The sequence below is a fragment of the Condylostylus longicornis genome, unplaced genomic scaffold, assembly GCF_029603195.1.
Source record: "Condylostylus longicornis isolate FDR11 unplaced genomic scaffold, ASM2960319v2 ptg000018l, whole genome shotgun sequence".
Taxonomy (NCBI): domain Eukaryota; kingdom Metazoa; phylum Arthropoda; class Insecta; order Diptera; family Dolichopodidae; genus Condylostylus; species Condylostylus longicornis.
In genome coordinates, this window is record NW_026577987.1 from 9,604,227 (window position 1) to 9,748,405 (window position 144,179).

The 144,179-nt window shown below is 25.4% G+C and overlaps 1 protein-coding gene across 1 annotated transcript; it reads right to left on the reverse strand.

Moving 5' to 3' along the window:
• Window positions 1-7,561: 7,561 nt before the first annotated feature.
• Window positions 7,562-93,827, reverse strand: LOC129606423 (homeobox protein 5). The gene is made up of 8 exons (XM_055516749.1): window positions 93,389-93,827; window positions 48,434-49,014; window positions 36,717-36,902; window positions 36,330-36,586; window positions 25,227-25,317; window positions 23,756-24,544; window positions 18,178-18,448; window positions 7,562-9,733 (listed from the first exon to the last, which is right to left on the reverse strand). The coding sequence occupies exons 2-8, from the start codon at window positions 48,702-48,704 to the stop codon at window positions 9,019-9,021; spliced, it is 2,580 nt and encodes an 859-aa protein (XP_055372724.1). The 5' UTR covers window positions 48,705-49,014; window positions 93,389-93,827; the 3' UTR covers window positions 7,562-9,018.
• Window positions 93,828-144,179: the final 50,352 nt, after the last annotated feature.

Consider the following 144,179-nt stretch of genomic DNA (forward strand, 5'->3'; position numbering starts at 1 on the left):
ATGTATGTACATAATATGTGGATATAGAAAGGAAAACAAGGAATTTTGTGATTATGAAAATCAATGGTGTTGTTATTCGTACTGTACCTGATAAGGACATGTTATTGTATTAAGATTACAAAAAAGAATTTTATTTTTTTCAAGCATATTCTGAAAGGGAAATCCTTGTTGAAATTTGAAAATATAGAAAAAAAAATATTTAATATATAGTTATGTGTATGTATACATATACATTAAGACCATATATATATTTTGACAATAAGACGAAACAGGCTAAGTCAAAATTATTGTGTTTCCAAGTTAATGAAGTTCCAAAACATGAAGTCGATTTTGAAGCAATTTTAATTGTATTGTATCCTGATCAAACCAATTATCTAAAATAATTATCGTCTTCTTAAAAAATATCTGAATTATCCTTCGTCAAATTTGTAATCCAGGAAAATTTGAATTAATTTGGACAAATCAGGCTTATGAAAGTTGATATTAGAGTCTCCAACTTTTAGTTGATTTAGTTGATTTAGAGTTTTAAACTTTGTATTTTAATTTACTCTATGCCACAGAATTATCGTAAACTTAACCAACTTTTGATATACAGTTGTATATTTTTCGAAAAAATTATTTTTGTCAAGTATTTTGAATACTTTTTTTAAGCTCAAATTTGATATTCTTAGAATTGGCTTAATTGAGCCAAATTTGCCTAGGCTATAGATTTATATAAGGAAATTTTAATATTGTAATTCTCTGCTTAGGTAGTTTTTATTCTATTGCCACAAATATATACGCATATTTGTATATATACTCGTACATAAAATCATAGTGTGTGTATACTTTTAGGATTTTAAGATTAGAAAATTCGGACTTAATGGAAAATCATAAGATTATTTGTTGTATTACATTGTTTATATAGAAAAATAATTTTCTATTTTAGTTTGGGAATAGTTAAAAGCCATTAGATATTCTTAATATTTATAAGTTAGAATTTATTCGGACCAAGAATACGTAGAGAAAAAATTTTGTTTTTTTGTTGTAAAATCTTAAAATCAGGATGTGTAAAAAAAATTTTTTATATTCTTTTTACTGTAGGAATTTTCTTATTTTTGCATTTTTAAATTTTAGTAATCGTGATTGTGATTTTGATCTCAAACTTAAAACTAAAACATTCTTTTACAAATTAAAATTTTTAAAGTTTTGATCTTCGATTTTTTTTTTTAATTTTACATTGCTTTTATAGAAAGAAGTTGGGAAATTTTTGTTGTTCTCTGCAAATTGAAAATTATTTTGAACAATGAAACTTTTAAAAAACTTAAGAAAGAAAAAAATTAAAAAAAAAAAATTTTTTTTTACAAATTTAGAAAATTGAAAATTTTTATTTAATTTTAAAGTATTTTTAGGAATTTTTAAAAGGACACGTACTAAACACATTTAAATTTTCGACTTTTTATTTTGTTGTTGTTTTTGGTTTTCTAAGTTTGAAAAATTGTGAGAATTGCCTATATGATGTGTTTAAATGTCTACATTAGAATGTCCATTTTGGAATTTTGTTTTTAGCATTTTTCAAAAAAAAGTGATTATTAATTTCACTACAGCCGTCCGTTCTTTCGCTTACCAGTCCGTCTATCCGTATGTCTGTTTGCGAAAGTTCTATAGTTTTTAAGATTGAGAGCTGAAGTCTTATATATAAATTGATCTTTTCTAGAAAATTATTTCCGTATAGAACAAAATTTTTACCTATTTGCCATGCCCTCTAAAAGTTATAACCCCTCAAAGCCCTTCAAATGCCATTGTTTTACTATTTATTGCGAAAATTTTACAAAAAAGTTATGGTGAGCTTTTTCTGCCGCGACATAGACTTGTTGATCATAAAATAAACAAAATGGCCTCCAAAATTAACCGGTATCTAAAATCCTCTATTTTCAAATTTTTGACACCGCTTTTCTTCTATACGATAAGCTGTAGGTGTCTGAAATTAAAAGCTTTGAGATATTTATAAACAATTTATTTTTCTAGAAAAAAATTTTTTCTACATCGGTCACCTCTCAAGTTATCGCCTCTTGAATTATATTTCCGAAACTGTAAGGTTTTGCAAATTTCTAGAAATGCAAAAAGTTAATGATAACTGTCATACCATTGAAAATTATAATTATTTTTCTTAAGTGACTTGCTTAACCATTCAATTCAACCAATATGTTAAAGCTTCTTTCAATATTTTGTTTGTCATCCTGAATGTATGCAATATTTTTATATAATATGTAGATATCTGAGTGAAACTAAATCAAATAATGTGGTAGCTAACTAGCTAGATTGCTTTTCGAAGCAGAATATTCATTTATTGAAGGGAAAAATGCTACTTTACAAACCATTTGTTTGAACCCAACTTTATTTAAGAAAAATTGAATTTGGTTTTTTGTGAAGAAGAAGAGTCACGAATCATAAAAGGGTTAAAAATAGACCTATGCATTTATTGTAGTTTTAAATTTTAAACATGATTTTCTTTTTCATTTAGTTAAAAATATTTTGTAGCTCGATGTATCGATTAAAACATTAAAAATTTTTATATTTTAGGAACAGAAAGGAAAAAAAATTAATTTGCATATTTAAAAAAAAAAAAAAAAAATTTTCCTCTTTTAAATTCTTGCCTTCTTGTTGTGTTCTTCTTTTGGGATTAGTTTATAAACTTTGAGGTTAAATAAAAATGTTAAAATAAAAAATGTCAACTTTTATAATATCAAATTTAAATAATTTTTTTAAAGCTTATGGTAAGTCATGTGAATAATGATAAAAAAATTATGATTTTCTTTATGACCAGGACCATTTTTTATTTTTAATTTTACTTTATTTTTTGTTTTTAGTTGACAAAATTATTAAATTTAAATTTAAGACATTTAAATTTGTTTTAAAGTTAAAGCAGATATAAGTTTAATTTTTATTTTGTGTGTGAATTATGGTCTTTTAAGTAGATATGAGATAGAAAAAAAATGGAGCACTAGAAATCCTTGAAAATGCATTTATATATGATAAAGGGATCACTATACCTAAGAAGTTCCCAAATTTTTGTATAAATAGAAAATTGTTTGGGAAAAATCTTCATCAAAAACCATTTAGATAGGTCAGTGATCATTATGCAAACAAGGATTTAGATTCGAATATTGCTATAATCTTACAGATTTTACTTTGTTATTTTAAGTCTGATACCTTACATGTAGTATTTAAAGATGAAAATTGAAGAGATTTGTTTAGTGATATGCAATTAATTTGAAAAATTGACGATGGAAACAAAGAAGCGACTAACTGATTTGATTGCAAATTGTTTGGAATATTTTTTTGCAGGAATTAATGAAATTTTGAAAAAATATTCAAAATTTTTTAACTATATTTGTAGTTTAATTTGGAAAAATGGAAAAATTGGAATACTCTCTGGATTCGTTGAAAATTTTTTGATATTGCTTGAACTGGTACAATTATTAATTTAAAATTGCAGTTGATTGGGTGCAAACAAAAAAGTCGAATCAGTTCAAATGCTTAAAGGAGAGTTGTCAAATTCAAGCATGTCAATTATACTAAGATTGTGTAGTTAGTTGTATTTATAAGATTTTTTCACGACTTTAAACTTAAAAGGTATGGTAAGTAAATTTATTGAAAATCCAATAATGTTATCTTTTATTTTCAATACAATTTATAGAATCAAATAAAAATATTTTAGATTTTTCAATGCGGTAAGAGTCTATTAAATATTCAATACCAAAAAAAAATGTTTTTTTTTTACCTAAAATTAAAGAATTCCAATTTTTTTAAAAAAGAATCACAAATTATCTAAATTCACGTCAATTTTGAAATTTTTTGAAATTCTAGTGCTTCCACGTAGCATCCACAGCATCCACGTAGGCGAATATGTGAGAGAAACCGCAAATTCCTAGAATATCTTCATTAAATTCAGAAAACTGTTAATAATCTTAAATAGTTTATAAATCCATAGCCTCATCCTGTTGATGGGTTTGTCTGGAATTCAAACATTAAAATTCTTTGAACATTTTAAAGAACTTTAATATTTTTTCTCATTTACGCAAACATTTTTTGATCTTGTAACTTAAATTTTTACTTAAATACGAAAATTACATAATATACATGGAATCTTTTCAATTATTTATCTTTATACAACTGAAAACTGATTCCAATATGACCCTTAATCAAAATTTCTCACAAAAGCACATAATTTATTCATATTTACTTTTGAATAACTATTTTAAAATATCTCTGACAATATTCAACCAAAAATATTAAGATTTAACAAAAACAAAATGGCTTAATAATTTTTTAACAAAATACAAGAATGTTCCGCGTAAAAGATTTTAAATGAAATATTTATTTGGATAAATGTACAAGGGGGAAATGCATGACGTGAGCATATTACTGAATAAATTGTTTTCATTTTCTTCTTCTCTTTATCTGAATATTTACATGCTCGGAAAAGAAACAAAAACAAAAATGAAAAAAAAACAATGCCTAAAAGTATGTTAAAAATAAAAGAAAGAGCAGGAACAGATCCATTTTATTTTTCGAATCATGTAAAATCTATAAACAATTTAATGGTATTTTTATATGTTTTAAAAAAGAAGTACAAGAGAATAAAAATAAAAACAAAGAAAAGAATAAATCACAATTCAATGTGAATTGAATTGGTAAAAATTAAAGAGGAAGTTTACCAAAATGCTCTTAAACAATATATCCATACACACACGCATACACACAAGCACTGAATTAATATATGCGTATAATAATTTCATATTGTACATTTTCCATTTCCCTTAAAAAATCGTATATCGTAAACTCTTATAAATAAAAACTTACATATTACATGGTTTACATGTACATTGTACAGTCAATAGAGGGCGTAAGTCACAGTCATATTATAATAGTTTGTTGGTGTAGTGTAGAGAATACTCGTTTGTTTTATTTTTTTAAATTAAATTGTGGTTCTTGCACAAAAAAAAAAAAAAGAAAAAAAAAACAAAACAAGAAATGTTGATGCTGTTATTGAGGCTATTGATGGCAACTACATATGGAATTAACGTCTAACCACAAAAAGCACTTAGCGAGTATATTGTAAAGAATTTGTGCATTTAAAATATTAATATACATATTATATACGTATATGTATACATATTATGTAAGTACAGGTATTTTATAATAGATTTGCATTCTATATTGAAAATGTAAGCAATATAAAACGCAGTAGGAAATAATGCAATATCCTTTTCGTATATTTTTTCCCCCCCATATTTTATAGTTCTGATTTTTGGGGGAAAAAATTTTAAAAAATGCATATATGCATACATAATTATATACGTACATATAATATAGTAATGATTTTGTATAAATATGCACAATAAGTCGCATTTGATCCTTTGGCTGTATTTAAATTAAAATGTTACCTATACTTTTTTTTATATCCAGATTATATAAGCTAAAAATTTATGTTTAGGGTACATACGAGTACAAACATTCATACTACGTATAACATAGTTTTAAATGGTATTGAAATTTTCCCTTTTGTTATTCGAGTTTTGTATATACATAGAGTTTTTTGTGTGTGGAGCTATAGCTGTAGTCAAATATTTTTGACTTGAATTCAATTTGTTTCAGTTTTTTTTTTGGAAAATATAATCGAGGAAATAATAAAATTGAAAAAGGATGAAATCAAATTTTACTTTGTATACATAAATATAATAATAAATAATAAAATATGCAAGGATATCATTGTTCACTGTAAATAGCAAGTATAACCTTTTCAGGTTCTCCATTGTTTATAATCTTAATTCTTTATAACCTTAAATAGAAATCAAATTTAGACATTTTTTTTGTACATTTATGCGTTTATGAGCATATAAATTAAAAAATTTTTAGTTTTCTAAAATTAATATTGCTAACAATGGCTATGTATCTGAAAAAATTTTGTTTTACTTTTCATTAATTTCAAAATTAATATCCTGTTTATGAATTCGAACAAATTAGAAACAATTTAGCTATATATTATTATAATAGAAGTAAATATAAATTAAGGGGGCTGAATATAATATATTTACGGGTATGTCAAAGAGGATTTTATTATAATGAGAAAATAAATTAAACTAAATTTTTAGTGTACTTTTTATTCATTACTGTTTTGTAATGATTTTCGATGCATAAATTTTGATATTGTAGAAATTGAATTGAAAAACTATTAAAATCAAACTCGATTCTCTGTAGATTCTCGCTTTATGATATACCTGATATACGACACAATTTGGATTACGACATTTTTGTTTTAAAATTTATAAACTTCGTTTACCTACGATTCAAGTTACGACGCAGTTTTTCACAACATATGGTCGTCATATATTGAAGACCTAGTGTGAATAAAAGTTGTTACAAACAGTTGCAATTGTAAAGATGCCTTGTCTAACGTGCTGTATAGTTTTTATATAGTTATACTTTCTACTTACCTGTTAATTATTTTCATAAGACGATCGTTTCTGTCGATGTTTAACAATATCTTCCAAAAACTACTTGAGTTCTACATGCGAAATTTCGTCACAAATAATATTAAAATATAAATATATACTTATTTTAATTTACGTTTACAAAAATTTGACGTTTTTTCTTTTAAATCAAATGTTTTTTGAACACATTGCCTAAAATTTAAATAATATTGCTTAATTGTTGTAAATTAAACTAGTCTGTTAATTATTGCAATTGACTTTTAGTTACATTTGCCTTAAAAATTCAACTGAATTTACTATTGCCGAAATTTTCTATATAGAACTATTATCAGCCTGATAATTCTTAGCACAACTGCCTTATTTTCGACTTTTTTGTTAACAAAGTACTGAAGGTAATATTATTTACGTTAATTGGCAGTAATAGGAACAATTAGCAACATATTTTTTATTTTTATTTAATTGTGTAAGGTTAAAGGGTTTTCCGTCTTATTATTTCAAAGAAAGTAACATTTTAAACTTGAAATTTTCCATAAATGATGATTAAGGTATTTTTTACATTCTACGCACATTTTAATAAGATCGTAATTTGTGCCCTCTACAATAACATGAATAAAGACATTTTGATCATGGTGCTTTTTATCTTCTTCATAAATAATAGTAATTTCCCAATGTCTACCGTACATTTCGTACTAATTATGAATTTGGAAGAATATTTTGTCATGACTAGATGAATATCAAGTTATTCATCTAGTCTAATGAACACTCATATCCAGAATAGTTCATTAAGAAAGGCAAAACAATTTAGTGACTTTTCCAATTTTTTTTTTGATTTTAGAGAATTTGGTTTTGAAATTTCAAGTTTTTGAAAAAAACATTCTTCGAGTTTCGTGAAGAAGCATTTTGTTGAATATCTGGATTTATGATTAGACCTGATTTAAAATTTATTTCAGCTTTTGTTGACATACAAATATTATTCTTATACACAATCATAAAAATGAAAACAAAATAAAAATCATAGTTTTAATGAAAATTTTTATTTTCTGAATTAGTTTTTCCTTATAAAACTTACATACATATACATTTTTATTTTCTAAGAGCTTTTTATGGTTTCACTATTATCCTTATTTTTATATATTTTTTTTTAATATCCTTTTTTTTAAATATATATACTTTATTTTCTACATTATTTTTTTTTATTTTTATAATCATATTTTTTTTTTTTCTTCTACAAATAATTAGATTTTTCTTTTTTTCTTTTTTGGAGTAAATTTTATTTTTTGATTTCTTTAACGTTGTTTTAAGGGGTTCCTTGTTATTTGTATTTCTTTACTTAGCTTAATTTTTTTTTGATTTTGAACCTATAGTTTTCGCCTAGCATCTTTTCTTCTATTAAGATTTTGTTTTTCATAATTTTCTTAAATTTATTAATAAATTTTTAGTATAAGAAACAAAATGAATAAAATTTAAAATTAGAATTGAAAATTATTTAAAACTTAATTTCTTATAAAAACTGCTGAATTTGTACAAAAGAGAACAGATTATTTTCGTTGATTCTTAAGAAATGATGAACAGTTTTCAGTAGTTCCTATCTTATTTTAAACTTTGATTGAAGCACATAATAATAGGTGACTAAATAATTAATTATACAACAGAATTATTATTAAATTTATTTCAGAAAACAGAAACGAATTTGTAGTAATAGCGTTGATATTTAACCACTTAAGACTTGAAGCATTAATTCACCATCACAAACATCTAGTATGTCAAGAACATATTTTTGCTATTGAACATACATGGAAAGATATTTTTCATGCTTCTTTTAAATTTATAGGTCAATATAGAACAAAAATTGAGAAGAATACATCTTTGATTGATATTCAAGTCATTCAGTTTTGAATACAGTGACAAATTGGACAAAATTTGCTGTGCATTCAACCATTTATTAAAACACTTAACATAAATTTGTGATCTCGATGTTTAGTTAACGATATTAAGTTATAGTAAGAATAAAATGTTGTACATAATGAATACCGTAAAATGTAATCTATGCAAATGAGATTTAAAATAAGAATTATTCAATTTTTTATTATCTTTTTTTTCCATTTTTCATGTTGTATAAATAATTTCAATGATCCTTTGACAAAACTTCATAGATATATATTTACAATAATAAATTTAAAATGTCTGCTCTTAAGATTTGAAACAAAAATCTAAAATCGAAAAAAAAAAAAAACAAAAATTTTATCTTCCAACAATATTCATTTCTATCAATTTTGTGTCCTTTTCATTGTCTCTCTATATCATAACATTGCATAAACTGAATGCATATGGATGTAAAAAAATTATATTGAATTATACAATTTCGATTGAATAATAGCTGTAAAGATGATAATGTTGTTGACATGTCTAAAAACATTTTCAACAATAAAATAATGACAATATTGTTATGCTCTGCATTATTATTGCCCTTATCATTTGCATTTGTAGTATGGAAAATTTTTACATTAATTTTACTGAACCAGATTAAGAATAAAAATTGACATCAATCTTTAGCTAACTTCAATCTAACAGCAATTCTTTTACATTTCCACATCAATTGTGTTTCTAAAATACTAAAGGACATTGCTACTAATACCAAACCCATTAATAAATATATACAGCAGGCAAATAATTGAACATCTGGACCATGATGAAATGTATGTAAAGGTAAAAAATCACCATAACCAATTGTTGATAATGTTACAAAACAAAAATATGCACCATCTACAAAACTCCAATTCTCCCAGAATGCAAATATAACTGTACCAAGAAATATATAACCAGTTAATATGAACAGTACTATAGTGATTGGCACTTGTTGCTGCTCATGATGATGATGATGATGATGACGACGATTATGGTTATGATGATGACGATGCTGATTATCATCATCATCTTCATCATCAATACAATTCTCTTGATGATTATGTGAATGGTGTTGTTTCTGATGATGTGATTGTTGTTGTTGTTGTTGTTGTTGAAAAGTAGTAACAGTTGAACTGTTATTAATGCCTCCATTTTCTTGAGTTTTATCATAGTTAGTATTTTTGTTGCTATTAAATTTATTTCCTATTGAAGTTGTTGAAGAAATAAGTGGGCAGGTATTTGATTTATCTTCCAATTCAATATCTATTCCATTATTACGGTATGGTGAGCCAGGTCCTGGGGATGATGATGATTGTAATAATGGTATTCTTGATGGTGTACCATGTGGACAACTGAAATTGAGAAAATAAAAATAAGAAATTTAACAATTGAAAAGGAAATTGTATAAAAAATTATATAGGAATGGAAATGGTTTTCTTCTTATTTTTTTTTTTGTTTTGTAATTTTCGTATTATAGTCGATTTAAATTTGATTGAAAAGCGAAACAGTAGAGGGAAAGAAGATTTAAACATAATATAACTTAAATTTATTGATTCACTTAAGGAAGTTGAAATAAGGGTCCTGTTGCCTTGAAATTCTCTATATTTTAATATAGTATGGCGAATTTATTAGTAATAAATATTTAACCGTACCGTATAAGAATTAAATGAAATTTAATTATCTTTCAAAATTCTTGAAAGATTTAACTTCAACATTCTTGTTATTAATGTGGTTTTATTTTTCTTTTTAAATGTTTGGATTTTGATGGAATAATATTGTTTTTGTCATCATTAAGTCATTAAGCGTACGACTAAATGTGGCCATTTTAAGCATAACTTATTTAATTTATAATAATACGATTTCCAATACAGATTTTAAATCAAATCGATCGAAATATTTCCACATATTAAGACCGAAACTACATAAAATTTCTAGTTTTCCTCAAAATATCTTCAGTCCATGAATTTAGAGCTACTTTGATGGAAGATGTAGGTAGAATTTGTAGATAGGTTTTACAATATTCTACGATAGAGAAAGAGTTAATTCAATTTTAAACTGAATTTGATTATATTTAACAATTTTTGAAGCTTGTAGGCTTATGATATGGGCCGCAACTCAGTTCACAATTCTATGAAGTGTAGCTAGAATGGTCGTGATTTAAAAAAATGATTGTAAAAAGCATGAGTGAAGGAATGTAACTTTTAAACTTTTTAGGTTTTCAGTTTAAATGTTTGATTGTCTCCGTCGTCCTAAGCTAATCTTGATCATATCATGAAATTTATGAATACTCGAAATACTTATAATTTTTTAATATTTTCCACGTAGTATTTCCTAAAATCGATTTCTTCTTTCAAATATCCGTTTGAATCTGTTTGTTTTCCCTGAAGTCGTTTATCAAACTCAAATTTTGTTTACATACGTAATTTAACCCCATTGAATTTATTTGCTCCTGGTAAAGTCTATTTATTTTTTATCTATACTTCTTCGTATTTTGATGGTAAACTTGTATCGTAAATAACTTTTTGTTAATTTCGTTTAAACGAGACTTTTGTCTTTTTTGACTGTTTATTCGCACACACGTTATTTTTTTGTTTAAATAACAAAACAACATGAATAAAAAGAGCCCCATTAAAGAGCTGTCGGAAAACCTATAATTTGTTTTGAGACAAAAAGTCAATATTGAACTAATCATTATTCTTGCTATAATTATAATTATCGATTACTACTAGCCTTTATACTGAAATTGGTAAAAAAAAACATGGACAAAATGGGGAAAAAAATATCTAAAACAAATTGGTTTTTTGTTCCCGTTTGTCTAGTAAATTTTATTTTATTCTTTATAACCTAAATAAATATTAGACGACGTCTATGAGAACCAGAAAGTAAGAGAAGGAGAGGTGGTGTTCGTGGTAATACAACCAAAGTTAATTAAAGAAATCAATAGAAATGTGCACATGTATGTAAGATTTTTTCCCAATACATGAAAAGTCAAGGCCTATAGTAACATCATACGTTTGCGATAGCTACAACATACACATCAATATAATATGTGCAGGTAAAATTTTTATCAACATTAAAGAAATGGCATTAGAAGAAACTTTAAAAGGTGAGAAGAAAATAAAATATATAAAAAGGAAACCAGTATATTTAAATAGCTAGTTTTCCAAAATATTTATTAATAGGGAACTAGTAAAGGCGGAGATAACATTCTAATTTTGAATACTCTTGGTTATTATTTGATTTTCCTTAATTCTGTACATACAAGTATGTATGTATGTATGAATTTATATATGAAAACTTTTGTATTAATTTTTTGTATTCCTAGCTATTCTCTTCAAAGGGCAGTAATAAATGATTACTTAATGGATGGTTTCCTTTATTCTGATTTAATCATGTATTAAAAAGTTAAAGGGTATGGAAAGCACGCATTTTATGTTGATGAGAAATTAATTGCTTAAATATAACTGTAAATTATGATAGTGTGATTTCATTAAAAATGACTTTTAATTAAATTTTCTTTCTATTTGTTTTTTTTATTTTATTTTATTTTTCATGTGTTTTTAAGTAATTAAAAATATATTGACCTCCATGAGTTAGTAATTTATATTATTTAGGTTAATTATCAATTAATAGTAAGGATAAGGGTTGTTTAAATTTACGTATGTTTTGAAAAATGTAAGAACGGTTTATTAATTTTTAATTATTTTATTCAACCTGTATAATTAAAATTAATTGCTACAGATATTTTAAGTCTAAGAATTAAAAAATCAAACTAAAACGAAATCAAGTTGGGTCAAATCAATAACTACTCCTTTAAAAAACAATCAAGTACATTATTTAAATTACTTTCATTCATATAACAAAATAATACGATCGATTGCATACATTTAGGATGAGACAAATAAAATATATGAAGAGATGCTACCATAATTGTCAGTTAAGACAAATAATTACATATATTTTTTAATGGCATGGCATTTACCGTTAGCTTTTTGAATTTATATAAATTTGGAAAAGTTTGCACTATCGAAATTATAAGCTGCAAACGATGGGGCAAAATTTCCCACGAAAATAAATTTTTGTTAAAAAAAATCAAAATAAAATATTTTCCATAAAAACGTAACATGACGATAAACAGAAACTTTTTCTGCACAAAATAAATAAATAACGAAATGTCTACTGTCAACCCTCCCCTATAAAATGTCATCTGTCACCAGCCACCCGTCAACTGTCAACTGTCACTTGGCAATTGTCCCCTGTCAAATGACACATGTCAACTGTTCATTGTCACCTGTCAATTGTTAAATGTCACCTCTGTCAATTGTTAATCTGTCACCTTTCATCTATTATCTGTCAAATGACACGTGTCAAATGTCACATGTTACGTGTCAACTGTAACCTATCATCTGTTAAGTGTGACTTGTCATCTCTCATCTGTAAAATGTCACCAGTCAAATATCACCTATCATCTGTCAACTGTCATCTTTTAGCTGCCACTTGTCGAATGACATCTGTCAAATATCACCTGTCAACTGTCAAATGTCAATTGTCTACTGTCATCTGCTAACTGTCAACCGTTATTTCCCAACTGTCACCTGCCATCTGCCAACTGTCGCTTGTCTACTGTCAAATGTCACGTGCCAATAGTCAATTGTCAACTGTCATCTGTCAAATGTGACCTGTCAACTGTCATCTGTTAACTGACATCTATCATCTGTCAAACGTCATCTGTCAAATGTCAAAAGACACCTGTCATCTGTCACTTGTAAATTGTCAAATGCCACGTGTCAAATGTCATCTGTCAAACGTCACCTGTCAAATGTGACCCGTCATCTGTTAACTGACATCTGTCATCTGTCGAATGACATCTGTCAAATTTCACCTGTCAAATGTCACCTGTGAACTATCATCTGTCACCTGTTAAATGCCAACCGTCATATGTCAAATGTCACCTGTCAACTGTCATCTGTCACCTATCAAATGTCAAATGTCACGTGCCAACTGTCACCAGTCAAATGTCATTGGTCAAATGTCACGTGTCAACTGTCACCTGTCAAATGTCACGTGTCAACTGTCACCTTTCATCTGTCAAATGTAACCTGTCAACTGTCATCTGACAACTGGCGTCTGTCAAATGTCACCTATCAACTGACATTTGTTATCTGCCAACTGTCATCTGTCACCTGTCAGCTGTCGAATGTCATCTATCAATTCTCAAATGCCACCTGACAAATGTCACCTGTCCTCTGTCAACTGTCATGTGCCAACCGTCAACCATCATCTGCCGACTGTCACCTGTTATCTATCAAATGTCAAGTGTCACCTGTCAGCTGTCAATTGACATCTGTCATCTAACAAATGTCGAATGTCACGTGTCAACTGTCACCTGTTGTCTATCACATGAGACCTGTCAACAGTCATCTGTCAGCTGTCATCTGTCAACTGACATCGGTCATCTGTCAAATGTCACCTGCCAACTGTCATCTATCAAATGTCAAATTTCACGTTTCAACTGTCACCTGTCATCTGTCAACTGACATCTGTCATCTATAAAATGTCAAATGTCCCCTTCCAACTGTCAATTGTCAAATGTCACCTGTCAACTCTCATCTGTCAAATGTCACCTGTCAACTCTCATCTGACAAATGTCAGATGTCACCTATCATCTGTCATTTGTCAAATATGAACTGTCGCCAGTCAAATGTCATATGTCAACTGTCACCTGTCATCTGTCAAATGTCACCTCTCAAATGTCACGTGTCAACTGTCAAGTGGCATCTTTCATCTGTCAAATGTCATCTGTCATCCATCAAATGTCAAAAGTCAAGCGTCAACTGTGACCTGTCAACCGTCATCTGCCAACTGTCACCTGTCATCTGTCAAGTGACATCTGTCATCTGTCAAATGTCATCTGTCACCTGTCATTTATCAAATGTCAAATGTAACCTGTCAACTGTCACCTGCCATTGGTCAAATGTCAGCTGTCATCTGTAAGTGTAACCTATGATCTCTAATTTGTCAAATGTCATCTGTCACCTGTCACCTGTCATTTATCAAATGTCAAATGTAACGTGTCAACTGTCACCTGCCATTGGTCAAATGTCAGCTGTCATCTGTCAAATGTAACCTGTGATCTGTAACTTGTCAAATGTCATCTGTCACCCGTCAAGTGTCATCTGTTACCTGTCATTTATCAAATGTCAAATGTAACGTGTCAACTGTCACCTGCCATTGGTCAAATGTCAGCTGTCATTTGTCAAATTTCACCTGTGTTCTGTCACCTGTCATCTGTCAAATGTCACCTGTAATCTGTCACTTGTCAAATGTCAACTGCCACCTGTCGAATGTCATCTGTCATCCGTCAGCTGTCGAATGCCACCTATCAACTGTCAAATGTCAATTTTCAACTGTCATTTTCCAACAGTCAACCGTCAACTGTCACCTGTCATTTGTCAAATGTCGTCTGTCAACTGACATCGGTCATCTGTCAAATGTCACCTGTCAAATGTTAAATGTCACGTGTCAACTGTAACCTGTAATCTGTCAAATGTCACCCGTCATCTGTCGAAAGTCACCTGTGATCTGTCACTTGTCAATTGCCATCTGTCATCTGTCAGCTGTCACCTGTCATCTGTCAAATGTCACCTGTCATTTGTCAAATGTAACCTGTTATCTGTAAATTGTCAAATGTCATCTGTCACCTGTGAACCATCATCTGCCACCTGTCATCTGTCATTTATCAAATGTCAAATGTAACGTGTCAACTGTCACCTGTCAAATGTCACCTGTTAACTGTCATCTGTCAGTTGTCATCTGTCAAATGTCACCTGTCTTTTGTCAAATGTCAACTGCCATTTGTCACCTGCCATCTGCCAAATGTCGCCTGCCAAATGTCACCTGTCATCTGTCAGTTGTCATTTGTCAAATGACATCTGTCAAATGCCGCCTCTCATCTGTCAAATGTCAACTGACGTCTGTCAGCTATCAAATATCAAATATCACGTGTCAACTGTCACCTGTCATCTGTCAGCTGTTACATGTCAAATGTCACGTGTCAACTGTCATCTGTCAGCTATCAAATGTCAGCTATCACGTGTCAACTGTCATCTGTCAAATGTCATCTGTCAAATGTCACCTGTCAGCTGTCACCCGTTAAATGTCATCTGTCAAATATGGCCTATCAACTGTCATCTGTCAACTGTCATCTGTTAACTGACATCTGTCATCTGTCAAATGTCACTTGTTATCTGTCACTTGTCAAATGTCAACTGCCACCTGTCAAATGTCATCTGTCACCCGTCAGCTGTCGAATGCCACCTATCAACTGTCAATTTTCAACTGTCATTTTCCAACTGTCAACCGTCATCTGCCAACTGTCACCTGTCATTTATCAAATGTCAAATGTTATATGTCAACTGTCACCTGTCATCAGTCACTTTTCACCTGTCATCTGTCAAATGTCACCTGTCATTTGTCAAATGTCGTCTGTCAAATGTCGCTTGCCAACTGTCATCTGTCAAATGTCACCCGTCATTTGTCAAAAGTCACCTGTGATCTGGCATTTCTCAATTGCCATCTGTCACCTACCATTTATCAAATGTCAAATGTAACGTGTCAACTGTCACCTGTCATTTGTCAAATGACATCTGTCAAATGTCACCTGTTAACTGTCATCTGTCAGCTGTCGTTTGTCAAACGTTATCTGTCATCTGTCAAATGTGATCTGTCATCTGTTAAATGTAGCCAGTCATCTGTCAGATGTCACTTTTCAACTGTCGAATGTCCCCTTTCAACTGTCATCTGTCAACTGCCGCTTGTCAAAGGTCAGCGGTAAAATGACAACTGTCATCTGTCACCCCTAGAGTGTCACCTGTCAACTGTCAAATGTCACCAGTCATCTGTCAAATGTCACCTTTCAACTGTCAACTGTCCCTTTTCAACTGTCATCTGTCAACTGCCACTTGTTAAAAGTCAGCTGTCAAATGACAACTCTAATCTGTCACCCGTAGAATGTTACCTGTCAACTGTCAAATGCCACCTGAGTGTCACCAGTCAAATGTCACCTGTCAACTGTCATCTGTCACCTGTCAAATGTGAAATGTCAAGTATCAACTGTGACCTGTGATCTCTCAAATGTCACCTGTCATCTGTAAAATGTCAAATGTCACCTTTCAGCTGTCATCTGCCAAATATCATCTGTCAACTGTCAAATGTCAACTGTCAATTGTCTAATGTTAAATTCTAAATATCAGAAAAATGTTGAACTTTAAATTTTTTATTTAAAAATTAAAACGACTGCTATACTCGTAGATTAAATCAATATTTCTTAAAGAAATATTTAATTTTCCTAGTATGGTGGCTTAACAAAACTATTTAAAAACGAGAAAAAATAGAGTTGACCTTGTCAACTCTGTGATACCCGTACGAATTTGTTATTCATGTGCGAATAAATATGCCATAACTAACTATGGGACAGACTATGACTTTAAGTTGCCGTATTGCCATATTAATTTATGCAAAATTTCAGTACTGTGTTTTTCAAAACACTATGTGTTGCAAACTACTTTTGAAGTTGTATGGCAGCTACCAGAAAGAGCCAAGTAATTTTAATGAATTTTATCAAACACATTGGCCCTACTAATATATTTACTTGTGCGAAATTTCAATACCATAGCGTTTATAGTTTCTGAGATATAGCCAAATAACTTTTTTCAATAATAGGGTTCTGGCACTTACTACAATAAATCATTTGCGAAAATTTGGTGAACTTAACTCAATTCGTTTTTGAGTTATCGCTGGGACAGGCGGACGGGCGGACGGACGAACGGACAGACAAAGTTAAATCAACTCAGAATTCGACGCTGATCAAAAACATACACTTGAGTCTATATCTCAGACCGTTATTTCTTAGCGTTACAAACGGTAAGAAAATTTAGTACACCCTTCGAATATACGTTCGTATGGATATAAAAACTATGACTTTCGCATTATATAAATTTAGTCTGTAATTTTGTGGTTGATACATACTATTTAGACATTTTTATCTTACACGGAATTTGAATTATTTTATAATGTACATTGTAAACTTTAACCGATTAATTACAACATTGCCAATTATAATACGTATTAAATATTCCAGTGGGAATTCCTATGTTTCGAACATTCGCGTCAGTTCAATTATTCATCCAAAAATGAGAATAATTATTCCAAGAGTGCTTTCAATATACATTTTATAAACTAATTTCATACCAAAAACTCGCACATGCATGCAAAGAGAAAATTAAAAATATTTTTCTTTCTTTAAGAAAAACGTGATTCTCCCATAAGAAATTATTTTCAAGGATCAATTTCTTTTATGGTTCATTGAAAATTTACGATAACTTTTTATTTTCTTTGTCAGATTCAGAAATAGAATAAAACACAAAAATTAACACACAAAATAATAATTTTGCAATTTGCCAATTCATAAAATCAAAGTTATTTTTATTATAAGTTTTCTACAATAATAACAATTGAAGTTTATTACCAATTTTATTTATGCAATGATATTAATAAAATTTTTTTTTGTATTTATTTTCTTTTTCTTATTTAATCAATATAGAATATAAAGTAAGAAGTTAAACGAATTGAAATTGAAGTAAAGGTTATACTCGTATGAAATTTAAACTTTTATTGAGAAAATAATTTGTTTTGAAAATGCATAGACGACTCCATTTGATTTGTAAACGCAGGAGCCCACAAATTTAAAATAAAATTTTCCATAACAAATATTATAAACAACACGTATTTCACTTACCTTAAACTTATGCTACGGTTTTGTTCATTTTCTTCTTCATCTTCCATTATATCAACAATACCGCCTGTACTACTTGTACAGTTTATTGTTTGTTCATTTATTGATGACATTCCTAAATTGCATGTAATATTATTTGAATTACTATTGCTACTATTTATTGTTGAATCATTTCGATGATTTAATGATGATGATGATGATAAATCACTTTCGGCAAGTAGCATATTTATTTCATGTGGTAATGGTTTCGGTACGAATTTTCCCCGTCGAATACCTTTAACGAGAGTCAAAAAGAGGAAAACGTTTTCGAATTAATACAGAATGCAGTTAAAGTTTTATTGAATTGATGTTTAAATTTAAATGATTGATTTTAATTGACTACACACTTTATTAATAAATTTTTTGTAAATTATTGAAAAGATTCTCTTAATTACAAATTTCATATAATAAAAAAGTAAATTATTTCTCGCTTTTTGTAGATGATATTTTGCAAATATTTAATTAAATCTTTCACATTCAAGCGTTTTATTAAGTTCTTATGGATTTCTATAAAAAAATTTATATAATTCAAAAATAAATTGTTTATTTAATCTCGAATCATAAATTCAAGGATAAAGATATTTGTTTATTATTTAATTTTTAATTCTTCCTTGAATTCGAAGAATTATTCTAATAGTTACGAGAATCAATAAATGAATAATTACTAAAAAGCGTAATTTAAAGAAAGGTTAATGCTATTTACTCTGCACTTAAGTGGATTAAGTTTCTATTCGACATTATTTCAAACAAATATGCAGAATTAATTTCCTTTACCTTTAGTTTTTGGTGTTTAACTAAAATTTTTTAACATTTTCCGCAAGTAACAGATTTTACAAAATACATAAAATGTTACAAAATAACTTCATAATTTTAAAGTATTTTTTGTCACGATTTCTCAAATTCATTTAAATCTTATTTTTGCCAACTTATAAGGTTTTTAACTTAAAAAAAAATTAGTGAAATCCTTGAGAAATAATACAATATCAAATATAAACACTTTAATACACACAATAAAGGATGCAAGTGGTAAAATTCTAATATTGTTAAACTAAATTCTTTTATGAAAATATGCAGATAAAAAAAGGTTTTCTAATGTCCTTTATACAACACAATTTATCTTAAATTTAATTGTAGTTTTAGTTTTTAAATAAACGCATATCTTAAATTCAAGGATTGTGGTGTGCCGAATGGTACACATAAACAATAATTAAAATTTTTACTGTACCATGAAATATTTTTTATATTTTGATATTATTGTGGGTCCATAAATTGAGTGCATCCTATTTTAAATTCATTTTAAAAGCTTCACATATTTTTTTCATTCTTTAATCTTTTCATATTTTCGTCCATTGTCTATATCTGTGATGTTATGTATACTTAAAAATATATAATATTTGTACCTGTACTTTTAGATCTTATTCTAAACTTTTATGTATTGTTTTAAAATTTAATTTTTTTCATATCTGATGCTTTGTGTTAAAACTTAAATTGTATAATATACACGTAAAACTTTAGCTGTTCAAATTATAAAAAAGTATTTATTTTATACCATTGATGTGGCCAACACATAACCTAAGAAGTTTTCATAATTAAATTAAAAATGGGGCAATTGACCAAAATTCAGTGCCTTACATAAAAAATTTAAAAAAAAATCTATATTCGTTTTATTTTGAGGCAGCAGCTTAGACAAGTTTTAAATTTTAACAACTGACAGGTATTGATAAATATTTTATTTAACTAGATCGAAAATTTCTTGAGCTCCCGAGCTATATTGCCTAAAATTTTATGTATAATTGTAAATAATAAATTTAATTTTAGTCCTGTCTTTAATTTTAATTTGCCCTGCATTTAATTTTATTTCCTTAGTATAACTTTTTTGAAAAGTATTACAATAGACTTGCAGTTATTACAATTGAATTGGTATGGAAATAAGGTATTTGTGGTTTTTGTTACATGAATTAAATACTCTGTTATGGTACTCTGGTGAAGTATAATGCCCATATACCTTACATATAAAAATATGTAAGGTATACGATGAATAAAAAATCTAAAAAATAAAAACAGAAATATTTTTTATGGCAACAAGGGTAATGTTATTTGAAAATCAAACAAATTAACTGCTGTAGTTTGATAGCTATCTATAATAATGAATAGAACCTCCTTTTGTAAGTAATTATAAGTTCATAACCATATTAGTATGAAAAGAAACTCAATTCTACTCAAGATATATGGACGATTGTTTGTACAACACAATACCGCTCCTAACACATTGGAATAAGTACCAAAAATCATATGGGTACAAATGTTTATAAAATCTAATTCATAATGCATACATGTACAAAGTTAATAGTGAAAGCCATTCACTTGGAAACCTTGAGATAAAAATTTTTATTTCATTTAATCTCTACAACAAATGTGTGTATGAATATGTGCATATTTTCATGTGTTATAATATTGTACAATACAAATTTAAATTGTTATGATTTTTGGTGAATGCCAAGTACATGTACTTTTCTTCATACTTGACTGTCGATGAATTTTAATCTCACCAGATTATAATATATTCTTTCTCTTGGTTTTTTATTAGAATATCATTGTGTTAAATCATGTATAAGAAGTATGTTTATGAATTATTATGAAAAAAAAGAAATGAAAAATGATTATTAAATAAATTTTTGAGTTTTTTTTTGGAAAGTGGTAAACTAGACTTGAATAATAATTATAAATAAGGTCTGTAAGATAATGTGAACATGTATTACTCTCTGTATATGCAGTTTTATGATGGTGTTTTTCTATTTATTTGCATAATATTTGGATGTTGTTCAACATATAGTTTATGGCAACAATATGACATGAAATTCTTTTAAATAATAATTTTATCCAAGAACTTGTAATTGAAAAACAAAGGACTTGAAAATTATTAAATCAAATAATTTTTAAATTTTTTATCACATAAATTTTAATACCGTCTGTAAATTTATATTGTTAGTTAAAAAGCATATGGTAAAGTGGGAATTTAAAAAATTCAATTTTATCATAAGATATTTTTAAAATTTGAATAAATTTAGAAATAAATTCTGTTTCTATAGTAGAATGTTAATACTCATTCAATAAATTTATTAATTAACACTTGAAGCTGAAAGTGAAATTGGTTAAAAATGTAGGCTACATTAGTGTTTCTCAACAAGGCTGTATTATCCCCCTGTGGGACCTAGCGCGATTTAAGAGGGCCACATAAAATTCACCAACATTAAACTTATAATATATTTAAATAGAAAAAAAATATAATAATTTCATGACAATTAATATTTGTAAATGGGGATAGATTGTGTTAAAAAACAACTGTTCTCTCGTTTGCGCTGACTATTACTTTTCTTACATTAATTGTCTATCGTATCAGACATTGTTATGAAAGCGGGTCAAAAATACTGTCGTAAGTATTAAAGCTAAAATGATCTGTGTGAAATTGTTCAAAAAAGGAAAAAATTTCTTCTATCATGAATTTTTATAATATTTGGCTCAGTCATTTTACAAAAATTTGTAATGAGTATGCATAACCATTATTCCTGAGTTACGTAAACTTTAGATACATTTATTATAGTTAGCAATTTCTTTTACTTTAATTAACTGAATAGAAAAACGTTTATTTTAGTTATTATAACAACATTCTAAACGTTCACGATTTTTTTGATCTTGATCAAATTAGTATTATTGAAGCATTCTTTGAAACAAATAAACACTGCAAACTCCTTTATACTGAAAATGTGGCTAAATCATTATAGCAAAATCATTAAAACATATGCCATACTACCTCACTGGCTGCTAAAGGGAGCCCAAACAGGTACTTGTATTTCCGTTTAATAAAACAGCTACATGTTAACAACCCCAGTCAAAGTTCGCAAATATTTTACTTTTTAATAAAACGTAATTTAAAAGTAAAAGTAAATTACTTTTAAAAAAACGTCTCGTTTTTTTAAAAGTAATTTACTTTACTTTTAAAAAAACGAGACTTTAACTAATCAACGAGATTCTTCAAAACTTTTTTATGCTGTATTTTTTTTTTTTTGCAAAATATCTATATCATATCATCAAATTTGTAGTAAAATTTTTTTTAAACTGTAAACATGTAAGAAAATTGATTTTTTTTTGAGGAACACAACTAAAAAAAAGATTGAGTACCACTGTGTTACATCGCACAGCAGCACAATAAGCTGTCATTGTTACAAATCAAAAAGTAAAAGGAATCAAAGCAATATTCACTGTTCACCGTTGCAATTGTTGAAATTGAAACAATGAAATTTCGAGATTTCGAGAATTTTTTAGGAGACTCCGAATTTTTTAGGAGAAATAAAAATTTCCAGATGAGTTAAGAAAGAAAAAACTATTCAATAGCTTTTTATTATATTAATTTTTCTAATATTTGCTTTTATAATTTATATATTAATTATACTATCGTTTAGAAAAAAATCTTTAAACAATGCGGAATAATAAAATTTTATTAATATTTAATATAAATTTTATCAACATCATTACTATCTACATAGACAGTCCTATACCTACTTTCTATATTTAATTTAATTAGTGTATATTTCAATATTTAATTTTTATTGAATTAAAGATCAGATGAAAAATTAAATTAAATTTTATTTCATTGAACAGGTTTTCAATTGTTTTGAAAGGTATTTATTACAAAATTGTATTATTCGTTTTGTCATAATAAAATTATATTAAAAGACCACACTAACGACAATTTAAAAAAAAAAATTTATAATTTTAACATTGTTAAACTCACATTGATATGCGCATATTATTCTGCGAAAGAAAAAACATATTTCCAATATGAAATCCACGACAATTTTAATTACAAATTATTTTTTTTTTCTGTATTATACGGTACATACATGCATAACGGATTTATAATATAATCGTGTATGTTTATGTATTAGTAAATTTCATTAATATAATATTGAAATCATTATTAATTACAATAAGTGTCCTTAACATCACCGTTGTACTGCGAAAATCAATTAAAATTTAAATTTGAAAACAATGAAAATGGTGATAGTAACAATCAGGAAAACAAAGTGTTGAAAACAAGAAAAGGATACAAAAAGAATAAAAAATTATAAAATCCTTTTTGTTTAATTTTTTTATACAGAAAAGATAAAAAGATGAAAAAGCCTAGAGGCAAAACAAAAATCATTTGTATTATTTTTTTTCATCATTTCTGTGTACTTGTAACAAAACTGATGCTTCGGTAATACGAGACAAACGATTGATATGAATTTCATGGTGCTGTTTTCGAAGGTTATTATTCTCTTCTTTCATAAAATGATTTTCATATTCATTTTTAATACTTTTTATACAAATTAAAATAATTTTCAGCTTTTAAAATTTAAGAGTTTTATAAACTGGTTTTGTTTCGTTATATTTTAATGAATGAAGTTTTAATAAAATGTAGACATGTGTAAACACACACATTTGTTTACTTCTGAACATTAAATTTCATCAGTCTATATTTTTTATATAACAATAGACTTACCATGAACAGTCGCTGATGTTTGCCCAACAACCGATTGTTCATTTACTTTAATATTACCAACAGAATTTGTTGATATTGTTGCTGTATTTATACCACTTGAATTTCCACTACCATTACCATGCTGTTGTAATTGTATTGTATGATATTTAACAAGCTGTTGTTGTTGTTGTTGTTGCTGCTGTTGTTGTTGTTGATTATAATGTAATGTATTACAATTATATTGATTATTAATTGGGTTTGTTGTTGCTACAGGAAAATAAACAGTTGTCGTTGCTGTACCATGTGGAATACATATATTTGTACTACCAGTAATGGTACCACTATTATTACCAGAATTACCACCACCTAAAACTCCTATACTAACAGTACTTCCTAGTGTTGCTGTACTACCGCATATTGTTTCAGATAATGTTGTTGTTGATCCATCAGCACTTGCTGTTGTTGTTGATGTAGCAGCGGCAGCAGAAGCAGCAGCAGCAGCTGCTGCCATCGTTGTCAGTCGATAATTTTTTGGTAAAGTCATTTGATAATGTTGAGGTGATCCATGTTGCTGTAATTGATGTGAATATTGATGTTGATGATGATGTAAATGATTATGTTTATTTAATTGATTATGATGATGTTGATGATTACTATATTGTTTTAAAGGTGATGTATCAATTTTTGTTTGTTGTACTGTACAAAATTGTTTTATTGGTGATGAATGATGAATAGCAGCTGATTTAACTTGCATTAATGGTGAACTATGATTTACTTTTAATGGTGAATTATGTAAAAGATGGCATGAATCTGAAATAAAAAGGAACCAAAAAAATAAATAAATAAATAATTTTTTTATGAGATAAAAATTTTAAAAAATATATTTTTTTTAAGGATTTATTATAATTTATATGATAATTTTTGAAAAGGAAAAGAAAAGAGTTAAAAACATGAAATGATTAATTATCTACTTTTTATATAATAGGCGTTTTTTAAAAGAGGTCAGAGAAAATGAAAATTATATTCTACTCATTCAATTTTAAAATATTTTCTCATGATTAAAAGTAATGGTGTGTTCACACAATAATTTATAATAATATTTGGGAGTTGATGGCCATAACAAGGCTAAAAAAACAATACCATACTTGATTTCCAAATGATATGGTTATGAGAGGATTTTATCAATTTTGATAAGAATTTTATTTTGAGAATATAAATGGCTTTCTTTTATTAACACACAGTGTTTTATTTAAAATTTATGCATTCGCACACGATTCTGGTATTAGATAAATTTGGAAAATATCATTTTCTCTTTTAAATTTCCCCATTTTCAAGGAGATTTAATTGTAAATTATAAATTTTCTTGAATTAATTTTTTATTCATAATAATTAACCTATTCCTATTTTAAAGACGGAAATTTTGCAATTTTTTAATTATCGATAAATTATAATTTGTGTGCGTGTTTATGTGTATTCAATAATTATTACTTACCATCACGTTCACTAACTGCTGTATATTCATAATTGTTATGAAGTTTTGTTTCAGTGCTTACGGCATCATATTTACATAGAGTACAGTCAATCTAAAAGTAAGAAGAGAAAAAACAAAAACACAGAAATTAAAATACAATCTAATTAAATATAAAATTAATTGAATTTTCTTTGAAATTGACTAGGAAATGATGGCAGAAAGGGAAAGTAAATAAAAAATCAACATTGATTTTATTTTTTTTTGCTCTTGTTTTTTAATTTTTAATTAAGAAGTGATGAAAGTAATTACAAGAAATTATTTTAGGAACGATTCATTATAGAAAAAGGATAATTATTTTTATAAACAAGAAGTTTATTTTTCTTTTCCCTACTGTTTTTTTTTTTGATTATTTACACTGATTTTATTAAATTTAAATCAAACAGAAGGAAATTATTCAAAAGCAAGTAAATTATTAACGTTTAGCTTATATAACAAAAAAAAAACAAAATTTAAGAACAAAAAAAAATTGGAAAAGAAAATTAATTCGAACTTTTTTATTTTCCCTTTAATTTTTCTCAATATACAAACACAAAGTATTGTGAATTAAGTAATTAAAAATCTCCTTCTAGTCTTATTGAAAAGAAAAACTTTTTATATTTAATTTGCGAAATTAGTTCCTCGAAATATTTAATTTTTTTTTAAAAATGGTATTAATATTAAGGAGGTGATTGGAGAAAATATTTACAATGCTTTCCCTAAAAGTATGCAATTTTTTTAATTGTTTAAAATTTGAAAAAATTCATTGGAATCATGATGGTATTAATTATCGAATTTATGATATTACTGTTGTAGTAACATACATAGTACAAAAGTTTTGTATATTTTTAATTTTAGGTCTTAATGACCCACATTGAACTTTTTTAAATAATACCACTTTCATTTTATATTGCATAAGTTTTAAAACTACATTGTAATTTTTGGAAATGGTATTGAAAATTAAATTACGAGTATGATAACTTCGCGTTCAAATTAGCTGTTGCCAATTTTTGTTCAAAATATTTTTCTTTTTTGAGGTTAAATCTTATAATTAAATTTTGTTTTCTTTTTCACTCGGAGGAGCAGCATGGGGCTAGTTTCATTGCGTGATAGAGTTAAACTAGGTAGGTGACTAGCCTGCCGTAGTTTTTTCTTTATATTAAATATTTATTGTTTATTTTTCTTAGTTTTTTTAATATCGAATATTATGAATATATGAAAATTACTTGTATAATAATTTGTAATTTTATAAGTATTGTATATTAAGCTATAATATTGAATATAACTTTTATATTGACCTTGCCGGGGTTTGAAGCTGAAACCCTTCGGTTAATGGATCGGTGTGTCATAACTACTGCACCATTTTTCAGGTAATAATTAAGTACATATGAGAAATTCATTGATTTAATGAATAATGCTTATCAAAATCGGAATATTAAAACACATTTTTCTCTAAAAATTTCTTAATTAATTTATCTTTTCAAGAAAGTAATTTGCAGAGATTAAAAATTTTAAAAGGCAATTTTTAATTTGAAATTTAATTTAATAAGAAAAACTGGTTTGCTGAAGGTAATTTCAATATTCACCAAATTATCTTGAATATAAAACGGTCGTATTGTAAGCTAACAGAAATATGAACAATGATGTGCCTTTTATTTTACGATTTGTGTGCAAGTATTTTTTTAAATTTGCCACTTGAAACAATAGATAGAAAACAAAAATATTCTAATATTATTAAAGAAAACAACAGAGATTTTATTCAAAAAGTAAACACAGCAACTGTATTGTTGAGTAAGACAAATTTTGCTATTGAAAATATTGAATTTGCAATAAACAATAAGTGGTCAGTGGAATATATTAATTATAATCGAGTGTAATGCTCTTTCAAAAAATTTATCTACACATATTTGTAATATCCTAGTAATAATAATTTTATAGAAATAAATCTTCTCTCCGAAAAGTATAAGATTTATGAGTTTTAAATAAATTTTAATTCTAAAATATGTTTTAGTGTTATAACAAAAATTTATTACACCTGAAAATGACATAATTTAAATGTTCTGTGTTCTTCATTTTTTTTTTTCATTTTATTTTATTATAATTTACATAAAATTACCATTAAAAATATTTCTTGTTCTCATATTTATTATTTCTTCCCATAATTATTGTAATCAGTTTAATTTAAGCTAATTTTCACACTTTTAAACTCATTACTCATAAATCTAAATCTTTTTAATTTATATACTCGTATAACAGGAAGAATATAAAAAATATTCTTCCAATACATACACATTATATTCTCACTGTTATTATTATAATATTAATTTATAAAATAATAATTTATAATGTAAACATTGTAATGTATAATTACAAATCACAAAGGCTTATATTATATTATAAAATATATAACACATTATGTAAATTATAACGCCAATATTATATGTAGGTACTTATGACAAACAATATTGTCCTTTAACATTATCATTATGATAATTCTGGTATATAATGACACTAATAAATACTTTTAATATCCTGTTTTTATTATAGATAGTGTCATATATTATTATTAATATAAAATATATATATATATATATATATATATATAAGTACATAATGTGTATGAACAAATCGGATGTAATAACATTTAATTCCCCATCTAATAATTTGTCAGATTCTTATTACGTATATACTCTTAAATATATTTACATATTATATACGAATATTTTCACTTTATGAAAATTTTTAAAGGAAATGAACGTGTTATTTTATTATGAACATGCGGCGGTATAATAATTTTATTAAATCAAAATATGGATTTTTAACTAAATAAATATTTTTAGGTATTTAAAAATAAAGAAACACCTGCACTGAAAAAGTGTATGTTAATACGAAAATATAACAATAATTAAATAAAAGAAGTACAAAGAATGTTTATAAAATGTGAACGAAGATAATTTAATTAAAATACTTAATTTAATTTGAATTTTTTTTTCGTTTTGTAAAATTAAAATCTAAAAAAAGTTCATTATAAAAACTTTACAAATGTATTATGTAGGGAAGTTTGTATGAATGTTGAAAATACAAAGGGAATAATGCCATTATTTAATAAAAAATTAAAAAAAAAGAAAAAAAAATTTAATGTAAGATGTTATGTAGGTATATATGTTTACAGGACCACTGCTCATACCATCAAGAAACGTATTGTGAAGAGAGTTAAGAAAAAAATGTACATTTTCAGTATGTAACTACAATGTACATATTTATTATTTGGAACGTGAGAGAAAACCAAAAAAATTTGAAAATATTTTATTCGTGATTTCATTGAAATTTAATTTTACGTTCAAATGTATGTAGTTATATTGTATAACATATTTAAACTCAAATCACCTGTAACAGAAAAAAAAAACAAAACAAAATTAAAATCTACTTATAAAATTTATGAAATTTGTTCTTGTTTACCATTGCTTTTACAAATATACCGTTTAGTTTTACTATATTGTGTTTTTACATTATTGTTTTTTTTTTTTTATATTTTTTTTTTGTTTCTTTGTTTTTGGTTTCTGGTTAAATGGCACGCTTTTCCTAAAAAGTTTCAGTTTTATAATATTGTTCAACACTATTATTTTCAAATGTAATATTTATTTAGTGAACATACTTATGTATATTGTGAGTACATACATTGTTGTATGTTTTTTCTAGTTTTTTTATGTTATTTAATAATTGTATTATAACATGAGTATACCAATAACAAATGAAATATTAATGTACTCACGTACACACACGTTTTTCTCTTATCCTGTACAATTTCAAGTATTATCTATAAATATATTCGTATATGTATGCGTATATTTCATAATAATGAAAATAATAATAATATAATGTGAACGATATTTTAATTTCAATAAAGAGATGAGACGTTCGTTAGTTATGTAAAAACAAAAGAATATTTTATAGAAGCATGCATTTTATGTAAGTATGTAAATACGTATATATATATATACATGTAAACGGAATAAAACGTGATGTAATCCCTTAATTGGGTTTTATAGACACATCTTCTCTTTTTCTGTATTCATGTTAATGTTACTTATAATGATTATTTGTACACCCCTGTCATTAAAATGTACAGTCAACAAAAAAAAAACACAAACAAGAAACTGACAATTAAATTTTCATATATTCATACATTACGTGAAATAAAGGTTTTATACATATACAAATGTATAATAGCGTATATGTAAACAAAAATATTAGAAGTACAGTCATTAAAACGAAAGGTTTTTGATACAGCACATTCCCCTCTGCCACAGTCCTGTGTTAGCCCAGTCATTATCCTGTGTTAGAATTTGTATTTATATATGTATGAGATTTAAGTTTGAATAGTGAAAATATAATTTTATTCAGTTCGTTGTTTGGGTCATATCAGTATGACTTTGTAAAGAAACTTGCAACGGTAAAGTAGTAATTTAAAAAAATAATCAGAATATGGTTTTTAAATACAATTGTAAATAAATTGATTTGCTTCAAGTTTTATAGAAAATTTTTTCTATAAAACTTGAAAATTTTTTGAAAACAAATTCTTTTTTTCTTATAAATTTTAGAAGAAGATTAGAGTTTCGTTAAAATAAATGATCCAAAATTAATGCTTTGCAAACGCGTAAAAGGAACAGAAGTTTTGGAAGAAATTTTGTTCTTGCAATAATAAAATATTTATGAAAAAGGCTTTAATATTTAATGTTCGTCTTAGTCTGATTTTCTCCTATAGTTCAATATTCAAATAATTCTGAATTTATAATTTTAGCTTCAAAAATAAATGGAGAAAGGGAGAGACATTTTGTAGATAGAAGTACGAGCGGACAAACACATAGAAATTAACAAGAATATTTGTATAATTTTTTTATTAAAAATATTGTTCAAATTCTACATAACATATACATATATGCGGCATATTCTATAATCGTATCTAAATAATCGAAGACTTGAATAGTGAAGAAAATTCCACAGGAACGAAAAGTTTTTCATTTTTACTTTTCTTTGTTTTTCTTAATTTTCGCTTGTACGTTTTACATTTAAAAACTGACTTTAATTTTAAAGTTTACATATACACACGCATATTCGGGTTGTGGGATTTTACATTAATTTATGTTCTAATATTACAAAATGACACAAATTACTGTATTATGGTATACAATAAAATTATCCTTAACAAAAAAAAATAAAGAAAAATAACAGAAAATAAATAGGAGGAAAATGATAATAATCTAGATCGTAAGAAAATTTTTCTATATTTCCTTTAATAGCACAATCTATATAAGTGTATAACATATATGAATAGTTTTTTTTTCCTGTTTTTCTTGTGAAAATATTGTAATTAGGAAGGAAAACAGTAAAATCACAATTTCTATTTTTTAACCGCAAAATGAAAACCGCATACAAAACGTTATAAAAACAATATATTCGAGAATCATAAAATTATACATACGCTTTTATATATGAAAGTATGTTTGTAAAATTTCTGTTAAAATAATGTCAATTTAAAATACATATAATAATATGCGTGTATGTAAATAAATGGTATAGCATATAAGATTCATCGTATATGTTATGTTAATTTTATAGACGCTCAGGGGAATAGAGAATAACAATTTTGTTTTTTAGTCTTTTTGCTTTTACTATACAGAAATGAAAAAAATTGTATTTCGTCAATTTCGTATTTGTATTTGAATATGCATAAGCATACATACGCAGTAAGCAATGAGGTTTAATAGTGATACTTTTAAAAGAAAACATACCAGCATAAAAACGGCAGAGGCACGAAAAAATAAAAGAAAATTTTCTTAATTTTATGGTAAATATTTTACGGTTGATAAAGTTGGTATTAAGGGATTTCTGAACAAATTATGTTTTGCTCTTCTTTTCTTTCGCTTATTTTTGTTTCTTTCTCTCACATTTTGCCTCTTCTTAAAGCGTATAATAATTTTTTTTTCTGTGAGATGAAAATTGTATGATATGTGAAGCGATAAATTATTCATTATTTTCTTAATATTTAATTTCTTAATATTGTTATAATATTAAGAAATATGTACGTCACATATTTTGTAGCTACGCTTGTTTCATAAGTACTATTTGCAGGTAAAAATAGTTAAAAAAAATTTAAGGTATATATAAGAGTACTTAATTAATTATTTTAATAAATGTGGAATAAATTATGTTCATTAAATCAAAAGGAGCATGTATAGCATAAATAAAAAACAAGAAACGGATAAAAAATTTTGCTAATAAGTAATTTATACTTGTATACCATTTACAACTTGTAGGGAAATTTCTTGCGTATATAAATATCATTAAAATACAGTTAGAAAACTGAACAAAATTGTATAGTTTTGGGGAATGATTAAAATATTCAAAATTATAAAATGAGAATTTAAATTTTTTAAATTTGTTTCATGAAAGAAGGGAAGAAATTGTTTTATAAAAAATTACAAAATATTTAAATCATGAGTAGTTTTTAGGCAAATTAATATAAATGTAGAAATTTTATAATACAAAATAATTATATGTTTTATTTGCAGTTCAGTTTGGGAGTGATTTGGTGCTGCACTGCTTCAGTTAATGAAGAATGGTTTGAGGTATGAAAGATTCTAGATTATAGATTTTAAGAAAATTTTTTAATGATTTTGAAATAACATTCCAAATTCCAAATATTGTGAGATACACTGTGTTTTAAAATAATTAATTTTGAAGTAAATGTAATTAACAATTAAGACCAAAACATGTTTATTTATTAATAATTGTAAATTTTTTTATTTTTTTGATTTTTCAAATGGTTGAATTGTTTATGAAAAATTAATTAAACCTACTGTGGTAAATGACCTCTTTATTTTAAATATATCTTGTCACCTCTTCAAAATTTAATGGGGTTCTAAAGATCATTTAACCCTAATTTTAATTTACCGAAGGTTTATTAACGTATTAACATTTAGTGTTATAGCTATCAACAAAATGTACCTTTCTTGTTAGACATTTCTTGTTAGACATTTAAAACTGATTAGTTTGATATTTAATTGATGAAGTATTGAAATTAATCATGAATTTATTAGAGTTGCTTAAAAAATTATTTAGTTTAAAGAAAATTTTTTCAAGAATACTTCAAGTTCTAATAAGCAGGATTTTTTTTCACATTTTATTGAATATTTGTTAGAAAGGACTAAGAGAGAAATGTTATAAGCGACATTACAAAATTAAAAGTTATAAAAAAAATTGCATATCTTGCAGGGTTTTTAATCAGATTAAACTTGAATTAAGAAAAATACTTATTTTATGAAAAATTAATATATTTTTTTCTCTATTGGAAGAGGACATGGATTATAGAAATCAAAAGGGGGTAAAATATTGCAGTTGAATTGGATCAAATATTTTGGTTTAGGAAAAGAGAAATTTCAAAATTATTAAAAACAATTGATAGCTATATTGTATTTGTAGCTGGAATATGTGAAGAAAAAATGTTCTTTTTATATACAAAATAAAAAATAAAAATAAAAATCAAGATGGTGACGTGATTTTTACATTAATCAATACAATGGTGTATTGATTTGAAAATTGTGTTAACTAATGTAAAAATACTCAATTGCTTTAGCTCCAATATGTTTTAAACGAAATATGAACAGTACACCAAAATTTCTTTGTGAAAAGACAAGTTTAATAATTTAGGTAAATAAAATTCTTTATAAAAAAGAAATCAATTCCCAATATGTGTCAAAATTTTGTTGAAATTTAATGTGAACTCTGTTGCGAAAATACCGCGTAATTGCTTTCTGTTTGCAAAATAGTTTTATTTTCATAGACATTTTGTATTACAAATATCCTGTAAGCACAATGGAACTAGGAATTTTACATCGTCCAGTATAAAAAAATCCGTAAATAACAATTAAAATCTTTAATTATAGAAAATTACAAAACTTTATTGAAAACTATAATTTAAAAAGTAAAATATTATTTTCTTGTCCAACAACTCATACTCATTTTATACAATGAAATAATTGAATATAAAAAGCAATACCAAAATTATGAAGAAAAGTTCAATGTTCTGAAAGAAACCAGCATGATATTTTATTTCGTTGATCCATTTAATTGAAAAGGATGTGAACTATCACATCATTTTTAAAAATAAAACTTTTTAATGAAAAGTTTGTAATTTCTTTGTAAATATGGCAACCAAACAAGAGAAATGAAAAAGAAGAAAAGAACAATTTAAAAAGTTTCTTGGTACTTAAAACAAAATGAGAAACTTGTCCCCAACATTATACTAGCAGTTATAGTTTTCCTTTTTCTCTTATCCTTTTTTTTTCTTAAATGGTTATGTTGTAATACGAGACTTTAAAACTTAATTTTTTGATAATTTTTTGTCATTTGTATGATTGTTTTTATTTATTATTTGTTTTTTTTATAAAAAAATATATTCGATAATGTTGTTTAAGGAAAAGTTTAAAAAGAAGACGACGTACTTGTTAAGTTTCGCGTTTAAACTGATATTAAAGCAAAAAAAAAAATGGTTTTTAAATTATTTTAAATGTCTTCATCTTAAACTTTACTGGGAAATGAGAATGTCACACGGTATGAAAGGTAAAACCAGGTGAAATTGTTTTTTTTTTTTTTAATATTTCATAATTTTTTCGTATAAAATATTGTATATTTTTTGTTTTCTTGCATAACCATAGATTTGCATTCTTCTGAATGAAATATGGGGTTAATTTTGGTCGAAGTATGAATTTAAATATTGTTTACAATTTAAATTTTAATATTCATGAAACCCCAGCTATATTGCTAAATTGCATAAATTCGGCGAAAATTCATTTTCAATTTTTAAATCAAAAGCCATTAATTTCGGATTTAATTATTCACAACTTAGTACTTTTATTATTTTCCTAGTCAAATAATTGATTTAGTTTTTTTAATTTATTTAAGCACAAATTTACAACAATTTTGCAGATGTTCAAAAAATATACGAATCAATACTATATTTAAACCAAACTAGAATACTTGAAAGTCTAGAGACTCTGTTTTAATTTATAAAATTAATTTTCAAAGGCATAAGACAATGGAAGAGCTTAAACTACAATATAATCATAATAACTTGTAAATTTTTCAAAGTTGGCAGTCCAAACACATTACAATTTATGTCTTGTTCAGTACACTTTCCTCACATCTTTCAGAATTATTCTGCCATATTGAAAAATTTGTGTTTAATCTCAAAATAGCTCGAGAACTTATTAGTCCTTTGAGGTTCAATTATATCACGATAATCCTATCATCATTATGATAAGATTGTTTTTCATGTAAGTTATCATATTCTTCATATGATAGCTATAATCACATCGAATGCTACTAGTAAAAATTCGAATTAACTTATGAAATTTACTTACATATTTTTCAATTTAAAATTATTTTCAAATGACCAAACATAAAATTTAACAGAGTCAATACCTCTTCCATATACAATTTTCATATACCACACTGCCATACATATGTACGTTCAAGTTTAAAATACACTAAAGATAGCTAATAATATAAAAATTTATTATCTTTCTTTATATATACGATATATGTATAAGAATAACTCACTATCACGGGAAACGGTCACAAAATTTTATTATTTAATAAAGCTTATATTTTAGTTAATCTTATAACTAATACAAACATATTTATGTGAACGGATAAAATATTATCAAAAGAAAAATATTCTACCAAAATAAAAATATACAAAAAGATAATAAATTACAAGGAAAAGCGTATAATAAAGAAAATGAGCAAACTATAGAGCACAGCTTGCCTTAATCCTGTCAAGTTGAGATTTCATTTGTTGTTGCTCTTTTTTATCATGGTTCTTTTATATTTTTATGTTACTGTTGTCGTCGTTGTCGTTGTCGTCGTCATCCTTCCAGTTTTGATCATTTTTTAATAGGTAATAAAGTTTTTTGGTGGATTTAAAACGAAAAATGGAGAATAATATAAAGCGGAAGTTGAAGTGAAAGTTATGAAAACAAAACACAACAAAAACTTTTCATTGTTAATATTATTTTTGTCTCTTCCTTTTTTATAAAATAATAAAGATAAAAAGGGACTTATGGGTGCAGTACGTTATACTTTATAATGAATTGTTATTATGAACTTCCTTTTGCGGAATTTAATCCAGTGTTATTTAAAGATAAAAAAATTACGGAACATTTTATTTTTTAATAAAAGTAAAACTTAGCTTAAGCGTTTTAGTTGCTTATTAAGCGTAAAAGTATTAAAGACAAAAAAAAGAAAATAACCATTGTTCAAATTAGGCATGCCAAATTATTTTGTTAAGACTCACTGCTATTGAACCATTTTATACCTTTCAATATTAAAATATGTGTGACAAATTCTCTTGTGTGCGAAACAAATAGTATCTCTTTAAACAGATACCAAAGTCAAATAATTTCAGTGAAACAGAATTGCGAATATGATAAACGTACTAAATAATTGTACTTATCAATAAGTACTATTTTGGGTTAAATCTAACAAAAATGCGCTAAAACAACTTCACTTTACATCCAGATTTATTATTTCTCCACTAATTCCAGATTTATAACTTCTTCTTTATATTTCCATATCCCTTTTAAGGCCTATAAAATTTCTTAACAATCTTCTACCTTTTAAGACCTCATCCTGTACGCAAAGCATTAAACTCAGTTCTATAAGTAATACTATAAAAAGTATTACGCAGTTCTATAAGTCCTGAAAATCCTTATTTTAATTATTTAACTTTCTATTAGTTCTAACTTCTAAGCAACGAATGTGATTTCTGGTATCCTGCGTACTAATCAAAAACAAATTTCACATAAACAAGATTTGTTATTATGCTATTTTTATAAATAATTACTATTGATTCATATCTAAGATTCGTACTTTCTATACTCGATATAAGTATATTTTTCATACATAAAAGATCTTTATGTCACAAAGGAATGGCGCCAAAAAATATGTCTATGGCCCGTATAATAATAAAAAGAATTTATTTCTTTTAGATTAAAAATAAATCAATTCTATATACAATAAACTTACTTCATGTGAAGATTTTCCTATACATGATGTTGAACTATTACGACTACCACCATTACTATTACCACTATTTTCATTACAATTTCTACCATTTCTACGATTTCTTGCACAGCAAAATTTTGTATATGTATATTGGAGTGCTTCAGCTAAAAGTCCACCTAAACTTGATAAACACATTAGCATTAAAGGAACTCCAATTAAGGCATAGAAAATTGTAACAATTTTCCCTCCAGATGTTTTCGGTGTCAGACTACCATGACCTAAAATTGAAAAACAAAAAAAAAACATAAAAATTATTTTTATTTTTTTCTTATAATAATTTATTTTATAATAAAAAACTTTTTTTTTTATTATTTATTAATTATAGTAAATTGGCATATAATGGCATACCAATTGTTGTTATGACAGTCACCGAATATAAAAGTGCTTCACTAAATGACCATTTTGTTGTTTTATTGTATTCAATTCCATTTGTGGCACCGTTACGTGTTGCTGCAACAATTGTTCCTTCAAATCGACGCAATTGTTCATCAATAAGCTCTTTCCAATGTTTTTCATAGAGAACGTTTAATTTTTCTGGAATTTAAAAGAACAAATTTAAATGTTAATTTAATAATAAGATTTGGCATTAATTGGTCTAATAATTAATTTTTAATTAATTTTTTTATTTATTTAGAATACGCATTTATTAAATTAAAAACTTAAAAAATCAGGGTGTTTGTTGATAACTTCACTCTTTCGACTCAGTTTTCGAATAGTGTAACTATTCTAGTGGGATGTATTAATTGAAAAAAAATCGCGTTAATGTGCCAATTCATGTGATAGCGAAATGATACAACAGAGAACCAAATACAATGCTTTTAACTTTTAAGGGATGTTTGGACTTTACTGGTGCCAGCTGGATCAAAAGGGTTAAATAATAATTTCAGTTTTCGTCCTAAATTAAATGAGCTTTCAAGTTTCTTTGATTTAAAAAATTCTCACCTCATTTAGAGTTCACTTTCCTCATTAAATTTTATTCTTACGCAAATAAATTCATCAAGTAAAAGTTAAATAATATTGTATCTCCTCTTTAAAATTAGCATTAGTAACAACATAATTAAGTAAAAGCTTTCTCAAATTTAATATTATTTAAGTTCAAGGACTCAAGAAGATTTACGCAACCAACGAATTAAAAGAAATACATGAAAGGATTTTCATTTTTTCTATCAGAAAAGAAAATTTAATTTCATAATTGCAATAGGTTAATTTTCAAATTGTTTTTTAATTTATAAACTATTAAAAAGTATCCGGACGGAATTAATTTTTAATTTCTATTCCGTTTCCGTACACTCTTTATCATAATCAAAATTAAAAAAGTTAAACATCCTTTATGTACCGTACTTATATATTATTCTTTATATAATTCCCAAAGAATAAGTGGAAAAATGAAAATGCTTTATTTTTTTTTCTTTTTTACTTTTTTAATTTCACAAGGGATTAATTCTTATTGTTCGAGATAAAACCTTTTACAGGAAAAACGAAAATATCCTTCTGTCCTTGTCACTGTACTTTTATTTTTATTTTTTTTTTTTTAATGTTTTTGTCTTGCATTTTCATTTCTTATTAATAATAAATGAAAAAAAAAATTTTATGAAATGAGTAAAAAATTATACGTTTTTCTTTTATGGTTCGTCCTTTGCTTAAAAAATGTCCATCACATACTGCTCTTAATACCATTTAGTAAAGAAATAAAAACAATTCAAGACTCATAGGACAAACTTTTTTAAAAATTTTTAAAACAAAACTGAAAAAAAAAACAATTAATGAAAATCATCCTTAAATGACAATGCTAAGAATGAATGAAAATTGAATAAAAGGAAAACTCGGAAGAAAAAAAAAAGGATCCTATAAATTTTACTTAATAAATAAACTTTGATGCTATATTTAAAATGATTATTTTGTTCGTTTTTAGAGGCCTCCGCATATTTTTTGTGTAAAAGTCCCATTCTACATAATTTTGATAGCTTTATTTATTTAATCATTCATTTCGCGCCATTGTCAAAATGTTTATGTGTCTAGGCGCAAAGTGTTTCACTTTGTTTTGGTTTTTTTTTTGTTCTTGTGTTAAACAATGATGAAAAATGGTAACTGGGGCAATAAAAATTTTTAGAAGATGTTTTCGTATGGTTTTTGTGGTTTTCATAAAAATAAGGATAATTGATAATTAAAATTTATATTCATGTGACCCAAATGTATCATAATATGGGTTTGTAAATTTCCTTACTCTTATGCTGTTGTGCTGTTGTTCTTATTGCTTTGAATGAATGTTAATGGTTTTCATTTAGTTTTAGCCCTATTTAATGTTATCTTTCAATGGTAAAGTTAATGATTTGATAAATAAATAAATTAAGACGTCTGGTATTAATTACATGAAAATTGTCTAAAATACGGAACAGGATTATAGTATGTAGGTAATTTTATGGTAGTGAAATAAAATTTATGGGTATATAGTTGTGATAATTGATTTTTGTAATATTTTCGAATTTAAAGCTAGGACGGGTATGCTCTTTTTTATTCTGCTTTTGTGTTTTTCATATATAAGTAATTTTCTAAGGGTTATCTTATTCCTGAATTTAACGTTTCTATTTCAAAATAACAACGATAAATATCATCTATTGATGTGCGAATACCAACTACTCTTTATTTCAATACACGCTATTTCGAGAAATCGAGGTTACTGGTTCCTTGTAGATCAAGAATATTTGTAACTCAATATTCGCACATAATCTTTCATATTGTCACACCATATATCCAATACTAGTATTATTTTTATTTTATAATTAATGGGATAATCTGAATGTGACAAATTCGGATTAGAATTGATTCATGTGACGTTGTTGTATACATAGCTGCGGTTGTAACATTGTGATTTTGATTATATGATGAAAATATTGTAAGTAAGATTTTTTTTTACATTTGAGCACTCTCAATTATAAATGTATGTAAATGTAAGTTTAAAATTAAAATTTTGTTGTAAAAGCGTTAACGTTACATGATTCAAAAAATGCATTAATAGATTTTGATAAAAAACTTTAATATTATCTTCTGTAATAGAAGTTAAAAAGTAAAAATTAAAATAGCCCGAAAAAGTAGAACGATTTTTAGATTCTATTTTTCGGGCAAAGTTAAGAAGCTTTATTTTTCAATTTTTTTTGGCGAATTGATGTTCTTTATTAAAATCCAAGAGTACGTTTTTTAAATCATGTCTGCCCGATTTCTGGTTCCCAAGATACAAAGCTTTATTACAGAGCCTTAAAAAAAATTTTAGGTTTCCAGTTAACTAGATTGCACATCGCTAACATTATTGTTGAAATGCTTGATACGAATTGTAATTTTGTAACCAATAAGAAGGTATATAAAGAACTGTAATTTTCACTGGAGGAAAAATAATAAGTCTAAACTTGGAAACATTCATAAGATAGTAAAAGAAGAAATTACAATCCATACAGAAGTATACTTGAGTGTTCCAGAATAAAACTAATGAAAATCCTACGTATTAACGCTTAATTTAAAAAAAATTATATGAACAAGGTGAATAATGCCCTAAACATTATTTTAGAATATTGATTACACATAACTGACTGCCACAATTAAACTTATTTTAATCTATGCATATACAAGTATAGTATTGTCATGAATCAATTTTAAATATCAGCTTGCCATTCGTGAAACAGTTACTGCTGTCTGGTATAACATATTTTTTTCCATATTAGATAAACTCAAAATATAAGTAAAAGGATCTCAACCTGCTCTTAATATATTCGTTAACGAATTTGGTATTTTTCTCTAAATCCCTAAAATTTTTTCAAATTTTCGTTCTAGCTTAAAAAATGAAAACGAAAGCAATACTGTGTACCAAGTAACTTCGAAAAAACTTCGCAAAAATTAAATAATGTTTTAAATGGTTTTTAAATAATTTTTAACACCTCTAGCATGGAAAGTTTTTTAATTAAATTTAAAGAAATTTGTAATAGGACACTATACGAATTCAATAATAATTTTTTAAAGAGTAAAGAAATTAGTAAGATTCCATAATGAAATTTAAAACAAAAAATTGATTTTTCTTGAAAATTGAAAGAAAACTTTTAATCTTAGACTTTTTTTCTGAATTCCATTTAATTTTTATTATTTCTTATTTTGTTTTTTTTTTTTTTCATAAACAATAATATTAAAGAATATATTTCTGGAACTAAAAATTGTGGAAGGAAAATATGGCATTTTCCTTCCGGAATAAATTTTAAAAATCTTTTAAAATTTTACAAGAGTATCGTGTGTCCTTGTAATTTTATTTCTTTAAATTTCTTTATTTTATATTTTAATCTAGCTAGACATTTTATTTTCTTTTCATATTTATATAACATTAAAAATTTCTATATAGGTATATTTTACAATATTTATATTCTATTATAAACAAGAGTGTTTGTGGGTGTTTATTCTCAACAAAATATTTTCCTTAATTCTCGTATATTGCTTAGCCAGGAATCATACATATAGTGCACAAACTCATTTAATATAAAACAATATTCATTTAATTCTTATTGTAATATAATATTATGGTTGTATATTAAAAACACAAGGATAAAATATAAATGTATGTATATAGAAGATGAAGATATTTTAAAGAAATTTTTGGGAGATTTAATAGATTAGTAGATATTTTAGACAATAGAGTTGTTGAAAAATTATTTCCTTCCTTTATAATACAAGAAATGAATTGAGTTATTTGGAAATTGTTTAAGGTTATTAAGAGCTTCCTCTTCTGATTTTTTATTTTTTTATTTGTTTATTTTTTTTATATTAATATTTTACTTATTTTTTTGTTTTCTTTTCGCTTAAACTCAATTTAAATTTGATATTTTTAGAATGAACGTTTCATTTATTTTAGTTTCTAAACATTGTAATGTTCATAGCTGTATAGATTACCTTTTTATTGCTCGTAAATATATTTTTAAGGAACCGAATATACTTCGTTAATACAAGCAGGTGAGTATACAATGAAAAATTCTAAGCCAAAAAATTGTTTTGCTGCAACGGTTATATTATTTGGTTTTATAATATTATGAAAGAAATCACATTAGTAAATAAAGTTGGGTCAAACGAATGGTTTGTAAAGTAACACTTCCGTTTCAAAAAACAAACTATGAAGTACGTACATTATTAAAATTACTTTCATTTACTGATGAATATATTTTAAAAATTGCATAAATTTAGGATGAAAAAAAAAATTTAAAGTTGCGTTAATATAATGGTTGTCGTGTTTAAGAATTAATTACTTGAGTTATGAAAAATAATAATATTCCTTAATAACACGGCATTTACTGTTAGTTTTTTGCATTTCAAAAATTTGGAAAAGCATGCAACTTCAGATATATATGATGCCGAAAATTCGAATATTATAAATTTCGAAAGGTTATAATTTGAGATGAAGTGCAGATAAAGAGAAAAAAACTTTAATTTAGTACTGAAAATTGGTTTAAATTTCAAGCTTCTACATATTGCCGTCTAGAAGAAAAACGATATTAAAAATTTCTACCGTCAACGGTACGGAGAAAATTCGTATACATGCCCAATTCGTTTTGCAAAAACCTATATTTGTATATATACTTAGTACACAGACAGTAAATTTTAGTAAATTTGTTAGTGTTAATTTATTTTTGTATGTGTCTTTTGGGTATTTATTTCCTCAAATAATTAAATGTGGCAACGTATTCGTATATTTCGATTGATGTCGATGCTATATCTTCTGTACTCAATATTTTGCTTTCAAAATCTTTAAAAATTGAAAGGTGCGTATTAATTTGAAGGTAACGTTATTAAGACTCTTCGAATTTTTCAATATTAATTTCATTTCTTAATCTGATAATTTGCTTATTTTATTAGTTTCCTTACTTATAAACGAAAATCCATTATTAATTTTGAAAAAAAAATACTTAATTGAATAGATGTTAAATTGATTATATAACATATACTCGTAAAGCTACATATAATAATTACATGTAGATCGAAATTATTTGGAAATAATTTCAAGAATTCTATAAATAAGGAACAACAAGGCCAATATTATTACATAATATACATAAATTGATAAATTTATATTGATATTCCAAAATAAATGAATGAGAGAAAATTTTTTCTTCTATAATTGTTGTATAGATGCATTTTGTAACAAAGTTCGTTTACAAAATTTTAAATACTATTAAAAAATTAAAAGAAATCCAGTAAATTTATTTAAAATCAATAATTTTGCTAATTTTGATCTATCGGAATTCAAAATGCTTTGCGGTTCTGAAAAAATAAAAATTAAAAATTTGCAATCCAAAATAATTTTCTTCGGTGTGCAAAAAATATTCTTTTTCCACTGAAGTTTATGTTTAAAGTTCACTTAAAAATAAAACCATCTATACAAACTTTTTTACATTTGTTGTGTAAAAAAAATCCAGTAAATTTTAAAGTTATCAACACATGCAAGTTTTGGTTAATAAAATTAATGAAGCGTACCGAAACTTTTTAAAAGAAAATTTGTTTTTTTTTGTTCGTTCTTGATTTTTTTTTCACTTAGTCTCTTTTATAAATTAACTGCCAAAATTTAAATTTTAAAGTTAAAAATAAAATTAACTTTTTAAGTAAAAAGTAAAGCAATAATTTTTTTTAAAATAAAATAAAAGAACCACAAAAGAAAATTCTTATACTTTCTACTAACGCCTCTCTTTCTATTCTACTCTAAAGTTCCTTTATGTACCAGGACAATAAAATTCGCACAATTCTTTTATTCTTACTTATGATTTTTTTTTTCCCATTTTATTTTCTTCTGTTCCTTTTTATTGTTAAATATTTGTAAATAAAATTACACTTCACAAAATTATTTCTTAACTTTTATTAACTTAATTTTCAACTGGTGGAACACACAAAGGCAATATTTTTTTTTTTCAATGCTTTCTTTCTCAACTTTTTGCATTTACCTTCATTTTCGCACGTTTAAAATAATATTTTCAAAAAAAAAATAACATTAATGTAAAATTTTACGTATTAAGGTTTACAGGTATATAAAATTGTAATGAAAGCAAGGGTTTGTAAAACAGCACGTTTCACTTGAATAAGTGAATATCCTTTTTTATTTTAAAACAAATATTTTATGCAATAAAAACCTATCGCCTACGTTTTGGAGAAAAAGCAAAAATCAAAAGAAGTGTTAACATAGCAGTCGAACTAGATGGTAAATTCCTGGTTTTCAGCACTTTTGTCAAAAAAAATTTTGAAAAAAAGTGATTGTTAGTTTCACTGTTTGCAAACTGATATACCTTTGAAGATTGAAAGTTGAAATTCATACGCAAATAGATCCTTACTAGAAACTTATTTCCGTAGAAAAAAATTTTTACCTACCTCCCTCTCTAAAACTAGCCCTCCAAAACCCTAAAAATGCCTTTTTTTGACTATTTATTACAATAAATGTAATGAAACCCTAAAACATTTTGCTATAAATTCTGCAAACGCAAAAAAGTACTGACAAGCATTCTCTGCGGCGGCATAACTTGGTTCATCTTAAAAAAACAATTTAAACAGACATACAGACAGACGGGTAGAGTAAAACCAATAAGCACTTTTTTCCCTATTTTGTTGGAAGACGAATAATAAAAAGTAAAAACATACACAATATAAAAATTAAAGTACATAAAGTTTCTCGTTATGTGGTTGATTCCAACCACATGTTACTTGAGTAATTCAAAAAAGGCAAAAACAAAACAACAACAATAACAACAAAAACGTAAAGTTGGAAGGAAAAGTTTATAGAAAATAGAAAATATTTTAACACTTTTCTAAAAGTATGCTATTTAGTATAAAAGTTAAATTTGAGATGAGCATAAACAGATTTTTGAAATCATTAAAATGTGTGTGTGTGTATAACGATATTATCTTACCACAACCATATTGTGAAGAATTTTTGTTGATTTGCGTACGTGGTAAATTACGCAAAAATGTAAAATATTTGATTTTAAAAAACTTGTTTTATAAATAAAAGCGAAAATCTATTAAAACTTACTTTCTTAACATTTCGAGTTCTAAAAAAATTAATAAAGAAAATCTTTTGCCAATTCACTCGAAATTTATCATAAATGTTTCTACCAAATTTTTAACCAAAAATTTGGGTTTTCGATGAAACTGTTATAGTTTACGTTTATTTTAAGATCTAAATTTTCAATAATGCCAGTCAAACAGTTAATTTTTAGCTGAATTCTTACGTGAGCAGAGTGCATTTTAATTTTAAATTTAATTTGACGAAAATCACGAAATTATCGATGATCAAGTTACACATATCTATGAAATTAGTCTTCTTCTCCAAAAATAGCTTGCATATTCATCAAGCTGAGAACCATGAGGATCATAAATTTAGGAGCGCTTTTCGTGATCCGCCCTCTAAGTCTATCACAGTTTTTAACCAATATCAGAATTTCCAAATTAGTTCTAAAATATTTCCAAAGTGTGTAATGTAAATTTCCAAAATTAAGGTCTAGATTGTGCACTTTTTAAAAATTTTATTATAAAGTGTAAGTTTTGTTGTTTTTTTTAAATTTGAAATATTCAGGAGCACCACATTCTAAATTCATTTCGTTATTTTTCTAAATAATTTTTTAATACCAGATTTTCCTTTCTGTTTCATAGCTCTTTATGATTCTCTATAGTAAAGTTAAAAAAAAAACTGTACAACAAATATGGACGTATGCTCTCATATACCTTTACTTGATAGTCAGTCATTAACAATAATATTAAAAAGAGAAAAATAAATAAAAACAAGTAAAAACGTTTCAGTCGGTATAAACCGATTGAATTATACCCTGCACCTTTCGTTATTGTGTAGCAATTACTTGAACCTCTAAAATCATTCTATAGAACCTTCACGGACATGTCTGATCTATAATTGGACATCCGACTGCCAAGTTTCATGAATCTGACCTTATAATTTTTCCAAATATTTAAAATTAGCTTTTGGAGTTGTATGGTAAGTACCTAAACCTGCCAAGCAATTCCACCAAAACTTCACAAATATATCAGATCTATAATCGGACACACAACTGCCAAGTTTCATGAATCTGACTTTATTATTTTTTCAAATATTAAGAATAAGCTTATAGACTTGTATGGGATCTACTCGAACCTGTTAAGCAATTCCACCAAAACTTCAGAAATATATGTGACCTATAACTCGACATACAACTGCCAAGTTTCATGAATCTGACTTTATTATTTTTCCAAATATGTAAAATAAGCTTTTGGAGTTGTATGGCAAGTACCCGAACCTGTCAAGCAATTCCATCAAAACTTCACAAATATATCTGATCTATAATCGGGCACACAACTGCCAAGTTTCATGAATCTGACTTTATTATTTTTCCAAATATTAAGAATAAACTTTTAGACTTGCATGGGAGCTACTCGAACCTGTCAAGCAATCGCACCAAAACTTTAGAAATATGTCTGACCTATAATTGGACACACGACTGCCAAGTCTCATGAATTTGACTTTATTATTTTTCCAAATATTTAAAATAAGCTTTTAGACTTGTATGGGAGCTACCCGAACCTGTCAAGTGATTCCTCTAAAACTTCAGAAATATATTTGACCTATAATTGGACACATGACTGCCAAGTTTCATGAATCTGACTTTATTATTTTGCCGAATATAAAAAATTTGCTGTTGGAGTTGTATGGCAGCCACCCGAACCGGTGCAGCTATCCCATTATAATTTTTAGAGCATGTGTAGAATATAATTGGACACATGTATACAAAATTTTATATTTATACCTTTATTTGTTTTTGAAATATTTAAAATAAACTCTTTGAGTTGTATGGCAGCTACCCGAACCCGTTGTCCGAATTAGGCCAATAACAATAGGGCTCGTCCTTGGCACAAAAGAAAAAACTTGTGAAAGTTTGGTGTCGATTGCATTATTCGTTTTTGAGTTATCGTGCGATCGGACGGACGGACGGACGGACGGACGGACGGACGGACGGACGGACGGACGGACGGACGGACGGACGGACGGACAGACGGACATGTCTAAATCGACTCAGAACTTTACGCTGAGCAAGAATATATATATATGTCCATACCGCAGATGACTCCTTCAAGTAGTTACAAACTCCATACCAAAGTTAATATACCCTTCACGAAGTGCAGGGTATAATAATGTGCGTTTGTTATGTACGCCATGTGCTTTACTGACAGCAACGCCACTTTTCATTAAAAGAAAACGCTTTGAGAAAAAATTATATTGTTTTTTTTTTTGTTTTGTTTTGTTTTCTCTTTAATTCAAAAAGCTCATGGGAATTATTTATTTTGTGTTATTTGTTGTTGTTATTTTTTCCCAGAATTTTCACCTTAATTTTCCGGCATAGAAAATATGATGATGATAATAAAAATAATAATAACAATAATAATAATTTTATACGTAGAGAAAGACAGGTAAACTGAATTGAAATATCAAAAGGAAATTTGAAAAGAAAAATTACAAATCGCAGGTACGTACAACATAGAAAATTCTATTTTATTTTTAATAGTTACAAGTGTGCGTTCTGACGTTAAAGTATTCTGCCTTTTTTTTCTAAATTAGAAAAAAGGTTTTTAAAATAAACAAAATTATATTGTAACTTTGACTAAATGTACACAATAACTTGTATAAAACTTAAAATGGAATATATTAAATATGGGGAAGACGGGAAGGCATTTAAAAAACAAACTTTAGTGATTAAATGCAATTGAAATACAAAAAGAATTTTAAATTGAAAAAATATAAGTTAATTTTAATGCTGTAAGCAAAGAATTCGGTAATATTTGAAATTTTCGATCGTAATATTATTTTTGTGGAACAATTCACACAGAGTGTTGAATTTCGAATGTTTTATGTGAGCCTGCATAAAAACTATTTAGTAGGTATCTATTTAAAATATTGTGTTTGCTTGTGAATCTTTTACTTTGCCAAAATAACATTACATTATTCGGAAGAATATTAAGGGCATTTAAATTCACAATTTTTAAAATTTTATTTTCTTCCTGCAGCAACGGAATATTTTAATTGCTCTTATCAAAGTTGTCTAACTCTTCATTAGCAATCACAAATAAATTAATCACTTTGGATATAATGTGATAACAATTCCATGAGCAATATAGAAAAAAAACCCTAGGTTATATTATCATCCACGGAACACCTTCAATAATCCTTTATTTTGTAAAATTGTGTATTTTCAAGTCTAGACAAATTAATTCCACTTTGTTATGCATTAATATTTGATATACAAAGGATATTTTGTAAAAAAAAAAATAATTAATTTTGTGTTCATTCACTTTTAAATTTCCATGTGTATATGTATCTATTATTAGTCTCCAACTGACAGATACAAAGTGTTTACAGTACAATTTAATCAATAAATAAGTTTAGGTTATGTGAATAAGTTTTATTAAAATTTTGCGAACTACATTGCCAATTGTCAAGTCTGTTAATCCTCCTGTCCTAGAGATTACTCAAAAGGCAAATATAAACAGAAACTTGGCAATAACTATGCATGGCCAATGACTAATCTTATTGCCTTAATGGGGTCATATTTTAAAAACTATATATTCAGTGCACAGTAGTGAACTTTATTGCGATAAATTTATTCATATAGTACCCACAAATTTTCGGTAATATACATATATAGCTTACATTAGCTGTATCTTGGAAACTGTTCAAGAAACATTTCGCGCAAATAAATGTAGGCAAGGTAAATAAACTGCAAAGTACCTAAAGATTACTCAGAAAAATGGCATGAATCGTTGTAAAAATTGGTAATGAATACTCCTGCACTTATCTTTTCGCAAAGACATTCGTTCAATTATTTTTGAAAACGATTTTTAAGGGTTTCAAATAAAAATATTTTATTTTTTTGTTACGTGGATCATTATTATTAATTGTAATTTATAGGAATTTTAAGAATTTCAAAGTCAATAATTAATTCTGACTATATATAGGTTGTTAAATAATTGAATTAAACGCTTAATAAACAATCAGATATAAAATTGTATAAACTTACCAGTAATTGTCCATAATTCTCTTAGGCAATCTTCACGTGATTTTGCTAATGCCATATTGTTTTTAATATTACGTGTTGGTGCTTCTAATATTGGAAATATAAATGCACCCATAATACTATATAATATAACTAAAACAACTAAACCTGGTGTCGAAAATACTATTTTAATAAATTTATTCAAACAATTTGGTAATTTATTTCTAAACGTTCTATCATCATTTTCATCAATTTCAATATCATCATCGCCGGGCACTTGTTCAACGTCCGACATTTTAATTTTAATTTATATTTTCGAACAAACATTTAGATGGCGCAATATATTATATAAGTAAATATTTAGAGCACACAATATACTGATTTAATTATGATAAAAATTATAAATTCATTTAATTTTTATTTATTTTTTTTAAGTTAAATTATTCTACACTAAAATTTATTTTATATAGTCATCACTGTTATATTTTTTTATATATGTATATATATATTTTAAAATTTTAATCACTATAATATTAAAATAATTTTGGTATACATTAAATTGGTAGACAACACTTTACTGATTTTTGATTAGTTGAGTTTTGAATCTGAAAAGGAAAATTTAAATTATTTTAGAGAACATTTTACTTATATACAATAATAATATGTAGGTATACAACACACTGAAACAATACATATAGAGTAGGAATTTACGTGCCTTATGCGAATTTGAAAAATATAATATAAAATTATAACAATATTGTAACTAAATAAATCATAAAATAAAGAAATAGGTGTACGAATTTTAACTATTTAACGATTTTTTTTAACGTGAATTGGTCACATTCAAAATGTAGTACAAGATTTTCTGGTAGCATTACCATTACATTACCGAGTCATTTGAGTTGATCTTACATGATTGAATTATACTCTGCAGTACACAACCACAATTTAATTGCAAACTATTTTCTGAAATATTATCTAAAATTAGCTTTTATAGTTGTATGGCAGCTACCGAAACTCGTGGTTTGAATTTATCCAATTGCAATAGGGGTCGTCATTGGCAGAAAAAAACGTTCTCTGAAAGTTTGGTATGGTGTTTGCTTTATTTTCTGTGAGTTATTTTTGATGCTAGCAAATCAACGTAGAATTCTCCGCTGACAAAAAACGCATTTACATGTTCATACAGCAAATGAGTTCTTCAAGTCGTTACGAACTTCACATCATCATTTAAAGAAAAAAAATTATAAATGAAGACTAACTTCAATAAAAATCGCTAATTTGCAAGTAATAAAAATTGTTGATGCTTTGAAATTCAGGAATATTTTTCAATTTACCTTGACTTTATTAACAAGAAAATCATATACAGTTAGCAAGGCATCATTTTCCATTAACCAAAATTAAAAATCATTCATGGTTTTTTCAATAGATTTTCAAGAAACTTACTAAAATTTTATAATAATTGAGATTAAGTAATTCATGTGACTGTTTTAAATCACCGCAATTTTTGAAGAATTTATTAAATAAATCAATACGTACCGTATTTGAACCCGCGCTTTTTTCGGTTCGCAAATACTTATATCACTGAGTGAAATTAATACGGAAATGTAAGGACATTAATGTAATTTCAAAAGTCAAATCTCAATCTCCGTGCAACTTTGTTTATTTTATCAATTACAGTGTTTTTGTTCTGTTTTTTTTTTTCACTTTTAAATATTTAAAAATGCAGCTCGACTTATTTAGGGCATGACTTAATTGAAAACTTTATCATCAGTGCATTTTTGACCGCATAGAATATTTGTATGTTTTTCATATTGAGTAAAGGTACTTCACAAAATTGAAATGATAATTCTTTTTCACACTTTACAATTTCATATTATATTTACATTTGCACATAAAATGTGTGTTTGTAATTAAACACACAGGATATTTTTTAATATTCTTCATTTTGATTGTGAAAAGGAAAATGAAAAAAAAAAGTTTTGCTTTTTCAAAACAAAGTTTATATTATGAAATGAGAAACTGCAAAGGGCGCAAACACACAAAGAAATTCATTATTTCAAATAGAAAATAAGGTCACTGTATAATTTGCGTTAATGAAAACTGTGAAATACTTGTGAAACACAAATTAAAAAACTAAGTTAAATAAAATTATTTTAAAAATAAACTATAAGACAATATTTGCGCCGTGTATAGTTCAACGAAGGGTTCAATTAACATTGAGTCAAAGTTCAAAGAAATTTTCGACCGAAAAAAATTATTTTAGTTTTTGACAATCATAAGTGTGTTTTAAACTTTAAAATTAAATTTTGTCGCTTTCATTGTCTTCCCTCTGAACTTGAAATTATAATCATTAATATACGCAGAGCTCCTTTAAAATATAATTACAGATAAATAAATATAATGTTAATGAAAATGATATTGTGCAAGGAAATCAAGTTCAATTTTAATTAAATTTTAAATTGGGTAATGGAAAAGCAAAAAGGAATTCCAAAATTCTTGAAAAAATTTTATTTTTAATTTAATTTATATTCAAATGAAAGAACTTAAAATAGTTATTTTGCTAAATGCAAAATCTTCTTTTATACTCATTATTATTTTTGAAGAATAATTATATAAATAAATAGACACATATAATATGTATATATACCTATATAGAGTTCGGTTTTCATACAGATTTTTAGTTAAAACTTTTCCAAAAAAAAATCCAATTTGAAATTATTCAAGCAAATAAAAGAATTTTTGCCTTACGATTTTAATGTTGATGTCTTTAAAGAATATTTTTTGTGGTTTAAAAGAAAAAGGATTTTGTTTTCTCTCTATCTGCCTTAAAGTACCTTCTTCTTAAAGGTATATATTACATATTTGTTTATACTTATATTTATATTAACGTACATATTTTTTTTCTGAAACAGAGTTCATTAAATTTACTTAGAATTTTTAAGATCACCACAAATATTATACCAAAAGTTATTTAGTAAAAATTTATAATATCATTTTTATGTACATACATAATACATTCTCCTTACTATACATTCTCATAATTATCTACATAATATAAAAATCTACGTTATAGAAGCTGTATTATAATTATAATACTGTAGAAAACAAATATTGTATTGTGTTAGTTTATATCTAAATAAAATAAAAGAAAACGATATTAGAATCCTTGCCAAATATATGATTAAAAAGAATGTAATAATAATAATCATAATAATAATGTTTAATGTTCAATATAATTACCGTATATAATAATACATATTATATACACAATGTTACTTAGTGCAAACACATATAAGCGTATATGTAGACTCTTTGCAATTTATATTAAAATTTTCCTATATAAGGAGATGGGAACATGTTTCGTTCTTCTTTTTCATTTTCTTCCATAACTAAATTCTTACATTTTGATTTATTTACATTTTATCATTATAATTTTTTGGCCCTCTATGTGTCAAAATCAGAAACCGTATAAAATACTGTTAAGTATACAAGGATTTTAATTATGTTGGTAGTGTCGTAAACTTTTACGATTGAACAAATTTTTGTTATCCTTTAAAATTATATTGTACCTACATGCTCTGTTATACATATGAACATACTATATAACTATATAAATGTTATGACCACAAACATTTACATGGGTCTTACTCGTAATTCTCTTACTGTACACTCTTTTAAAGCCAATAAAACTGAATCCATGATACTGTTATCTTAAATAATATTACATGAATGTATATTCACTTTTATTTGGTTAGTAACTTTGGTTTACAAATTATTACATTTTATTTTTTATTTTTTTTTCCTGTATGTTGATTTCTCTTTCTTTCTTAACTTCTTTCTTTCTAATTTTAAAAGTTATAATTAGTATGTGATCAAAAAGAAAAATCGGAAAAAAAGGGAAAACTATAGTTATGCAGAAAATTTTACAGTTTTGATGAATCATTTTGAAAAGTAAATACCGTAAAGCAGAAAATAACAATATTTTTTTGTTTATAGTTAAAAATTTTATCGTATGTTTAATTGCAGTAGGTACTTATTATTTTCCAAGAGTGATTATAACCAACTGATATTGAGTAAATGATGAGAAGCTTCATAAGCACAAAGCAATCGTTAAGACTGAATGTGTTGCGTAAGTCTTACGTTATTATGTGAAATATTGAACGGCTTCATGGATTTCATCCTTTCTGAGAATGTTAGTATGAAAAGTTTACTTTAAATTTTATTAGAAGCGTTTAATAATTTTTAATTTAATAATAGCTATAAATAACTTGTGTCTTGTTAAAATTCAGGATATTTTTTAATTGAAATTTTATTTTAATGTAGCAAGACATATTTTCAATTTTAAATAAAAGTTTACCGAAAAATTTTGAGAAAAATTATTGTGCATCTGCACCTCGGATCACTCGTAAACACTTTGGTATTTCTAAAATCGCTTCGATAGTTATCGAACTTAACTAAGTGAAATGATTAATACAGAAGCACAGTTATTATGAAAACCAAAATGTCTTACTTAATTTTTTAGTCCTACTGTATCTTTAATTCTTATCGTATTTGTAGTAGGTAAACATTAAATTGTTCAGTAATTCTCTGTTATTTGTTTCCCTCAAGTTTAGCATTACTCTTGAATGAAAATTGAAAGAGAATGTATTCATGTGTGTATTTTTGTAAACTAAGATATTCCAACAGACAAAGTAAAAATATTTTTAGCAACAAAATAAATCTAAAATTAAGAATTGACTAAAAATCTAAAAAAAAAAAATGAAAAATTTGTAAAAACTTATTCTATGTGTATTTGAGGTTGATGATTATTTATTTTATTAAGGGTCAGATGCTATAATAACTTATAGAGAAGTTAAATGGTTTTGTATCAAATTGACTGACATATCTGACAGATTTACATGTAAGTATGTAAATTATTCCTTTTCATGTTTTTTTTTATTTTTTTTTGCTTTCCCTTTTTAGAAAAGGGTAAAATCGTCCATACTAACATATTTTCTGAAATGATAATTAGAAATAAAATGTTTTCATTTTCCGACACTTCAATGAAACATGAATATTTTGTATAAATTTATTCAAATGCCAACTTGTGCGGAAGGTATAGAGTTATGATATGATTTTTCTTTCGGGTTTCTTTTAGGGCTTTTTTTCTTTTTTTTTTTTAAATTTCTTATTAAATTTTTTAATAGCTACAATATAGGAACGCTTTAAAAGTTAATTTAAAATTCAGTTTCTCCGTTTCATTTTTTTTTTCGTTTGGTTTTTGTTATTATCATACACACATATGTTGGTATTGTTATCTTGATGGGTTTATATATATATATTTACCTTTTGTATTGTGTAAACATTATCATTTCTTACAGGGGATGATAAATACAATTTATATGTGTGTATAACTGTAAGTATATAATACTTATGCACGTATGCATATGAAGAAATAATACTAGATAAATATATAAATATATATATATATATATATATATATATATAAAGGAAAATATAAATGTTATAAAGTAAATCTTGTGGAAAATGTTTTGGTTTTCTTTTAAAATTTAAAAATTTTTCATTTAGGATAAGATCTTTTTTTTTGTTTTTTTTAATTTTTTTTATACCTAAGTAAAATTCTTTGGTTAATAATGTTCACACAAAAGAAAGGAAATAACAATAACGATATTTTAAAAAATATAACAATACAACAAAAAAAAATATATGGCTTTGTTGGTTGTGCTAATGCAAGTTAAACAGAATGAAACGATAAAAAATGCTTGCTTATAAGAACTCACAGGGAATTCTTAGAAAATGTTTACTCCTCTTTGTTCAACAGTTCAACACATAATTTAAAGTACGAGTACCTTCGAAATGTCAAGATTTTTGAATTTATTATATTTTAAAAATCTTGTTTTATTTAATTTAGGGAAAATTTAATTTTCAAGTAAAATCACTGAATGTTTTATTTGCAATCTGATGAGGTTTCAGTGTTGCAATTTTTATTAGTTTTTTGTATAAAATATTGCCGAATTACTTTTGATACTGTGGCAATTACATAGGTTGCAATGAATAAAAATTTTTTTTAAAATTATAAACACCTTACAGTAATTGAGTTCGCTAACTGATTCCGCATCTCAATTATCGCGAACCAACATGGTTTTAAAATTATTGAACTCAGATTCAGCTCAAATTATCTCTTAAACTATTGCCCAAATCAAATTAATGAACAATCAATCGCCTGTAAGACAAGCTCCCAATGACAACTGTATGTTTTATGGTTCCGAAGTTATAAGCATAAATGCAGGAAAAGTCTGATACCTTTTTTTTCGACTGGCTGTAGCTCGAAAAAGGGTATATCTGCAACCCCCCCCCCTCCCCCCCTCCCGCCTTGATTAAAAAATAATCTCTGAAATTATTTGTTACCTATGTGAAACACCCTGTATACATTTCTTATATCAATACTTCTCAGCCGCCCTGGAAATTGAATAGATACGTAGCTCATACATACTTAAGTACAACAATAAAATTTTCCAAAGTACAGAACGAAAATACTATGAATGGTTCAATAATTCGGAGTTTGACTGTATATTACACACAAAAACAACTTAACGGATTTTCGAATTTGATTTTGTTTTATCAGCATGAATTTTTGTTTTAACTTATGGTAGAAGATTATGCAAAAACTTAAGAAGTCAAACAACATATTTATGATGAGATCTTGTTAAACTTCACTTAAATGTGTTTACTGTTTACGTATTCCTGTATTTATGTACGTACGTGCATATTTAATAATAATTTCTATAGATATATCAGCTTAAAAAGCGTACATATATTGGTAATATAAATTTGAACAAAGTAAATAGAGTGCGGCAAACATGTATTATCATAAGAACAGTACATTGGTATGTGAAGAAGAGAATATACTTTGCATTTTACACCAAAAACTTAATTAAAGGTGAGTACGTGCTTGCGTATATGTGTTTATGCAGTATGAAGTAATATTATTTTATATAATATTCAATAGTTTAAAAACTAAAAGAGGAAAAGCTCGAATTAAATCGACAAACAACACCCTTAATTATTTTTATGATGTTTGAGAAAAATATTTTTTTTAATTTTAATATAAATTGCTTATAGTGCTCTCATTTCTCCACTTTTCCATTTTACATTTTCTCCGGCTTAAATTATCAATCAGATTGCGTAAAATTTATGGAGTTACAATATTCATTTTTTACATTGTTGCAATATTAATTGGACTGAACAATCTTTTTCCAAATTTCTTTAGATTTACCTGCCTGAGTAAGTTTAAAAAACAAATAATTAATTCCAAATGAGATTGAGGTACCTAAGTAAAAACACATAAACCCTAAACTATATAAACAAATAAAGCTGAAGCTGAATAGGAACAGGTTCCAGAATAGCAAGCAAAATCGCATTTGTTGAATTGCTATGGAAATTCCTGAATTTCCTTTACCAATTTTTGATATAAGCATATTTAATACTTTGGATTACTACCTCTTATTCGATACAATTTTAAACTGTTGAGAGAAACTACAGTAGAGGGCTAGCTCCTTTCTTTTCTTTAAGCAAATTATTGAACCAATGTTTTTCCACTGTTAATGTTTTGTATTTAGCATAATTCCAAAAAAATTAGAAAAAAATATATTTATTAGTTGGGCTCTCCGGTTGTTTGCTTGCAAAACTTCTAGACTTTTTAAAATAGAAAGCAAAAATTATATTCACAAGTAGATCATTACTAGAAATAAAATAGCCATTAATAATATTAACTACTATTTAAACCCGGTTTTTAGCCAGTTCCTGATATTGCTTTTCTTCTAGACGGTAAGTTGTTAAATTTAAGGAGCTCAACCCTAATGCTTTCTCAACTTATGGTGTCTCGAAAATTAATTAAACTTCGACCATTTATTATAAATTTGTTTTTCGCCACTTTATTATTCTTCGACGATATATATCATCCCAGAAATTAAATTTGAATTCACAATTAAGTTAACATTTTCTTATTAAACGAAAAAAATTGATACTTTTTAGCACTTTTCCAAAAAAATTTTTGAAAAAAAAGGGCTTATTAGTTTCACTCTGTCCGCCTGTCTGTCCGTCCGTCCGTCCGTCCGTCCGTGAACACTTTTTTTGTTTACAAAACTTCTACACCCTTTAAGATAGAAAGCTGAAATTTAATATGTACATAGATCTTTACTAGAAACTTATTTTCGTAGAACAAACTTTTTACCTATCTCCTCCCCTCTAGAAGAAATTTTTCCCACCTCCACCCCCTCTCAAGTTATCGCTTCTTGAAATTTGTAAAATTTGAATTTTTGACACCTTGCATCCGAAACCGCACGATTTTTAAAATTTCTATAAGCGCAAAAAGCCAACGGTAAATTCCATGAAATTAAAAAATATAATTATTTTTCTTAACTCACACAATTAATCCTTAAAATCGAGCATTATGTTAACCCCACTGTATATTATTTATTTCCACTTTATATGCCTTATTTCAAAGTCTGCAGAAATCTTTCATCCTAAATATATGCAATCCTAGAAATAGTTTCGTTTATGAATGAAAATAATTTTAATAGTGTGGTAGATATGCATAGACTGTATTTAAAAGCAGTATTTTCACTTCTTGAAGGGAAAAGTGCTACAATACAAACCATTGGTTTGACCTAACTTTATTAAATAACTTGTTTGAGCCGAATTCACTAAGTCTTATATCATTGAAAAATAAATAGGAATAAGGTATTGTGGTACATAAAGGACTGCACTCGCCACCAAAACTGAGTAAGTGAGAAATTTTTATATTAAATAAAACAATTAATTTTAATAAAATTTTAGTTCTTTGAATTTTCTCTAATCTAGGTCAAACTTTGTTTTAAAATAATTCTCGTAAGGTAGTTTTCACAAATTAAAACAAATTTTTATATAAAAATTCCCGTCTTAATTCTCAAGATTCTTAATTCTATTTTAATTAGCCCAGAAAACGGAGTTCAGGATTCTTCTTAGGCTATTCATCTCTGACAATTACTTATTACAATAGGTTGAATTAAAATAAATAGTTATTTTATTCGCATACATATAAATTAATATTATCTTTATTTATTTATTTATATTCCAGGAAACTTCATCATGTTCACGTGATGCTTTGAAGAAAACATAAGTTTGCAATGAAGTATTTTTATTTTTCTCAGAGAATATAGGTAAATTTAAATTTAAAATTCTATTTTCTGCATATTTTCAATAAAAATAGCAAACTATTTGTGCGGTATATGGTAGGGAGGTGTATGTTGTTAACCCAATCAATTTGTAGCATTCGGTTTTGCAAAAATGAATATCGGAATATTTACAAAGGAATTGCTTGTAAAAATGCAAACAAATTGTTTTTAATTTTATGAAACAGGAAACGAGAAATATGTATACAAAAGTATGTATATTCAAGATACAACATCTAAAAGAAAAATGAAAATATATAGATTTCATGGCTTTCAAAATGCAAACAGTTTTCATTATATGAAAAGAAATAGAGAAAATATATGAAAATTTTTATGTTGGAATTCTATAACACAATTACCTTTATATTGTATGTATGCAAATAGAGAATACAACAATATTATACAACATTTTTTTATAGAAATTTCCTAAATTAAAGGATATAAAATTCAAATAAAATAGAGGTAACCTAAAGTAACCTGCACCTTTTTAAATGAGCGTGACATTTGCACATATTTGTTATTTCTATTTTTGTATAACTTATTTTTCAGGACAATCACAAATAAATCACAATATCCTGACAAAAAAAAACCAAAAAGAAATATTACATGTTTTTTACTTTTTATAAATAACAAACAAATCTATGGTAACCAAAAACCCTCTTCAAATATAGACGGGTTACAGGAATATATAGAAGATACATATAGGTGAAAAGTATAAAAGATATATCTAACATAATATCGAAACCTTTAAATCCCTTAACACAATAAAAATAGAAAAAGAAAATAATCGCAAATTGTAAAACTTACATTCAAATTAAAAGTATTGAATTCATAATGGTATAGAGAAGTGTTTTACTTTAAAAAGTCCTAAAGTTAAAAACTCCCTACAGAAGAGAAAATAAAATAAAGTCTTTTTTCTGAATTAAAAGAGCCATATCCTCTACAGTAAAAGGTAGAAGGAATAGAAATAGAAACATATGTTGTACAATAGTACTGACATACCAACACATGTTTTGTGAATTTGAAAATTATTTTCTAACATTTTATTTCGTGCCTATACCTTTATACATTAGAATATTATTGGAATTTACACATAAAAGGAAGCACATTCGAATCCTTTTTCTTTTCATGTATGTTTTTTTTCTTTTTTCTTTTATTTTTTTTATTTTTGTTGTTTATGCATATAATTCTTCGTCATTTGATCTTTTGCCTTTCCTCTATAAAATATTGTGTATTCTTAATTGTTTTTCTTTATTCCCATTAAAAAAATATCATATGAATACTTTTAGAAGGTCTTAAATTTTATTTTTTTTAACCTTGTATATGAAAATCATTGAAGTTCGTTAGTAATTTTGAAAAGAATTATAAAATTTCAAAAGTTTCTTACTCTAATATATGACAATTAAAAAATTTTAATTCTTATATTGCAATCGACTAAATTTTAAAATTTGTAATAAGGCGTATTAAGTATCTTAGGAGTAATCCGAGGTAAAATAATCAATTTTCCCCGCAAATTTATATCAAACTTCTTGAATAACGCGAATTATCTTTAAAGAAAGAATTTTTAATTGAAATTTCCTATATTATCTTAGTACATTGGAATATTGAAGGTGATTATTTTCATACGAAAAGTTTTTGTGTCCCAAAATTCAATTATTTTCTATATGGCATGTGAAAATTTTACACAAAATTCAGTTGGCAATTTAATTCAGTTATATCTTCTCAATTAATTAATCTTTGAACAATGAATAAATTGCTATTCTACTCGTATAATTAAGATAAGTTTCTTTGGTCATAGCTCTAACATTTGCTCCAATTTTCCTAATTACTAATAATGTCTCTGAATCCTATCTAAAGCAAATTTATTATTAGTACATACCATAAATAAATTAAATAAAGATAATTTTGAAAAATGTTTCTTTAAGATCACAAGCTGAAAATTCCTCACTAAACACCCATAAAAAATCTTAGGATACTTATTTTTAATTCTCAGGGAAAATTTAAATCAGAAACTGGAACCAATTCATAATATTAAATCATTTTATTTTTCTTATTTTATATTTTAGATTGGCATATAAAGAAGGAATATTTTTATCCCATAAAATATTCTATGTATTTTAAATTACACATTCAAAACCACATTTAAATATTACATTCTCTGCTTCGTTTCCGTTTTTCATCTTAATTTTATTATTTTCCTTTTTTTATCTAACTTTCATTTAAGTGCTAGAAAACGAATACCATTAAATGAAAATATTTGGAAAATTTAAGAATAAAGTCATCATTTATCATGTTTTGTGTTGCTATAAATTTGTTAATCATCCTTCCGCAAACAGAGCGCAAAAAATAACAATAAACGTAAAATAAAAAAGAAAAAGAAACATCGTGAATAGAACAAATAGCTAGAAGCTAAATCCCCAGCTATTTTAGCTATTTCGAAATACAATCGCGACAAGGCGACAATGCGATTTTCACAAATCACAAAGTCAATAATTTTTCTTTACCACTTGTCACAGTTGTCATTTTATCGTTCTTCTTTTTAACCATTTTATATCATAATATTTTTGTTGTTTTCTGTTTCTCTTGTTGTTGTTGTTGTTATTGCTGTGGTGTCAAAGTCATTTTTCTTTAGGCATAATTTTAAAAATAACAAAAAAAAACGAAGAACAAAATTCTTTTAACGCACTCTCTTTTGAAAATAACAAAGAAAGGTTTCAAGGAAAGCAAATTAAAAATATACAAAAAGAAAAACGAGAGAGAAGGTGAAATTTTTGACATTTAGGAGAAAAACAGTTATTTTTTTCAATTCTGTTCTGTTTATTTATTAGAAAGGAGATGAAATGAGGAAAATAATGAAAAAAGAGAAAAAGATTGCCTGTATGAATTATTTTGTTTTTTCAAAAATTTATTTATGTTTCAAGTGTTAATAACGGTAAGAGGAATAATACGTCAAATTTTCATATTTCCCTTAAACTTTATATTTCTTAATTCTTGGCTACTATTTTATTAAAGAAATCAAAATTTATCTTATTAAACTATATAAATTGGATACATAACTATGTGTGTATGCATACAGATAATTTTTTTTGTTAGTGAGAACATTAAATTACTGTAGAGTGACAGGTATTTCATGCTCTAATTCAGAAGAGGTAAATTTTTCAGTGTTTTACGTTAGAGAGAACAAAAAAAAAAACATTTAGATTAATTTTTGAAGTGAAATTTTTACATTCAAATTTTTTTTTTGAGAATTAATATTAATTTTTATTTGAAAATTTTGAAACATAAAATATAATGTACGTGGGAATTGGAGAAAGAGGTTTGACTCTGTTTCAAGAAATATAATTTAAGTATCTGACGCAGACTTTTATAAATTAGCACTGCAAAAATCTATGAATAAATAATCTCTGATCGAGGTAGCAATAAAATTTACATTTTCAACTTAAAATTTACCATCTTTACTCTCAAACATAACACACTAACCATAAATTTTGATAAAATTAGTGAAATTGCTAATATAAACATTATAAAAATAGTATTATAAATATTCTAAATTGGATTTCATATTGCAGTTTTAAGGATAACTGCGATATTAAAAACATTTCTATGTGGTTAGAATGTTAAATAAATTGTAGTAAAGATAAAATTAATATATCAAGTCGACCCTTGATCAACAAGTGAAAATACTGCGATAAGTGAAAATTTTAAATACAATCTATGTATACCTACTACACTATTAAAATTACTTTTATTCATGTACGAAACTATTTCAGTATGGATTGCATACTGATTTAGGATGAACGATTTATGCAGTCTTTAAAATAAAGCAAAAATTAATATAAAGAGATGTAAACATAATGCTCGATTTTAAGAGTTAATTACGTAAGTTAAGAAAAATAATTATGTTTTTAAATGGCGAGGAGGAGGAGGAGGAAATAGGTAAAAATTTTGTTCTACAGAAATAAGTTTCTAGAAAAGATCTATGATGAAAAGCTTTCTATCTTCGAGGATATAGAAGTTTTGTAAATATGTCCACGGTCGGAAAGACGGACGGACGGACGGACAGACAGAGTAAAACTAATAAGCTCTTTTTTTGAAAAATTTTTTGAAAAATACAGACAAATGGACTTCTGACCAAGAAAATTTTTTTAGATCTTAATCGTAAAGAACTATCCTTTTTTCAAAATTTCATATAAACTTGAGGATGACTTTAAAAATATTTTTATAAGCTTAGAAAACTTTTTAAAATTTTCTAGGATAGCAATAAATTGAATATAAACCGTTAATACACTTTTTTGTCAACGGGTTGTTATTATTATATTTTTCTCAATTTTTAATTGATTTTATTAAGAAATTCTGTTTTATTTTTATAAAACATACGAGCATAATTATAATGCTGCTTCGATTTCTGCTACAGGAACGAAATTCCGCAAAAACAAATCAATTAAATAAATTTATTTGTATAAATATTTTTAATTTATGTGAACTCATGATCTTTTACAGCTTGGCAAAATAATTTTGCCAATAAAAAATACCTAAAATTTTCTTTTAAAGTATTGTACAGCATTTGGCGATAATTCAAATTGAGATTTTAATTTGTCTCTATTTGGTTGTATTTTGCGTCCTTATTAAGTGCGATGGTTTATTGTCTTTGATCTCATTATAAAACATTTTCTTAAAATTTGTTCCAGTTAAATCTACAAACAATTTTAAATTATTTCGTTTGACTTCAATTATTCCATAGATTAATATAATTTAACCACGTTCTTTAATTATAAATTTTCATAGAATTTTGTATTTGAATGATTTGTTTCACCAATGACAAACCTTAATTTTTTTATAAATGAACGTCATAATGTTTTATTAACAAGAGTAGTCTCGGATACAAACAATACTCCTTTATATTCTTCCACAATTACCAAGAATATTGTTCTCTTCAAAGGATGTTTAATTAATATGAAAAATTTTAATTTTAAATAAAATGATTTTTAGTAACTTTTAATTTTCTTTAAAATAAATTTTATAATTTAAACTCTCTACCACATCTTACAGCTTTCATAAAAATATTTTATGAGTTAATCGAAAATATAAATAGAATAAATTTTAAGTTTTAGTAAATTACTAAGAGCAACTACGACATATGGAATGATTGTGATTTTCCTTCGAAAGCCTTTGTCTTGTAAAATGTTATGAGATTTTAAAATTTTGATTTGGAGTTAATTTTCAGGAATTATAATTCTACTCAGCAATACTAGATTCCACATCAAGAATTCTTCTTTACACTAATGACACAAAAAGTATGTTGCACTTTTTTATAATTACTATAAAAGTTTTACTTCTTAAAACATTTTTAATAATAATTGTTTTACATTGGCATAATAAATAATTACAAAGAGCATCCATTACTATATAAAAAAACAAAAACTTCAAAAAGAAACTCATACCCTAACAGCGGTTCCATACTTATAAAAGTCCAACGTAAAAGTTTACATTCAACTAAAATAATAAAATGAAATATTACTTTCTTAGTATCATCATAATATTAAATATATGATGAGTTCTACTCTAGCTATATATTATTATTTCTACAATCACTAAGAAAGAACTCTGCAAAATTTAAATAGAGCACAAGATACACAGGAAGAAAAAACAAGTAAAAACGTTTCAGTCGGTATAAACCGATTGAATTATACCCTGCACCTTTCGTTATTGTGTAGCAATTACTTGAACCTCTAAAATCATTCTATAGAAACTTCACGGACATGTCTGACCTATAATTGGACATCCGACTGCCAAGTTTCATGAATCTGATCTTATAATTTTTCCAAATATTTAAAATTAGCTTTTGGAGTTGTATGGTAAGTACCTGAACCTGCCAAGCAATTCCACCAAAACTTCACAAATATATCTGATCTATAATTGGACACACAACTGCCAAGTTTCATGAATCTGACTTTATTATTTTTCCAAATATTAAGAATAAGCTTTTAGACTTGTATGGGATCTACTCGAACCTGTTAAGCAATTCCACCAAAACTTCAGAAACATATGTGACCTATTACTCAACATACAACTGCCAAGTTTCATGAATCTGACTTTATTATTTTTCCAAATATGTAAAATAAGCTTTTGGAGTTGTATGGGAAGTACCTGAACCTGTCAAGCAATTCCATCAAAACTTCATAAATATATCTGATCTATAATCGGACATACAACTGCCAAGTTTCATGAATCTGACTTTATTATTTTTCCAAATATTAAGAATAAACTTTTAGACTTGCATGGGAGCTACTCGAACCTGTCAAGCAATCGCACCAAAACTTTAGAAATATGTCGGACCTATAATTGGACACACGACTGCCAAGTCTCATGAATTTGACTTTATTATTTTTCCAAATATTAAAATAAGCTTTTAGACTTGTATGGGAGCTACTCGAACCTGTCGAGCAATTCCACCAAAACTTCAGAAATATATTTGAGCCATAATTGGACACATGATTGCCAAGTTTCATGAATCTGACTTTATTATTTTTCCAAATATTTAAAATTAACTTCTGGAGTTGTATGGCAGGTACCCGAACCTGTCAAGCGATTCCTCTAAAACTTCAGAAATATATCTGACCAATAATTGGACACATGACTGCCAAGTTTCATGAATCTGACTTTATTATTTTGCCGAATATAAAAAATTTGCTGTAGGAGTTGTATGGCAGACACCCGAACCGGTGCAGCTATCCCATTATAATTTTTAGGGCTTGTGCAGAATATAATTGGACACATGTATACAAAATTTTATATTTATACCTTTATTAGTTTTTGAAATATTTAAAATAAACTCTTTGAGTTGTATGGCAGCTACCCGAACCCGTTGTCCGAATTGGTCCAATAACAATAGGGCTCGTCCTTGGCACAAAAGAAAAAACTTGTGAAAGTTTGGTGTCGATTGCATTATTCGTTTTTGAGTTATCGTGCGATCGGACGGACGGACGGACGGACGGACGGACGGACAGACGGACAGACGGACATGTCTAAATCGACTCAGAATTTTACGCTGAGCAAGAATATATATATATGTCCATACCGCAGATGACTCCTTCAAGTAGTTACAAACTCCATACCAAAGTTAATATACCCTTCACGAAGTGCAGGGTATAACAAAATGAATGAATATAGGATTACAGGAAGTTTAACATATAAATAATAATTTTCTTTTATTTTCTCATAGCAGCACGAATACATTTTTTTCTTCTTAAGTATTGCCCGCTTTATAAAGGTCATTCTTTAATATTAGTGTACGTTAGTTATGCATAGAAAAGACCTACTTATTCATTCAGGTGAAACAAAAATAATAAGTAGATTTTTCTAGGTATAAGTAATGCTAAAAAAAATGAAGCTTATTCAGAAAAAAGGGAAAAATAGCAGTGCAAATAAATAAAAAAATATTTTCTATGGAATGAGATAAAAGAGGAGTAAAGCGCCTTGTCTTATTCTGAGAGCGAATCTACACATATTATGACCTTAATATTTTGCCTTTTCCAAAAATGTTATTTTTTTTTACAATAACATAGTGGAAATTTTAGTAAAATAAGTACTGCTCAAGAGCTTGAAGTTTTAAATTTTTCTTTTTAATAATTTCGCTTACTTCGCTGATTTTAGCTATTCTACATTATTCCGTTCATTTCATTTTAACTACAAATAAGTTAAAAACACTTAAATTATATTTCCTCTGCACATATGTTATAGAAGAAGACCAATATAATCAATATTCTTAATCAAACTTCTGACAATTTCGATGTACTGCACATTTATTTTATTGAAATTTCTGCCACTACGAAAGAATATTTAATTTCAATTAAAAATACTCTTTTTTTTTATACAGCAACAGCTACTGAAATTAGTCGAAAAATATTTTAATTGGAAGAAAAATCCATAAAGGCCAACATTAGATTTTTAAATTCTCGCAAATACAAATACATTTCGCAAAGACTGGCAAATCTTTTTTTTCAATAGTGTTTAAATTTACAATTTATTAAAATCCAAAAATTGTATTTTTTACCATACTCTGTAATATATCAGAACTATATAAAATCTCTTCTTTCTTGATCTGTTCTTTTGAAAAACTTCTTGTTCCATATACAAAAGAAAGGACGAAATTTATATTTTTCTCTTTTTTCCTTGTATGAAATATTAATAAAACCTTCTCAACATACTATCATATTTATATTTTGTTTCATGAAGAATGAGCTAGGACATTCCATAATAAAATAAGGAAAAAAAAAACAAAAGTACTGTAAAAGTAAAAGAAAAGATTTTTTTACTATACAAAATAAAACAATAAAAGTTTCCATGCCTCAAGTGTTAAAATAATAAAAGTATAGTAAAAAGAAATATCAGCAACGATTATTGTACAAAAAAAAAGTTTACAAATGAAAATGTTTTCGGAAAAAATGAAAGGGTTTTTCTACTTTCTTTCTTCAGATACCATCAGGATCTAAGGCATGATAATTTATAATTTTATATATATATATACATATATATGTCATGAGGGCATGACATATCAGATTTCCTTTACCTAATTTAAACTTGGAACTTAAAGAGAGAAATTTCTTTAAAAATCATAAAAATCCTTGAAAAAGAATAGTTTTTTACGTTTACGTATACCAATGCATTTATACAAAATATTATTGTAAAAATAAATAAAATGAAGTTTTGTGTAAATATAACGAGTCTTTGGATTTATTCAAAATTTTAGTTTGTTACGAAAGACCCACTTATTGGCATAAACAAGATGATTAGCTGAAATTATCCGTAAAATAAAAATTACAAGCGAGTCGCAACTTTCAAATAATAAACTGCTTATTAATTAGTTTAAATGTCATATGATCCAACCAGTAGTTTTCATTCTGAAGAGCATTGCAGTTTTAAAAAGTTCATATTACATAAATACATACATAACTGAGGAAAGGTTTTAAATCCATAACTTTGCTATTTAGAAAATAAATTTTTGTTAGAAGTTTTGAGATTACGATTCTTATATTATAAACACATACATATTTTGTTTACAAGAAGTCTGTCAAAGCCTATTTTATCAGCTATTTCTACATGGCAGCCTCATTGTATCGCAGAATTAAGGCGTACCAAAAAGATAAGGTTTTTTTGTGAGAATTTTTATTGCCCAATTTTCTGTTTTTTAGCACGTAACCACAATGTTAATCCATTAAAAAGTTCTCGCAAGCATTGAACAATTTAAAGTTAATTATTTATGTGGAAAATTTATAATCTTGATTAACGATTGGATAATGCATTGCTTAACTTGATGGTTAATAGTATATTATTATTAACCATCATAATATTTAAATTTTTGTTCAATAAAATTATTCTGGTCATCTTATACATTGAAAAGTGAAACAGTGCCGTAACATAATTGTATTTCATGCATTTTAGTTTTAGAGGAATGTTGTATAAAAAATCTGCATAGCGCATAATATTTCACAGGTATTTTTTGGTAATCAGTATGAATAACAAAAAAAAAAATTTAAGTTGCAGACTCGTTAAGCTAAGCAATTTGTTAAGAAAATATTTCAAAATTTCTGAAAGAAAATTTAAACGGATTTTTATGTCGTATAATGCAATTTACAAAACTTTTTAATCAAATGAGCTTTTTTGTATTACAGTATCAAAACAAATTATTTGCTAAGAATCTTATCAACTGGACTCTTTTTGTATCTTTGAACTCCTTTTGTATTATTGCGGCTTTCACATTCTAAAACAACAAATTCAGCTATGCCCAAAATTATATCATGCAAGTTATAAAATCATAACGGAATTTTTGACTGCACCATTTTCAAGAATAATTTCGTACCGGAGTTGGTTAATTTAAAAATAAAAATGCTTATCGTCTAAAATTTCTTCAATAAAACGTACTAATTAAAACGTACTAATTAAAATAAATTCTGCAATGAGTAATACAGTTTAGGCACCATGTATCGATCTAGAGTACAGAGAAAATATTCTTATGTATAATAAAAACGCACTAGAAAAACTTAATACAGGGTCGAAGTTTGTGAAAACGAATAACAATACTTCGTACTAAAATATCAGTTTATAGCGTTTTTTTTTTCTAAAAGCTCTGAATAGTGTAAAGAACATATTGAGCATATCGTAACTTCGCATAAAATTAGGATTTTGGAAAAGCTCACTTGATTTCCGCGCTTCGCGACAAATTTATTTATTCTTGTACATTACATGCTTATAACATTCAAAAGTCAAAGATTTTCAATCATTTTATTTCGGCTTTAAAATTTTGAAGTACATAATACAATTGTTCGAAATATTTTCCTTGACGTAATGCGTACTTCTTTCATACCATGCAGATGATAATACAATATAAAAATTGTTATATATTTTGTAAAATAATTGAAATTTATTGTCCATATATTAAGTATTATATTTAATCTAAAAACAATTTAAAGCATTAAATTCAATTTCATTTTAAATTTTATCAACTAATTTTAAATAAATTACTAGTATAAAATAATTATACTCAGAATATAAATTGTTACCAAGGACAAATTCTAATATTTCTATATAAAACTCTAATAATATCAATAGAAAAACCACAAACGAATAAAAAAATTCAAATATCCTTGCTATATAAAATAGTTGAAAAACAAATTAATTAACAAAATATAATAAACATACATAGGAATAATCTATATATACATGATTGTGTATACATATATATATATGTATATATAATGTGAACATACGGCAAATATTTACCAATAGATTTTACCCATAAAATATAAATGTATCCTTAATAGCAAACAATAAACTTTAAGAACAAGTAGTCAAATAAATATACAAAATAATTATCCTGATTTTCTTCTGAGTGTATTGTGTTCTCTTTTTTTTTATTAATTTTTTTTGTATTTTTATTATTTTCTTCTTTTAATTTCTTTAATTGGAAATTCATACTTGTTGTTCATACAATTTTAATCGTTTCTTTATTTTATAAAGAACACACGCACAAATTCATTTGCTTTTTGTAGAAATAGTTTTTATTGATATTCTTATGTGTACGCACGCATGTGTATGAAAGTTTTCCTCTAAAAATATTTATATATTTAATTTAAGGAAATGAGAGAAAACAAAATGGAAAACTTTTAACCAAATTGTTTACCACAATTTTGTCTGCTTTATCTTGTTCTTATTAAAATGTTATATAAGGTAACTAAGTAGTATAGTATTGCTTGAATTTCGGAAAGGATATTATTAGAACAATAATTGTTATTAGATATGAGTCATAAGTTCGTATTGATATAAAGTCCAAAATGACTCTTAAATGAAAAATTATAAGTAGGAATAGAGAAATAAATTAAAAATAAGGCACAGAGAAAATCAAAGTGAAAATTTAACAATGCTGCGGTTTTGCATTTAAAAATAATTGAAATAGCGGAGCGGAATTGTGAAAAATCAAAGTTTATCGCTGTATACGAATCATAATCGTAGCATATTATTATATAAGAACTTCTGTTGAAATATAATGGTTTGAGGTATAATCTTGTACACATATTTTTGTTCTGCGTCGAGTGCTGAGCCTGATTCAGGAATTTCCCTCTGTCCTATCTAAAACTAAAACGCTGATTGAGCTTAATTTATATATCGAGTCATCATATCAAAGAAGTCGAAACTTATAAAATTTCACCATTCTATGTGTTGTGGTAGAACCAAATCATATAGCACTGGCATGAAACTATCAACAACAACTTTGTAAATATTTCAGAAATGTACAATAAAACAGAAATTTTAATTTTCTACTTTCATATGATTTCTTTTCATCAACCATTTTCACAAAATTCTCATTAAGCAAATTCAAAATTCAATTCAACTTTGATATTCAATTAATTGAACAAAATTTTTATCCTTAACAAATTCAAGTTAATATACAAACAAGCTTTAGATTCGAAGAAAAATAATTTCATTCCTTGTTTATTTCAATGCTCTCTTCAAAAAATGAAATTGATTTTAGATCCTTTTGTTATTACATAGATAGAATCAATCCGTGTAATCAAATTAAGAAATGCTTTAACATAATGTCAATCTTATCGTTATGTAACTTTACCACAATTATTATGTTATATGTATATATGATTTATTTTATGTTATATACCATTGAATTTTTGCAAAAATCTTTTACAAATAACTCATAAAATTTTCTTTTTACCAAAAATTGCCATATATATCAGAAAGTATATTTAATGAGAGGATTCATTAAGGTATATATATACTAAAGGTGTATGAGAATGTAATTTTGGTCCTATATTACTTATATGGATTTATTACATCACATAGAATTCTGTTGATAAATTAGAAATTATACAATTTTATTAAAGTTCAATTATATAGTTTTCATTATTTAATTATATTTTCTTTGAATGTCAAAAGATTTCAATTGATCCTAACTTAATAAATTGAGAAATATTTGCATGCATTACCATGTGTAAAAACTAAAAAGTGTAGGCATATATATGTGTTCTGTTCCTTTAATAAATATGAATAGCTGAAAGGGTTAGTTACAGATAAAATTGAATAAAATTGTAAACGTCGTATAGATTTTATTAAAAAGATATCAGAATGGTTGGTTGTACACTGGACTTTCTAAAGTTCTGAGTTACCGCATATAAGACCGGTCTTCCGCTGTGTTTTTTAATAAAATTAAATTTTTGTTTTTTCAGAAATTCTTCATTAACTATAATCAGTCACATCTAACGTTTACTTAAGACTCATTATATTTACAAATTAAGTATGGCTTAGAACTTAGTAAATTTTATTTGTATTTTTATCTATACGATAACAAGATAATTTTCAGATTTTAGTTTGATGATGAAATATGTTGAGTTCTTTTGTTATTATCTGTAGGTGCCCAAATATAAAAATAATTTAGTTCGTAAGGGTATAGTCACAATTTCCAATAAATATACTGTGAGTGGTTTGTCAATTTAAAATTTTAAATTACTTATAAGAATTCTGTCGAATGATAAATTTTCTTAAATTGACTTACATTATAAATTTTAATATTATTTAAATAGAATATGCTCTAAATCCTAAAATTCAATAAAATTTAAAACTATAATTGAACTAATTATTAAAAGTTCCGTATTAAATTAATTACGATGCCTCAACATTTGCATTCTTTACGTCTTTTGCTTCCTAAACCTTTACAACTAAAAGATATATTAATTTCATCAACTCAACGGTGAATTTATTCGAACACATTTAAATTTAATGCTTATAATATGGTCTATAATTTTGTTTCCCCTAAAGTTTTCATAAATCGTCTGCTGATAACTTAAATTTTCAAATAATTTTCATTATCTTATAAATTTGTCAAATGCTATAAACTCAAAATTTCTTATTTGACTCTTGATAATCATAGAAAATGCCATTTATTATGACTCAGAGGGTAATTTGCCTTTACAATCTTATATCGTATATTAAATTTTTATGAATATTGCCCTTTAAATTTCCAAAATATTTTCAAAAATATTTAGTTTCAGGTATCAAGAGCAATATTGATAAGATCAAAAATAGTTTTTTTCTATAGATAATGAGCATTATAATTTATTTTAATATAAAATTCGTTCATGCGATGTTAAAATGAAAAATAATAAAATAAGGATATTTTCGTAGGAAAAAAGGACATTCTCGTCTTATTTTCATAAAACATACATATAAACTAAGGACACATGTGAGATTTTTTATTGTTATCGGGGCCATCAATAATTGTATTTTTCAAAAAATAAAAGTTGTGAAGGACGAAAATTATCTCAAAATTATAAAAATAAATGTTGAATAAATGTTAAGAAATGCAAAAAAGGGAAGAAATCGTAATAAAATTTTACATTTTTGAAACGCACAATTAAATTCACAATAGATATGAAATAAAAAACGATTAAATGAACAAAGATATAAATGAAACTTTTTTTCTAGCGTCTTGTAAACAAAATACAACAATGAAATTCAGATTTTTAATAATAAAAATAAAAGTGGCCATCCTTTTCTTAAAGTATTCATATTGCTCTTTTTTAAATACCCAGATGCACCAGCACAATGCTTGTGTAAAAAATCTCAGCTCCAATGAACTAGTCAAAAATTGAAAATTTTGTTTATAAAGTCAAAAAATAGGAAATTTTAATGTACGAATTCATGAATGTGCAAATTTGTGGTATGATCGCTTATGATTGTATCATTATGCGAGTTATTAATGATATTGTGAACAACCATGGTACTACATACTCGTATATCTGAGACAATGAGTAACGCAATCATGTTGTTTATTATTTCTACCAGTCTATATAGAAAACACAAATCTTGTTTTAATTTATTAATAGGCATGCGATATTCTCATTTATAAATACGGGGACGAATTATTTTGTTCAGTGCAATTGTGACCATTTTTGCGTTTATATGATAGCCAAAACAATATTTTAAAAATGTATATTTTCATCATATTTGGAGAGACTTAATCGGTATCCTTATAAAATTAAATTTTCAACTCAAACTTATAATTTCTTTAAGATTTTTCATTTCAAAATTATGAATTTTCGGACGAAATGAAAAAATATTTGTGAAAATAAAATAATTAAAACTTTTTAACATTAAAATTTTATTAGCATATAAATTTTTTTTCTTTCATTCATTTTTATGTTGAAAGGCTAATAAAAATTTTAAAAAGAAAATTTATTACGACGATAATATTTTGGACAATCATTGAAATTGAAAAGTTAGATGTATAATGAATTTTTAAATAGCTGTAAAACATTATTATAAGGCCAATTAAATGTTTGAGGCAAAGCAATAATTATTTATTAAAAACGTGTAAATAACGCTTAAATTTTTGAAAATTTAATTAAAAAACAATATTTAATTATTTTTTTAATTGAATTTAAAAGTAATAAATTGGTGTTAGCATTTTTCACGTAATTAATACAGTGAAATTTGAAAAAATGGTAAATGTTGAATATAAATTTTCAGTAAAATCTTAAAGAAGTACACTGGAAAAAATGGTAAAACACTTTATATCTGAATTTTCTAAAAAAAAAGTATAAAATGAGCAGCATTTCTGCCTCTATATTGAGTACATATTTATGTGATTTACATAGCTGAAAATTAAAGCAAGATTTTATGACTACATTTTTAATTAACCTTGTTGAGATTCATCATGTGTACATGACAAACAAAACATTTCATAAATTATTGCGTAACATTGAAAATTTAGCTAAATACTCGTATTATGGCTGTAAGAAATTATTAAGAACATAATATTCACTTGCAACTCTCAGTGTAATATTTTGTGATGTAATAAAACATGGCAGAAAATGTTATTAAGCGTTTATCATTAGGAACATTCAAAACATCAAAACTGTTGGAGATGTTGTAATATTTTTTTCAGTATTTGGCCTATTTTATAGAAATATCACACTTAGCTGCATCATTCGAAACTCTTTGAGTAATATAAAATTAGATTTGGCCCAATTTTGGACAAAATAAAAATTTTATTTTACGTTTCTTACGAAAATTTGAAACTCAATAAACCAATATCTAGGGCACTGCAAAATCCGGTCTCAAAACTTATTTTTTTGATGAATCTCATGCCTAAATGTAAGTAAAAGTACACAATACTCAAATTGAACGAATAAAGGGATAATCAAGCTGCGTTATAGCTCAGATAAAAAATTAACAAACAGACTAGTACCAAATATAAGATATATTCACGCTTTCTAGTGTTAATGAACGTACCAATTAAAAATATGATTCGTTCATGAATTTCTTAGAAAAATTTTTTAAATGCAATAATTCACCAGCTTTTGAATTTTTTGCTTGTTGTATTCTATTACACATGTCTAGCATAATTTTTGGCCAATATGTGAAAACAAAACTTTCATTTTCTCATTTTCAATTCTTAATTAACAAAAAATTTCAATGAAATTCAAAAAAATGTTTACACTACAAATTTTTTAATAATTTATATAATAATATTTGAAGTAGAAATTAAAAATTTTAATTTTTAAATTTCATCGAAATATCAATTTTATGCATAATTATTAAATTTTGCTCAGATACGTATTTGTAAATAATAATAAATAAGTCAATTAGTACATACTAAATATTACATAAATGCTATAATACAATATTCTATAGGACCAATAATATGTACTCGTATAAATGCTTATACTCGTATGTAGGTGAAAAGTTATGCTATGAATTTTATGCAATAAAATAATAAACCTTATTTTAATATCATCAATAAAAGTTATGTAGGTCACAAAAAATATTTATTATGGTAGAAAAGATTGAAATTTATGGAAATTTATGAGTGTATACCTTGGAAAATATTATATAAAATTTTTTGGAAAATTGATTACTTTACAAAATTTACATTTATTTATGGGATACCTCGATGAATTTTGTGAATATTTTTGGAAGAAAAAAAAATAAAATTTTATTGAAATTAATGCAAACACATTATGTTAGCATAGTGTACAGAAATTAATTATTTTCTTCAAACGAAATTTCATTCCATTTAAATTAGCAGGTATACCTACTTGAATATAATAATAATAACAGTTAAACTAAAATGAAAAATTGATTAAATTTTGTTTAGAAAATTTCCATAAATAATAAAATAACGGTTCTCCCATAATAACAAAAATATTAAAATATCCTTTTACAACATATAAAAATATAATAAAGTTGGGTCAAACCAATGGTTTGTATTGTAGCACTTTTCCCTTCAACAAGTGAAAATTCTGCTTTTAAATACAGTCTATGTATACCTATCACACTATTAAAATTATTTTCATTCATATACAAAACTCTTTCTAGGATTGCATATTTTTAGGATGAACGATTTATGCAGTCTTTGAAATAAAGCAAAAATTAATATAAAAAGGGGTTAACATAATGCTCGATTTTAAGGGTTAATTGTGTGAGTTAAGAAAAATAATTATATTTTTTAATTTCACGGAATTTACCGTTAGCTTTTTGCGTTTATAGAAATTTGAAAAAGCGTGCGATTTCGGAAATATAAGGTGTCAAAAATTCAAATTTTACAAATTTCAAGGGGCGATAACTTGAGAGGGGGTGGAGATGGAAAAAAATTTTTTTCTAACGAAATGAACTATTTGTTAATGTCTAAAAGTCTCTAAAATTTCAAGCTTCTACAGGCTGGGATCTAGAAGAAAAACGACATCAAAAATTTGGAAAAAAAGGACTTTAGATAACGGTAAATTTGAGCGGCCATTTTATTTTTCTAAAGTTTAAATGTAGTATACCGCGCTAGGGAAAGCAAGCCGCTGCCTTTCTGCGTTTGCAAAATTTCAAAAATGCTTATGGTTTCATTGCAACAAATAGTTAAAAAAGGCCATTTTTAAGGTTTTGGGGGGGTATAACTTCTAGAGGGGGGGAGATAGGTAAAAATTTTGTTCTACGGAAGTAAGTTTCTAGTAAAGATCTATGTACATATAAAATTTCAGCTTTCTATCTTCAAGGGTGTAGAAGTTTTGTAAACAAAAAAAGTGTCCACGGACGGACGGACGGACGGACGGACGGACGGACGGACGGACAGAGTGAAACTAATAAGCACTTTTTTCAAAAAATTTTTTGGAAAAGTGCTAAAAATTATATTAAAAACAATAGACCAAGTGCATAATTTGGTAAAGAATTTAATGGTCGTTTTAAAAATGTAGTAAAAAAAATTGTTGTAAAAAGTTACATAATAGCCGGTTTCCGTATTTTAAAGAGCAAGTGTGGGTAAATTGTCAGTTTACATCATAAACAGCTTTATTAATGCCTTTTTAGTGCTCAATTTTACCCTATGTAGTTTCAATATTTACAAAATATTATTAAATAATTCTCAAAGTTTTAACTCTTTGTATCGAAAGATTGTTAAAGAAAATCTGCTCATAAAGCATTATTAAATTAACTAATTTGCTGATAATTATTTAAAAATTTCCATATGCTGGAGATATGACAAATGATATCCTGTAGGAGATAAAATTCAATTGTATTGAACTCAAATCGTAGTACCTTATTATAGAATGTCATTAAGACATCAATCAAATCAAATATAAAGTGAAAAATCCTGTACATAAGAATCACACTGAAGTTATAAGAATTCCAATTAAACTAAAGTGTATTAATATAGTTACACAAAATTTGTTCAAGCAATGTCAAAATATTGTTAACAATTATAAGACTATTTAAAATACCTGCGATTATTTGAAGAATCTTATTGGGTTTCTTTTATTTTCATTTCATACTATGTATATTATTTGAAGTACTTGTTCGATAAGGTATTCTATTTTTTCTGCACTAACATTCTACACTAATATGTTGCGCAAACTTCGATATGTTTGTTACTTTAGCATTATGTACATATATGGCTATGAACTTCGGCATATAATGCTCAAGCTTTCAAATAATTTTCACTTTTTGCTGTGTACTTGAATACTTCTGCTCCTTAGTGTACAAAATATGTTTTTTAACATTTATTTGATGTCATCCAAATTTTTTTTAAATATACATACATATATACATATGTATTTTTTACAATAAAAGAAATTCATTAAAATAACTTGAAATTTTGAACTGTTTTCATAGCTCTGCACAATTAGGTTGCTTGAATTAACTCCAATTGAATTAAATTCCTTGAAAATTTCCTCGCTAAATAATTTATTTTCACCCATTTTGTTATTATTTCATAATTTAAATTGAATTTTTATAATTTCTACTTTTTCCTATTTATAATGTTACTTTGATTGAACTAAAAAAATTTTTGGACTTATGATATTTATTCTGATTTTGAATTGATAGCAACTTTTTTAATTTAATAAGAAAAAAAAATTTATCCTCGTATATAATATAGTATAATATAATTTGATAATTTGGTTCGAAATTTGTTCTTGTTATATTTGGAGTGAGAGTAGTAGAGAGAGAGAGTTGTGTGGAGAACAAATTGGTTAGTAAAATTAGGCTAAGGTCTTAAAAACGTTTTTGATATTTAAATTTAACCGCAAAGGGTTGTGGCTATAGGCTGATCTTTGGTTCTAGAATAAGGTCTTAGTCCTTCAAAATATTGAAATTTTTGTCATAATATGAAAATATAAAGTTTGAGTTCAATTCCAAATTTAAAGAAAAAATTTCTCTTGTGTTTGAATCTTTTTTTTTTGAAATAAAAAAATTTAAATTGAATATAAACCTTTTCTTGAAATCTAGGTAATCTAGTTCGAATTCAAAAGTTTACTATTCAAAAAAAAAAAAAATTTTTTTTCAAATACATAAATATGTGAGACTTTGATTAAATCAAAATTATATTGTTAGCGTTAAAAAAGAAAATTAAAAAAGTTTTAATAAAAATGAAAAATTTTAAATAAAAAAAATTTATTTAGATTGAATTAAGGTTCTAATTTTTTTAGGTACATATTACGAGTCTGGATTTTAGTGGAAATAATTGAAGAATATACCTAATTTCTCATGTGAGAAAAACAATACGGAAAATCTAAAAATTACCCAGCTTGTTATTAAGGATTGATTTTACATTGTTCTTAATGGGGGCTGACATTCAACTGGAAAGAAATTTTAAAGAAAATATTTCAAAAAATTGATCATCAAATTTTCAAAATTTTTAATTGGATTTATATGTATCACTTTAAAAATGGATCTGCAGAAAGAATGTTAAACGCGAACGTCTTTTGTGCCTTTCAAAATCAATAAGATTAAGAAAAAATGAAATTCATCAGTTTAGGACTAAATTTACATAGTTAATTATATGAAATTCAATTTTTATTGCTTTAGAATTGGTATTAAATCTTATTAATATCAAATCCAAAGATTTCTAAAACGAAAACTATTCATATATCGCAAGAAATTTTTACTGGAATGTTTCTCACAAATATTAAAATATTGGTTGATTTCTTTTTCAGTTATAGAAATTAATTACTGGTACAATTAAATATATGTAATTGTACCAGTAATTAAATTTAATTACTAATAAGGTCTAATAAAATTCTAATAAATCTATAAGCTCCAGCAATATCTTTATAAGCTAATGTAAGGGTAATAATGAATCTAGTAATAATGAATATTTTTAAATCTATTAAGTATTTATATGGTTTTCAATATAATGTTCTTCTTACTTCAATATAAATCACATTTTTAGTCTACCCACTTCATTTGCCTTACTTAAATCAGTGAGACTAACATCAACATATTTATTTGAATTTGCGTCCACCATTCCATTCCATTGCTAGTAAAACTTCCACTTTTTACTAGCAATGGAACTTTGAAATTTTCGGTAACTGATATTTAGAATTTGTGATTTAACAAGTGATAGTAAGAATTACATTTATATTCCATTCGAAAATGTGATCCATTGAAGAGTTTTTACACACTCTCAAATGACATTTATAAAACACATTGAATTTTAAAACTTTTTAAATCAAATTTAAATAAATCTAATTAAATTTCATATTAAAGTTTAAAAGTTTCTAGTTAATAAAACGTTGAAAGGAAGTTTAATTATATTTATTTTGAAATACAAAAATAATTTTTTGTAAAAGTAAAAAATTCAAGAAGAAAAAGTAATCAAAAATAATTTTACAAAACTTTTAATAAAATATTCATTTGACTGCATGGTAAGCAGAAAATAATTCACATACTTCATTCTTTCTATGCTTTTCTATTCATATATGTATAAAGATAAATAGCTAAGTAAAAAAGTTTTTACGTAAATATTTTCTACACAATTCAAATATTTTTGAATGTTAAACTAAAGAAAAGGAAAATGGCTACTCTATCAAAATAAAAACAATAGCAGATGTCACCATCATATAAAATTTTCTCATACAAAGTAATTAAACAAGAGTAAAATGAGATCAGAACAATTTTATAGAATTTCGCTTTTATAAAATCTGACAACCAGTATATGGAAGCTAATCTATAAAACTTTTTTAGAAAATAAAAAAAATTTTTATGTACTTTTATATCCCCATACGAACGTATGTTCGAAGGGTATTATAAATTTGCCTTACCGTTTGTAATGCTAAGAAATAATGGTCTGAGAGGTAGACATAATTGTATGCATTTTAGCGTCGCATTCTTAGTCGATATAACCATTCCTGTCCGTTTGTCCGTCCATCAAAGCGATAGCTCAGAAACTAATGAATTAAGCCCAACAAATTTTCACAAATGACTTAGATTTCACAATAGTTAAAGCCATAATCCTATTTAAATTGCATATAATCGCGGCAGTAGTACGGCTAGCTGCTTACTACTTCAAAATTTTTTTGACTATGTTTCAAAAATTGTTGAAGCTATAATATCGAGGTTTTATACAAGAAAATATATTACTGGGTTCTGTTGTATGTGATGAAAATCGTTGTTGTAGCTGTCACATAACTTTAATAATTATTTGGACATATCTTAGTAGTTACTTAAGATACAGTACTGAAATTCTATATAAACAAATAACGTAACTTGTTCGCTATTTAGGATAAAAACTGTTGCGATATCATAGGCGATTATGATAGTTGTCTTACAACTCCAAAAGTTATTTGGCATTATCTCAGAAATTACATTGAAGCTATAATATAGGAATTTGTTGTAGTTGCTATGTTTTGTAAAAGTAGTTGCAATTTCTTGACTCGGAGTAGTAGCTGCCATTTACTGAAATTACAGTGATAAAATACATATAATACATATTAAAAAAACAACGTTTTGTGAAATAGTGTGGCAATTACAATATAACTCTTAAAATCATTCATTCTAATGGCTATCACAAAGTTGACACGGTCAACTCTACCAATTCTCGTTATTTATAAAAGTTTTGAAAAAAAAGCAACGTGAGTGGAGAGAGATTCAAGCTTGTCTTTATAGTATAATGTTTAAAAATATTTTAAAGGATTCTATTAGTAAGGAGTCTTTTGAAAGTGTTGATAAAATTTTGTTGTTTATTGTTCTGAGTTTTGAAAAATAATCGCTTGAAAAAATGGGAGAAACTGTTATCTTAGCAAATTCTACTTGATGCGATTATGAATTTAGTGTTATTTGCAAAAGATTTAATTTGATTATTGATTTGAGAAATATCAAAGCAGAAATTTGAATGGGGTACTTAAGAAATTGATTTGCTTTCTATGTTAAATTTTTTTTGCTTTCCATCTTTAGTTTTTAGTAAATTTAATTTGCTGCTACTTCACATTGGAAATTTAAACTGTATAAATAAGGTTATTCATTTTGACGTTTTTGTACATTTTGACATCTGCATATAACTTGCCATTTAATGCTAAAAGTTATTTTTTATGTAAAAAGTTAATTTGTGTTTGAAGTCAAAAAATTGTCAATTTTTTCTACTCCAAACTATAGTTTCGAATATTCTAGTATATATATATAACTAGTTTTCCTCCGTATTCTAATCCGACACTCTGCATTATGAAGTTACGGGAGTATCTATGTAATATAAAGATAAGCTCTTTGTAGCTATTAGCCAATGCAACTGACCCACACAAGCACTTAACAGTTAAAAAAAAATTGAATCTCATCCAAAGTTTAAATTTTTTGATACTAAATTCTTACTGAATTTAGACAATTAAATTTATAGTCAAAATTTACCTATCAATTTTCCATTTTCTGCCTGTCTGTCTGGCTGCTTGCTTAAAACGCTTCTACACCGTTTATCGCTAAAAATGGAATTTTTAATTGCATTCAAAATATTATTTCTTCTATATTAAGTTATAAACCATTATAATAACCATTAGCAGCCGAAAAACTTCATTTAAACTAAGTTTTACATATGAATTTAAAACAAGTGCTTGTAGTAACTTATACATATCAAGTGTAAAAAAGTAATTGCAAGTTCTCATGGAATTTATTTCCATATAGAATAAATTTGAAATATTCACTAATTAAGAAAAAACCAGCATGAAACTTAAAACATTTCAGTCCCATAACAATAAAATAAAAATGTTTTGTAACGGAAACTACAACTATGGCAAATTGTATCGTCATGTTTTACTTCACTAAGTTTTATTTATTTCTTAATTTACATATTCTACATATATAAAAAAACTGTCACAATTTCATCAGCAAGTCAAGCATACTAAGGTGCTTTAATTGAGTGCAGTAATGCATCATATCGGTATTATATATAGACAACAATCATTACATTTATCGTAGATTTTTTCGACCGGATTAAAAAACATTTTTTTTTCAAGTGGTCCCGCGAAATTATAGGAATCAGTTTTATAATGATTATTGCGATTATTTCATATTTTCCAAATTTTAAACAAAAAAAATTTGAGAAAAAGGTAAATTTTATAGGCTACGCATGGTAACGCTACTTCTGTTACAGGAAATTTTTGGTATTGCAGCGCAGATTTATTCGATAATAATTAACTTGACGCATTAATCAAATGCGCATACGACTTATGACATCATATGTCATTGCCAATACCATTTTAGTGCCATCGATTTGGTTTCCTACGTTTTTCAATTGCACTTCAATTGAAGATCTTGCAGGGTTCATGAAAATTTTTTTTTTCATCAAATCTTCAAAATGAAAATTTTATTTTTAAAAAATATTTAAGAATTTCTGTAACTTTTAAATTAAAATTTCCTAATTTGTGACCTTTACCCTTAAGGTTGCTTTAAAATTCTTGCTTAAGGTTGCAATGAAATATTTCATCATTATTCTTCCTTATCCTTTTAAATTGTTTAACGTTACAAAAGAAAAAAGTAATTAAAAATAACATATAAAAAGTTTTTTTAATTCGATGAATAGAAAAAAAATAAACAAAAATAAAATAAAAAAAATTTGATACTGAGATTTTTATACCTTCAGCCTTAATATATGCAATGCAAAATGAAAAATGCTTATGCAGTACAAACATGTGAAAATAATAAAATCACTTTTGGACACCAGAATTTTAAGTTTAACGACCACCTTTGAAACACAAGAAACTAAAAAAAAAAAAATCTTTATGCATAAAAATAAAAATTTTAAATGCATTTTCATGACACAAAAATGTAAATCTCTTCTTAATTGGATTTGCAAAACAACTAAAAATACTCGTGTCATTCGAGTTTTGTTAGCATTGTAGATTTCTTTTTCTACCTTTCTCTATGCCCTATGATGGTATGCAATTTCATTGCATTAAAACTTTAAAACTTTTATAATATTTTTTTTTTGTTTGCCGTATATTTTTTCACTTTAGTCGAAAATCAGGAAATACTTTTTCATATGATCGGATTACTGACTTACAACAAGTGTTTTTGTTTTCCTTCTAATTTTTGTCCGTATTCGCCTGTATGGAAAGAAAAGGGTGATGAAAAAGGGCAAAACAGTAAACTAAAGTAAAAAACTTTTATAGGTGTTCAATGCCCACTCGACAAGAAAAAACAAAAAATTGATTTTTTTTTTGTATTTTTAAAATTATTTTGTTTGTGCCTGGTTGAGTGAAAGTTAAAATACAGAAACAGAAAATTCTTTTTCCAAAGTAGATAGAATTTTTCAATGCAAAAATTGAATTGAATTTAATTTAAAAAAAAAAGAAAATGGCGGCTATTAAGGTACAATGATTGTTTTTAAATTCCTAATTAAGTTTTTTAATTGATATTTTGATTATATAGACAATAATGGCTTTACGTTTGAAATTGGTTCGGTAAATTGAGAAAATTTCAAATAAAAAACTGCTACTTTTGCAGAACTATCTACAAGGGACTCGAATATGATTCCCATTAAAATTTCAAATATATTTCATTAATAAATCTAATGATTACAATTATTTTCAATTAAAAATTACGCCATTGTATAATTTATTTATTATTAAACTTAGTGGGTCTTATTAATGTAAGAATTTTTCATAATTTATTCAAAGAAAAATTACAATATGAAAACTTGATGATTACCATATTATAGAAAAACTATAATCAAATTTGTGTAAAGGTGGTCGGTTGCATAAATCCATTCTGTTGTTGAATGTTGGACATCTCGACATTTCACTATTATTGGATCATCAAGCTAAATATTTTATATGTATGTCATACAGTGTTAAGCTAACAATCAAGTTAACTTACTTAAGTTAAGCGTTAAATTTAGACATTTTTTATACCCTGCACCTTCGTGAAGGGTATATGTATTCGCTTTGGTATGGAATTTGTAACCACTTGAAGGAGTGGGCATATATATATATTCTTGTTCAGCGTAAAATTCTGTGTTGAATTAGATGTGTCTGCCCGCCAGTCTGTCAAATCGCACGATAACTCAAAAATGAATAATGCAAATTACCCTAACCTTTCAAAAATTGTTTCCGTTTTTCCAAGGACGTTTCTATTGTAATTGAACCTATTCGGACATCAGGTTCAGGTAGCTGCCATACAATTTAAAGAGTTTTTTTATAATATTGCAAAAACTAACACTTAATATTAATATCAAATTTCGTAAAGGTGTGTCCAATAATAAAGCAACGTTCTACATATATTTTGAAAATTTTAAATATTTGCAAAAATAATAAAGCTAGATTCATAAAATTTGGAAGTTGCGTGTCTACCTAAAGGTCAAAGATAATATCCGTAACGCTCCTATTGAGTGCGCTTTGACAGGTTCGAGTAATTGCCATTTAACAATGAAAGCCAATTCTAGATGTTTCAAAAAAAATTTTTAAACTCAGATTGTCAAAGTGCAGGATATTATTCACACCGACTGAAACTTTTTTAATTGTTTTTTCAATATTTCTATTTTAGCATTTTGTATTTGTACTAATTTATTTACTATGAAGATGATATGTACATACATTTACATATATTTTCCAACTACATACATTTGCATGTATTTTGATGGTTCATCTTGCATTTTACTAATATGAGTCAAATATGATAATCAATTATCCGGAGTTGTTTATTACCCCGATCGTAAAAATAATATAAAAATTATTTTTAAATTTATACTTTGCTTGTAATTTTATAGACTCATATTGAGCTCATTGTTTTCCGCTTTCTAATAAGAAACAAGAAAATTTTTAAAATAATGTAAAAGGAATACTTAATTGAAGCTAATTACTCTAAATTGATATAATTATCCAGCGACTTATGGTAATTATTCTAATTAACTTTAATAAAATTATTCACCTGTTATTCATTTTAAAGAGATTTCTCTTTGAAAAGTTTAAATTCTAAAAACCTGAAATACCTGAAATTTTTAATGGAAAAATAACAAAGGAAAAAACGAAAAACAAAAATCTGTTTTTCATTAAAATAAAAAAAAAAAACGAAAAAATTCAACAACATTTTTCATTGTCTTGTTATACTCCTCTTATATACTTAAGATTTATTAAAAGAATTATGAAAAGTTTTTAAGTTTATTTGAAAAAAAGATTTAAAATTGCCACTTTTAATATACCAACTTCATAATATAATAAGTAAATGTGTCTTCGAAAAAGTCATCATCCTTAAATTTTCCTGCAATATAGTAAATTTATCAAAATAAGATCATAATGAGACAAAACGAATTATGAATTATGTGAAATTTTTCATCTTTATATAGTCATTTATGGTGTTTTTACTAAAAACATGATAAAATCTTAAGATAAATCTTAATTAAAAACTTTAAAAAGAAAAAATATAAAAAAAAATTCTTTTTTTTTCACTCTCTTTACTTAAAAAATCTTATTCAAAAAAAAAATAAGAATATAGGAAAATTGAAGAAAATTCAACAGTAAAATTAAATGAACATCACAAAGTAAAAAGTCCATAAAACAATTTTTTAACAAGATATGCAATTAAAAAGTTTTCACCGGGAACACAAAATGTATAACCACTTCCTTTTTCTTTACCTACATAAGGAACAAAAGGGATGAGAAGTTTTTCGTTTTTTTTTTTTACAAAGTTAAAAATTTAAAAAAAGAAAGGAAGGGAGAAAAATCTTTGGAAAATTTATTTTCCATTTAAGCGTCACTCAAGTAGAACGAACAAAATCTCTTACATACAGGGTATTCCATAACAAAGTGAACTGCTATATACCATGGCATAGGCCTTAAAGAGTAGACAAAAGTGGAGAAGGCTCCAATGTACGTTTTTTAAAAATGAAGAGTTAAAATTTCAAATTTTTCGAACTTTAAAGTAATTCCGAAATCTGAACAGATTATAATTAATGTAGATATTCACGAAAAAGCCCTTATTCTGAAGTTTCCAAATCATATTTATCAATACGCCGGTTTTACACAGTCATGCAGTTATGCTTCAAATTTCAAAAAGTATAAAAATAAGCCGAAATTGACTTTAAGCCCCTGTAACTCCAAGCCTGATGAGCTGTAAACCCCGTTTCTATAAAAAAGATTTGTCTACTCATGAAGTCCGATACAATGTTATATAAGAGTGCGCTTTGTTAAGGGATACCCTGTATATATATTTCAACTAGAAGAGCGAGAAATAAAGTTTTTACACAATCTGATTGCAAACAGGTTGTTTTTTTTATAATATCTTATTTAAAGTTCAGAAATAATTTCATACATTATGTGTGAGTAAATCATTTGTTAGAAACTCTGAAAAACCACTAAGAATCAGTTTAGATTAATTAGGAAGGTAAGGCTTTCCAAGAAATAAAGTACAAAAATATAAAGTGGCTGAAATAACAAGAAAAGATGAGTCGGTGGGGATTATTGAGAAAGTAATTGCGGAATAGAATCCTTTTAAAATTTGAACGGTTCTGATACGCAATTAAAGATCGACCACACTATATAATTGTACCGGTTACCATCGCTAACTGAAAATTGGTTCAATTTGATATATATCTAGTAAAAGTTGACAAATTTCCAAATCTCAACATATAGAAATTAATTAAATGTGTACCATGTGGTGCTCTACCAACCAAATGATCATATATTTTGTGAAGTGTTAGTCAAGCTCTTCGGATATATGAAAATCTTTCAATATCTAATTAGGTTTAGTTTATAAAAATCTTAGTTACATTTGATTGATTAAGGACAATGGGATATACGAACATAATTTTACTAAAAACAATTTTTGCGCCTGTATCTTTTATAATTGGATGAATATATAGTTGGAGGAGAGCAGAATGAATCTTCGAACATAATAACCTACTCGATTCCGACCGCACCTATAATATAGAAATTCTCGTTTTTAACTTCTCTATCACTTCCTTTTCCATCGAAATTTCTTATTCCATCTACTTACATATTATGCATACAATATGTGAGTGTAGATATAGTGAGTAACTGCGTATAAAAAATTGATTAAAGGTATTTTTAGAATACGCAATTTTTTAAGAATAGAGGCAAAAAAAATCAGATGTAAATAAAAAGAATTGTTATACCACCAAAATTACCACCACATTACCACTACCGGCATAAAAAAAAATTATAAATCTGTAAGAAATCTTAAAATAACTTTTCAACTTTTTAGAAAAAAAAGTTGTCATCGTGCCCTTGTCGTTTATAATTCTCTTTACAATTTGTTTTTATTTTTGTTTTTTTCAGACAACCTGCACATAAGAGACGACTTTGTGTCTTTTATTTTACACAATGGATTCGTAAATTATTTGTAAATCCTAATTCTACATAAGAAAAAAAAATTATTCACGATTTCTTAATTTTCAAAGAACAAAAAGAAACTTTAAAGACTTCACGATTCATATGATTTCAAAAAGAATTCAAATTTTCATATTCAAAAATGTAATAATTTTTCAAGCACATACAAAGCCGAAAATTGTATTTTTTCCTTCCTATTTATTACGTGTTCCTTGTCTTTTTTCTTATTTGTCTTTCTTTTGTTTTCCTCCTACCAAACCAATCATATTTGAATTACAATATACTTATAACTATTTATTATCCTTTAGGCGTATTCCCGTGTTCTTATAAGAATGGAATTTTTTTTTTCTGTTCTTGTCGTCACTTATGATGGCTATTATAAGAAAAACAAAACAAACATGGAATAATAGGGAGAGATCACCATATCATCAGTGTAAAGAAGGGAAGGAAAAATCACAAAATATGAAAGAATTTCAACCTTTTAAACTTAGGGTATTGTTAAATATTTTCGAAGTAATTTTTGTTCTCATCTTTAAAATTTTCATCTACTGAACATTGTTGAGACAAACAAAATATAAAACAAAAAAAAAGAAATAAAAACGGAGAATAAATTCATATTTGTAAACAGACAAAAGCTAAAAAGTTAAAATATGAAAAATATTTTATGCATGCACACATAAACACAAACGTGAATGTTATATTGTTAGTTATCCTTATATTATCCTTTTTTTATTCTATATGTAAAAATCTTCTGATACATTCAACCGATTAAATTTTTTTTTTTTCATTCTCAAGAAAAAATTTCTTTTGGCATGAAATTGAATTTGCTTTTGTGAATATATTGTTGAAAAAAAAATAGTTATAAAACAAACAACCAAAAATAATATTAAAACAGGTATAACCTTCCACTATGAGGTGATAGTAGAATTTTTGTATAAACTGAGAATTAAGATAAAAATTCTACACAAAACGAGCAACTAAATTGTTTTCTAGTAACTTATTAATGTTGCCACATGTGGCTGCTTACATTTCTCTTTTCCAAATTGACCAATTTTATTTAATGCAAAATTTAATGCAATAAACACTGTAATTTTTACAGTTAAAAAAATTTCAAGTTATGTTTTTTTCTTAGAAGGAAGTCCTTAAATAGATTTCTTTCTGTTGTCTAGAAATGAGCAACATGATGAACTGAATTACAAATTTATAATGCATTTTTCATCAATTACGGTTGAATTCTTTCTAAAAATGAAAATAACCCATTATTTGTACGTTAAAGATTTTCCTATATAGTTTCTTGCCTCTCTTAAATTCATAAATATTTAAAAAACCCTTGTTGAAATCTTTGGTTTTTCATATTTTCCTTTCCCTTTGATATAACAATAAAAAATAACAAAAACAGAGTTAAAGTAAAAAATATAAAAAAAAACTTTAACTAAATATATAAAAAAACCAAAAAAAAAAAGCAATAAAAACAAAGAGAATAGGAATAAAAATCAAATTCGTTGTCCTCTTACAAAGAACTGAATATGATTTCAATTTTATAATATGATTCTGTGTATCCTTGTTACGGTATATAGACACAATTCACTTGCAAACAAAATGAATCAAATTATGATTTTCTAAAGGAGGAAAACTTGATGGAATATACGAAAAGAAATTTTTTTCATATATATTATACAGCTGCTTCAAAAGATTAGAACGATGATGGTGGTATCATTGAGTTTATATTATAAGAACAGTGTTAAACAAGAATAGCTACACTTCGATTAAATTCAGTCGTTGAATAACAAAAGGAAGCAAAAAATCTACCAGGATTTTTTTTATTATATCCCTTTAGCGAAATTTTTCAATAATTCCAAATTCTGTTATTTCCTTCTATTTTTTGAATATTTTTTTTTTCTTCTATTTTTGTGATTTTTGTAACGTAGACATTATTTTGAATAGAAATGATCGTCATTTTAAATAACATGAAAAGATAAAAATCGATTTGAACGCATGCTGGTTTATGAATGTTTGTATATTGTAATAAAAAAAAACCCAGGAAAAGTTGAAGACAGAATTTTTTCTTTTTCAAGAATACTTGAGTTGTTTAAGTTTAAATTTTTATGAATAAATTTATTTATATAATGATTTTAATAAGAAAAAAAAAATTCAAACAAATTGCATACTTATTGGGGTTTTACATTTTTATATACCTTATTCATAATGATATTTTTATGTTGTTGACTTTTAAATTTAATATTGTAAAAAGTGATAACATAAACATTTTAAAATCTAATTTACACGATTATTGCGCTTTTCGAATTGTCAATTTAAGAAATTTGTTAAGAGAAATTTGTTGAAATTGCTGTGTGCTCTAATGCGTACTATGAATTGTTTTGAAACTAAGTTGAATGTTACAAATTTTCTCTAAAGTACTTAAATTACTACTAGCTGATTAACAAAACGTGTTAGAACTTATCTGAAAATATTATTTTATGAACTTTAATTTCCACACATATCTGAAAAATTTGTACGGATTGTTAAATTCCAGCAATTTTTGTTATGTCAGTAGTATAGAGGAGCTGACTATATAATTGAGAATGTAAGGCTTGTTCAAGGTTAAATGTTCAATATAAAATTGAAATAAATGCGAAAATGTTTAATAAATGTAAAAACTTTAAGAAGATCGAAGTTTAGAAAATTGATTTTTTAAAAAAATTATTCGAAATAATTAAAGAAAAATTGTCCTTGAATGGTTAGTAGAATGATAGAAAATTATGTTGCACAAATACCACTTTTATCATATTACAAATATTTTGGTAATGTAATTTTGATAAATTTTATTTCTTGATTACAAATAATGAAATTTCAATTATGCAAATCTTGCATCAAAAAACTAGAAAGTTCAGTTCTTTATAAATAATAATTTTTTTTTTCATATTAAAATTTATTTGAAAAGAAACTTCTCTGTATAACAAACTTGAATAAAATTCGACGATCTTCTATAATATTTTCAGTCACAAAAAAATTAATTTCCTACAAGATATGGTGGTTTAATGTTACCTACTCTGATAAGTCACAATCATAAGAGTTCTTTTGAAATGCAATGCATATGGAGAAGAGTAATGCAATGTGTGTATATGGAAAAAAGTTCAATTTTATACAAAAAAATACAAAAATTTTTCTTAAAATTTTTTTTCACCTCAAGGTATATAAATTTTTGGACAAATTTCTGAAAGATCTTGGAAGAAAAAATGTTCTGATTGGTTTTACTTTGCCAGTTGTTTTATAGATGTTTGGTTTAACAAACAGTTTATCAAAATTCTACAGTGTTAGTATTAGAAATTGGAAATTTTTACACAACGAAAGTTTTGGTAGAAACATTATTTTTCTAGAATAAAATTTTTAAAAATTTTGTCTCCCGTTTAAGTACCGTTCAAACTATTCAGAATTATAAAAAAAAAAAAAAACAAGTTTTTCCAAATTCTGTAATTATTACAAAAATATTCGCAAAAAGTAAATTTTGAGGCCTTTATTCCTTCAACACTATAAGTTCTTTCGAATTTCTTTATCCAGAATATGCTTGCAATCGCCTTCTTATCAAAGATATTATCCCTTATACTATAACTATAAATTTATTAGGAATCTAATCGAATATTCATGAAAGAGTAACCACAATCATTATTTAGATGCGCAGCTATATAAGAAATACAAGTCCTACAATTAAATTTTTAAAATAAAATGTGCTATTCTATGCTTTACTTACTTGAATTTTTTATTTCTCTATTCTTCACCCACTTCGATCCATGTACAAAATATTAAAAAAAAAAAATATAAAGTGCATTTACTAGCTAGGAATTATTTACAAAATTTGAAAACGTTTTCATTTACTTTTCAGTTTTTTTTCCTTCTTTCTTCTTGTATTGACATTGGAAACTAGAAGAATTTACTTTATAAAAAAAAAATGGAAAAGGAAAGCTGAAGTAGAAATAAAGTGCTAATATGCTCTCTAATATTGACTCAGGTTAGATTAATTTTTTCTTCATTTTGTCACTTTTGAATAGATGAAACTTCAATGTTTGCATATTCACACATCAAAAAAGTGAAATGTAGTTGGATTTTTAATGGAAATGAAAACATGTGTACAAAAAATGAGAACGTACATAACAAAATTGAAGTTGTTGCATAAAGTTTAATAAGATCTACTGTAAAAAATCAATAATAAATTCAGAAAAATACTTTTACATAAATTTTTTAAAATTGCGTTTTAGAAATTATTTACAAATTTGATTACAAAATCTTTGAGTCTTGATCATCATAAAATTTATTGGAATATAAGAAAATCCTCTACAATAATAAGAAAAGTGTGTTGTTTACTAAAGTCAATTAACTTTTGCACACCTACTTATTCTCAGTATGAGAATTTCTAATAAAAATGAAATATTTTTTATCACTAAAAGTTCATAAACTATTAGAACTGGATCACAAATAATAAGGATTTTTCTACTTCATAATAATAAGGAGAAGGTGAAAAGTGAATTTCAACAATTTAAAAGGAGCCCTTCTAACAAATTTATGTTTCATTAGTAGGGTAAAAATGCAATGATTCTCAAGTTATTTATTAAAGTTTGCAGACAGTATAGAAAATTTATGGCAATAATTCTGAATGAAATTACTAAAGCATGTAATTACTTTTATTGTGTAAAATCAAAGATATTTTTGATTTAGAAAATTTTTACAACTTTAAGGATAATTTTTATGTGTACTTATATTTTAGCTAATCTAACTGATCACATTTATTGGATGAACCAATTTTCAAAAATTTATTTTAATTGTAGTTTACTTTTTTAAAGAAATACAAGAGTTTTGAAAAAATTTGCACGTAGAATATTTTTAAAATTTTATGACTATGCTCTACGATACTAGTAGATTTAACTGATATAACAAATATAATTTCATTCATCAAACTAAAAAATTTGGTCGATCCTCTGCTCTTCACATCAGATATCATGTTTTCTTATTTTGTTATTAAAATTGATCTACTCTATATAAGATTCACCAAACCCAATTAAAATATTTTTAATTATATAGAAAAAAAAAATAATTGTAGAACAAAAACTTTTTATAAATTTTTTTGTATTTTTATATATGGCTAAGTATTTTATCATTTATTTTTTCTCCTAAGAAAAAAAAAACTAATTATTGCTGAAAACTTTAAATCAATGTAAGTATTATTAAGCGTTACATAACAAAGTTTCTGAAGAAAATCCAGGTCAAATTTTTTCATTAAAAAAAAATATCATTTCAATAAACTGAGTGTAATATGAGTAGAAAAGTTTCATATTAAAACAATAGAAAATTAATAAGACTAAAAAAACAATATTGAGAAAATGCTCTTTAAGAAAGTTTTAAGATTAAAAGTAAAATTTTCCTCATTACACTACTATGTACTTGTCTTCTTGTAAATTTTTATATATACGTACATAAATATAGTATAATTTTGCTGAGAAATATTGCAAATGAGTTTATTGCTTGGTATATGTACTTAAAACTTTGTCTACATATAATAATATTGAACTTATAATATTCATATAGGTCCTTCTCTATCAATATTTCTTAGATTATTCAAGAAAAAAAAAAACGATTTATTTTGTTTTCCTCAAAGATTTTCCTGTCCTCATTGTAAGAACTTGAAACTTATATACAGTTAATTTAAGACTTTTTGGTATCATTAACTATACAACATAAATATTTTATATTGAACTTAATAGAAAAGGATCATTTATATTAAAAGGATATTTTTTGTATAAAATAAACAAAAAAAAAATTAAAAATTAAATCCTGATCAAAATTTCATGAAATTTAAAAGGAGATATTGGGAATATTTTCTTAAAATTTTTTTAAAATGCACTCCAAGAAATTGTTCGAGTAATCTATAAAATTAGAGAAAACATTTTATTTAGTTGAGAGAATTATATTGTAAAAATGACGATTATGTCTACGAAAAATTCCTTTCACAAAACATAAAATTGACTTTACTCATTGAAAATCGCTATATAGATGAACCTGTAACAGAGCATAATCTCTCAGGGGCAGAAAATTGGACAATTTAATAAAAAAAAAAAACGTTCCTGGAGGGCGGAAGGGACGCTAATGAATATTTAACACCCAAAATCTCAGTTGAAAATTTTTGGTATCGACTTAAGCTGTTATAACCTCCATATTTATTAACAGATTTAAAAATATTAATATGCAACTGAGTAAACCGTTGAAAAGAAGATCGTTTTTTTTAAGAAACGGCGTGTTATTTGCGGCATTACTGAAAAACTTATTGAGGAACTAATTCAAAAAAAGATTTTGAGTTTTTCCTTAAAATTACCTCTTAATAATTCTTTATGAAATGCCCCATTTTCGAGATAATTCGGTTGTACTCTGGACAGTTTTCAAGAATAATCGCTATCTCCCCTTTATGGCTTCGGTAGACTAACAACAAGTTCACCCTATATGCCGTAAATAATACCCGTTTCTATTCTACTGTTCACTTATTCCTCAAATGGACTGGAATTTGTAGAAGTATTTCGTTATACAATTATAGAAGTTTTAGCTATACTAAATACCAAAAATCCAATAATGTATATTACAATTTTTTTTTATTTTACCAAATGTTCAACAAATTTTTTTCAGTGCCAAAAAAAATTTTCATATTTTTCTCAGTTACAAACTTAATTTTAATAGATGACATGCTAAGTAGTGCATATACCTACACAAATTTCATTTATAAGTATTCAAAACTTTCCAAAAACTTTTACTAACATTTTAGGCAGAAATATATTTATATAGCATAATAGCATCATTATTTGTATATCCTTTTCCTTTGGAAATTCCATTCCACTTATAAATACATGGATGTATATTAGATAAAGTAGAAGATATTATTTTATAAAGAATAAAATTTAAACTATAAACTGTTATTATCTTTGTGATTAGTTTACTTAAAATTCGTTTATATGGGTAATGTTGTAAAACTATTACATAGTTTATACACTAACACATAGTTTAACACAAATTATTATAATGTTGCAGAGTATGGAACATAAAAAAATGCACACAAAATTATAAGTAGTATAAATGTATATATAGTATGTGGATATTTTGTATTTCTATAAGTATTTTACATGTAAGATACTCACTTTTAAAGTATGCTCAAACTATATACAAGGTAAAATCTCTCCACTCCAATAATATAAGTATAAAGCTCATGAAAATTACTTTGAAATTGTTTTTCTTTCACTTTAAATATTTCCTTCCTTCCTTGTTATTTTCCTTCCTATCTAAATTTGTTATATTTTGTTGCTATAAATTGTTGCATTTCCTCTTTGCTTAAAGCAGAAAATGTGTATGGTGTATGAAATATTAGACTATTTAATTCCCATGTTTTCCATTTTTTTTATGCTTTTTAAACGAAAATTTTCCTTTTATATATGTAGGTTTTTCTACTGAGTTCTAAGTATACTTGGATAACTAGTTAGGTTGTATTTTTTTTCCCTTAAAACTTGCTTACTGCTCCTATTAAACTAAATTTCCACTGAACGCTTTTCAACTCTCATAAAATTGTTGAATCCACTGTGAAAATAAAGAGAAACAAAACAAAAATGAGAAAAATTAAAAAAGTTTAAAAAATTTTTTTTTAAATATAAAAATTATTTGAGTGCGACAATGTGAAAGCGAAAATGGTATTTGATAATCTAAACTGTGGTGGTTCCTTCTGATTTTAAAATGTATTATTTGATTATATAGAAATTTTATTATTTTTTTTTTGAAAATTCGAAAAAGGTAATGTGTAAAATGAACAATTTGTCTACACGCGTTCGTACAAAAATTTATTGAAAGTGTCAATTCTTGGAATTTTAATTGTGCAAGGAAAATGAGAAATGTATTAAATAATTGTTAAATGAGTAATTGACAGAAGACTGAATTAAATACAAAATTTGATAGACGACTTGAAATTTGAGAAGACAATAAGACACTTAAATTGCTATAATTTGGATAATACAAAAAATTCTATAGAAATTTGAGAAAATACGAAATTAAAATTGTATAATGTTTCTCCTTCGGGGGGAAAAAATTTATTGATTTCATTTAGAATTTAATTATTGACATTCTTTTTTATTTTTTTTCCCAAGAAATTATTTTATTAGCAGATTTTATGAGGAAAACATTATTACAAAAATTTGCATACTTTTAGGTTTAATTATCAATTTTATATATTTTGTATTCAAAATTTTATTATTATTAGTGTTATTTAAAAAATAGGTTTTAGGTTTAGGGTATGTAGCAAAACTGACATGAGTGGAATTAAATTTTCCAAAATTTCATATAATTTCTGCTTTACATTTTTTAAAAACCTTAAATTTTTCATATAAATTAGAATAAGAAATTAATATTTTATCAAATGTGAACTAGAAAACCGTATATAATCAAAATGAACTGAGTTGGATAGCAATTGATATCAGTTATATCGAAAATGTAAGGAATTAGAAACCAAGTTTCGCAAAATGAACAAAATCTAGTTACCTTCTACAATTTGAGAAACCAAATTTATAATGAGGGTCAAGTTAATCTGACCTTCTAAAAATATATGATCTAAATGCTAGTTTGAGGTTAATTGTCAACTAAAGCAACTAAACTCATAAAAAATTGTCGAAATATAAAAATTTAAAATTTTGTTCATTTCTTCCGGATTTTGCGGAAAATTTTAAGGTATAACACTGTGCACTTCTCTAAATTATTTGTTTGACGAGTTTAAAGTTTTAGCTTAAATTACTATTTGAATCCTGAAATTTCGATACGAAAACTTAAAATTTTACCGAAAAGTAACCTGGCGGAAGATAATGAGTATAATTTGCTCGTATTGATGAGTAGACAGCAATTAAAAAGAAATAATAGAAAAAAATTCCTTAAACCTTTAATTTTATATTTATGTAATTATTTAAGAAACCCATTCATGAAAACATACTTGATTTCTTACCCGTAATGAAAGATAATTATAAGGAATAGTGTAAGAAATCTTTGAAGAATCTAGTCATGAGCTCCAATGAAAATCTTCCACTTAATTTCTCAGAGTCCCTATTTAAGAAGATAAATTTTTTAAAAAGCTTGTAAGTAGAGCGCAGTATAACTGTATCTAAATAATTTATAATCTAACAAAATCACATTTTGCTTATTTCAATTAAAAATGAAAAAAAAAATTTGCAGCCCATTTAATAACCGTAATGAATAAATTTTTGAAGAAAATAATTTTAAATTCAATTGTATTTTTAAATAACAAGCAAAGATATGCAAATATTCATTAGAAAATTTAAGGGCTGCCAGTATAACAAATTTTCTAATTAACATGATTAAAATTCATTTGAAATGTAATTTTCATTTTTAATTTAAAATTATAAAAATCTCATATATTTTACCCGAATTTAAAATTAGAAATTAAAAAAAAAAAGAATTCTTCTTAAATAAAATATTCTTTTTTTCCTTTTAAAATTAATTTCTTTGGGAAATTTTCCAAATTTTCAAAAATAATAAAAACATTTCTTTTGTTTTATTTTTACTTATCCTTTTCGGTTATTTATGATTTTATTTCCTTTGCCATTGCAACTGTATATATAATATCAATGTAAACAAACTATAAAAAAATCCTTGCGAAAATTACTGAAAAATTTTCTATTTATTTCGCTTTTCATATAATCAAGATGAACCAGGTGCGCCAAAAAAAAAAATTACCACGAAATAGAGAACTAGCTAATTACACATCTAGAACTCTGCCATTGCTATATTAAAAAAACATTTTATTAAATTATTTTCACAAAGGTAATCATAAGGAAAGTTGATGTTGCAGAGTGTAGAGAAAAGTAAGGTAATTTATTGTGGCTGTAGGTCTATACTATATACATATAAATATAGATGTATATTAATTTACCGCGATATAAATTTTCGAAGAGATGAAATAAGAGAACAGACCTTGAGTTTTTTTTTATGGAGTTTTTAATACTTTCAAACCTAGAAGCGTAAAAATTTTATATCATTCTTTACGTATTAAGATTCCATATAATTTCTAAGAGAAGATTTTATTATAGATGCTCATATTTTATGTATATAAGCATTTTAATAGCGTTTTTAAAAAGTAATTAGTAATTACAGTACTTATTTATGTATGTCTACCTACATATACCGCAACTTTATATTCACTGCAAAAATATAAAATATTTTTGTTAATTTTCTAAATTTCCTTTCGTATTTTTGTATATACACATATTATATAACACATTGCTACTCAGAGTAATCAAAACTATAAAATTATTTTTATTATTTATTTAACTTTTGACCTTGATAAATTGCTTTTAATTTTACGAAAAAGAAAAGATAACGGAAAATCATTTAATTTTCATCTTCATTTTGTTTTCAACTTAATTTTATTTGTTTAAATTTTCTCATTAAAGATGAGTTTGTTCACCTTCTGGCTTATTATCTCTTTAAATATCCTTTCCTTATATTTTGTTGTTCAAGTCTATACGTTCATAATTATTATAAGGATATATTTGAAAGAACAAAAAGGACTCCTACAAAATTAATATTTTATATAAGAATTCGCGTTTTATACGATAAAAACAAATAATAACAATAAATTTTTTGGCTCCTTCGGAAAATTAACGTTTTCTTTTTGTTAAAATATTATTTCTATGAAATTCTATATTAAAAGATGAAAATTTAATGACAAGAGAAGAAAATTAATTTCATTTCGGTTGATTATTTTTATTATTTTTCAATGTAATTAACTGCATATTAGAACGATTTCCTAGAATGAATTTAGAGAAAACAAATTTATATAATTACCATGTAGTAATAGAAGGAGGTGTGATTATGTACGAGAAAATTCTCTTTTCAAAATTATTAAAATTTCTATGTCCTCTAGATCTTTTTATTTGCAAGTTATATTGTAGTGCTTATTATGTCGAAAACGTATTGGTTTAGAAAATTAAAAATATAAAGAATCTCCTTTAACTTTTAACATTTTAATATTCGAATTTTCTCTCAAATTAAGGAAGTGTAAAGCCAAAATTATATTGATATAAGGACCATATCACACTAATATATATTTTTATTTAAATAAAGAACTTTATATTTAAAGTGAAGTCTGTAAAAAAATTCTTATTTTTAAAATATGCAATAGAAGTACAACTAGAGAAAAAGAAACGTTTTTGAAAAAAAGGTGGAATTATTTAATTTTTTCATTTTCTCTTATTCTTAACGTACAGTTTCGTTAGGATTACTTTTGATTCACATACATAGACAAGTACTTCTGTCATGTGTCGAATTGATTTTTGAATTCGTTAATTATTAAATTAGTTCTTAAATTAACAATCAACCTTTTCCATTATTAATTTCACTTCATTCTCTCCGTTTTTAAAAGCACTGCAACTAACTTCCATATTATTTTTAAATTTTATGTTTTTTACTTTACTGCATACTTAACCTAAAAGAAATACAATCGTTTTGAAATAAAACCGAATAAATTCTTATTGAAAATATGCCAAATTTAAACTTTATCCTCGAATTTCCTCCAAATCGTCAAGATTCTTAGCTCCTCAGTTTATAAATTCTTCATGCTAAAATTTTAGTTTTAAAAAAAGCCTCGTTTTTTTAATTATTTTTCACTGGAAGTGATTTCTTTAGAGGATACGAAAAGATTTTTTTTTTAAATTTACGACAACTTTAAAAGTAGGGCATCCCATATCTTTTATTTAAGATTCTTGTAGATTTTTAATTTCTATTCAGTGTATAATTCACAGCTTTAAACAAATATTTGCAAAGTTATTTTAGTCGCCAGCGATGATAGAAAGTTTTTAATGTACTCGTGTGCAATGTGGAAATTTTGTTTATCTTTTCATTTTTGGATGTGTTTTGTTTTTGTTTTTTTTTTTGTAATTTTAATTATCACTGCAATGAGGGGCTAAAGTTTTGTGAACAAAAACTTGTAAAGTGAGTGAAAAAGGAAAAATTAAATTTTTCTTTTAATAACTTATACTTATAAGGTTCTTCGAAATGAAACTATACGAGAATGTTAACATTTTCAGTGATTTCAAAGATGTGGTGCTAAAAACACAGAAAATGTAATATGAAAAAGAGTTTAAATGATTAATTAATTAACATTTATTTAACAGAATTTTTAAAAACTAATCGAATGCTAAATTTTCAGTAATAAAAATTTAGTTTGCCTAAATATATGCAATTTAATCAAAATTAACAAAATTTCGTGATTCAGTAAAAATGGCATGACGGTAACCACTGGATTATCAACCAAACCGCGATTCTAACTCCTACAATCAATTTCAACAGGGAAAAATAAGAAATTTTTGATTTTAAGATTTTTTTCCAATAAAAGAAATAACTAGCTAGTAACTATTATGATTTTTGTTAATTTATTTTATAATTTTTAATACATTTAGAATAATCGAATAGTTTACGAAATTAGCGAAATGTTCCACTTTGTGTTATAAAATAAGTTCGTTTTTAACGATGGTCAATATATTTTATTCTCTTGGAATTCTTCTCAGTCGTCGTCTTGATATATACTTTAAAGAGTAGAACAAAAATTAAATTACTTAAATAACTTTTTTGCTTTTAATACGTTTGATGCTGTAAAACGAAGGAGAATTAAAGCTGTTAAAGTTTTAGCCGTTATCTCTGTAAGTTTGCGAATTTAAGAAAGCGTTTAACACGATTAGGAATTCGATAATTAGAAATTGTGGGCATTATTAAAAAAATTAGCGGTGAAATCAATAAAAATGTAGTTGTTTGCCTAATTAATTTAAGAATTTTTCATAATCAGTAGCACATTTAAGCTCAACTTTCTCAAGAAAACAAGAAATATGGAATTTATTTTTAAAAACAAATTTCATATTTCTTGTTTTAAAACGTTTAATGATATTGTAAGAATTATTTTTCTCATTTTGAAGATTAATCTTATTTGAAATATGAAGTAATTTTAAGTAGACATTATTGCAATTTGTAAGGTTTTAAAATGTTCTGAAACTCCAATTGTATTTCATATAAAATCAATCATTCAAATTAATTTTATAAATAGCAAAGAATAAAACTATTTTAAATGGTGTAATAAAATCAGAAAGAGAGAGAGAAACAAATTGAGAACAAGAAGACATCAAAATGTAAAAAGAGTTTTCTTTTCCTTATTTTTAAAAAACAACAATACTTTACAGCAACGGTACAGACGTGTAACTGTTTAAGCATATTTACATAAATATTACAGCATTCAATATACAAAATATATATACATACATATCTACGATTGTACACGCAATCACATAATATACTCAAAAGAATAAAAATTTCAATGCTATTCTTTTGTTAGTTTTTGATTGACTCTAAAAAAAAAAGGATAAAAAAATCCCTTATAAGACTTCATCTACCTCTTCTCTTCTTCTTCTTCTTCTTCTTAAAAAAATATACACTTATGTTTTTCAATCAATCAAGTAACAACATAAGAGAAAAGCAATTGAAAATGGGAAAATATATGTTTTCAAATTAAAAATACCCCATGGAGCAGATGAATTCAACACCTTTTTCTTTTTAAGAGAAAAAGAAAAGAAAAAAACAGGATGATATATTTTTATGTGTGCGTATATCTATAGGTATAGTTTTTAAAATATTATTTCTCTTTCAATTTAACAAAGGTTTAAATTTCTTTAGTTATTTATATAATAAAAAGATATCAGAAGCAAGTAGGTTTGTATGTATTGCATTCCATTTTGAGATTTTTATTCTCTCTCATTACTTTATATACATATATACATATAGTACGTAAATATTCATGTATATAAAAATCTGTATTCAGAGAATAATATCGAGTATTAAAAAAAAATTGTAGATCAAACCAATGGTTTGCAAAGCAGCACATTTCTTTTCAATAATTTCAACACAATTATTAACACTTTAAGAACTACAAAACTAGAAATTTAAAATAATAGAAGATTAAATTCTTATTGCATACATTTAGGATCCCACAGATTAAGCGGAAAAAAGAAGTAAATTTAAAAAGAGAAGACAATAATGTAAATGACTTGTGAAATACAGTATATGGCTTTTCAATGAGAATAAATTTTATTTAATTCACAAATTATTAGAAAGTTAAAATAAAGCTAATAATTTAAGAGAATAATAGCTGGCCGAAAATTTAAGTTTTACTATTGGTACTTAAGATGCGTCACCAGAATTATAAAAACGACCATAGAAAATATTGTCAGTAACCCATCAGTATTGAAAAAAACCCGAACCTTCCACTTAAAAAAGAGTCAAAAATTATAAATTTTCCTTGCTCAAGAATATTTGAGCAAGGACAGGAAATTAAGTACAGCTTTTCAAAACTTTTGTTTTATTTTGAAAATGTGCTAAAAATAACTTTTAACATATTCTGAATTTTTATACTTTTGCAATACTTTTGCAATAAAACGGATCGTTTGTATTAATGAGAAATTGTGATTTTTTTTTTCACCTTTAAGAAAAATTCAATCAATTGTCAAGAATTTAAGATTTCCTTCGATTTCATTTAGATATTTGTAAATAGAGTACTTTATTGGATTTACTTGTTTTTCTTCTTTCTTCAATTTGTATTCAACTTTTCACAGCTTCTGTTCACTTATTTATTTCGCCATAACAATTTCGATTGCGTGGGTATATAACAACAAGAAAAAGTTAATTTTTATATCATAGGTCGTAAAATCGTTCCTCAAAAAAAAAAAATCTTGAATTATTTTACTTAGAATATTGTCTTGTGTACAAAGAATGTTTACCATTTTGTTTGTTAGAAAATAAAATTTATATTGCCATATAATAAGAATATCAACACAAAATTAAGCATGTATTATATGTATGAAGTAGACATACTCAGTAAGTATTTAATCCCAAAATATTAACTCTGTTTGTTAAGAAAAACACTTTTGGCAATGAAGTCTCAAGTAATAATTTCAATTATAGAATGAACAGAAATGGAATCAAGTGAATGTCGAGTATTATATTGTATTAAGAACCATCATGGTATGTTATAATTATTAGGAAATATTTCTTGAACGTTATATCAACAATAATAAAATGATGAGCAGAGATTAAAATAGATTTTATGCAAATATTTTTTTATAAAAATTATTTAATTTTTTTTTATATAAAAGAAATAGTTTTCAGTTTATTTAGAATTTGAATTATTTTTAGAATATAATTAAAAATAATATAAATTATTTTTTAAAGAAAATTTAAATAAAATTAGACTGTTTGAAATAATTTCACGAAACGTTTAAATTGATAAATCACCTATAATTAAAGATAAGTCAAACAAAATGGAAGAGATTTTTGAAAAATTTAGAATTTGGATGCCTAGAAGAATGGTTAAAAATTTTGTTTGTCCCCGAATTTACGCCATAATGTTCATATCAGTATTATTTTACTGCCAATACCAGCTTAGAAGAGGATGAAAGGCATAAAATCTGCTTTTCGAGTGCAAGGCTGTGGTTTCTCGAATCCAAGCGGATGTAATACTGAGATTCGTGAGGGGTCTAAAAGAAACGTTTAAGTAAGTGGACCACAAATTACAAAACATCCGATGTGTTAAGGTGACAAGGGTCACTAAGCCCCGGTCTTCGGCGAAAATAAACAAGATATTGAATATAAATAGCACCGTTTTTTTTTTTTTCAAAAAAAATCATAACACCAACTGTTTATTCAAAAAAAAATTATAAAACGATAAGTGCTCTATCAATCACTGATCAGTCGAAAATAATAATATTCTAGTCGAAATTGCCATTTCAAAAAACGATCTCCTTCATAAAATTATTACATATGAAAACTTCATACAATTACAATTTATAAGTGTTCTAAAATCATTTTGGACGGAAGTAAATGTAAAAATGTTTTGAACGGAACCAATTAAGTTTCTACTGTTAAAAATTTCACTATTACGTAAATAGATGTTGTAATGTTTTGTAAAGAAGTGAGAGAAAGTGAGAGAAAAATTTTAAAGTTTTAAATAAAAATATTAACTTTAAAAACTTTCAAATTTACAAAAATACATTTTTCACATCCTTCAAATGTCCTAATTATTTTTTTGGGTTTCAAATCATACCACTTTCAAAAATATTTTTCATTCTAAGCACAGAATATTCTTTTAATATAACAAAATAAAAAGAGCAGAAATGAGCAAGGAAAAACCAAAATAAAAATTTAATAGGAAAATTAGCTCTTAACAATACAAAGGATTTGTTTTCATCGTAGTTTCTGACCCAAATTCATATAGGATGCGGGAAAGAAAGAGATAAGAAAAGTGTGAAAAACAGATAGAAAATTGTTTTCTTTAAATAAATATTTATTTTTCTCTTTCATATTTTTTATTTAAATGAGAATTTTTTCTATTCTTTTAAAAATAAAAAAATGAAAATTAAGGAAAATGAATGAGAAGAAAATGGAAAAATTTTGTTTTTTTTTTTTCATAGTTGTTTGTTAGTCGTTTTTCTATTAAAAAGTTTTCCGGAAGTAGGATAATTAATTTGGGACTTTCAAATATAAGGAAATGTAATATGTGAAGAGTTCATTATTTTGCCAAAAAAAAGCAGAAAAAAAAACAATAATGCAGTCCTCATTTCATTTCTTTGCATAATAATTTTTGTACTATCAAAATTAGACCATCACGGTTCGTATGTTTTATGCATGCACTTTAACACTCTACATAATCTTTTTTTCTTTAATTTTTTTTTTAAATTGTTTTTTGCTGAAATCTTAGAAAGTGTCATTATCTTTAACGAAACACTTTGAAAAAGGAATTAAATAAGTGAGTATTTAAGAATTTAAAGTTTTTTTTATATATAAGTTTTTATTTTTTAAATTATCTATTAACGCTTTTTTATATATTCAACCAATTGAAAATCGTATTTCAACTAAACATAACTAAAAAATATAAAAAAAATTTTGTATGCCACGTCTGATTTTAGAAGATAATAAAGCTAAAATAGAACAATTTTGTAAAAAAAAATATTATCATTTTTTAAAGACACATTTAGTTGAACCAAACACCCAATCAACATTATTATGCCCATTGGAGTTATTGCAGAACGTCAACAATTCATCACTACATCAAAAGCATATTACAAATTTTGCATGTCGTGAATTATTTTTAATCATATTGTAGATGACAGAAAATTTCTCCATATTCATTGCTAACTATAAAAATTAAAATTTTTAAACCACAATTTTACAAACCATTGTTTTTAATGTTGGTATTTCTATAGTTCTATGAATTTTGTTCTATTTCAATTTTAAATTTTGCAAGTCTGTTTTCAATTCTTATAATTATAGCAATTCTTTTAATTATTACTTTTTATAACGTTTATAGATTCACGATCAGTATAATGTAATTGCTTAAATTTCAAGAACTTTAAAAGGTTAACTGCAAAAATTATATTAAGCTTAAAACTAGTAACAATCAAGAAGAAGAATTTTTTTGTTAAATACTACCTTGTATTTTTAGAATATTGTTTTAAAATGCTAAAATCTACTAATATTTCTAATTTATACGGCATAAGTATAACAGTTTAAATGGGAAATGAGCCAAAATACCAGATAATTTGGAAACTCATTTGCTATCAAATTAAGATTTTGCAGAATTTTTCCATTTTGTGATAAAAAAACAACGCAAATGCAATTTTAGTACAATTACAGATTTCAAAATTATTCATTAACTTATGTAAGCAATTTGGTATTTTTTATTATTTCTGTAATCATTTTGAAAATTTAGGAGATTCCAAGAGTTTATCCGCTATCCGTTCTATTCATATAAACATAAAATAACATATGTATTAAAGCAAAACTGAAACTTTGCAACGAAATGTAAATAACACTTACGAACACCCGAATTTCGCTCAAATCACAATTGAAGCAAATACTTTTTTATTAAAAATATAAAAAGCAAGAACCAATATAACTCGGTTTTAAATTAGAATAAAAATGTACTTTAAATGTAATACGTGACAATTCAATAATCAATATAATTATAAAGGCTTCAATATAATATAGGCTTAAATCAGAATCTCGTAAGTAGGTTACGTACTCGTAGAAATTTTAAATTTTTATTAAAGCACGATGAGTATACTATAGAAAAATAATAAAAAATTAATTCTACCTTTAAAATAGTCAACGATAATAATATAAAATGTGCCAATAATATGTGTCATGTATACTTGTGTTGTGCTAGTAGAGAAACAAGAGTAGCGCGGTAAAAGAAAATTTCACTTTTTGTTTTATTTTATATTTAATTTTTGACACAAAAGGATAATGATTTCGTTTTTTTTTCTCTGCTTCTTTATTCTAATTTTTCGCTTTCTTTCAGTTTCTACTAATATTTATTAATTTATTATTGAATATCAATATCCTTGTTATGGTATGCCAATATTTGGCATATGGTGTTATAAATATTTTCTATATATATACATACATATAAGAAATTTTAACCAAGAACTTATTAACGATGACATTTATTAAATCAACACAAGAATATAAAAATATTATATTGTCTAACATACACACAGATATGTACGAGTACATATACATTTGTAGATCAGAAATATTTTGTGAATACTTTTACAAAATATCGCAAAAGATTACATAAACTCTTAACAACATTTTGTATATTTGTGATTCTTATACATAAAATATTGTGAATTCCAAAATTAGTACAAAATTTTTTCATCTATTTTCTTTGTTTTTTTGTTTTGCTGATGGGAAAAGAAAAATGTGGGAGAATTTTGGTTGTTTCAATAAAATTTTGTTATCGTGCATTTTGTTTTTGTATCAATTCTGAATTAGATATTGATTTTCTTATTGGGTTCCTTGTTAAATTTGGACTCATTTTTTATTTACACGCGTATTTGCTTACATATAAACATACATATGCCTACATATTTATTTAATTGTATATATGTATATATTTAAGTAATTTTTCTCTTTTCATTAAATTTTCAACACATTTTTTTATATTTGGAACCCTATACCAATAATATTATCGTCTAAGGTCGATTCTAAGGATTTTTTTTATGTAGCTAAGTTAATGGCTTTTGTATACATCGTATTGACTTTGTTATTGAAGATGTTTTTTTTTTTTATATTCTTATTATGATTGTTGCTGTTGTTGTTCAACAACATTAAATTATCGACGGCGATATCTTCTTTTTTTATATGATTTGCCTTGTTTTCGGAAAAGCTGTAAATATATTTTAAGTATATATGTTTGTTTTTTTTTCATCCTAGTTTGGGTACCTTTATTGATCCTTTGAGATTTCTCTTGATCTTGATAATTTCGTGTTATTTTTTTTTGTTCTTTCGGAGGGGATCAATTTAATTGTTTGTTCGTTGGTTGTTTGAATGGTTGGTTGGTTGACGTTGGTATAATGATGATTTTGTTTTTTATAAAGTAAATTGTTTAATGGATTTTTGGATAAAAGGACTAAATAACAAAAACAAAAAATTAAATAAAGAGAAGTTTATTTTTTATGTATATATGCTTGTTCTTGTTGGACAAGGAATGCTAAAAATTTCAAGTGAAGTATTTGTTATTTTGGTGTTATAAAGTAAATTAAATTCTCTTTAAAATTAATTCAATACAATTTGAGATACTATGGGAATAATTTTAATGATTTTGTTAATTTCATCTTTGTATTTATCAGTAAATATAATGACTATTACGAAAGAAGAGAAATAACGCTAAAAAAGGACCTTTTAAACAGTTTAAAAATTTAAATGTTTCTAAAATTAAAATAAGAAATTCTAGTGGAAAATATTTTGTAGGAATTGTATACATTAATTTTAAAGTAGGGGAAAATTAAACAGGAGTTGTATACAAAATTTAATCCAAAAACATACGTGTGACTATGTTCGATCCATTCCCAAAATTAAAATATTCTCTTCACTGAACACAGTTTGTTAATTTTTTTCTTTAAAGAATTTTGACGTCTTTATTTTTTTAATAAATCATAAACTTTCATTAAAAAATATATAAATTCTTCCATTTTATATTCGACATTATTTTGATAATTAATCAAAACCAACAATTTATAACTTTTGATTATAAAATTGAAAACTTTTTTTTCATATTTTATGATAAACTTCCAATTAAAATTTCAATTTAATTAATCGAATTTGAAATTAAATTAAAGTTAATTAAATTTATGATGTTTCCAATAAAGTTTTGCCAGAAGAATGTTTGTATTTTTGAAATTCTTAGAGGCTCATCAAATTCAATAAAAATTGATATTTTAACTTCCTTTTTTGGTTAATCAAAGTAGTAGGTTCCTATATAAAATAATTTTAAGTAAGTTATTAAAATGAAAATTATGAATTGTTATCTGAGCTCTGTGAAAACTTGCCATTTTTATATATTAACCCAAAAAAAAACTATAATAATTCTGAATTTTATACATTTAAGAAATATGATCCGTGGGCGTTTTAGCATTTTTTCAAATAAATTTTGAAAAAAAGGTGCTTATTAGTTTCACTCTGCTCTTCCATTGTCCGTCCGTCCGGGGACATTTTTACAAAACTTCAAGACCCTTAAAGATAAAACGCTGAAATTTTATATATACATAGCTTTTTGCTAGAAAATCTTTACCTATCTCCCTCCCACTCAAAGTTATTGTCTTCAAAAACCATAAAAGTTCCATTTTTTAACTACTTATTGTAACAAAACAACAAAAATTCTTTTACCGTTGCATACCATATTATTCGAACTTTTAAAAAACCAAATGGCCCTTAAAATTTACCGTTGTGTAAAATCCGTTTTTTTTTCAAATTTTGTATATCGTTTGTTTTGCTAGACCGGATGTTAGGTTAATAAATAATTTTTTTGTTTAAAGAAAATTCTTTTTTACCTCCACTCCCTCTCAAGTTATCACCTCTTGAAATTCGTAAAATTTGGATTTTTGGCACAAAATTTGGATATTTCCGAAATTGAAGCTTTTCTAAATTTTTGAAAATGCTGAAAACTATGGTTATACGTATATATCAAGCTATCTAAAAATATAATTATTTTTCTTAACTCTTAAATTCGATCATTATATTACAACCCTTTAATATTGTTTTTATTTCAAAAATTGCATACATTACTCATCCTAAATGTATGTAATCTTTTAAATATATTTGTATTAGAATGAAAATAATTTTAATAGCGTAGTACACAGATTGTTTTTAAAAGTAATATTTTCACTTGTTGAAGGGAAAAGTGCTACATTACAAACCATTGGTCTGACCCAACTCTATTTAAATTTCTTTGTGTTTCTAAAACAACTAAATTTAATTATGTAAGAAAAGAAATATTTTACTATTATTGAAAGATGAAATTAAATTAAAATTATGCCAAGTCCAGAAGATTTGCAGTCTTTATAAATCTGAAAAATTAATAATAATTTTGCCAGAATAATCCGTTGAAATCAATTCTTTGGACATTATAAGACTTTAACTTGATTATGACAGAAGATTTTGTTCTAGGTAATTCATTATTTAGGTAAGATATTTGTGTAATTCCAATTTTTTTCTCTAACTACGGGCGCAAGTAGTGAAATTAATAAGAATGTTTTTCTACAAGTTTTTTGAAAAGGTGGTACCAAAAACTAATGTAATAGTTCGAATTATTAAGTAATATTAACTCGCGACTTAAAGCCAAGGAAATATAAAATCTTAATTTAATTTTAAAATTATGCAAAATAATTTCGAAACGAAACATGCAATTAAGATATTAGTTTAATAGCAGGTTATTAAATCTACCACAAATATAAGAATAATATTAAACTTATTTAAATTTTATAATAGTTTCAATAATTTAATTTATTACAATTTATACAATTTGTACTATAAATCTTAATGATGAAAATCCCGATGAATTTTAAGGAAACTCAAAATACATTATGCCATTTAGAAAAATTCTTGATTTTTCCGTCTCGCATTTCTAAAATATTTTTTTTTATTCACTTACTTTTTTATACACTCAAATTCACTTGAAATATTTTTTAGTATTTTCTTTTCTTCCATAATATTTTATTAAAAATTATTATAAAGAATATTTCATTATTATTTATTTTATTCGAATTTTATATTCATAAAATTTATTTTAATTTAGGGAGAAAAAAAACAACAACAAAACCATAATAAAACGAAAAAAAAAAAATTGAAGTCGCATGAAGAAAATGGCATCGAATTTTCATTGTTTGTTTGCTTATCTTAACAATATTCACAACTTATCTTCTTTTGATATAGCATTGAAGTGTTCATTGTTACAAACTCATAACCTTATAAATTATAGATTTCTAACGAAATTAATTCAATAGAGAAAAATAAAATATTTTTTATATTGGAATGCTCTCATTAAAATCAACCATATTTGAATCTATATAGTAAAATTTTAAAATTACAATATTTCTTTTTTTTTTTTGGTATTGAAGTTTAAATTTGCGAAAAAATTTGAAATTCAAAAATAAGTGAATAAAAAATTTATAAAGAATAATGAAACGCGTGAACGCATTTTATTTATGCATAACAAAGAATATTTGAATATAATTTTGGCATAGAGATTCTAGACAATAAATTATTTAAATGCATTGTACAATCAGGATTTGATTTTGCCTTATAGAGGATTTTAAAAATAAATTCAAAAACAACACCCTAAAGGCCTAATGTGGTAATTATATGGGATTTTAAGAGGATATCTGTTTTAACGAATTTTAAAATTAGTTTGAATTAAAAATGATTTGATGTCACACAAAATTTATTCCAAAGAACTTATTGACTGAATATTTAATATCAGAATAAAAAAGGAATGTAAACCTTCAATAACTAAAATTTATGTTTTACAAAGTCCGTTGAATTCCTGTACATGGATGTACTAAAATTAAAAAAAATACAATGCTCAAAATTGCATACATTTAGGATGAGAAATGTATTCAGTCTTTCAAATAAAGAAAAAAAAAATAAAAGAAACTCAGATAATGCTCAAATTTAAGATAATGCTAAGACAATGTTAAGATAATGCTCAAATTTAAGAGTTAATTCCAAAAGTTCGGAAAAATAATTATATTTTTTAATAGCATGAAATTTACCGTTACCTTTCTACATTTTGTAGAAATTTTAAAGAGCTAGCGGTTTTGTAAATATAAGGTACAAAATATTCAAATTTTACAAATTCCGAATGCCAATAACTTCCGAAAGCTACTAGAGATAAGTGGAGAAGGAAAAAAAATTTCTTCTACGGAAATAAAATATTTATTAGTGTCTAAAAACTTATAAAATCTTAGATTGGTATAACCTGAGGTCTAGAAGAAAAATAAAATCAAAAATTTGTGAAAATATTGGTTTTTGGATAACAATAAATATTAACGGCCATTTTGTTTTTTAAAGTTCAATAGGGTACACCGCGGTAGAAGAAGCAAGCCACTCCCTTCATGCGTATGCCGAATTTAAAAAATGTTTCTAGTTTTGTTACAATAATTACTTAAAATCGCATTTTTAGGATTTCGAGGAGCTATAACTATTAGATGAGGGAGATAAGTAAAAATTTTCTCCAACAGAAATAAGTCAATAAGTCTAGTAAGGATCTATGTAAGTATAACATTTCAGCCTCCTATCTTCACGGATGTAGAAGTTTTGTAAACATACCCACGGATGGTCGGACAGAATGTAACTAAAAAGCTCTTTTTTTCAATTTTTTTTTGGAAAAGTGCTAAAAAGTATAAAGAAGAAGAACTCAAGCATTTAATAATATTGTTATTAGCTTCCGCTTTCAATTTTAAAAAATTCGCAAAATTTTTAAAACCAAAAAGAAAATTTTTTTCTTGTGAATTTTTTATTTCGAATCAATTTTATAAATTAGGCTTTCATTTCATTGATACAAAAATATGCTTCAAAGATTTAGGTATATTTACTTAAACAATAAAAATAAAAATGAACAAATGATGGGGAGGGATTAGTCGAGCATAAACCCAAAATACTTTAACAGAATATTTTCTTCATCTGTTCAACTATAAATGAACAATAAAAGCAATAACTGAAGCCACAAATAATGAAAGATAAAGAATATTTCTGAATGTAGCTATGCCTCATAATAAACAATACAAGAGGAGATATCTTTACGGTTTATTGAAAATTTTTTTGTAATTGTGGCATATTATGAAGTCTTGCTTTAGTTATTATTTCTACATAAGAATATTATATGAAATGGAATTGAATACATTGCTGTGTCTCTGATTTATAACGCAAAGTTTATAATTTCAAATGCTTAGATTTGTTAATAAGTCCATTTTAATTTCTTAATAATCTTTGAAAACAAGCTCGTTACATTCATCACTTGACAATATTTTAAGTAAAAATATACTTAATTTATATATGTGCATTGGCCAAATGATGATCATGAGGTCAAGATTCCCATGATAATCATTATTTCTTCCCATTAACTAGTTTCTTTATGTGATTTTTAACTACAGTTTTCCTTATGAAATTCTCCTTTGGTTTAAATCTCTTGCCTTCCGTTACTGTACTCAATATTCTATGAATAAATTTGAACATCAATATCGTGCAGCTCATGAAACGATTCGAGCCCTTAGTGATAGATCCCTGTAAACTGGGTTCTTTCCTCTAGATGTTGACATTATAATATTACAAATTTTGTAGAAAGATTTCAATTTGCCTTTGAAAAAAATAATTAAATTTATGTTTGCAAACCAGGGCAATGCTCACAACAATAATTTCAAATTCAAAGTGAAAATAATTGTTCAACATTGGAAATATTGTTACGCTATATTTCACTAAATACTTTGAATTATTATTATTAATCAATCACAAATCAGAAATAAATAGTCTTAATTAAAAATTCTTTGACTTTATTTTCTATTGTTTCAAATTTCTTAGTAGTCAATTCTCTTTGCAATTCTGCATTGGTAAGAATATGAAAAACAAAGGGAAATCTTGATATTAAAAGAAATTTTTAAATGAAATTTCTTTATTTCTTTTAACTTTTTTATTTACTTAATGAAATTTATTAAATGTGTATGAGTTTGTAATCCAAAACATTTCAATTATTCTTACTTTGTCTACAGTTTCCTTTAATAGATCAAAATTTCAAAAAATGTTTACTATGAAAAACCATTTCAAATTAAATATTAGAATTCTTTTAAGCCTACAGTCTTCAAAAGAACTAAACCAAAAAAAAAACAAAAGGAACAGAAATATTTTCGATATCCGGGAGAAATAAATTTGGAAAAAAAAAATAGCAAAATATCTATTTTTGTCCCATATTTCCTTAGAATTTAATACATTCTCTTGAGGAAGACAAAAATAATAAAATGAGATTAAAAACCGCTTGCCCTACAGGAATAAAAATTTTCAAAAAAAAAAAATGTTCATACACTTATCCTATTTAACAATTTTCATTTTTGCTATCATCTTATTCTTTTTGCTTTCTTCAGCCGCGTGTAGATTGAATGAACTAAGCAAAAAACAAAGATATTATTCTCCTATACTTCTAATGATGATGATGATGATGATGATGATGATGATGATCATAATGATGAAATTGATAACGATGATAACGAGTATGACAAAAGTTATTTTAGTTTTATTTCAATGTAACTAAAAATTCTTGATGATAAATTTAAAAGGATCTTTCTCTTTCTATAGGTATAATCTCCTTAAAATATTCCAAAAATGACAATATTTTTCTATATGAATGTCCCTCTATAAAATTCCATTTTTTTTTGTTAAGGATTTTGTAGATAAATTAAAGCCTTAGTCTTTTCTTTTACAGAAAAAAATTGTCACATTAAATTTTAACATTCGAATTGTTTTTTTTTTTGTTTTCAGGACAAAAAAATTTTCTTTTTAAACAAAATGTTTTTCATCTTTAAGTAGAAAAAAGGAAATTTTATTTTGAATAACAGAATGGTAAATAAAATTTGATGACAAAGTTTATGATAAATTAATTATAAACAATAAAATTTATAAATAAAATTGTTCGATTAGCCCTACCGTAATATTAAGATAAAAGTATAAATTCAATTATTCAACATGCGCTGAAGTCTATGATAAAGAAATTTAAATTTTAATAAATTGTCTTTCTCAGAAACTAAAATGAAAGTTTAGGTATTGGGATTTCAAATATTTTTGTTCCATTGTTTAACACCTTAATTCTGTTCGCCTATTTAAACACTCACCCGTTCCTTGTTTCGAAACCGCAAGCATTTTTTAAATTGCTCAAAAGCAGAAAGGAACCGCTCTATTTTTAACATATTAATGCCAATCATATAGTACTTTAATTAATAATTTTTTAGTTTGGATAATACACATGTTTTTTCTCCTAAAAATTTTGAAATTTGATAAACTGTAGGTAACACTGTTACCTACAGGAAATTTTCAGTTTAAATTTCAATTTCATACTATCAAGACATCAAGAAGAAAACACTTCAGGCCCCATAAATTATACGAATTCATGCACAATATTATACTACTATCACTCAATCTAGCTATATATTTTAAATAATTAGGCTAATATGGTCATGCATTGTAACGTTGCAGAAAAAAACTCTATTCAATTTTGGGAAAAAAACTAAAACTAATATATTTGCTTCTTATTTTAAGTTTTTTAATTTGACTATCTAAACATACACTTGATTTTTAAGGGTAAATGTATATATAAATTGATATTTGTAAATTTAAAAATCTAGGTGTATCGACTGATCCACTTACTGAAGAGCAACCCACTAGCTGAAAGTATGGCTCCACTTCAACTAGTGCTAGAACAGCAATCATAGTTCGAATTAAAAAAGCGAGTTTTTTTTATTAAAGTTCTTTTAAAAAAAATATGTTTTTCGTTGCATTGGTGTATTTGGCACCTATTATATGTTCTTGTGATTTTGTGTTTTGAATATAATGTAAACAAATATTTGGCAATCATGTGAATTTCTGTAAAGCAATTTTCCGGTAAGTACCTCTGTAGCTTTGCTAGTGAAGAGTCCGCCTAGAAAGCGATAGGTCACTGTCTCGATTGCAGTTCGAGAAAAATCAAATTTGAATCTTTCTGCCTTGGCTCTTTTCTTTGATTACGTCATTTATCTGTTCTGCAGTTGTATGAGGGAATTTCCATTAGTTATTATCATAAAATATATGTATATTTTTCAAGATCTAAATTTAAAAAACTTTTGGATTACAGTAAACACTTTGTTATATTTGAAAATGTTTTATATGAAAAATTTCCTATTAGAAAATTTATACTATAACTCCAAATATTGGGTCAGTTTTGACTCAAATTGTTAAATTAAAATATTTAATCAACCCGCATTGTTTACTCGACGGTGTTAGTTTAACATATAGTTTGAGTCTTTATCCAAAAAAACTTTGGCTTTCGAATTTTTCGCGTTCTTTCTTGAAGAAAACTTATGCATTTTCTTTATTTAACTAGACAACTTAAAGAATATCAATAAATTTGCAAATCAATTTGTTTCAGAAAATAAATTATGTGTACAATTTTCTATGCAAAAATCCTATTCCAGATAATTTTCAAAATTCAATTTTCACTTAATTTAAAACAAATGATATAGAAAATAAACAATATAATAAACAAATTATTTAAAATTATGTCAACATATTTAAGTTTAATTCCAAAAAAAAGTAATAAAGAGAAAATCCTTGGTTAAACCCCAATCAAAATTTGTCTTTGTATATGGTATTGAAAACCATTAATTTTTATTCTTTCTTTTGTTTCATTTCAACTCATTACTTGAAGACGAAGGACGACTAATGCATACATATGTATGTATATACAAACATACTCACATATTATTTCATTTCAGTTGATTTGTTTCATATTATTCTTTTGCAGAATTTTATTTTAAATTTTTTGTCGTAAACACAAAACGGATCACAAAACAATTTTACGCAAAATTAAAAGTTTTTAAAAACGATGAATTGTAATCGAAACCGAATTAATTTGCTTCTTTTTTTTTTCTTGTTATTCTATTTTTTTTTTTCAATAAATTTTCTTGTCAAAAAAAGGGTTTCCAATATTTTTCTATTCTTGTTTTTTTACACAATATTTAAACTGAAACAAAATATGTACATAAATGTTTCCTTTTATTGAGATCATTAATCCCAAAAGACTGACGTATCATGTATTATGTTAAAAAGGATTATAGAAGAAAATTTCCAGAGGACAGTGATATAAGAATCGAAATTTGAACATAATATTTTATGTGTGTATGTGTGAGTGTTTATGTAAAAGTATTTGTGATTGAATAATTTACAAGTATAATGTGTTAACCTAAAACCTATGACAAAAAAAAATCAATATTTTCAAACTTTTTTTTAGCAGCAATGAACAAATTCTTAAAAAAAATTTGACATTAAATAATGATGTTTACTTTGCAAGTGTAAAATATTTACCCAAATTACAATAAATGACAGATTTGATAATAAGGTTTGAAATAACAGTATTATTGTAATTAATACTTTTATACTCTGCACCTTCGTGAAAGGTATATTAACTTTGGTATAGAGTTTCTAACCATTTGAAGGAATTGCCTGACGTATGGACATATGTATATATATTCCTGCTCAGTGTACAATTGATTTAGACTACATTGATTTAGACATGTCCGTCCGTCCGTCTAATCACACGATGACTGAAAATACAATAATGCAATCAAAACCAAGCTTTTATAAGTTTTTTCTTTTCTGCCGAAGGTGGCTGCCGTTGCAATTAGACCAGTTTATACAACGAATTCGAGTAGCTGCCATAAGATTCCAAAAATAAATTTGAAATATATCAAAAAATAATAGAGAACGATATTAATATTAAACTTTTGATGTGTGTGTGTCCAATTACATTCTACTTATATTTTAAAATTTTCATAAAATACCTGCACTGGTTCGGGTACTACCCTTCAACTCCAAAAGCAAATTTGAAATATTCGAAAAAATAATAAAGTCAGATTTATGAAACTTGGCAGTCGTATGACTAACTTTAGGTCAAATATCATATCGCTGAAGTTTAAATGCGATTGATTGACTGATTCGAGTAATTGCCATACAACAGCTAATTCTAAATAATTGTCAAGATGGAGGATATAATTCAGTCAGTTTATACCAACTGAAAAGTTGTTTAATTCACATTATAGCATAAAAGAAAATTGGCCGCTTATAACAAGAAAATTATTAAAGATTGTAATAAGAACGTTGTTGCCCAATTTTTTTATTTTAATTAAACCATTTCCGACAAATAAATTTACAAAAAAAAATGAGACAATATCACTGATAACAATATACTTACGACAATAGTTGACAAAGATTTTCACCTATTTCATTAGTTCAACTAAAGTTGAGAAATTTTTCTTCATTTGTTGTAAATTTGATAATGAACTTAGCCTTAATCTTAGTCACAGCCATCCCACAAAAAACTGATGTTTCAGAACTATCGCAATAAAGGTAAAAGATGCTCATAGCTTTTCGTTATAGTGTGCTGGCTTTATATATAATTTAAACAATTTGCCAAAGTTATCCTTTTTGAAATAATGTAAAATCTTAATCAAAAATAAGAACAACTTCTTTTCTAAAAATTTATTATTTAAACGCACCATGTATATTCTTATTTTTTTATCACTGAACAAAATTCCAAATTTAAATTTTCTCTTCTACTACAAATCATCTTTTATAATATAATTGATTTGAAAACAGAAGATTCAAAAAGTAAGCCTAAAAATTCAAAATTAAAATTATAAAAAAAACAGCGAACAAATCATTGAAGAGCTTTCAATAAAAAAAAAAATCATTTCAGAATATTTCCATTTCAATTAAGATAAATGTCCCTAAGGTTAAATCAATATTTGAAAATAAAGAACTCAAATTCATATCCCCACTAATCTGCTATACATCAACAGTTTTTTTTTTGCATATATCCCATGTTCCATATCATATAGAATTTCAAGGTAGATTCACAGAATACACAACTGTTTTGTATAATACATAAGATTCTTTTTATGATACAACGCACATATTTCTCAAAATCGCATACACCAGTGTCGGCGACTTGACTTTTTATTACAAACACACGCAATATAATAATATGGAAATTTTTTATTTTCAAATTTACATTCTAAATAAAATATTTTATTGTTCAATAGATTTTTATATAATATAATGTATATACGAAAATAATTCCGAAAAGGATAACATGTAATAAGACATGTTATACATAAAAAGTACTTATACAAAAAAAATCAATATATACATATGTACATACACATTCTTATTCAAATACGATAATGTACACATGAAAAATGTCGAGATACCATATAAGCCAACGCATTAATCCTATTTTTATTTCTTGTTCGTTCGTTTTCGATTTTTTATTCTTATTCTTTAGAAATACGATAATATGGAGTGAAGTCCACCATTTCACATTTTTATATACAAATATACCGTTTTATATAGAATAAATTTACTTTTATATTTGAGGTTTTAAAACCTTTATATTATTTGTTTTATTGTGTAAGAGAAGGAAAGAGAAGGAAACAAATTTTTTTTTTAAAAAATGAGTTGAATTTAAAATTTTGATTTTATCTTTAAAAGTTAAAATTCTATTCATTTCGTATTTTACCAAAATGTTCTCTCACACTCGCTTTAATGTTTTTTCAGCACACCATATAGATTTTATATTTTGCTTTTTTGATAAGAAATATGATGAAAGCAATTGAAAATATTATAAGAAGAGAATTGGGAATTTTAGAATGCAAAATGAAGGTGGTAAAAAAAACAAAATGAGAATACTTTAAAAATTGAAAATTTTCATTTATCTTCGAGAAACACAAAAATATTCAAAAGAGTAAGTAGTTATTTTAAGTTGAAAAGGTTTATTATAAGTGTAGTAGGTGATCTGGATTTTTTTTGAGAAATTATTATAGTGGATAATGTGGAATGATAAATTCAATAAGGATATTAAAATTTGGAACAAACGTATTTAATTTAAAAATACATTAGACGGGAGTGGCACAATATTTTTTAAGCTCTACGATATTGACGAAATTTCCCTTTTAAAGACTGCAAAGCAAAGTCCATATTAAATTATTTTATGTAAATGAATCAAAAGTCTTTATTAAAGTAGTTATCAAATAATTTTTAATCAAATAAATTTGTAATAATCAGAATTTTACTAATTATTTGGAGAAATAAGTCATTCTCAAAATTTGCCACCATAAAAGCAAAATTTTCTATACTTACATATTTTTTTCCAAAATTATTCTACATATTAAATACAGCATTGTTGCCAATTTTTTCATCCAGAATCGAAATAACAAGGAAGTAATTCAAATAGACTTTTAAGTAAATTTAATTTTAATTTTGTTAACTAATATTGAGTTGAAATAACTTCATTTTCCTAGAATAAAGTTGCCAAATACATATACGCCTTATATTTTAATAAATTTTCTTAACAAAACGAATTTTATAGGCCCTTAATTTTCAAAACAACATAGATAATTAATAAAATTGCGTTCGAAAATTTTTGAAAAGATTGTTCATTTAACTTTTCAGACATCAATTCCACGGTTACAATTGCAACGATTTTCACTTTTTTTTCATTAAACTAAAGATATGGTAAACAAAATTTGAGTCTTAATCTGGAACTTTAGCTTGAGTTCTTATTTAAAAATCTTCCATCTTTTTTGACTCATTCTCAAAATTCATATCGTCCAGTATAGAATAAATTGAATGAAATCCTTTAAAACAATACTTGTACAATAAAATTTGACCTTAAAAATGACATTTTCTTGCTATAACTAAGACCTTTTCAAAAACAAAAAAAAAAAAACAAACATTTTCCATTGAATCTAACAAAATATTTTAAATAATAAAGTTTTTTTCTGATGGCAAATAAATTTTATTTAACAATCCAAATGGAAACCATCTGATCAGACCTGAATGAATATATTTTGCAAAAAAAAAAATGTCATCAACAACAAAAATTGAAAATATACTTGTCTCTTAAGAATTCAAAAAAGAAAAGTTTAATAATTTTTTACTGAATTTGTAAACAGAAAAGTTTCTCCTTCAATTCTTGCCTCTTTTTTGTTTTTTTGTTTTCTTCCTTCGGTCGTTAAACCATAAATTTAAAGTTTTCGATTTTATCCTTCAAGGCCTTTTAATTTTTTATTGTATTTTATTTATTTATTAATAATAAATAAAAATAACTTTGATAAAAATGTCACATTTTTTAAGGGCGCATCCCTTCTGTATCAAAAAAAAAGAAAAAACAAAAACAAAAATACAATCCGATGTCGCAGAGAACAAGAAAATTCTCAATAAATTTTTGCATTTTACTTCTTTTATTTTGTTCTTATTTTTTTTTATTGTGATATTTCTTTTCTTTTCACGTTTTTAAATATTTATTTTAAATTTTATTCAAATCCTTACTAAAATGAATCCTTATTCTTATCGTATTCATAGTATGGCAGGTCTGCCTGTGTTTCATTATTTACACGATGTTCGTTAGATTACTTAAGGCTTTTAAAAATGAAATTATAAAAAGAGAAAAAAAAGCAAAGAAAAATTACTAAAACGCCATAAATTTTATCCTGGCTTATGATCCTTTTTCTTTTTTGATCCATTTACGGTTATTATTTTTTGCTTGGTCATAAAACTTTTTTGCGAATCAATTTAAAAATAAATTTTAGGAATCATAACCTCCTTCTATTGAATTCGTTGTTTGTGTTTTAATTTCTTTTATTTTTTTTTTTAAACGCGTATGAAAATTGTAGTATAAAATGAACGAGACTTGATTATATTTTAACAATCAAATTATTCAGCAACTTTACTAATAAAGATTAACGTTTTTTATTTGTAGTAGAGAAGAACAAAATTTATGATCCTACTAAATTTGACATAAAATTCTACGTAGACGTATAATGATAATGAAAAACCTGTAATTACCGTAAAGATATAAATAAGGCATGTAAGTAAATAAAGTTTAGATTTCATGATTCAGCAGAGTTTCTGTTGCTTTCATTTTTCTAATTTCCTGTTTTTTTATATTGAAATCTAAAATTTACTTTTAAATAACAAAAAGATGAAATAATTTTTGAATGAAGTCTTTGTATACTATAAAAGATGAAGTATTAGGCCAAGTCTGGAATAAGCAGAATAATTTTCATATTGTTGAATCATTATTACATGAATACCATATTATATAAGGTACTCGTATATAAAAATGAAATTGTCAAAGTTTGATAACAGTTCATAAATTTCTATATTAAACAAAAATTTTATAGTAAAAGAAGTTTTCACCAAATTATTAATTTCAGATTCATCAAGGAGAATGGGAACTTCTTTACAAACAGAATCTCTTCTCATAAGCACTTTGTCTTAATTTACATGACCATCTTTACTTTATATCCTAAAACAAAAATATTTTAGTCTTAGGAATGAAAATTTTAATTAAATAAATGAAGTTGTCTTTAATTTTTGTGAAGGTTATTATGTTAATTGTTTAATTAAGACGCAAATTATTATTAATAGACGCAAAATATTATTAATTTTAAATATGTTGCTTCCGTTGATAATAATCTAGTATTAAAAAATAATATTGATTAATTAAAGCACAAAATAGAGTAGAATATTTGCATGTCCTTATCACCTAAAAGTATGCAATTTTTTACATTGTCTTAAAATTTTCATCTCTCATTTTCTTTGTTAAACTAGCTATTTGTTTTTCATTTATTCTCCCAAAATTGGAAAAATTTTGTGATTTTTTAGGAAAAAAAATAAGAATTAAGTTTTATATTTCAATACTATCTTCTTCTGACTCAAAATAACACTTATTTAATCTATTAACTAGTTAACTTTTGGCATGCATATATTATTATATGAAATATGTACACCAAAAATTATGAAATTTTTTGTAGAATATGTTGAAAAAAATTTTATGGCAAAGCACATATAGCTTTGCTGCATTATCATTCAAAATGCTAAAAAAATTTTGATATAAATCGCAACATCAGCATAGTCTTAAGAACGAGAATACCTAAATCCTCAAGAAATCAATTTTAAAGAACGAGAATATCTAAATCCTAGCAACAAAGTGACGTTAAACGAGTTATAAACCTATCGTCAGTAATTTATTTTTCACATTTATTTTATACTGATTTAAAATTATTTCGTAAATAGCCAAAAATCTATTGTTAAGGAAAGCTTAAAACTAATTCAGATTGGAACTAAGTGAGATTAATTAATCAACTAACATCTGTGGAAAATTCGAATTTAGAATAAAAATAGAAACTATACCAAACTTATACGACTTAAAAGAAACTTCGAAATTGACTTAGAAATTTTACGAATTAAACTATTTACCCCTATAATCACTAATTGATTTATTTGAATTATAAAAAATAAGATTATTAGCTGATTTTAAATAAAAGAATAGTAAACCTTATTAAAATTCTTTAGAGATACTTCATATTTGAAAACATCCAAAAAACTTAACTTATTACCTTACTCAAAATGAAATTATTGTTTCTAAGTACTGGGGATAAAATTACAAAATTGTTTCATAATATTTTAATTACACAAATCTTTTCAGATTATTCTATTTATCTATAAAATTTGCATATGAAAAATAGAATGAATTCTAAGAGCACATAATTTCCTAAAAATCTCATCTTTAAAATTAAAATTGTATGTAACACATTCTTCTTCTCTACTGTATATGTGGTTACCAAAAAACTACAAGAAAAAAAAAAAGGAAAAAATGGCACTTTATACTCGTATATAATCCAAACGAAAAATTTTCCCTTGCAACAATTACAATCCCATTTTCTATTACTTACAAATACATTAACCTCTGCAGAATACAATAATAAAATATTATTATACAAGTCCACCAGTACTAATACATCATAGAATTCTCTTAGGAATGCCTTAATTAAGATGCTTTCAATGTACTCTTGTATAATTCTACTAATGGAATTTACTAACAAAAGGATTATTTCATGACAGAGACATTTTTTTTTTCCTCTCTTAAAGGAAAAAGAAGGTTGTGGATCATGGAAAAAGAAAAGGATATAACAATAATATTCAATTGCAAACATATTGTATTGCACATACTTATATTTATAATAAATTAAATTTTTAACGAGATTTATGGATTTGATGAAGTGAAACTCGTAAATTTTGCAAAAATATTTTTGTAAAAGAGATTTAAATAATTTAATTCAGAATGATTTAACTAATGTCCTGTTAGTTTAATTAATTTTTAATTAAAATATGGTCATTCAATAAAAACTGAAACACAACTCACTTAAAATTGCAACATTCATTAAGGTGTTTGATGAATTGAAATGGTAATAGAATCGCTACAGCTCTTCTAACACTTTATTCCTTCTGTTGGAAAGAAAAATTGATGTATTTAAATTTGATTTGGTGAATATAATTTGCGTTGATTAAAAATTTTAGTCGCTAAAACTTTGAATTGCATAAACTTTTAGTGGGGAATAATTGTATCGGTAAATAGGCTGCTGGAAGAAAGAGATTTCAATAATTAAAATTTTGATTTCGTTACAACAAGAATTTCGTAACCATAAACAAATATATATGTAGTCTTGTATAATAACTTGAAGCACTCTTTCTATTCGGACTAATTAGTATTCGTCGTCCAACAAAAGAAATTTTATAAAACACATAAAACTGTAAGCGCTAACCAAATCACCAGTACTACACTAACAAATAATGCTAATTGTTAACAAAGATTAATTTGATTCTTCTTAGATTTTCGAACAAAATCAACTCAATGCAGCTCGTCACATTTAGCAAATTTTTCACTTAATGGGGGCATTGTATAGAACTAGATTTTAAAATTCTTCCATTATTCGAGAACAGATCACTCAGAGTAGCATCCTTTTGAGCACTTTATAATTGTAAAGTTTAACCCTCCTTTGTTCTTAAAAAAAAACTACGTTTTTATACTTCATGTGTAGATTTCTACACATATGAAATATCTATTATTTTTTTATACTTTATTCAAATCAAAATGTAGAAAAAGGTGAAAATATATTAAATTAATTTATTTGAAAAACATTTTGTGCAAACATATCTATTGTGCTCCGCTTTACAACATGGTTTTTTGCAACAACAGCAGATTGTCTCATGTACGTTATTTTTTTTCTTTGAATCTTCTTCGTAGCAAATGTGGCATCTACCTCTTCCTTTGAGCTGTTCTGGAATGGTTTTTAGGCGTTTTAAAGCTGGGGCTTCGTTTTCAAAATCAGAATCCTGTTCTGTTATATTTTGAAGCAGTGATGATGACATCAAATAACCAAAAATCTCATATGTGTAGAAATCTACACACATGGGACAAAAAGAGATATTTTTAAATTAAGCAGTGACATCTACCTTAAAGTCTTTAAAATTATGTGTTTCTGGTATTAAATAGAGAAACTAACAAAGTCATGAAGTTTCTTGATTTTGGTGACAATAGTTGCCGCAAAATTCATAAATAAAAAACTTTTTGTGTAGGTTTCTACACAAGGTATAAAGGAGGGTTAAAATTATATTTGTAAAGTAAAATAATTAAAATAAGATTTAAATTACATAAGCAAAGCAGTTATAATTCAATATTGTACGATTAAGATTTTCCTTATTTCTTCGGTGGACGAAATTGAATTTTGGTTTCATATCAATTTTATCTGTTTGTACTTGTTTTTATATGGAAAACCGCAGCAACAAATTCCCACAAAATTAAAATAATTTCATAAAATATCTACGACATTTGAAATTTTTTCTATTCTGAAGTATATGAAATACTGCTTATCTTGTTCTCTAGAAATTTTTGCAAAATTAATATAGCTAGCTATTTTGCTGAAATCTTTATTTTTTGGGTCAAATATAAAGTTTTTCTTAAAGGCTTTTATCGAAATCAAAAGTTTTTTTTTAAAAAAAAAAAAAAAGGGAAAACAATTTCTTTTGATGTTTGCTGTTAACGTATTTTCACTTTTCAATTTTCCTCTTTGTTAAATTTATTCAAAGCACGATAATCACGTATCACTAACGTATAATAATCTTTCTATATTTTTCATTTAATCTACTCGTCTTATAATTGTATATGAATGTGCTATTCCGTTCATAATGCAAATTATTCGTTTTTTTGATTTCTCGGTAAGCAGTTTACGAACCTATAAACCAAGTGTGTTAATATAAAATTTGAAAATCTAAGAAAATGGAGTTATTCCGAGCTTCAACGCTAATCAATACAAAGTATTTGATAAGTTTGTTATTTTTAGAATTTGCTTAATTCCTCTTAAACTTTTATCATGATCACCTTGTGAATTATTGTGCCTTTATTTTAGAAAACCGAATAAAGCACAAATGTTTCTTCATTTTCCTCTCTCTTTTTCCATTAACCAATTTTTTTTACTGAATAAATGTAAGTTTTCAAAAAAAGCTATTGAAAATAACTAATTATTACTAAGTTTCTCGACTTAACATATTATAACAAATTCCAGTCTAATACTTCATTCTGTATACTATTGCTGACCTCTCGAATGTAATGCACAACTTTCATAAAATCTTGTTATTTCTCTATACCATTTCTTATTTTCTTTCATAAAATAAATGCAAACATGCAAAAGGAATAATATTTTCTTTGATTTAATTTCTTGAATTCAACAATAGAAATAGACAAGAAAATCTACAAAAACAAAATCCTTATAATTTTTTTCATCTTTGTATTATCAATATATACTGAAAAGACAACTAACTCCTTGTGATTTAAGAATCTTTAAAAATAGACTTTAATCTGGGTTACACTATTGAATTTTATAAGATTTCAAAAAGGAATGGAATTGAGTCTACTTCTATGTTTGATTTTTTTTTTATTTTCATTTAATATTTGAGCAAATGAGAAGTGAGATGGAACGAAAAACATAAGTCTTAGATTTATCTGAAAACTTGAGTCATATTTAAACCATTAGCAGTATCGCCATTACCATAATATAAATTTCATGAATTTTTAGAAATAAGGAATATAAAAAATTGGAAGAAAATAAAATAAAAAATTTTTTTTGTTACAATGATGCATCAGTTTTTCTTATCCTTTTCAAAAACACAAGACGAAAAGCATATGACTTATTAGAAAAATTCAAAAAGAAAAGCAATGATATTGAAACAAAAATAGAAAAATGGAAAAAACGAAGAGAATAAAAAGGATACGACATAAATGAAATGGAATGAATACTTAATTAACTAAATTTGAATTTAAATATGGATACGTTCAGTTCAAAGCATTCATTTTATTTGTAGATTTTTTTGTTCTTTAAATTAATAATTTTCAGTTTATTTTGTGCTCAATAAAAGACGTGCATTTTATAAAAAAATTATACTCAATATAAATTCATACTTTTCATCATAATTTTTTTTTTTTGTGAAAAGCAATTAATTTTAAAGCATAAATTATAAAATTTTAACGTTTAAAGAACATTGAGATAATTTGAATAACCTAGATGACTTTGATAGCCCATCATTTTTTAACAAATTTATGCATAATGAAAATTATATAATTATATTGAATTATTTATACTTCTACATACCATAATTTAAGTAGACAATAGATTTACTGCTTTACTTGAGTAATTTTATGTTTATGATTTTTCGTTAAAAGTTTCTTATGCTTTAACAGAATAAATTACAAAAAATTGCCATTTACTATGGGGTGCTTACTTAAAAATAATTTTTTTTATTATTTACATATGGATAACATTTTAGTGTATTAATATATTTAAGCTTTAGTCCTTTTGAATACAAATAATCTCTAGATCTCTTATATGCGAATGTGTTTCTAAATTTAGTGTTAATTATGTTCAAGTTTAATAAGTAAATCACTCTTAAAATTGTTTACTTAAAATTGGGTCTTCTTCAATTTGTAATCAAGTAAGCTACTTCCTCATTTTGTTAAAAATATCTTGATATTTTAACTTTTTATTGAAACCAAACGTTTATAGAAAAATTAAAATTATTATTCAAGAAAAATTTTAAATTTAATTACATTAAGTTTTAAGTAATTAACAATTCTTATGCTATATATAAATCCAAAGAATTTCATGTTATATATTCTATATATTTTGTATATTCCATATAATTTTAAGTTTTGATTCTATGTAATGTATGTAACTTTGTTTTCAGAAAAAACAAAACCAAAACATTAGCAAGTCCCATTTCCATTAATATTAAATTCCATTTTAAAAATTATAATGTAAAGTATAAGTAATTTCCTATCTGTTCATACATAACAGAAAAGCCACATTGTTTTTTTTTTGTTATTATACATATATATACTTTATATTATGCCTTTGTATTGGTAAAATCAAATTAACAGTATAAATATACCAAAATAGAATAATACCAAAGCAGTATGCTTATACATAATATCCTTAGAGACAAAATCTATTAAAATTCTTTTAAAAATAAAAAAAAATAATAAACACCTCCTTCTTTAACTAAAATTAGACTCAATACCACCCCAATTTCACAGTTATTTTATTTGATGATAAATATATGTATTACTTAACTAAGTATGAAAAAAAAAATTCCCAAGACTAATCAAAAGTTAAAAAATAAAACAAAAAAACATAGAATAACAATTTCATTAAGCGAGTTTAATTAACGCAAAATACAAAAAAAAAAAATATTAAAAAAAATAAAATCCATTCATTGATTGTTTTTGTTATTTTAATATCATGCCATTCAAAAATCCTGATAACAGAGTCGCAATACTTTAACGATTCCATATTTTGCTCTAAAATTATTAACAAATTTCCCTTCGAAAGCTGAATGAAGTAAAAATTAAAATTCCAGAACTGATTTTAGCTGCCAGTACCAGCAGCACTCACCAAAAATTTATTATTAAATTAGAATTATCAATTCCACGAAACGATAATTTTACAAAACGTTTCCAATTCTACTAAAACGCGAAATATGTATTTTAAATTGAATGAAAATTTAAAATCCTCACAATTGCTACAAAAATTTTCCACAAGGAAAAGTGTCCAAACGTCGCGATCGACTCTTATCCACGTTTGATCGCTTTTCGTTTCTCGACCAACAAGTAGTGGCTACAACAAATATTTTCTGGTTGCTTAAACTTACATTGAACACAATTTTTGCTAAAAATGAACTTAATATCAGCTACCTTATAAAAAAGAAGAATTTATAATAAAAAAAAATTATAAAATTTAATTCCGGTTCTGTTAAAATCTATTTGATTCTATGTATCCTACCACCCATGCAACCCATACATTCTTTCAATTATAATACGTAATAATGCTATACATTTTTTTACAACTTACTTATATACTTATTATATGTATACTAAATACATTATGGAAATTATTTTTCTATATAAATGTGAGTGGTTCGTTCGCCCTAACCTTTTTTGTTTATTTTAGCAGCTTTTAATAATTTCTACAACACTTCGTTTTCCAATCTCACTTCTCTCAATTTTTAATTCAAATCAGAACCTTTATAAAATTTCTCCTACCATACTTTTTTTTTTTTATCATCTCTGTTCCTTTTCCATTTTATTATTATTTCTTATGATCCTTTATTTTTGTTTTGTTTTGATTTTTGTTTTTCATTTCACTATTATTATTTTGTCGTGTTTTCCATACGAATGAGCATAGAAAACAACGTGACAACACAAAAAAAAATATAAAAAAAAATAAAAATAATAAAAGAAAATCAAAATAAAAAAATAAACCGTGAAAATTTGCGAAAACTGTGAAAATTATTGTATTAATATTGGAAAAGTTTTTCTTCCCAAAAGAAAACAAAAATAAATGAAAACTTTTTTTTTTTTTTTTAAACAATCAAAAATGAAAATCAATGATGCGCGATTATTTAACTTTAACCTTTTGTCAATGAAAATTTTCAAAGTTTTCCACTTTTCCATAATAAAATTTTGGGTCTCGTCGTACAAACAATTATTAGCCATTTAATTTTTGTACCGAATTCTAACAAAAATAGGGAAAGGAAAGTATATAGAGAAATTTTATACTATTCTACTAATACTATGTATTTGAATACTATGAATCTATAGATAAAAAATTTCCAACATTTTCTTTGTTTAAATTTAACTTTCTTATACTATATATAGAATTGTATTTGAATTTACAGTGTAATTGTTAATAGTACAATATATAAAATGAAGTTTAAAATATAAGTCTGGTGTTCTGAATTGAATAAAATGTGGTATAAGAAAATGAAATTTTCATATTTTATAGTCGGACATTTCTTCATTATTGTTTCCCTCTCTACGATCACCACACTTAAATTTAATTCCGCTAGATCCGGAATAAAAAATAATAAGATAAAAAATTTCATTTTTAATACCATTCAGTAATTTTATTTTAAACTTCCGTTCAATTCATTCTAATTCTAATTCAATTTTGTTGTAAATTAGCACTACATCTACATTTTCCAAATAGATTTCTCTCTAATATCATTTTATGTACATAATGTGTGTATAATACTCTTCGGGTATAGTATGTAATCACTATATATACATTTCATTAATATAAAATTATAAGTAAAAGTCCCTTTCCATTATTTCTTTGGTATTATTTTATTTTTCTTTTCCCAGCTTGTATATAGGATTTAAATTCGATTATAAACTGTAATTAGTTTACAAGAAAGAAAAAAAATAATAATAAAGTGTGTAAGGGTACACAAAGGGGAATTAAAAATAATAATTTAGAAAAACATCAACAATAAAAGAAATTATAATAGAAGCTTTGTTTAGAATTATAATTCAAATGAATTTATTTTTCTTTTGTGTTATTTTTTTTGTTCTGTATACTTATTTTTATAAAAAATAACAATAAAATCCTTACAGGATAACAATGAGAATTGGGTAGGAGTTAATAAACTAATGTTAAGATAATAAAAAAAATATACAATGTGCCATACCACACCATGCAACAAGACAATGTCCTTCAAATTTTATAAACAAAATAATTGTTGTGCGTTTATACACAATTTCGTTAACATAACGAGTGTGTATGTGTATAATAATACTTTAAATTTTCAAATATAAACCCAGATACATAGAAGAGTACCAAAGTGTATACAATAATAAACATTCTAAATTTTTTTTTTATATTTTTATTTAATGGAAACATTAAAATTTATAAAGAATAATCATTGAAGGAAATTAACTTCAGAATATAAACTAAAGTTTCACATAATAAAAAAAATTGGTAAGAACAAAGCTATAGTTGGAAAAATTATTGCCCTCTCGAGGGATAAAAAAATTGTAATAATGAATAATTAAAAAAAATAAAAAATTAAAATGAAGAACATAAAAGGATTTAAGAGGTGCAAATAAGAAAAAAGAAATTAAAAGTACCGCTTTTACACAACATATAACTGAGAGAAAAGGGAATAGAAATAGAGAGAAAGAGAAAAATTTAAAAAAGAAAAACAAAAAAGGAAAAGGAAATAAACCGTTTTTCTTTTTCATTTTTTAATGTTTCTCATTTTTATGTTTGGAAAACTTGTTAAAATTTTGCATCCTGGGAAACAACGAGGGAAAAAAATCCTTAACACGATTGTTATTTTCATTAAAGTTTCATTACAACAACAACAACAAGAAAAATGTAATTTTAAAAATTAACACTCTTTCTTCTTTACCTTATTACTTATTAAGTAAATCAGCATCAAAATTGACTTTTAATTTGAAAACTTAAAAAATAATTTTAAGCTGAAGAAAACTGAAGAAATTCCAAATAAAATTTCTCGTTTGACTTTTTTTTTTATATAAAAAATTCATTTTTTAATAATTGTATAATAAAAGTTTGTGATAAAATTATTTTGTTTGTTTCAAGTCTCTCTATGGTACCATAAAAACTCTTAATGTTAAAATAATGTTAGTTGCTTTCCTTTCAAGGACATTTATAACTCTTTTTACACATAACACTAACCATATAACTTGTTATGGTAGATGGCTTTAAAATTTTTATATATGGAAAAATAAAAGTCACATCACAATTGGTATTTGTTACTCAATATAACACAATTTTTAAAGAGGAAAGTGTTCCATTTTCTTAACAAACAAATCCCAACTATGTCAACGTACACTACCCTTCACTGAATAGAGATTCAATCGCATATTTTAAATTAATTGTTTTACTGGACAACTTCTTTAGTTGCATCAACCGTATACCAATTTTAGTTTTTGTAGAAATTAGTTTAAAATTTATTAATCCCATTAAATTATTCTTTAATTATTCATCAGCTTCATAATTTTAATACAAAATCATTTACATACTCCATTTTGTGTAAAAAAAGTAAATTTTCGTTTTAAAAAAAATTTTTTTCAATTAAACTAAATGTCAAAATTTATATGGCATGTCTTTAAAAATTTGCTCTAGCTGGGTAATTTTAATAACATCAGATGACAAATGGTGTCTAGATTTCGAAAATATTTTTTTCAAATTTTTAAATTGCACCCAATCTGAGAAAAATGCATTTAAAAATTTCAAACCATATAGGTACCATTTCTTACAAAAATTGGCAAAAATAAAAAAACTATCAATTTTCTTTACCAAGAAAAGTTTCGAAAAAAATTTTTGATTACTAGATTTTTTTTTTGTTTTTCGTAATACAAAATTTTAATTTTTCTTTTCAAAAATTTAAAATTTTTTAAAATCAATTTTTGTTTTTCAAATTAAAAGTTTGTATAAAATTTCGTTTCAATTTTATTTTTATTTGTTCATTTCGCTAGAAACATTAAAGTTAAGGTTTTGTAAAAAAATAACGGTTCTTAAAAATGTACACTGTTTTTTCGAGTGACTCTCGTCTTCCAAAATTTATGATAGTTTAATAAATTGATACTTACAGCGCTTAAAATAGTGAAAAATAGGGCCTTTTAAATCTTGACATAGAAACGTTTTTTGTATTAAATTTTCTGTACCATAAAAAATTTTTTAATGCTTGGCAACTTAAATTAAAGCCTAAGCGGCTGGAAAAAATTCTATAAAAAAAATTTTCAAGGTTTTAAAAAATTTTTTACGAAATTATCTAATTAGAAAAAATTGAAAAAATAAAACAAGGAAATCATTTGATTTTACCTAAAGTTCGAATGCTTGATATTCTGAAGGCACATAAAATACAGAAATCAACCAGCATTTTAATTTTAAGCCTTTTACTAGGCCTTTCAGAAACTCTTTGTTTGAAGTCCCCATCTTTTTCAGAATGAAAGTTATCAAAAAAACTTGGATAAGTAAAAATTTCTTGAAAATTCGTTAAAATTCCTGGAACTCAGAAACCCTTGATATTTGGCATGAATGGTATGTGTAGTTGTATACCTTTCAGAATCACCCTGTATATATATATAAAAAATAGAGAAGTTACTTTTTAAAAATTACTGTTTATCATTTGCAATGAATCTCCTAGATTACAAAACCAAAATGATGAAAATTGGACTGAAGTTTGCTGACACTATATATTTTTACAATTTTCGCAAGTTTTCAATTTACAAGAGGACCATTTCAGTGTAGCAAATTATTTAAAATTTGTTAAATTTCAAATTTATTCAGTTATGCCGTTCAACGAATCACTTTTCTTTCCGCGCCTATCTTACTACTTATACGTGCCAAAATCTTAATATTTTAATTTTCTTTTTGCAATCCAACAACAGGTAAAATCATTTTTTACTAATATAGACGATTAGAAATATATATTAAATTATTTTTCAAATAATTTACAACCTTTAATTTTTGTTATTAAAATTACAAATATCAACAAACAATGCATTATTATACGACAATCAATTGTCAATAACAATTAAACCTATACATATATACAAAATATCTCGGAAGGTCAAAAACTAAAGTTACTTTAACATACTCCTACGGATAGGACTTACTATGTATACATTATATTCTGTCAGTCATTTCGTTATCACAACAAAAATAAATAAGTATATAATGTACTTGGGTCCCTTACATTTTTATGTTGATATCCTTGAAAAAAAAAATATTTCTTTCCGGAAAATTAAATATGTTTACTTAATTTATACATTTTCATATTACATTAATACAGAAATTATGAATGACAAGGACAAAACAAGAAAAAAAACTTTTAAGACGGAATTTTTTTTAAATAAATAAAAGGACATGGAATTGTACGTATATATGTATGTATGAAAATAATATTATTGAGTTCATATTAGTGTTCATATATGAAAGTAATATTATTTAGAAAATATCTAATTTCATCTAAATAAAATATTTTCTTAACAATCTTTACACAAATAGATAAATCAAATTTTTTTGAGGATTTCTACATGATGGAAATTTCACTTAACCTACGCTTTACATCGAAAAACGAAAACTACAATAAACAAAAACAAAATTAAATATAAGAACATCATGTAATATTAAGTAACATCAGAAAAGACAAAACTTTTAACTCAAAGTATATTTAGTTTTAGAAGCCTATTTACTCGTATATATAAGAATATTTTATATCTCTAGGAATTGAGCGTCTACAACTATACAACATAAATGAAATTTACTAGCAGATTTATAGCAAGAAAATCTGGTTATTCATCTCATTGTGCGTTTTCGTCCTTCGAGCCACGTGTCTGCCTTCTTATTTATAATTATCTAACAGAAAATTTTTAATTAGCTACTCTTCTGACAAGTTGTAGAATCTTAAAACATCTAGAAATAATATTTTATGCGAATTAATTGTACCGAAGACATAATCATTTTTTAAATCCCCGAAAGCAGAAAAAACTTCTTCTTCTACTACACAAGATATTCAAGAATTACAATTATAAAATTTCTAAAGTATTTAAATTCTTGTTTTTTTAAACGCTAAGCGTTAAGTCTGCCTAACATTCGACAATTTAAAGAAATTCATAAATATTTAATTTTTTTGGACCAAAATTTTTTTCCGCCTCTTTCCAGTTATTACTTTCAAAACTTCATTTAACTTAATTTACAGAGTTAACCGTAGGATTCGGCTATTAAAATATTAATGCGTTTAAGGTTTAAATTTTTATTCTCATCCTAAATATATGCAATTTTGGAATATGAATATTATAAGGTTAACAAATTATTTAAATTTTTTTTAAAAGGAATTTGCACTTGTTCAAAGAAAATGTGCTATTTTTCAAACAATTGATTTGACCTCAACTCCATTTTGTTTATTCTTCCTCATTTATATGACCATAATATGATAATAAAATAATGACAATCTAATATAATAGTATTTACCAGACCAAAGTATATAACACTTGAAAATTCATCAACAGAATATAAAAGTATGAATGTTAAACTACGGCAGAAACATGAAATCTGAATCCCAAAAATAAAAAAAAAACGAACAATTCGACACATTATATAACATTTTAATAACAAAAAAAGGAAAAACTTCAAACCAAAATTCAAACAACAACAAAAAAAAAATATTGAAGGAAAAAAAATTTTTTTAAAAAGTTCAAAGGACCTAAAAATATTTTTAGGACGCCTATACAAATATAAAATACATTAGTTAAATTTATTTTGGATAAAATAAAAATAATCATATAATCATAATCAATATCATTATCATAAAAAAACATCATCGTATATTATAACAATGTTAAAGGAAATGGAGGCTGAACTCTTAAATTATTAAACAACTAAAATATTACTTAATGTTTTTATGGTTTATTTGATTTTTTACTTTTCGAATATTTATTTAAGGATATACTCTACTCATATACTTATATATCCTTGTATATACAGTGTACTATATAGTGCTTATATATATATTAACAAAAATATTAATAAAAATTCCGATTTCATGCAAATATTAGTTTATATTAAAGTCAATTGTAAAGCAATAATGTACCAGGAACCATATTACTTTATATTTGCTTTTGTTTAATGAAATGTTAGAAAAGGAAAACCTTTTTCTATTGTTTTTCAAAGCGGGTCGAAATGCTTTATATTATGTACTGTATGAGTTTGCATACAAAATTAGGAACTTCATATTTTATTTTAAGATTAGTTGAATTTTATATAGCAGCAAAAATTGCCAACACAAAAATAGTGAAATTTTTTAAAACCTTGTAATTTTGTAATTGTTCAAATTTTTACTGAGTTTTTATAAAAACCATAATAATTTCAACTAAATCGGAAATCACAATTCGACTTCACTATTATCATTTAACTTTATTAAATTAACATTATTAACATTATGACTACCAATTATTCAATATTTCTCTGATGATCACATGAAAATGTTGACGAGCTCTAAACTTAAATAATTTGATATAATATAAGTTAATCACTACTTGAAAATCGATTGACTAAATTAGACAACGACTACCGTACTATTAATTAGCAATATTCTTTTGTAATGGTGTCATAACTTCGTCCACGTGACCAGAATTGATTATGAATTGATATTAAAGTTTACGGTATACTCTAATGATCGATGTCAATCTTACAGATAATCGAGTCAATTTAAATTCCATTTCAATAGAATCTAGGTGCAGTAGGAGTATTTGATTTCAATTGTTCAATCCTTTAAACTTTGATCGAAGAATTGATTTCAATAAAAAAAAAACAATAAAAATATTTTAAAAATTAACTTTATTACCTAGAACTATATATACTTACTATTAAATAAGCAAACTGCGGCAATAAAAATTATAAAAATAATTGAAAGCCTGGCAATTTTTATTTAACATTTTAACTAAGCTATTCTAGGTAGTTGCATAAATTTCAATAAGAAGAACTTAATTTGTTTATACTATATCGATTTTGTACTCAATCAGCTTATTGCCAGAGAACTTATTTATTTTGAAAAATATAAGCAATTCAGAACACTATTACACATTGCAATAAATAAATTCAATGTCCGCAAAATACTGCTGGTTGTAAATTGCTGTTTTACTGTAATCCTTAGATAATCATGGCTCCTTCTTGTACATCCACTAATACACTTCCTTTCCAAGTATAAGTAGATTTTGTTTTTTTACGCTAATATTTTTTCTATATTTATCACATTTGGAGTAGAACTGAAATACAACACTTATTGACAAAACACAGAGTAAAGGAACCACTGCTTAAATCAACCGCTTAAAATCAAAATCTGTACTAGTGCACTAAAACATGTTTATTTTTCTTATTTTTTAAACGAGAAATCGCAAAAATGTAAAATTTTGACAAGATTTAACCAAAAAAAAACTATAGATAATTTTTTTATAAAAAAGTTTTTTCTATAAAGGTATCCTGAGTCAACACAACTACCCCTCATATGTATGTATGAGATTATTAAAAATACTTATAATGGAAATGCGCTACTTTAAGAACCATCGCTTCAATACCATTTTATTTTATTTGAAGATTCAGTTCATTAGTTTAAAATGGTCTCTCTTTATTTATAACATTTTTATTCTTACACATATTATTTAAAACAAAGTAAATACACACAAATATGTCCTTATTTATGAGAAATTTTACATTATGCAGAATATATATGTATGAAACCAAACCATGGAATTTTAATGTGCTCCTGACTTATTTTCTAAACAAGATACCATTATTCAAAGCAGGCATATTTCAATTTTACCATACCATATCACCACCTTATTGTAAATCCGTGGTAGTGCCTTACACAATTTCACTTTATTTTTCTTTTTTTTATTTGCTTTATTTTTATTTGAAAATTTTTATTAAATAATATGGTGGTACGTAATGGTTACCACAGGGACATTGAAAACATTATTTTAAAATAACCAAAAACACATAAAAGTAAAAAGAGCAAAACCTAAAGAGAAAAAACAGTCAAAAATGAAAATCAAAATGAAACAAAAAAAAAAGAAAATAAATTTTATCGCTTTATTGCTTTGTTATTTCACCCAGGTTTTCTCCATTTAAAACATGACTTCTTATTTTAAAACACCAAAAAAAACAATAAATAAGAAAAAAATAAAAAAAAAAAAACAGAGAGATCTTAAAATAAAACGAAAATTACATAAAATTTTATGGGCCTTCAAACTGTGTACCAAAAATTAATGGCAAAATAATATTTACACCAAATAATGTAAAAGAACAGATAATGAGCGCTCTAGAAACAATGTCTGGTCTGGTATTGAACAATTAACATTAACTACAAATATTTAGTACCATTCTTTATTCTGTTTTTCTCACATTTTTTATATATATATTTACAAAATGGCTGATACATAGGTTATATTGTAGAGGAAAACAGTATTCAATATTTTACTTTTAGTCTGTATTTAACAGGTGTAAATTTATAGTGGGAAATGTAAATAAAATTTGGAAAATAGATCCGGATAATTGAAAATAAATAAAAAAAATTTATTGTTTATTTTCTTTTGTTCCCTTTTCATCATTGTTTTTTACCAACTTTTTGATCTAAAATCATTGAGAATTTTGAACTTATTGCATAGGGCAAAAATGGTAACATGATAATCTGTATTTTAAAATTTTGTTAGCACTTAAGTGAGCGTTCAACAAGAAATTAGATAAAATTTCATTTAAGCTTCTTTGCTAACCATTTGATTGATGTTTTTGGTTTTTAAAATAATTTTCTATAATTGTTATAACAAATTGGCTTAAAAGTGAAACAAGAAATTTGCCAATTCTACTCAAAACAAATTTTTCAAGCAAATTTTGCCGTACCTTCACAATTAATTCAAAATTTTCCTGAACATTATTATGCTTTTTTTTGCAAGTTTACCAAAGTTACAACCAAGCAAATTTAGAAATTATTTGCGGCATAGAATAACTTAATTACCTACCTGCCATTAGTGGGGAAAAAATGTTAATTAAATCTCTTGGAAAAATATTTAAAGCACATGACATTGTGACGAAAAAAGGGAAACAGAATATGATGTGATTACTAAGAATCGACATAGAAATCTGAAATTCGTCGAGATTTTTGTCATTTTTACTTAATCTAACTGAATTCATGTATTACAGTCGTCATATATTCTAATACTTATTTGAGATATTTTAATTTCGTCAGCTGTTTTTTTGTAATGCCATCATTTAACCGCAACGCAAACGCGACGCAAACGGTTTTTAATTAATATTATTAATATTATCCAAAATTTTTAGAATCTATACAAGTAATACAAATTAATATTTATAAGAATTACTAAATGGAAATTTCTTCATATAACTGCAGAATAAATGAATGACGTAATCAAAGGAACGAGTCAAGACAGAAAAATAAAAAAAACTGGACTCGAACCAGTGACCTACTGCAACTTAATTTTTATTTTTGATTCTTATATTCAATTAGAAAGTTGCCGAGCCATGTAAGACTGTTTTTCTTATGATTTCTTAAATATATTTTTTTTAACTTCTTAAAAATTGTCTGTCGGATTTGTTTTTCTTTCATATCAAGTTTCCACAAGTATCATATACGAGTATGTTACTCCAATCAAAAACTCATATTTATTTTTTCAAATTATTGCGTTTATTTTTCCTTTTTCTCTTGCTATAAATATTAAGGCGCATAAAAAAGAAAATAATTGGCAAAATTTTTTATTATTAAAAAAATTTATCAAATTGAGAGAAGTTCAAATCATAAAAAAAAACTTAAATTTTAAAAAAAAATATATACATATCTACATATATAAAAAATCACTTTAACAAACTTATTTCTGATAAAAATTAAGAAAATATTTTCCAAGTCGATTTTCCAAGGAAAATAATATTCCTTCCTCTTCCTCCTCGTCATTGCTCTTCTTTTTCTCTTCCACCTTCTATTTCTTCTCTCCTTCATTTTCTCCTCACCTTCACTTTTTCCACCTCTTATAAAAATAAAATCCTTAAATTTATATTAAATGGTCATTTAATATCCTTAAAAAAATATCAAATACATAATGATGTAGAGAATACATAGAAGAAGAGAAAAGCCTCCACAATAAATTGTTCATTGATGCCTTTTATTTATTTATTTTTTTTTTTTGCTTTGTTATTCACCTATATACTCGTACATTAGGTCTAAATTTTTTAAAATATTCGAATATCGGAAACCTATACATACACTTTTGTTTCATTTTTTTCCCCATTTTTTGATTTCTCTGCATTTTTTCTTTTATATTTTTTACATGTATTAATAAAAGTTTAATAATGATGTATAAAATGACAATAAAGTCTTTACTTAAATCACAAGACCTATATAGAAAATCAAGAAAAATGAAAATGAAAGAGGAAAAATAAAAGAACAATGAGAAAATTGCCCAGAGAGAGAGAGAAAAGGTCAAAACAAGGATTATAAAATCAACAAAATGACAGAACAAATATTAAAATGGCATAAGTTTCTGTCGAATCCTTTTTGTTTTTTTTTTCTTGTATTCTTCTTTTTATTTGCCAATTTATCGGATTTTTTACTGTAAAATACAAAAAAAAATTTTGAAAATCTTTAAAAAAAAAAATCCCTTTTTTAAAGTAAAATACAAAATATTCCTTTGTAGCTTTCCACAATTCTTTTTGTGTATTTTTTTAAGGTTTCAAAATAAAATGATAGAATATTAAGAATAAATCATAAGATACAAAAAAAAAATAAAAGTGTAAAAGAAAAAGGGTCAATCGGTATATAGAAATCGATCAAATCACAATAAAGAAATGAATCAACTAAATTTCGCATATGGATGAGATCATTTTCGGTTACAATAAAAAAAAAATACAAAGAAGAAATAAAAACCATATACCATTCAAGTCAACCATTCAGAAAATTTATACATTTTATATATGAATACTTACATTTTATATAGAAATGATAACCTGTACTTGTGTGATAACTAGACCGGAAGGATATAAAATTATATTGCCCACAAATGATGAGGATACAAAATGTGAGACAGAAAATATTAATGAAGAAGAAAAATAAGAAAATGCCAGGATAAAAATATTATTCTTTTCAGATTATTTCTTTTTATTTTCTGATTTTATTCTATTTGTATTTTTTTTTTATATTATATTAAATGATTGCCCGATGGTATTTTTCTTTATTATTATCAATTCCTAAAGGGTATTTTTGATAAGAAAAAGAAAATTTTACACAGCAAAATTATAACAATTAAAATTGTAATATTTTTTGATTTTTACCTAATGAGTTTTGGTTTTATTATCGTTTCTACCTAATAAATTTTCTCTTCCTTCTTTATCATAAATCTTTATTTACCCTTATTTATTGTACACTCAAAAAAGATAATAGAACATAAACAATCATTAGTATATTACAAGTAATAGCAGAGTTCGTAATAATGAAGTAAAATTATTTTGTTATACCAACATTCTATATATGATTAAAATATTCCAAATTAACTTTTAGTGTCTTAATATAACAAAATTCTTTGATTTTCTCAATATTATAAAGAGCAATGAATAATTTTGAATAGAAAACGTAAAATTCAATTAATTTATAATAAATTTTGTGGATTGTAATTCCTGAAGGTTGTGTTAAATATGAGATTAATTTTTAGAGCAATATTGCCAATTTAAGGACTATCCAAAAATCCTGTTAGCACTAGTTAATTTAATATTCCTAATTTCAGCTCCAATGCCCTAAAATTTAACCACGCAACAATATTACGAGTTTTTCTTAGTATTTATGATTTGGATTCGAAAATAGTTTTTAGTTTCATTCTAGTAGAACCGGGAATTCAAATACTGGATATAAGTAATTCCAATTCGAATTGAAAACCTATTTAGACTGCAATCTATAATCTTTTTAAGCAAAATAATGCAAAGCTGGAATAAAAACTCAAGTATTTAAGAAACCCCAATAACTATTTAGAAGAAACAAGTTTTGATTAAAGATAAAAAATATTGCAAATATGAAATTTACTGTTTCTACCTAAAATTTAAAAGCGAATTTGCTAAACTCTAACCTGAACTCTTTATATTATTTAAATGAAAAAAATCATATTGGTTTTCATTTTCTTATCCTAGTACAACTCAATTACTTTACACTCTATAGATTAATGCAAGGATTTTATTAAATAAGTTTTCGGTTTTTTAGGAAATAAAAGTTAATTAACACAAGGAAAAAATTGCAAACTTTTCCAAATCGAATAAAAAAATTTTTTTGATTAATTTTTTGACTACGGGCATTAAAATTTAACACAAGATATTTGTAATTCTGACAACTGCTCCCAAGACTTTAGAAAATTTAAGTACCTATATTAAAACAATGAATCTTCCTAAAAAGCTTCTCAGAATTTCAAGTTTTGTATGAAAAATTATTAAAAGAGCATTATTTTTTTCCATTATTCTACTCTGAAAATTTTGTATTTTTTCCTCCAAATTAAATATTTTTAATTCATATCGCCCTTATGCACTAAAATTTACTGTCATTAATTAAACAATACGATGTAAATCGAGATTCTTATAAGTGACATGCGACCTTAAAATTTTTAGCGGTATTTCAACGAAGCCATATTTATTTTACTGTTATGTTGAATTAAAAAAAAAACATAATTTTTGTTATTTCAATCTTAAGAAAAACAAAAAGACAATGAAAAGTTAAATGTTGTCCGTCTTAAAATATTCAGAAAATCTGAAACAAAAAGAAAATCTTTTATTTTAATGTGAAAACAATCGCTATATTTTTTTTCGAAGGACAAGAACTAAAATACTTTGTTACAATGTAAAGAAAAATGAAAATAAATTTTACTTTTCTTCGAAAAATTTTTAAAAGATCTTTAATAAATTTTAAGAAATAAGAAAAATAATAGAGAAAATTTAATGTAAAATTGTGGTATCTTTCTTCAACATCACAGTCAATATTATTTCTGAACATCCATCATTTTAGAAATCGAAATTTCAAGGTGGTTACAATAACGTCAAACTTTCTATTGTGATGTTAGTCCCCAAAAAAAAAAAAAATAGCCACAAAAGCAGAAACTAAACAAATACTCGTGCCCACCATTTTACTTTTCTTTTTTATTTTGTCACATTTTATTTTTTTGTTGCAATTTTGCTTTTTTATCATTTAACATCCTTAAAACAAGAGTAGTAAAAAATATAGCTTTAAGGCAGTCCCATTGGTTTGATTTCTTCCGTCATTTCCAAATTTTTTTCAGCATTTTTTCTTGAAAAAAAAAAAACGCTCTGCATTTTTCTCTCTGTGTTTATTATTCTTAACAACAAAAAATAAAGAAAACAAAAAGGAAAAACCAAATCAGAATAAGAAAAGTGTAAAAAAAATTCATTCAAGTGATTTATTGATATGGAAAAATGAAAAGGTATCGAAGAAGATCCAGTGATAGGCACAGAAAGAAATTCTTTGTAACATTTTATAAGCAACAAGACAAAAATAAAAAATGAAAAGGACAAAGATTTATCGGCTTGAATTTATTTGAAAAATATTTTTAAAACATTTTTATATGGAACATTAAATTAAAAGAAAATGACAACCAAACCGGAGAAAAATAAATAAAAAGAAAAAAAATTAAAGTGGGTTTGGTATTTAGCAAAAAAAAAAAAAAGATCTTCTTTTAAAATTTTTAATTTTTTTATTTTTTTAAAGATTTGTCAAAAATATTTACATAAAATCTAATAAACTTTAAGATAAATCTGGTAATGCTATCGAAAAAACTTTGGAAATATATCGTCATGCGAGTTATTGTTAAAAATCTTTTGGAAAACTTTTATGCCGAAATTTATTTTGAAATTGGTCTTGTGAGACAAGTTTAACAAAATTTCTTTAACTTCAAAACAAAAAAATCCTTTAATTTTAATGAAAAAGGATGTACAACAAAATTAACACGAATTTTCTTGACTTTCGCCTGATCAAGTAAATGAAATACGTACATGTAATTTCAGAGCAAAAAATCTATAAAAATCTACTACACATATTCTATGAAATTTATATTCATAATTTTAATTACAACTCCAGTAGTTTTAAGAAAAAACTGCATCTTTTGATAAAAATTAGGGCTCGATAAATTCAAAGGTTAAATTTGATTTTTCAACCATTATACATAAAATTTTACAAGTGTTAATCTTCTCTATACTTTTATTCAAAAATTTGAAACTTAAAAAAGATGCATTTGCGATATTTCGGTGTAAAGTATTTGATGGAATACGAGGGAGATTGAATACGTATTAAAATAAAGAACTAACAAAACCCTTTTTGATATAATATTAAATTCAGTATATTAATATGTTTTGATAACTCAATATTAGAATTTTTGTTAATATTTACAATTATTGTTGATATCAATTTTATAATTAATAATTTTGAATTTCCCAGAAATAATTGGTAAGCTTGAAGCACACAACGATAGGTAGTCAAGAGTATTTTTCTTTAAGTAAAAATAAAAAGAAAACAGGGAGTTACGATGGCATATAATTCAATAATATAACATAATGCATGTTGACAAATAATGTCAATTATTATGTACAATGTGGCGCCATCACTTGTAAAATATTGTAAGTTTATTAACAAGAACCACTAAAATCTTTCAAGTTCTTAAAAATATCTTCATTATTTAAATTTCGAGTAATGACTGCAAACTATATATACTGCCATTTTTTTTTTCTTATTTCGCAGTCAAATGTCAAATTTTCTATTTTTCTTCAAAACCTAATCATATAATTAAAAAAACATTTCAAATATTAATATATTCAGTTATTGTATATATAATAGTCAACAAAGTTAAATAATAATAATTATATAAAATTATTCACATTACATAACAAATTACAGGAAATGTTAAACAATTATATTTTTTGAACTTTTTTATCTCTTACAATCCTTAATTGTTTTAATCTTTCACATTTAAATTTCATACATAAATATGCCAGTATATATACAGTAAAGTACTTCGTATGTATTTTCATATATACGAGTACATCTCTGTGACAACAAAATATTATCCTTTTGAATATAAATTACAGCATTATATACATTTACATATTATAATATCTTCATACACATACATAAAATATTTCTAAGCTTATTTAAAAAAGTATTTATAAATAGCAAAACAAATACAAGTAAGTAACTTAAAAAAAGTGATTTGATTAAGTTAAAATTTTTTTTTTTGTTATTAGTGGGAATAACCGCATTTAGAAACCGCATATATTCACCACTTTCAGTTGAAATTCAACCTAAAATACTGAAATTTATAATAATGTTATCTTTTTTAATCCTTAATAATAAAATTTAACAGCTGCATACATACAAAAACAATAGAAGTCATTATGAAAAAAAAAAAAACAAAACAAGAAAAAAATTAAATATTCTGTGGTTTCATATTAAAATTTAAAATAATTACATAATGTTTAAAATTATAATTTGTCCTCATTATTGTGGCATATAAAATGTTAGTCATGAAAATGTTGACGAAAACCACTATCATCGTTTACAATTACAAAATGTTGTCTTCTATTCATTTCGTAGCCCATAGAAATGGTGTCAACCTTTTTGTATGTTATAATTTTTCTTTTAAATTTTCGTTTTGCTTATTTCCTTTTCAAATTTTATAATAGTTAGTAAAATCTTATTTTATTTTATAACATCACGAGTACTTGTATTTTGTTTTTTTTTAATTATAAATGACTTCTTCTTTAAAATAATTTAGTAACCCTATCCGGTTGCCATTGAGTTCATAAAAGGACTAATTTAATAAAACTTAAGAAATCATTTTTTTTTTCTTTTTTGGTTTTATGTTTTTCTCTTTTATGGTTTTTATTATTATTTTCATAGCGAAGAATTAAAATTCTTTGTTAGTAAACCAATAAAGATATTCTTTTGCTTTTACATTATCATTTTGTGTTTTTTTTTCTTTTTTGACTATGTTACTGACGAAATTTTCATGATTGAAGGATACACGAAAGAAAAAAAAAAAGGAAAAATATAAGAGAATTTATTTTGATATAAGAAAACACAAAATTCAGTAAGGTAAGGGAAAAGAAGGAGCAAAAACAAAAACAAATAATAATAAAGTTGGGTCAAACCAATGGTTTGTATTGTAGCACTTTTCCCTTCAACAAGTGAAAATTCTGCTTTTAAATAGTCTATGTATACCTATCACACTATTAAAATTATTTTCATTCATATACAAAACTATTTCTAGGATTGCATATATTTAGGATGAACAATTTATGCAGTCTTTGAAATAAAACAAAAATTAATATAAAGTGGGGTTAACATAATGCTAAATTTTAAGGTTTAATTGTCTGAGTTAAGAAAAATAATTGTATTTTTTAATGTAATGGAATTTACCGTTAGCTTTTTGCGTTTATAGAAATTTGAAAAAGCTTGTGGTTTCGGAAATAAAAGGTGTCAAAAATTCAAATTTTACAAATTTCAAGAGGCAATAACTTGAGAGCGGCTGGAGATGGAAACAAATTTTCTTCAAAAGAAATGAACTATTTGTTTTTGTCTAAAAGCCCCTAAAATTTTAAGCTTCTACAGGCTGGGGTCTAGAAGAAAAACCAAATCAAAAATTTGGAAAAAAAAGACTTTAGATAACGGTAAATTTGAACGGCCATTTTGTTTTTCTAAAATTTAACTATAGTATACCGCGCTAGGGAAAGGAAGCCGCTGCCTTTCTGCGGTTGCAACATTTCAAAAATGTTTATGGTTTGATTGCAACAAATAGTTAAAATAGGCGATTTTTAGGACGAACGGACGGACGGTCGGACGGACAGACGGACAGAGTGAAACTAATAAACACTTTTTTCCAAAAATTTTTTGGAAAAGTGCTAAAAATGATCATGTAAGTCGGGGTTTGTAAAACAGCACATTTCGTTTTAAAATTTAAGTTCAAATTACATTTAACTTAATGGAAATTTCTTCATGCAACTGCAGAACAGATGG

Bases quoted from the DNA above. Each gene is read 5' to 3' on its own strand.
- LOC129606423 (XM_055516749.1), bottom strand. From the start codon at position 48,704: ATGTCGGACGTTGAACAAGTGCCCGGCGATGATGATATTGAAATTGAT. The intron at 25,318-36,329 runs GTAAGTTTATTG...TCTTACTTTTAG, and splicing joins TAGGAAAATCTTCACATGAA to ATTGACTGTACTCTATGTAA. The intron at 18,449-23,755 runs GTAAGTCTATTG...CTCTCGTTAAAG, and splicing joins AACATCAGCGACTGTTCATG to GTATTCGACGGGGAAAATTC.